The sequence below is a fragment of the Sceloporus occidentalis genome, unplaced genomic scaffold (genome assembly GCF_023333645.1).
Source record: "Sceloporus occidentalis isolate IW3139 unplaced genomic scaffold, rSceOcc1.0.p SCAF_10, whole genome shotgun sequence".
Taxonomy (NCBI): Eukaryota; Metazoa; Chordata; class Lepidosauria; order Squamata; family Phrynosomatidae; genus Sceloporus; species Sceloporus occidentalis.
Window position 1 is genome coordinate 37,424,791 of NW_028316990.1, and position 141,341 is coordinate 37,566,131.

The 141,341-nt window shown below is 45.3% G+C and overlaps 5 protein-coding genes across 14 annotated transcripts; 2 read left to right on the top strand and 3 right to left on the bottom strand.

Moving 5' to 3' along the window:
* The first annotated feature begins 2,515 nt into the window (after positions 1–2,515).
* MPRIP (myosin phosphatase Rho interacting protein) lies at positions 2,516–88,770 on the top strand. Of its 6 annotated transcripts, XM_089540113.1 has the most exons (26): positions 2,516–3,870; positions 20,474–20,551; positions 21,943–22,008; positions 42,821–42,972; positions 43,126–43,210; positions 45,670–45,880; positions 48,471–48,630; positions 56,788–56,914; positions 57,544–57,657; positions 62,320–62,376; positions 64,063–64,131; positions 64,433–64,522; positions 65,169–65,278; positions 66,520–66,558; positions 69,888–70,479; positions 71,463–71,579; positions 73,656–77,489; positions 79,000–79,147; positions 79,271–79,388; positions 79,869–80,028; positions 81,033–81,152; positions 81,310–81,396; positions 81,739–81,901; positions 82,033–82,118; positions 82,843–82,900; positions 83,832–88,770. In XM_089540113.1, exons 1-25 carry the CDS (start codon positions 3,748–3,750, stop codon positions 82,873–82,875), a joined length of 6,939 nt encoding a protein of 2,312 aa, XP_089396239.1. In that variant the 5' UTR covers positions 2,516–3,747; the 3' UTR covers positions 82,876–82,900; positions 83,832–88,770. The 6 variants fall into 6 exon arrangements, with proteins under 6 accessions (XP_089396239.1, XP_089396233.1, XP_089396238.1 ...); XM_089540107.1 differs by lacking the exon at positions 82,843–82,900 and having other exon boundaries at positions 48,471–48,972; XM_089540112.1 differs by lacking the exon at positions 82,843–82,900.
* Positions 88,771–97,547: 8,777 nt separating this feature from the next.
* On the bottom strand, positions 97,548–100,676 carry PLD6 (phospholipase D family member 6). Its single transcript, XM_089540268.1, has 2 exons — positions 100,120–100,676; positions 97,548–98,271 (listed from the first exon to the last, which is right to left on the bottom strand). Exons 1-2 carry the CDS (start codon positions 100,544–100,546, stop codon positions 98,039–98,041), a joined length of 660 nt encoding a protein of 219 aa, XP_089396394.1. The 5' UTR covers positions 100,547–100,676; the 3' UTR covers positions 97,548–98,038.
* A 305-nt stretch (positions 100,677–100,981) lies between these two features.
* Positions 100,982–108,547, bottom strand: FLCN (folliculin). 2 transcript variants are annotated; one of them, XM_089540562.1, is made up of 12 exons: positions 108,472–108,547; positions 107,760–108,020; positions 107,411–107,557; positions 106,911–107,132; positions 106,650–106,810; positions 106,124–106,215; positions 105,027–105,220; positions 104,457–104,570; positions 103,954–104,077; positions 103,428–103,559; positions 102,893–102,998; positions 100,982–102,082 (listed from the first exon to the last, which is right to left on the bottom strand). In XM_089540562.1, exons 2-12 carry the CDS (start codon positions 108,006–108,008, stop codon positions 101,881–101,883), a joined length of 1,743 nt encoding a protein of 580 aa, XP_089396688.1. In that variant the 5' UTR covers positions 108,009–108,020; positions 108,472–108,547; the 3' UTR covers positions 100,982–101,880. The 2 variants fall into 2 exon arrangements, with proteins under 2 accessions (XP_089396688.1, XP_089396689.1); XM_089540563.1 differs by lacking the exon at positions 108,472–108,547 and adding an exon at positions 108,440–108,453.
* Positions 108,548–110,841: 2,294 nt separating this feature from the next.
* Positions 110,842–119,463, bottom strand: COPS3 (COP9 signalosome subunit 3). 2 transcript variants are annotated; one of them, XM_089477106.1, is made up of 12 exons: positions 119,297–119,463; positions 117,687–117,816; positions 116,275–116,387; positions 116,130–116,179; positions 115,524–115,616; positions 113,918–114,097; positions 113,575–113,715; positions 112,871–113,044; positions 112,472–112,558; positions 112,109–112,222; positions 111,760–111,840; positions 110,842–111,179 (listed from the first exon to the last, which is right to left on the bottom strand). In XM_089477106.1, exons 1-12 carry the CDS (start codon positions 119,349–119,351, stop codon positions 111,126–111,128), a joined length of 1,272 nt encoding a protein of 423 aa, XP_089333232.1. In that variant the 5' UTR covers positions 119,352–119,463; the 3' UTR covers positions 110,842–111,125. The 2 variants fall into 2 exon arrangements, with proteins under 2 accessions (XP_089333232.1, XP_089333233.1); XM_089477107.1 differs by lacking the exon at positions 119,297–119,463 and having other exon boundaries at positions 116,275–116,332; positions 117,687–117,787.
* A 1,593-nt stretch (positions 119,464–121,056) lies between these two features.
* On the top strand, positions 121,057–125,896 carry LOC149306504 (5'(3')-deoxyribonucleotidase, mitochondrial-like). Of its 3 annotated transcripts, XM_089477109.1 has the most exons (6): positions 121,060–121,569; positions 121,825–122,524; positions 123,484–123,584; positions 123,706–123,766; positions 124,220–124,334; positions 124,866–125,092. In XM_089477109.1, the coding sequence occupies exons 2-6, from the start codon at positions 122,195–122,197 to the stop codon at positions 125,006–125,008; spliced, it is 750 nt and encodes a 249-aa protein (XP_089333235.1). In that variant the 5' UTR covers positions 121,060–121,569; positions 121,825–122,194; the 3' UTR covers positions 125,009–125,092. The 3 variants fall into 3 exon arrangements, with proteins under 3 accessions (XP_089333236.1, XP_089333235.1, XP_089333234.1); XM_089477108.1 differs by having other exon boundaries at positions 121,060–122,524; XM_089477110.1 differs by lacking the exon at positions 124,220–124,334 and having other exon boundaries at positions 121,057–122,524; positions 124,866–125,896.
* Positions 125,897–141,341: the final 15,445 nt, after the last annotated feature.

The following is a 141,341-nucleotide window of genomic DNA, read 5'->3' on the forward strand; positions in this document are numbered from 1 at the left end:
TACAACATCCACTCATTTCCTGGATGCAAATGGTTTGGGTGAATCACCCCCTTGGAAGCAGCCGTGACTCATCTGAACTGACCTGGAGTGGGGCCATGTCTTGGGATAGACCAGGACAGCTACTGGTACATCTCCAGATGATTTGTGACTTCCCATCGTTTAACAGGAGCTGTAATCCGAGCCTCCCTGTTGTGTGCCTTCAAGGTGTTCACACCTTGTAGCAACCCTATGGCAGACTTATCACTAGGTTTTCTTGGCCAGATGTATTTGGTGGAGGCTTTCCGTTACATTTCTCTTAGGCTGTGAGATCATAACTTGCCCACGGTCATCCAGTGGGTTTCCATGGCTGGAAGGAATTCAAACTCTGCTCTCTTGGGTGTCCCTTATTATAAGAAATGTCATTTATTTGGGTTTCAGGAAGCTTTTCTCATATATAATAATAATAATAATAATTTGTTTTATTTATATACCGCTATTCCAAAGATCATAGCGGTGAACAGCAAGTAAGCTAATTAGCAAGTAAGGGTTGGCAGGTGTGCCTTATTCCAAGGGATCTTCTCTATTTGTAAATTGGAGAGCTTTCCCTTTTATATACACCAAACAAGATGCTAAAAACAAAATCATATCTTTTGGGGTGTGATTTATGAATGTGGACAAAGGCTCATTCCTCACTTTCTGCAGTCTCCCATTTATTATCTGCTGCCCAAGCACTGGGCATTCAGAAAGCTCCCAGTTTTGCTCAAACGCTATCCTTCACCAGCTACCTTCAACCACCCTCTGATGGAAGGTTTAATTTTAGCAACAGAAGACTTTCAGCTATTGGACTGGGGTATGTTATTAAATCATTGTCAGATCCACACAGGAGAATGTAGCCCCCTCTCTTGCGTTGGGCCAAGACCCAAAACCCACCCAGCTTTGGCACCACTCCCAGTTGGCTGCTTCTCTTCTTCTTACCACTGGCCTTTTGCTTTCGTCTCTGGTCGAAGCGTTGGCTCCAGACTCAGGGAATGGGGGAAGGAGGGATCCCTCGCCCTTTGGAGGGTTTATTTGTGTTTGAGTTGCAGGGGATTAAACTTTGCGTCTCCCAACCCGGGTTGCTGGCGTGGAGGTGATCAAAGCCACCTTTGATGCAACAGAGCTCCTTCCCAGTTGTAAACAAACCACCATTCTATTCATATTTATTTATCAGCATTATTATGACAATACGGAGACGGCTTGGCTGCCTGGCTGGCCGGCCAAAGCGGATCTGGGCCTTACATCAAACAAGCCGGGCAGCCTTTAATGAGAGGCATCTGTGAGATGCTGGAGGACCATCTTCTGCCAGGCCCAGGATGGAGCAGCAAGGAGGCCGGGAGGTGGGCTCTTGGCCCTTGAAAGCGGCCTTCCCTCTGAGGAGTTTAGGGGATGCTTTGGCTCCACAGGAGGTTTAAAAATGAAGTCTCCTGTGGGGCAAAATGCAGAGGTATTCTATCTCTCAAACCACTATGCCACACTCTCTTGAAGGGTCCAAAAATGCTGTCTGCAGGTAGTCTACTGACTTGGGCAGGTAATAGAGAACAGGTGAGTCCCTTGCAAAAGCAGGTTCAATGGTTACTGGTCCATTTCTGATTCCTAGAAAGAATACTTCTCTAGGCATTTGGGCATCCTCCAGCGCAATTCTTTGGTCAGTGTCTGGCAGATGTTGTCAAATGTGACAATAACATGCGCAAACATGTCTAATGCAACAGTAATAATATTGTGCACAAACATGTCAAACGCAATAACAATAACACTGTACAACAATATGTCAAACAATCACAATGTGTCCAAAGATGTCAAATACAGTAACAATAACATTGCCCACAAATATGTCATATGCAACAATCACAACGTGCCCAAATATGTTGAATGCAATAACAATAACACTGTGCAACAATATGTCATATGCAACAATAACAATGTACCCAAATATGTCAAATTATTACAATGTTGCTTTAGGAGGGAGGGGATAATTATATGTATTTTTAACAGTGTGTCCAATGCAACAGTAGCAATGTGCACCAAAAATGTCAAAGGCAAGGGCAACAATAACAATGCTGTAGCAAAGGTGTGCAATGCAACCATAAAACCCCCAGGAGGGACACACAAACCCTGGGAGAACCTGCTGCAGGGCAAGCCTGCCAGCCTTAAGCCAGCTGCACCAGTCCACCAAACCTGAACCATACAAATAAATCCCTCCAATCGGGTGCCTGCTGTGTGTGTGTTTTTGCACCTCTTTGCAGATGACGTCGAGGGGGGCGTGCAAAAGTGTGTGTGTGTGCCCCCCCCTCCTTGCAACCTCCTCTCCTCATTGGAGGAGCCCTTCTTTTGTTAGCAGCCCCAGCCTCTTTGCCATTGGAGGGCAACCTGTCAATTTAAAAAGAAAAAAAAGGAGGGGGAGGAAAGCCAAGAAGCTCCTCCTCCTTTTTCTGCCCCAGAAGCCTTAGCCCCCCATTCCTTCCACGCCCCCCAGCCCCCCCCCCCCTTTTTCCCTCCCTTTGCCTTGCATTTGCAAAGGAGGAAAGGCAAAGACTTGCAGGGTTTTGCATGCAGAGAGGGCTGGCTTTCTTTTCCTTTTTGGTGCATGCAATGCAATAAATCAAAGGGGGGAGGAAAGAAAGGAAATTAAAGAAGAAGAAAAAAAAGGGGGGGAAGCAGGAAGGAAGGAAAAGAGGCAGAGAATTCAAGGCGTTTCCCTCCCTGCCTCCCCCTTTTCTTTCCAATCTCAGGCCTAAGAAGAAGAAGAAGAAGAAGGTGGAGAAGAGGAGGAGGAGGGCTGCTGCTGCTGCTGCTGCTGCTGCTGCCATTGGAAAGGAAGGAGGCCCTTTGCAAAGGAAAGAAGCTGGATTTGCAGACTCTGGGGAGCAGGATTGCAATCTTTCTGGCCTCCTCTTGGATTTGTTTTCTATTTCCCCCCTCCTTTTTTCCTTCTTGCAAGCCTTGGAAAGGTTTTTTTTCCCCTCCTTGCAAAGGATCCAGTTTTGGATTGCTTTTTGTCTTTCTTTCCTACAAATCCAAACGAGATCGTCTTGAAAAAGCAGAGCATGGAGGCCAGTCACGCAGCAAAGGGCTTGAGAGGCTCATCCCGGGACTGAAGCGGAATGGCTGGTGCGGATGATGGGCCCGGGCCCTTTGGAGGATTGAGGAGGAGCCTGGATTTTAACCTTGCCTTGGGCTAGGAGGAGGAGGAGGAGGAGGGGCTGGGGCTGGTTTTTGCAAGCCTTGCTGGGGGTTGCAGAGGCCTCTTCATCGGGGGCCCTTTTGGGGGTTTACACTTTGCATTTGACATTGTTGGCATTGACATTTTGCATTTGGGAGACGTCTCCCTCTCTGTCTCTGGGAGCCTCTGGACTGCTGCAGGCTTCCTCGGGGTCTTTGGGGGGCTTTGGCTTGCTCCTTCTCTCCTCTCTCTTTCTTCCTTTGGGAAGCAGCCAGGGGGATGCGTTGGGCCTTGGCTCCCTGGGAGCCTCCGGATCGCGAAGGGCAGCCATGAAGCCTTGCCTGGGGCTCTGAGCCCTTCTTCCTCGCTGGGCCCTTGCTTCCCCCCAAAGGCTGGGGCCCTCCTCCTCTGCCAGGCCAGCCCTGCTGCTGCCTCGCTTGCTGCTGGCTCTGCTGGCCCGGCTCCTCTCGGCTCTCCTCGCCCTCTTGCCAGGCAAGCTCCGGGCTCCTCTCTGGGCGCTGCTGCTGCTGCTGCCTTGGAGGGTGGCACTGAGTGCCCAGAGTGGTGCCATGGCTGGGGCCAAGGAGAACCCCTGCAGGAAGTTCCAGGCCAACATCTTCAACAAGAGCAAGTGCCAGAACTGCTTCAAGCCAAGAGAGTCCCATCTGCTCAACGACGAAGACCTCAGCCAGGTAAGAGGGCACAGCAGGGCCCTGGGCAAGGGCAGCAGGGCATAGAGGCATACATATATAATCTAGTGTGTGTGTATGTATATATAGTTTTATATTATATATATATATACACAGTGTGTGTGTGTACAGTATTTCTGTATCTCAGCAGAGAGAAAGAGAACCGTTTAACTTGCCTCTGGTTGCAAAGGCTTTGCCACTCTTGCCATCAGGTGCCTCCTTAGGCGCCCTGCAAAATGCATAGCAAGGAGGAGAGGTGTCATAGAGGGATTGGGATGATAAGAAGAAGGCTAATGAGACTGTAATTAATAAGACAAAGCCAGGCCCTGGAGCTGGATGTCAGGCTCTGGAGTTGTCTTGGGAAGGAAGGTGGCATTTCGCAAGCCCTCTTGCCAGGCAAAAGAAAGCCTTTCCCTTGAATGCAAGGAGTAACAAAAATCAAAGACGCACTCTCTCTGGTTTTCTTCTGATGGCTTTGGCAGTTGGCAATTGTGTTGTTGTGTGTAGCTCAGGTTTCCCACTGGCCTTTTGTGTTTTCTGGGCTCCTTCCTTCCAGCTTCTTGAATGAAAAGGCCTGGCTTTTCTCTGGTTGGAACTCCCTCTCTTGCCTTTTTCTGATGGCTTTATTCCTAATTCTTCTGCCTCAGGAAGGAGGATGGGTCCAGAAGGAAGTGGAAAGTAATAATAATAATAATAATAGTATTTCTATCCCACCTCTCCAATAACATACATGGAGGCAAACACCTTCTCTGTGCTTACAAACCAAGAGGAGGGTTAGGATCTGGAAATGGCAACCATTTCAAAAACTCCTCTCTCTGTCCAAGGGATCATCAGAAACTTAACTCAGTTAGGTTTATATATGTGTGTGTCTAAACAGACTGCAGAAATAGTCCAGTTTGAGACTGCTTTAACTGCCCTGGCTCAGTGCTAGTGAATCCTGGGAATTGTAGCCTTTTTATGGCACCAGATCACAACACAGAAACTACAGCTCCCAGCATTCCCTAGCCTTGAGCCAAGGCAGTTAAAGCACTCTCAAGGTGGGTTATTTCTGCATGGTGTTTTGGACCATATATATATATATATATATATATATATATATATATTATACCTAACTGAGTTAAGTTTCAGATGATCCCTTTAATAATAATAATAATAATAATAATAATAATAATAATAATGTTACCCCACCTCTTCCACCAGATCAGGATGGATAACAGAATAAAATACAATATGAAATGCATCCCTTTTGATAGAGAGGAGTTTTGCATCACTGCAAAAACACTTGGAGGAAGCACAAGCGTTAATGCAAGCCTGATTTTGATAAAGCAAAGCAAAGGCCAGGAAAGTCAATGCAGGCTGGCTCTGTTCACAGACCCCCTTCTTGCAGCCCCCAAACAGGCATATTGCTAGAGGTTGGGGAGTGGGATTAAATGCCAGCCCTCCCTTGAGCCAGGCCTTGCTTTTGCCACCCTCCTCCTCCTCTTGGTTCTGCACTACTTCTGACAGCCATGGTTACAATCCTATTATGGAAATGAGATCAGTCATATTGCAGGGCTGGGAGGCAGAAGAAGAAGAAGGAGGGGAAAAGTGTGTGTGGGGGGGGAGGTTGGACACAGAGAGAGGGAATGCACTCTGCAAACTCACATGGAAAAAATGCATGCTGAGCATGGGAGGCAGAGAGCATGGGACTGATAGGAAGCCTCCAGACAAAGCCACCATGCAAGCTTGGAGGGAGAACCCACCCCCTCGAAAAAAACAAAGCAAACCCAGTGTATTTTATTTTAGTTTTTTATTATGCATCCTTTATAATTTGTTGCCCAGTTTGATTTATTGCATCTGAACTGCTGTCCTTGTTCCTTCCTCCTTGGTGCAAAGCACACGGGTTTGGGACCGCTTGGACTGCCCTGGCTCAATGCTAGCAGATTCTGGGGACTGTGGCGTTGAGAGACCTTCAGAGAGCATCTGGTGCCACAATGAACTACACTTCCCAGGATTCCCCAGCACTGAGCCAGGGGCAGTTAAAGCGGTATCAAACTGGATGATTTCTGCCGTGCATTTTGAACCTGTATCACAAACAATAATAATTTGGTGTCCATTTTGTTCATGAAGTGGCTGGATTCCCTCCCCCTTTTGAAGCAAGGAGAAGGATGGCTTCTTCACCTCACCTCCGTTGAAGGCCTCTGACTTGATGTCTCCTTGGTGTTTTTGGGCCTACGGCTCCCGTCAGGCTCCAGGGACGATGGGAGTTGTAGTTCCAAATGCCTGGAGGGCACCCATTCTGGAGAGTTTGATTGAACACTGGCCTAGGCTGGGTTTGCAAATGTTTTTCCTGGAATCTGTATATATGGCTATCGACAGCATGGAAAGCTAAATGGATCCTCCATGGAGAGCGGCAGTGTTTCTGCAAAGGTCAGATGCTGGAAGGGAAGCATAACCTGCACATTTTGCTTGTGTGCTTCAGAGAAAGAGGGAGGCTTTCAGTTTGGAAACTACAAATCGGTGGGTCTAGAGAAGATTTCTGATCTGACTAATGGCATGATGCTTTGCATCCTTTGCAAAGCCCACTTTGCAGTGTTGTTTGCTGTCAAGTTAATGTCGATTTATGGTGAACTTTGTGAACCCTGGTCACTGGCTCAGGTCTTGCAAACTCAGGGCAGCTGTGGCTTCCTTGATGGAGGCTCTCTCTCCACCTGGAATGAGGTCTTTTCCCTTCCATGCTGAGTTCTGCTTTGCCAAACCACGATTGTTTTATTTTTCCAAAGAGTCCTGTTGTGAGATGTGTCCAATCTATGAAAGCCTCTCTCTAGTCTTGTTGACTTCTTGTGAGAGTTCAGTCTGGACTCGTTCTGGGATCCTTTGACTTGTCTTTTTGGCAGCCCTTAGTATCTGCAGAACTCCCTTCCAGCACCATCTTTCTCTATTATTATTATTATGATTAACATTAATTTATAGAGCGCTGTGAAATAAAATAAGAAATAAAGAATAAAAACCTGCCAAGCAGCATACAATCTAAAACAATGGTTCTCAACCTTTGGTCCTCTAGATTGTTGAGACTTCAACTCCCAGAGTTCCTGAACAATGAGCATCCTGACTGGGACTTCTGAGAATTGAAGTCCAAAACATCTGGAGGCCCAAAGGCTGAGAACCACTGACCTAAAACAACAACAACATTACATGATTAAAATGTCTCCAAAATAATGCTTAACTAGGGCACAATAAAAAGCAAAGTAAGCAGCAGGTTAACTTGGGTTGATCTTCTCAACAACTTTCTTCGCTCTCCTACCTACACAACCGTACCTAGGAATGGAAAGATGTATGATTCCAATTTACGTATTTACGCTTGAGGATCTTATCTAGCTCCTTCGTGGCTGCCTTTCCGAGCCTTAGCTTTTTTCTCATTGCTTGACTGCATTTTGATTAATGATTGAGCCTCGCTGTAGGAAATCTTTAACTGTTTTGGCACTTGTCAGAATTGCAACTCCGTGTAAAAGTTGAGAGATGGGTGGCTTCACAGCAGTATTGTGTTCTTGTTTCCCCTGCCTTCATAAATCTGTTGTATAAGTTGTCAGAGGTGGGGTTGGCTACTTCGGATGACAATTTGCCACACTATTAACCCCACTTCTGTCCTGGCAGACTGACAAGGATATACTTGGGCACCCATACTGAGATCCAGTCAGTACTACAATGTCTAGAATCCCCCAACCCACTTTCTTCCAAGCTCTGCAATGGGTCCAGAGGGTGCAAGAACCCAGGTTCACTCATCATTTCATATATTCTATGGTGGAACCTACAGTCTGGTGAGATCCTAATGAGCTACTCCTCTGCCCATCATCCCTCATTGGCAGGCTGGTGAGAGCTGATGGGATTTAGAGTGCCGCAGCCTTTGGAGATCTAGCCCTGCCCAGCGACAGTCGGTATCATATGCCAAAGATGGAACTGGAGATGCAGTGGATTTCTTCTATTGAGGAACACAGCATTTTGGTACCAAACTTCCACAAAGTTTGTGTGCGAGAATGGCTACTTTATACCTGTTCCTGAAAAATCGAACAGGAGGATTGAATATGAACCCAGAGGCTATGCTTGTTGTTGCTATTGTATCCCTTTGCATCATTTCTGACTTATGGCGGCAACCTTAAGGAGGACTTACGACGGCACTTTCTTGGCAAGATTTGGTCGGAAGGCATGTTTGCCTTCCTCTGAGGTTCAGCCCAAAGGTACCCAGAGGCAGCCTGTAATTTGAAATGCTCAGGTTATGGTTCCCAGCATCCTTCCTCCAATTTTGTTCCTGGTTCTGGTTGTTGGTATACCTCACCTTTCTCCTATTGAAGGAAATTTGAAAATCCTGTGACACTGTTGCATCTGCTCCTGGACCTGACAATGGTGTAATGTGTAGCTTGCCATACTAGACATAGCATTGAGTCAACTAGCTTCCCCAGCCTTCTTGTGTTGGAGTGCAACTCCCACCATCCTCTGCTAACAAGGCTGATCCTGAGTTGATGATCCTGAGCTGGATAAGCTGAGGGGTGTGACTTGGAGTAAGGCAGTGTCATATGCCAGCGGATGCATCCAGGACACACCAGAGGGGCTCATCTCACCGCCATGTGCTCTTACGCGATACGCTCGCTGTGAGATGCAACACGTGGGCACTGGCTGTGATTGTCGTGAAAGGATAAAGCCCACTCACGTGGAGGCTCTTCACCGTGGCAGCTATAAATAGAGCTTCCATCTCTGGCAGAAAGTGGGCAGCTGTAACCTTACAGGAGCTTCTGGACTGCAGCTCCCATCATTGTCAGTGCTGGCAAGGGCTGATGGGAGTTGTAAGCCACCTACACTTGAAAAAACCTCAACTGGCCATCCCAGATCTGCAGAGTCAGATGTTATGTGCTTTCGCGTTGAGTCCAACTTACGGTGGCCTATCCAAGAGTTTTCTAGGCAAGGTTTATTTAGCGGAGGTTTGCCATTGCCTTCCTCGGAGGCTGAAGGCGTGTGTGACTCGCCCATGGCCACCATCTGGGTTTCTGTGGCTGAGCAGGATTTGAACTCTGGTCTCCTGGTCTCCTCCACTCAAACTACTACTCCAGACTGGCTCTTTTTGGGTATCTGCTGAAGGCAAAAGTTGTTTTGGCTTGAAGGTAAAACACCTCAACACCTAGTTAGTGGATTTCCTGAAAGGATTTGATATCACTTCTGATGGAATTGAGAGCCAGTGTAAAATAGTGGTTTGAGTGTTGGGATCTGGGAGACCAGGGTTCGAATCCCCACACAGCCATGGAAACCCACTGGTTGATCTTGGGCAAGTCATACTCTCTCAGCCTCAGAGGAAAGCAATGGCAAAATAAATCTTGCCAAGACCACCCTGGAAGAGAGTCTCCATAAATCAGAGTTGTTGTAAAGGCACATTATCAACAACTACCAAGCCCTCGTAAACCCCTGGCATGGAACCGCTCTGCAGGGACATTGTTCACAGCACACCAAATGGCGAGCCCTGAGCTTCCCTGAACGGAGCAGGACTCAATTCCAAATTAAGCATCTGAAAAAAAGACCAGAATATAATTCAGAACCAGGAAAGGAGTCAAGTATAAAAATCCACAGAGGTATAAACTGTCAAAAGTGTGGGAAAACTGAACCTCGCAGAGGGAGGTGTCTCCCATTTTATTGTTTTAAAGTGTCCTAAACTCTCAGCCCCATCTGCAAACAGAAGATTAGCTGTTTGCTGATGGCCCCTTCCTTACTCTGGGAATCCAATAACCATAAAAGTTAAAGGTGTCTCAGTGATCATTGGGACAGAGTCACTGGGAGGAAACTAACCCTTGCTTTGCTGGAATATTTCACCTTTGTAGGATATCCTCTGTGTAAAGGCTCCGTTATTTTAATGTCTCAGTCACAAACTTTTATCTCTGCCCTCCAGAACCAGTTTAATATTAAGTTATGCCAGTTTTAAATGCCCACCCAGCTTACCAATTGCTGTCTTTTTGTGAGACCATCTCCTCTCATATATATTCTATGCCTTCAAGATGGTTCCAACTTAGATAAACCTGTCATTGGGTTTTCTTGGCAAAATTTGTGCAGAGGAGGTTTGCCAATGCCTTCCCCCAAGGCTGAGAGAGTGTGACATGACCAAGGTAGGTCTCTGTTTCCAGTGGGCAGCAAAGACTGTGTTACTGTATTTTGCTTGCCCCATGGTTCTTAAAATTTATGCATGGCAACTGTGGCTGTTTCAGACTAGTTTTGGCTAAGTTTTCCTCACTGTCTGTGATCTCATATCTGCTATCAGCCCTCCCTGTCCATGGAGTCTTTATCCAAGCATCCACAGCTTGAAAGTATTCAAAAACGTATATAAATTCCAAAAAGCCAACCTTGATTTTTGCCATTTTATATAAAGGACACCATTTTGCTTGGCCATTGTATTTAATGGGACTTCAGCATCCATGGATTTTGGTAGCCACAGAGGGCCCTTGACCAAACCCCAGTGGATACGAAGGGCCTACTGTATTTTCAAAGAGGTCTTTTGGTTGTTTTTAGTCACGTATTTAATATTTGAGAGCCAGCATAGCATAGTGATTTGAGACTTGGACTATGGCTGCGGAGACCAGGGTTCGATTCCTGGCTTGGTGACCATGGGCAAATCACACTCTTTCAGCCTCAGGGGAAGGCAATGGCAAACCTCCTCTGAACAAATCTTACCAAAGAAACCCAATGATAGGTTTGACATAGTGTCACCGTAAGTTAGAAATGACTTCAAGGCACACAACAACAACAACAACAACAATGTAATGTTTTTACTCATTGGGCATTGCCTCCAGAACCCTAGTAGGTTGAGAGGTGACAACAAAATGCCTTAAACCAATAAGGAAAACTTGAGAATGTAGTTTAATTCAGAAATAACCCCCTTGGTATATGCCTGCCAGGCCAGGTTTGCCCACATTCATGTGCCAGTGGCAAGCTAATATTGTGCGCAGGCAATCTGCTGGGCAATGGGTGCCAACTGGAAGAAAGCTAGAATGACGGACAGAGGAAGCAAGAAAGATGTCAGGCTATGATGACTGTTTATGGGCTATGAATTTGATTTCCTTCCATACCTGTTGTATAACCAGCCACAGGCAAGACATCGTTGTTGTTGTTGTTGTTGTTGTTGTTGTTGTTGTTATAAGCCTTCTGGTCAACTCTGGCTCAATGACGCTCCTATCCTAGGGTTTTCCTGGCATCATTTCTTCAGAGTATATTTGCCATGGCATTCTTCTGAGGGTGAGAGAGCGTGACTTCTGTTCCCCCAGAGTCTTCCTCCACTACGATCACACATTGAACATGCTTCAAGAAATGCTGGCATCTGCCCAGGGCTACTCCAGCCTTCTTCCTGAGCTCCTTGGTATTCCTGCTTCGCTTCCAAAAACCAGTCAGATCTTTCTGGCAAAATGCATTCTGGTGTTTCTTTGTTTTCTGTTTGAGTGTTTTATAAAGAGGATAAACATTCTTAATAGCTGTGGGCTTGGCAGGCTTTTTCTACCACCGAGACATTTGCATATAATTAAAAAAATACCAACAGTTGACAGCTTTTGATGCGTTCAAAGAGTTAGCGGTCGGATCAGATTTAACCCTGTCGCTTAGATATTACTGGAAAGCACATTTGTCTCACCTGAGGCCACAGGTGCTGATATACTTCCCTCTCCCTTTCTTTTAAATAATAATAATAATAATAATCCAGTGGATTTTATTTGGGGGTTGCTGTAAAGCAGCTTAACCCTATAAGGTGCCTTTATACTACAACTCCTCTTCAGTCCCCAGCATAGAGGTATATTACCAACATATCTAGAAGATAACCAGGTTGAGGAAGGCTTGGTTGAGCCCTGGCGAAACAGAACTGGGATTTCAAAGGGGCATGTTTCATCTGGAATATATATATATATATATATATATATATATATGGCAATATCTTTCAAAGGGAATATTTGCGTATACATTGTGAAATACCTTGAACATGGGACCCATGTACAGTCTGCCCTTGCCTTACACAGGGGATCCGTTCCGGACCCCTCCACGTAAGGCAAATTCTGCCTATGCTCGAGCCCCATTGGAAACAATGGGGCTTGTGCGCGGTGGCGCACAGGGCGCCATGGGCGTGTGTGCCCATTCATTTGAATGGGACGTGCCACCCCACGCGCACCCCGCATCTTGAGTGCATACGCTCAAGACTGTGTAAAGCACGCCCGCACTGTATAAACACAGAATATACACCTTAAACACATAGCCTGAAGGTAATTTTGTACACAATACAGTGGGCCCTTGGTTTCTGCTTGGTTTGGTTCCAGGACCCTCTCCAGGTACCAAAATCCGTAGATGCTCCGTAGAGTTTTGGGTTTGGGGACATTTTTTAAAAGGGATTGAATGGTGTATATTACGTCCCCCCCCCCCCCTTTGTCTTAAAAGGCACCTAACAAGTTTGTCATATTTGTCAGTGAACGTGGCACACAATTACAAGCATTGATGCAAAGGGTGGTTATAATAATTTCTACCCTGCTGTTCTGTTTGTAAACACTCAAAATGGCGGCTTATGCAACAAGTGTGTTTGAAAACACACCGAGAGAAAGCTGACAGTAGAATTGCAGCATTAATGATATCTCAGTTGGAACTGATCTAGCTAACAGAGCCCAGAAAAACTAATATATAGGACTGGAATTCCCAGAATCCCCTTGCTAGCATGGAGCATTCTGGGTGTTGTAGTCAAAATGCTCCACACATTGCTGTTGTGTGCAGCTTGGCTGCCTCTTTTGGTTTGAGAAGAAGGTGCAGGTGTCGTAAACGCCTCATTTCACCAATTCACAAACACAATTGTGTCTCCATCGGACAGACTGCCTCTTGCGATCAAACACATCCTTTTGTGCGTAAGGATAATGGAAACCAGCGGACATAATGAATCGTAGGATAAATAGACTTCAGCCTATTTACTGAAGAGAGGTAGACAAATAAATGTTGACCACACTGTGTACGGAGGATTATTCTGTGCCTCTATAAAGAGTCCACGCAAAGATGTGGTGCTGAACAAAGAACGGTGTGGCATAATAGAGAGAGGCAGCATGTCTCTAACAAAAGAGGATGAAATGTGCCCAGAGAAAGAGGGAGAGTCAGTTCACAGCTTGGATAGCTATGGAAACTTTGTTGGAGAAGTGGCCTCAGTTCTTCAGCCTCAGGTCTGCAGTATAGGGACAATGATGCTGATAAATTCTCTTGAGATGCTCACCATCTTAGGTTGGGCTACGGTACATGTTTTGCATGCCGCAGGTCATGGGCATTTTGTGGCAGAACTGTGAAACGTCTCCACCTCAAAGCCAAAAGAGCCACAAGCTAGTAGTGTAGGCAGATGTAGGTCACATAGGGGCCCCAAAGCCATCTTTGTGGGTTTCAAGTCTTCTTTTTTTTGAGCTGAGAAAAGGATAAATTCACTGAAGGTATTTAAATGGAAGTTGGGTTTCCGCCTCTCAGGGGTGCTTCAGCATGGGCATAGGGCTGGGTGAAATGACCCTGGGCTCCCTTCCAGCTCTGTTATTCCAGGAATGGCAATGGGGAAGAGGAAAGGAGAGCAAAGGTCTAGGTATTTCCAGCTCTCCTTCACCATCTTCCCAAAGGTGATGCTGCTAGAAATCTTCCAGCTAAACAAATCAACGAGGATCCACTTCCGTTTCGGTTTGCTTGTCTCCGGTCTCCCGGTGTGAATTGTGAGCATGTCATACAACACCCTCCAGGTTTTCCACCAGTGAAAACCCAAGATGGGGAATTGGTAGGCATGGGCCACCATGATAGCTGGCTTCTTGATGCCAGTGTGGTTGTTCTGGATCACTGCTGATCAATAAAGGAACCCTTAGCAATCTCAGGAAGACAATATTAGGAAGCTTCTGCATTGGATAACATGAGCAAGGGCTTCCCTTTGTCTTGCCCCAAACTCCATCCAAGTCCAGAGGCATCATCACGAACCTGAAACGCTCTCCTCCCTCCCTCTGCACCCTTTTTCCTGCCCCCGGCCAGGAATTTTTCCTAGTGACTAATGTGGATTTCTGGAGCGTGTTTTGACGGGCCGGTCACGCAGCTCCCGGGGAATTCTTCCCCTCTCCCTCCCTCCAAGCTTTGCATAGGTTTTCTCATGATACTGTTGTTTCCTAATCCCTTTGGCACTACCATTAGCGAGCGCGCCAGGTGTTTTTTAAATTTCTGCTGCCAGGCTGCGTTTTGGGAAGGTGGCGAGACGGGGCTTAAATTGGATCAGCGTCAGGATCCAAAGAGGGACGGGACCGCGGGGATCCAGCCGTTTTCTGTTTCATGATGAGCTGTTTATATAAATAAGGGTTGACGTTTTAGTTCATCTGTCACGATGATGGCGCCGTTCCTGGAAGGCCTGACATTACCTCCGCCGGCCGCAAGCCTGTTTTGTAAATGGCCACACACCTAGGGCGAGTTGGAGTTGCCTCCAAACAAAGAGATAATGAACAGTTTTTAAAGAGAATGAAAGAGCCATGCTTGGGTGCCTTTTTCCTCCAAGCTGTTGATGGTCTCACAAATGACTTAAAAGATATTGGTTGGTAGGTGGACCTCTGAAGTATTTGCGGGCTAAAATCAGTCTGGTAATACCATAGGAAGGCAGATTTATTGTGGCTTAGCCGTTTTGCAGTTGTTTTGTGCCAGGTCACAGCGTCATTTTATCTCTCTCCCTTATTGCCTGCTCTGGCCCACAGCTCTTTGAATTTTGGAGGTAAATGGCCTTTTTTTGCAGTGGTCGGAGAACCTGTGTCCAGTAATGTCCAGTCTTGAACTTTGGATTTTGATTAAACATTAAGAAGAACCTCCTGATAACAAGAGCTGTTTAGCAGTGGAATAGATTATCTTGGAAAGTGGTAGACTCTCCTTTGATCAAGGCTTTTAGTCAGACTTCGGATGCCTGCTTATCCGGGAAGGTTTAGCTGTGGTTTCCTCCACTGACAGAAGGTTGGATTAGATGGTCTTTGGGAATGGTTTCCACTATTGTGATTCCATGATTCTAAACTGAAGTATGTTCTTTACATGGCACCGTGTCTATTATATATATATGCACACACACACACACACACACACACACCAAAATGTGCAATAGTCATATTTGGACCATTGACCCAGATTGGTACAAACCCTTGGACCATTGACCCAGATTGGTGCAAATCTTCCTCCTCTGAGCTCCTGCAGATCAGAGCTGCTTAATAAATATAAGCTCCTCTTTTAATGACCAGATCCTGTCAGGCAGGGCTGCGAATCCTCTTGAGATTTCCTTCTGGCAGATGCAACATGTTGGTTGTTGGTGTCTGGGATTTGTCAGGGCAGCTCTCTGCACAAACTCATGCAAACCACCCCAGAGCTGTTTCTTGTCTTCCTTCCTGCTGTTTGTGAAGGCGCCCAGACCCCCAAACAACCAAGAGGGATAAAAATAACATGATGGAATGAAAGAAAGTACAGCTAAATGGATGGCCCACTGTTTAAGCCTTCTGTTTTACCCATCATTCCCCAGATAGGAAGGTGCAGTGGTTTCAGCACAGGATCAGAGATAAAGTCTTTGCTATAATCTATAAAGCACAGGCTGATTTTCTTCTGAAATTATTTGGTGAGCTCCATTTTCCAACATAGGTTTGCAATATGATCCCTAGTGCCTCTTTCATTTATTAATCCAGCTTGGACATCTGGCTCTTATCGCTCCATGTAGGATAAAAGTTTTTGCTTGGGCATCTCTTTACTTCCATGGAGGATCAGTGCAATGGAGCTGTGCTTACTACAATCCCTGGTGTCCCCTTTTTTTGAGGAGGGGGACTGAATTGAATATTGAGTGTTTTCAATGCGTGGTCTGTTGTTTTCTTTCCAATATTTGTCGGCAGACTTTAGCTAGCGTTTGGGTGGATTCTCTCTTTGTAGCTCGAAACAGTTCCGATGTTGTTTAATTGGGTTTTAAAAACACTGTTTATCATTCAGCTTTTGTTTTAGATGAATTTGCTTTAGTTCATGAGGTGAGCCACCTGGGGCCCCTTGTCAGGAGAAAGGCTGGCTATGAGTAAAATCAAAAAGATAAATACAGCATATAGAAGCAAACCGATGGAGGGCTTGGTTTTCTCCATAGAGAGAGAGAGAGAGAGACAGGTTCTGCCTCATTTGGAAAAGGAAACGGGTTGGTGAGAATGGCTTTGGGGGATGATCTGGGTTAACAGGTTGGCACCTGTGGCTTCCCTGCCATTTGGTCCTTACAACAACCTTGTGAGGTAGCTTAGGCTGCAAGATGAGAACACGGCCAAAGTCAGCCTTCCTGGCCGAGAGAAGAATTGAACCTTGGTCTCCAGGCCTCATCCAGTGCTTTTTGTTTTTATTACCCTGTACCCACCCAGTCCTACTTATTAGTGCCTCCACTCTATTGAAGTCCCCCTTTCAGATACTTCATAGATCCTACAGTTCAAGGAGGACTAGAGACTTGCTTGTTGGATGCTGGCAATAGTTTATTGTGTTCCACAGATCCCTGTCTCTTTAACCTCCGCAGCTGGAATTGCACACTGGGAGGTAGAAAGGAGAAGCGTCAATGGGAAAAGGCAATACAATCTAAACATACCCAAACTTCTGCCCCAGTGACATTACTATCAGTCAAGAGTCCCATCACAGCGCAACCTTTTGAGAGGCAACGCCTGTAAGATACACACTGCAAAAAAAAACCAACCTTGGCATCGATTTTCAGAGAGCTTTTAAACACATGCTGTTGCTGAGAACTCACCTGAGCGTATCATGCCAGAGAGGTTCAAATTCCCTCCCTTGCCATGTACCCTTGGCCTCAGCTCCACTTTTCTGCAAAACGGGGATAATAGTCATGGCCTGCCTTACAGGGTGGTTGTAAAGATTTCTGAGGTCATCTTAAATGACGTACTACAAGTACTCCTCCTCCTCATTATTATTATTATTACTGTTATTCATGTGGACCCTGAGTCACTCGAGACTAAAAAGTATGGCTAATGTAAGGTCCCCAGTCTGGTGATATCACCAGGCCTTCCCCAGCTGATAAGATATAAAGAAGAATGAGTTGGTGTGCTGCCTTCACTTGGCATGAAACTGACCACATTTATTTGATCGATCACCTGAAAAGGAAGTGAAGCCAATGATTGATCACACGCCCAGGAAGGGTTGCGCAGGATGGCACAGGGCAGGGAGAGCCTTCCCTTGGCATTTCTTCCGGAGTTGCAATCAATCTTGAAATGTAAAGTTGCGACCAGAGTAGCCCCCGGAGTGGTGCAATGGTGCTGTTTCTGGGAAGCAGGGATGCCTTTTGGGGGAGTAAGAATAGCATACCTTACAAACAACTAGTAATGTTGAGTAATGTTCCCCATGGTTTGGTAAAAAGGGATTTGGGTTGTTCACGGATGTTGGAGGAGGAAGCACATGGGGCATGCGCACACCGCTCTGATTCTCTGAAATTCCCTCCCCAAATATTTATTTGGCAGAAAAGGGGTGTTGCATGGTATGTTCGTGGCTGACAGAGGTTGACTGGAGACACGTAAACTGGAATAAAGCTGGAGCAAAATCTTGCTGCCTCCACTGGAAAGATCCTTCTGCTCTGTCATTCCAATTTTGTAAGGATTTATGTCTCACCTCACCTGTTTTTCCTGTTTGAGATCCCTCATGGCTGCTGCTCTCTCTTTAGCAGGTAGCCTTGGCATGCTCTACTTCGTTGTGCTGAAGCGTCCATTGGACAAGTCAGAGGCAAATTAGAACACAGTACCTGCAGCGTGGCATAGTGGTTTGAGCACTGGACTGTGACTCTAAGGTTGACTTTATCATGGGTTTTTCATGGGACGTTTCCTCAGAGGGGGTTTGCCATTGCCATCCTCGGAGGTGGAGGGAGGGTGACCTGCCCAAGGTCAGTTTACATGGCCGAGCCAGAATTTGAACCCTGGTCTCCAGAGATGCAGTCAAGCACTCAAACCACTACTTGCCCGCCTGTTAAGGAAGGCATGCCCAAAAACATGTTGACTTCAACAAAGCTGACATACATGCTATTGGCTGAGATCAGGTGTAGTATTGCCCACTCTTGACCGCTGATGGTTGTCCAGCCTCAGACAGAGAACCATTCCCATCCTTTGCAATCTGGTCCGTCCGGCGGGCGGCGTTCAGAGCAGGTGAGGCAGCTGTGAGCCATGGAGGGAGTGGGGAGATGTGGTTGCACAAGCTGTGGGTGTGTGGGTTGCTGGGTGGGTGTGGATCCCAGGTGTGTCAAGCGAAGGAGGTGCGCCGGGTGAACACTGAACAGGAAGGCAAAGTGGGCAGCCTCTCTGTAGGAGCTCCGAAGCAAGGCAGCCATGAACCGAGGAAAGGGAGGTCGGGCCAGGAACACGGCAAGGATGCTGGAGGAAGCAGGGGCAGAGATCAAGGTGCGTCTGAGTTGGGCAGAGAGAGAAAAAGCCCAAGATGGGGGCCCAGAGCAAATTTGGAGTAGGCAGCAGTTGTTTGAGATTGAGGCATGCGTGCACCTTGGAAGTGAAGTCATTGGTTACATTTTGCAGCAGTGCATTCATGGATTAGTAAAATATCCTCAGTTAGCAAGGCAGGACATGTTTAAGGAAGTTAATTCACTTTTTTTTTAAAAGTCCAACTACTTTCCAAAAGCTGTAGAATTCAAATATATAGCTGTGTTAGTCTGTGAAATCAGTACGTAGAGAGCTCTTGTAGCACCTTTCAGACTCACTGAAAGAAAGAAGTTGGCAGCCTAAGCTTTCCTAGACTTCAGTCTGCTTCCTCAGATGCATTTGCAAATTCCAAATTTGCAAAATTATAAATGCATCTCAGGAAGTGGACTGAAGTCTACGAAAGCTCATGCTGCCAGTGTCTTTCTTTCAATGAGTCTCAAAGGTGTTACAAGAGCTCTCTACGTACTTTCCACAAAGAAAAGCCCCCACAGGTGCCAGGTATCATTTTAGAAGATGCATTTTAAAAGATGCGTTCTTGACATCGCATGGCAAAGATGGTCATTTCTCTGGAAACAGGAATTGCCGTTGTTCGAGTCGTTTCCGACTTATGGCGACCTGAAGAAAAAGTTGTCATGGAGTTTTCTTGGGAAGGTTTGTTCAGAGGAGGCTTGCCTTTGCCTTCCCTTGAGGCTGAGAGAGTGTGGTTTTTCCAAAGTCACCCGGTGGGTTTCATGGCCGAGCTGGGATTCAAATGCCTCTTCTTTTTTCCAGAACAATTGTTTTCTCCTCTTAATGAAAATTTATGCAGGTTTATTCAATTTCATCCCCCCAAAAAAATCTTGTTACATTTCCCCACAAAGCTGGACTGGTTTTAGCTAAGGCAGTCCAGTCAAATCAGTGTTAAATCAATGCATTTTATTCAGGAAAGGAAAATCTAAAGCAGATGCATTTATTTAAGCTGGTCCCCTTCTATTCAATTTGTTACAGATAAATATTATCTGTGTGTGTGTGTGTGTGTGTGTGTGTGTGTATCTTCTATATACAAATTTGTGTGCAGGTTTATTTGTCCCCCCCCCCCCCCAAAGGTCTTGTTGCAGTTTCTGCAAAGCCGAACCAATTTAAACGAAGGCACTCCAGTTACATCAGTATTAATCAGCGGATTTTGTTAAGTGAAAGAAAAATTGAATCAGATGCGTTTTATTTATTTCTGGATTTCCGCTCCCAGAATCCCTCAGCCAATATGACCACTTGCTTTCCTTGCCTGGAGGATTCTGGGAGCTGCCCCAAAATTGAATTTCCAGTTTTTCAATAGTCTTTTTGTTGGAGATCATAAATGCGAGGAGGTCTGGTTTGGAGGAAATGCAGGAACCAAAGGCAGCATATTTCTCCAGGTAAAGGAGAGAGACCTGCATTTATATGTGAATGATATTGACTCTTGTAAGGGATTGTTTTTGTGTGCCGTACAAAAAGTGCAGAACCACATACATACATACATAGTGTGTTTGAGAGAGAGAGAGAGAGATTTTCTGGTTTCTAAAAGGTGCGGAGGGTTGACAGACTTCTCACCTGTCTCCAGATAGATAACTAGATACAGTTTGTATGCTTACATTTTAAAAGGTTGTGAAAGGTTTGACTTGCTGAGCAGGTTTGGGGAGGTGTCCCTTAAATCACTTCTGCAGCTTCTGTATGCTTTTTTGTTTTTATGTAAAGCCATCAGATTTCATTTTGATGGATTGCATTTAAAAAAAATATATTGTGGCTCTGTCTTCTTGGTTTTAGGTTTCAAGGTCTGCTCCTTAAAGGCAGCAGGTGATCCTGGCTCCTTGCTTCAAGAAATTGAATGAATGCAGTTTGATGCTGTTTTAACTGTCATGGCTCTATCCTATGGAATCCTGGGATTTGCAGTTTGCTATGATAACCAAGCTGTCTATCAGAGATAAGGCTAAATGGCTCACAAAACTGCGAATCCCAGAATTGGATACATAGCATTATATGAACCTAGAGGTGTATGATTTCTTCTGCTTTTCAGATGGGACGAATGTCCCACTTTCTGTACCTCGCGGTTGCTATAATTTGCTTCAGCAACGAAGATGTCTCAGGTTGCACATTTTAAAAAATGAAAATAAACTGACCATTTGTTTCCTTTGTTTCTTTTCCAGGCCAAACCTATCTATGGTGGATGGCTTTTGCTGGCGCCAGAAGGCACCGATTTTGACAACCCTGTGCACCGTTCTCGGGTAAGGATGAGGCCCTCTCCTTTTGTAGAGCCATGCGGTTGAGGTTTGCCACAGCCCAGATGTGGCCTAGAATTGGGCATCTGCCAAGATTGAGTCCAAACAAAGCCTTGGAAGGGACTTCTAAATGCAGAGTTCAGCTTTCTGACAACTTCCCTCTTCATCTCACCAAATGATAAATGTGGGCACAGGGACGTAGCCAGGATTTTAGGAAGGGGGGGGGGGTCCAGACTAAGTGCCACAATTATAATGGGGCTTAGGTGCAGCGGCACAGCAGCACACACCATTCATTTTTCTAATGGAAGGGGGGATCCGGACCCCAAGATCCCCCCCCTTGGCTACATCCCTGGTGGGCAAGTGCCTTCAAGGAGCCCTAGAAATACCTGTGTTGGGTTTCTAGGTGCCTTGAACCTCTCCTTGCCTTGACTAGCAAAATCCAGATTAAATTATGCAAAAAGATGTCAAATGGGGCAGAGCTGCTGAGTTCTGCATCGTTTGAGAAGAGCATAGCATTCAGCACTTCTTTGGTTACCTGAATGTTGAAATTATTCTTAGTAGCGGTGATATTAGCAAGAGAGAATACACAGCGCTAGCAATATCAGTATTGAGTATGAGGTTGGAAGAAGACTTAAACAAGTGAGCTAGATATGAGCAAGGCCCAGTTCTTCTCAGAGGAGGATGAACTGCTCTTGCCTCCTTGGAGTGATGGGTGACGCAGTGGCTAAAATTTCCCAACCTGGCAAGTTGAGCATGAGACCTTGGAGGATGAGTTCAGGTGCCCATTCACACTATTGAATTGTGTCAGTGCAATTCCACTTTTAACTGCCTCAGTTCCATCCTATGAAATTCTGGGATTGACAGTTTGGGGAGGGGAGGATTTATAATCCTCAGCCAGAGAGCTCTAGTGCCTCCCAAAACTACAAACTCCAGGATTTGTGTCCAAAGGAGAGCAACCAAAATGGTGATGAAAGGTCTGGAAACAATGCCCTAAGAGGAGAGATTTAGGGAGCTGGGTATGTTTAGACTGGAGAAGAAAAGGGTAAGAGGTGATATTGGTCTGTCTTATTTATTTGGATCCAAGGCAGTCTATGGCATTAAAAAAAACCCACACAGTTTCAGTTAAAAACAGAAGATTAAAATAGTATCAAAAAGCAAGACATAATAATAAAAAAAGAAGATAAAAACCTCCTTGAATCCCATTTTGGGAGAAAGGCAGGATAGAAATCCAATAAGTGATAAAGAAAGAATGATAAGAACACAATAAATACAATATGGGTGGAAGAGAGGACGGGAGAAATAATACCGGGCAAAGTTGCCTTGGGAGTTACTACTGATTCAGGTATCTATGTGTTAAACAGGTTGTGTTTTATTATATCTTTTCTCTCCCTTTCCAGAAGTGGCAGCGCCGGTTCTTCATCCTCTATGAGCATGGCCTCCTCCGCTATGCTTTGGATGAGATGGTGAGTGAGCGCATCTTTTCTGCCGCATGGGCGCCATTTTGTACGCTCTCTTATGGGTTGCCTTAATGGAGGGGCTGAGATGGTTTGACTCAGAAGGGTCAGCTTGCATAGTGGCTTCCATGTTTGTGGGGTAAATGGTGTCTTTTGGAGATGGAGTGGGGTACTGTCACATGTTTCATGCATGGTTTGGGGGTTGGGAAGTTGCCTGAAAATGGCACTAAGTTTCAAAAAACAGGGAGCTTTCAGGGGTGACACAACGGAGTCCATAGCACTCCCACGCTTGCCTTGGAAAGTGAGAAGGAAACACATATTTCCAAGGTAGGGCCAGAGCATGTGATAGAATTCCCTCTCAAGGTGTGTTTAGGTATTTTAAACTGGATTTTCCCCCTCACTGAGATCTGAGAGCATCCCTTTTTTGTCTGGGAATTGGTAACTTTTTGACTGAGGAGGAAAAAATACAAAGGTTCTCCAGTTCTTTGAGGCGTCCTTGCAAAGCTTCACCCACCCACCCCAAAGGCTTTTTTCTTCTTGGCCGCTGGTTAATTTTAGTTCTCGGGAAAGCGGGCACCTCCTGCTGTTCCCTGAGAACTGGGTGTCTCTGTTGTGAGGCCCAGAGCATGTACACACACACACATGCAAAACTAGGTCAGCGTGGGCATGAGTTCCTTCAGCCACGCTCTCTCTGTTCCCCTCCTCTTTGCCCTGGAAGCAAGGCCTGGGGCAAAGGAAGGGGGTCCGCTTTGCTTCTAGCAAGGAGATATTCTGTCAAATCTGTCATTTTTCTTTCTCTCAGCAGAGTTGCTTTTGTGGGGGCAGCACATGTGCGTCTGCGTATGTGTTGAAAGCTGTCATTCTGGGCTTTGTGCGTTGGAGGGGATACACGCACACTTATTGGGCGGTGCGAGAAACATGATTTATACCGCATTAGCCCCATGGTACATCTAGCCTCAGATGAGCCACCGGGCCAAGTCCCTATCCCGTCTGTGTGTGATAATCTCCAGCATGTTGCATTTTGTGACTGTGACCCTGTCTATGGCAATTTTGTTTAGATGCTTTGCCAGTCCATTTTGGAATTGCTCCCAGAGCACCTCTGCCAGTTGCCATTTTGAGAGGGACCGTAGAGGGAAATGGAGGCATTTGGGTCTGTTGAGTGTGGGGAGGTGCAGCCCATGGGAGAACAGTCTCGGGGTGACATTGCTTCCTGACTTCCACTCGGTTGCCCATTCCTACCGTGTGCCCAATGGGGCACCATTTCTCTGCACCGTTGTACATGTATTTAATGGGGCTTTAGAATCCAGAGATTTTGGTATCCATAGGGGTCCTGGAACCAAACCTCAGCAGATACCAAGGACCCTCTGTATTTATAAGGCTGCCGTAAATAAGAAGAGGCAGAGCTCTGGCCTTATCTTGAAAGTGTCTAGGGAGGCTTTTCGAAGCACCTTCTTCCCGCGATCTTTTTTGTCGTTGGGAGGGTTCTCCTCCCTCCCCGGCCCAAACGTCTGAGAGAGAATAAGACTGCTGCCTTTTTGGCTCCTTATGAAAAACGAACCCTTGAATTTGCAAGAGGAGCTGCTTTGTGTTACCGCTGGAACTTCATCCAAATCCTCTTAATCATGGAGGCTGGAGCGCTGTAAATTTCTCTGTCCCGTTTCCTGGCAACCTGGCAGCTTTTTGCTGGGATAATATTTCCTGAGATGACAATAGGAAGAGAGCTTGGGAAGAGTTTGGGAGGAAGAGAACAGGGAAAGAGGGACCTGGGGCAAGGTCTTCAGGACTGGCCACTGGGGTTGTTTTCTTGGCTGTTGGGTATCCTTGCCTTGACCCAGAGGGAATTGTGTTTGCAGAACTAACAAGTCCTGGATCAACCCCCAGTCTTTTACCACACACACACACACACACACACACACACACACACACACACTCTGGAGGACAGCAAGATCTTCAATCCCTGGCCTGGAATTTCAAGTGACTCATGCTTGCTCTCAGAGCTGACATTACTCTTGACCTCAGGGCTGACACTTCTAGAAGGAGATGAATGACCTCCGAAACAGACACCCTGTACTTGGGAAGGGGCTGTGTCAGGATGTACTGGTCTCTCCCGTGTGTGGTTTGCTTGAATATCTCCAGGAGGGGAACCGAAAGACACTTTTATAGCCGAGGCCAGATAATTCCTAGGAGATTGTCCATGGGTCCTTCTGGGGAGGTGCACAGTGTTCCAGTGGAGAGATGCTGCTGTCAGTGGAAAGTTAGGCCAAGGCATAAGGAGGAGCTCAGCTGGCTGTTGTGGAGCTCTGCACACTTACCTGCAACGCTGCACTAAATGCCTGGCAGATGTATTTTATTTATTTGATGTATATCCCTCTTTTTTCCTATATGGGACTCAAAATGGGTAACTTCATGTCAACCTGTAACTTTGTTGTTGTTTTTTTGAAGTTTAACTTTTCTTGTTGTGCAAACAAACAAGCCCGAGTTTGTTTCAGGTTGCTGTGTTATCGTTGCACTGTGTTGCTGGGGAAAAAAAAGATCTGCAGGAGGTTTTGTCTCATGGTTGCTCTCCTTCTTCTAAAAACACAAATGCAGGAATCTGAAGGGCTTGGCCAAGGAGTTTTTGGTGGGTCCATCTCTCTGGGGCAGCAGTCCTGGGGCAGAGGTCACATCTGTTCCGGAGCTGGAACGGTCAGCAGCCGCTAATGAAAACCGTAGGGGTCTGGATCTGAATGCGTGTGGGGCGGGTTGGGAGCTGAACACCCAGCAAGTTCTTCCTTCTTCATCCCCGCTGACATGTTCCCCGCCGGCCAGTTTCTGGCTTCTGGTCCAGCTGAGCAGTTTTATTGTGGCCTCATTGACAAACCAAACCCAGCCCCAGCTACTTGAAGAAAAGGTCTTCTAGTAGCAGAGAGGCAAAAGGGTTGGATCACATTATGCTGCAGAATAGAAGACTTTAAAGGTTGCCTTGGAAAGTTATTTTTTTCCCAAGTACAAGTTGAGTCTCCCTTAACCTGAGACTCTGAGATCTGAAATACAGTCGGCCCTCCATATTTGCAGCTTTGACTTTTGCGGATTTGATTATTTGCGGTTTGAATAAATATTGTTCTCTCTAGGAATTTATTGCAGGAATACAGTATGTAAAACCCATCAGTGAATGGCTGAAATGTGCATTGGACACCTCTGATGCACATTAGGCATCCCTGTTGTGCGTTGGCACTTCCTAGACGGTGCCTGGATGGGCATCAATGCTCAAGGCTCATTGGTGCCCATTGCGCATCAGGCACTCCGACATTGTGCACCTGGTTGTAACAGCTCTAGATAAAGACAGATATTGCAAAACTACTCAGTTCAACGCTGCGTGCACACAAGGCCATTTACAAAGGCGTTCAGTCCCAAGCAGGTCACCCACCCTAGTCCTTGCTGACTAAAGATGACTCTCCGGTTTGGGCTGGCTCCTTTCCAGTCCTACTTGGAGATGGCAGGAATTGAACCTGGGACCTTTGGTATACAAAGCAGGTGCTCTACCACTGAGGTAGAGCCCAGATCCAGTGCAGATCTCATGTTTTCTTTTTCCTCCTCAGAGCCTCAAGTACGTCAGCGAAAAAAGGCAACAGTTTTGCAAATGGACTGCCCCTGCTTTCTCCTCCCTGATCACGCTCCTTTTGCAAATTGCAATTCGCACAGATCATTTCTGAGACATGGCACAGCTGTATGTCAGCTGCAAGCTCAGTTCTCCCACACTCCTGGGTCATTGAAGAGTTGATCAGACACAACGCAGCTGTTTGGTGTGTATGTATGTAAAAACCCCAGGCTTGGTTCTGCTCAAGTCCTCCTTTCTAGGTAGGAGAGTGCAGCCACAGAGCGGATTTGGAGCCTCAATCTCTCCTTGCAAACTCCTGGATCAACTTTTTTCTGCCAGCTCCAAAGTTGAACAACCTCTTTTAGACATCTCCAGGAAAGGCAGTTCACCTTTTAAATAGGTTGTGTGCATATGTCTGCTGCACACAGGTACACACACCTGCACCCTGTTTAATATTGGGAAAAAGAGAATCCCAGTTTTTCACAACCAGAAGTGGGTTTCTGGCTGTGATAAGGTTGCCTTCGGGATTTCCATAAACTGGAAGTTACTTGATGGCACACAGAAACAACAAAATTACTATTCTTGGTCCAAGTCTTCTAGAGCCTCACCTATGGATTCCATAGCATAGATATAACCATGGCATTTAAATTGGAATCACAGTGCTGTGGTGGCATGAAAAGGCCTCCTCTTTGTTGGATAAATTGTGAAATTCGACTTATTGCGCCTTACCCTGCTTTTCCCCATAGTCGCCCCACAGCTCTGCACTTTTATCTTTAGAGCAACCCTTTGGGATGGAGTGTGATATGTTTGTTTAGTTACTATTTAATGTCCACGTCTTGCCATGAGCTCAAAGTGGTCTCCGTGGCTGTCCTCTTCCATCTTGCTCTCTCCTCACAACAGCCCTGTCCGGTAGTCCAGCTCAAGAGCAAAAAAGAAAATAACTGACCCAAGGTGGATTTTATGACCAAGTAGAGACTTGAACCTTGGATCTCCAAGTCCTAGTCTGTATATTACATATATAAACATTCACATCTGGGGACAAGATCATCTCACTATCCCATTTCTCTCCTCCTTTGCTGTCTCTGTCTTGCTCGCTCGCTTTCGAAACTCAGAACTCAATATATTCAGTGAACCTTTGCCAGGAGTGCTTCTGGCGCAAACCTCAGGTGTGAGGAGCTTGTTTGGACGGGTGCAGCCTGCTTTTTGATCTCGCCTGTTGAGCAAATCTGGAAGAAGGAGAGGAAGAAGGGTTTTGCTTTTTAAAGAAACATCTTTGCATCTCCACCTCCAGTTTTTCTGCAGCTGTGGTTGTAAGGGGTGGGTGTTTTTTTTTTTTTTTTGGGGGGGGGGGGAAGAGTACAATGGCATGCTGTAACGTTGCCCAGAATTATGTTTTCCCATGGTGCGCAGCCAGGGCGATTTAAGATGTCAGTGGTAGCTCAGGGTTTTTCATTGTGTGTGTGTGTGTTTTTAAATGTTTTGCAAATCTGCGTAAAAGAGACGGATGATGTAAAGGAGGCTCCGATGGTGAGGTTGTTTTTTCCACATATGGATGGAGGAACAGCTGGGAATTGGCCACTTCAGATGAATGGCTGGGAGAAGAAGAAGAGGAGGAGAGGAAAAAAGATGAGGGATGGTTTCTCTTGGTCCGTTTCTTAATAAAACAAAAGAGGAAAGAAAGTTTGTGTGTTTTTTCCTGGCAACAGCCTTCTGCAAAAGATTATCAGGTTTCGTTGCTGCTTCCTCCTTGGTTCTGATTTTCTTCTTCTTCTTTTCTCACCAAGCGGTATATTTTATTTTTAACGTTTCAGCCTTCAGCTCCTGCTTTTGCCTTCTGCCTCTCTTCTCACCCGCCTCCAGGCTGTTTTGAACATCCTTCTGTCCTCCCAGGCACCTTCTGGCGATGCTTGGCTTGGAATCATCTGAAAAAGTTGAGACCGCAAGGACAGAAAGAATAGAAAACTTAAGGCCGCATCCGCACTGCCGAAATAATCCAGTTTGATACCACATTAACGTTAATGGCTCAATGCTACGTAATTCTGGGAAGTGTAGTTTGTTGCAGCACCAGAGCAGCGTGTTTAGAGGTTGCATATAACTGGAAAAGCTTGATACACTCTGGAACATCATGTTAATGTTAGTTGTAGTTTGCCATCAGTTGACATTTGCTGCCCCAGTCTCTGTGTGATGTATTCCTTTCAAGCCCTTACATTCAGGCACAAAAAAGGACGAGTGAGTTATATGGGAAAGCTTGTTGTCGTTCTTGCATGCCTTCAAGTTGTTTCTGACTTACGGCAATCCTAAGGCGCAGCTATGATGAGGTTTTCTTGGCAAGGTTTGTTCAGAAGAGGGTTTGCCATTGCCTTCCCCTGAGGCTGAGAGCGTGTGACTTGCCCAACGTCACCCAGTGGGCTTCCATAGCTGAGCTGGGATTCGAACCCAGGTCTCCAGAGTCAAAGTCCAATGCTCAAACCATTCTGCCACACTGATTCTCATATGGAAAAGCACTTCCTACTTAAGAAACCATGTCAACCTTTCCACACCTTTGCACAAAAATCAGCAACCTTTCCGCTCCTGAGCCTGATTCTCTTCCCTAGACTTTCCCTCTCTGTCGACACAGAAATGTTGCTGTTTAAATCAGGGTTTTGCCAGCTGCGTTAATTTTCCTAGTGACCCACAACTGGAAGGGCAGGTTGGAAAGGCTTTCCCCACACGCAAACGGAAGTCAAGAGACTTGATTTCTCTGGAACAAGAGCTAAGAGGGCAAATGTGACCTTTGGGCAGAAATATAAATAGAGGGAGTTGGGGGCCCAGCATTGAATGAATGATCTGTTGGGGCCACATCTGGATGCCAGCTGCCGTCTCGGAAGATGATCCCAAAGGGCCTGGAGATTAGGACTGAGCTGTGAGTCAGTGATTCCAGACAAAAGTCTTAGGCCTGATTGTGGACTCCGCTTCTTTGGGGGTCTTTAAACAAAGGTTGGATGGGCATCTTTCAGGGGTTCTTCAGTTGTGTATTCCTGCACAGCTGGGGTTGGATTAGATGGCCCTCCCTTGTGGTCTCTTCTAAACCTAAGGCTCTTCTGATTCTGCATGCTTTCCATGTTTACATTCATTCAGAAGAAGGAAGAACTATAGTTGTTCTAATGGCCCCAAGTAGCTCTCTGGTCTTCGACCGAACGTTGTCGCTGTTGTATTGGAGTCATAGGAGGACATTTTAAAGACTCACTTATTGCTGTCAGGTCCATCCTTCTGTGTCCTCACACAGTTATCAATGGATAAAGAATATTAACAGATTAAAAAACCCTAAGAAACCATTGCTCCTTGAAAGCACATTGCCAGGCTGTGGTGTGTCTTTTTTGCCTTCTAGTCCCTCTCCTCCCCGCCCTGTATTTATTTATTGTGCGAACGCTGCTTTTTATGTCAAAACTAGTTACCGAAACCCAGCACCAAAAAAGGAATTATTTGGCAGGACTCAGGCGAACAGCGTTTAACCCTTTGGCGTCTCCTAGTCGCTCCTCACTCTGAGTTTGCAGCTTTCCTTTCTCCATTTCAGCTTTCCCAACAGACTGCTTTGAATATTGGCTCTTTGGGAACAGTTTTGAATCAGGCAACTTGGGTTGACTCTCTGAACTTGTCCGTTTGTTCATTATTATTTTCCCCCTTAAAATATTCCCTTCTCATCTTACTTATTATTATTTTATTCTGAGAAGAATGTGACCCCTTCCATAGAGAGGCTAGTCTTTTCAGCAAGGTTTGGCTACGAAAAGAGCCAACTTTGCACATGTAAAGTACAAGGCTGAATTTGCTTATGTCCATGGAGATGAGAGACGGATCCAGAACAGTAAGTTGAAGTTGCTCCCAAGTTACAAAGTACCTTCTCAGCCAGTGACCTTCCACTAATACATAAAGGTTTGGCCAAAATGAAGGCATTGCCTCCCCCATAAGAAGACAGCCAGCCCCTCCAGTGGAATTTTCCTTGTTTCCCAAAATTTCTGGCTTTACAGAGACTTAAAACGTTAGTTGAGCATTTACGTTCCTTGAAGATCTGTTTAAAAGAGGTCTTAACTGTCAGGAAGTTCTTCCTGTTGTTTAAGTGGAACCTTTACTTTGTTGTGTAATTTAATCCACTGGTTTGTGTACTAGTCTCTGGAGAAGAAGAAAACAAGTTTGACCGTCCTTCAGGTGTTTGAAGAAGGCTAAATATTAAACTGTCGGATGCGAGAGACCTCCTGTGCCCCTTCCCAGTATGCCAGTCGTTGTTGTCTGCCTTCAAGTCATTTCTAACTTATGGCAACCCTATAACAACCCTATGGCAATCTTATCCTGGGGTTTCCTTGGCAAGATTTGTTCAGAGGAGGTTTGCCATTGCCTTCCCTTAAGGCTGAGAAGATGTGACTTGCCCAAGGTCACCAAGTGGGTTTCATGGCCGAGCTGGGAATCGAACTCCAGAGTCAGAGTCCAACACTCAAGCAACTCGCTATGCCACGCCAGCTCTGTATTGCTAGTTTAATCATATTTTTAAAGAACTTTAGTATGATATGCCTGTTCTAGCCACATCTGCTTCAACATTGGTAAACCACCTTGAGTCCTAGGCTGGAGGAAAGGTGGGACGGTGACAATGACGACGGTGTTCCAGGTTGCCCCAAATCATCCGTCTCTGCTGTCCTGAGTCATCCAAAACACTGCACTCCCTTTAAAGACCTTGTCTTGCGATTCTAGGTAATTGGTTCATTGTAAGAAAGCTCCTTCGGTGAATACAGGAGAGAAGCAAGTACACCGTTTATCTGAGCTTTGCACCATTTTGAGCGGGGCTTTGATCTTTCCTTGGCGCGCTTCCTGCGAACAATGGCCGGTTTGTGCTGTACATTTTTCTTTCCTTTACACTTGTTCTCTCCGGCCGTCCCTTTCCCTCCTCCCCTTCTCTTCTTCCTTTTTCTAGGATCAGTAACATCTTATTATTATCAGAAGTGGAGTTTTTTTACCCTCTCTTCTCTGGGACTTTTTTGAACAAGCTGAGACCTGGAACCTGCCATCTTAATGGAAATGTCTGAGAAATCTGCACTATGAAGCCCTCCTTTCTGAGCTTCTACACAAGGGGTGGTCAAACTGTGGCCCTTTTGTAGCCCCTGAAGCCCACCAACCCTCTACATTAAGACAAAAATTAATGCAATTTCCAGGTAGGTTTTGCTCCCAAACTAGGCAAGAAGCCCCTCAGTATGTGGAAGGACATGAAAACATCCCCACCCCAAGAAGAACCACAAATACATCTGCTTTGCTCTGCGTTCCTTCTCAAAATGGCAGCTGGAAGAGACATTGAGCAAGTCACACTCTCTCAGCCTCAAAGGCAGTGGTAACTCCCCTGAACAAATCTTGCCAAGAAAACCCTGTGATAGGTTCTCGTTGTTATTGTGTGCCTTTAAGTTGTTTCCAACTTATGGTGACTCTAAGGTGACCTTAACATGGGATTTTCTTGGTAAGGTGCGTTCAGGGGAGGATTGCCATTGCCTTCCCCTGAGGCTGAAAGAGCGTGACTTGCCCAGGGGTTACCCATTGGGTTTCATGGCCAAGATGGGAATCAAACCTCCAGAGTTATAGTCCAAGGCTCAATGCCACGCTGGGTTCTCCTTAGGGTGGCCATAAACCAGAAGGCACAATGGGCCCTGAATAATTGTTATTGGTGGCGGAGACATTAGTTTAAACATACTGCTGAGTTTAGGCTTTAGGGGAGAGCTGTCCTCCTGCTCCCAGTTTCCTGTTTTGCAAAGGAAGCCCTTGATAAATGAAGGCCTCAGTGGCGAAATGCTCTGCGCTTGGATTCCATCAGCCGCACTTAATCAGCTCCTTTGCTGCCTCTTTTCTGCGTCTGCCGTGATCTAATCCCCTCCAAGCTTTGGGGGAAGGGGAAGGGAAATGGAGGTTACATAAATGAAACTGTTTAGAAAGCACCAGATCACATAGGGAAAAGCAAAGTGTTTAGAGGTGAAACTGAATTTTTGAGGGGAAAACACATTCTCCTGCCTCCACAACTTGGGGGAGTCACTACAACTCCCAGAAGCCAGCATGGAGGGGAACCTGGGAGTTGTTGTCCTGAGAATTCAGTTCTTCAGGCTCTGCCTATATTCCAGTTTCTCTTGCCTGCCTTGCAATGATGGCCCTCTGGTTCCAGTTTAAGTACCTTTGTTGCATGCGGTGCAGTTCTGGGATTTGCAGTTTGGGGATGGGCTGTTGCTTTCTAGCTGAGCATTTTGAGCACCTCACAAAACTACAAATCCCAGGACTCCATAGGCTGGAGCCATGGCTTTCGTTGTTGGGTGCAAAAGAGACCTTGGACTCCCATCTGTTCACAGGATGACAGGATCACAAGAGGCTATTTGCTAGCCGTTTGATAGCCAGTGTGGCTTTGAGAGGAACTTTGAAAACACCCCACCTTGGTTGCCCAGAAATCATTATTTGCTCTCCATGGACAACCAGGCAAACAGCTGTTGATAACATATCCAGGGGTAGCTCTGTTGGCAAAATCCAATAACAACCAGAATCCCCCAAATTTGCAAGCTTGCAGCATGTATTTTGTGCATTTTGCTTGGCCAATAAAGGTTTAGCTGTTGGTAAGCATTAAGCATCAGATCCTCAGTCGTGGCTATTTTTACTGCTGTTCCAGAAAGGAATGGTTTCTTAGCAACTTCCTTTCTGGTCTCTTTGCTCTCTTCCCATCCCCAAATCATTCTTCCTTCCAAAATTTTGCTTTTCCAGCCCCCAATTCCTAGAGTTTAGATAGGAAGAGGTGGTCTCTGTGTGTTTTGTTTTGGGGGGTGGGTGCGACAGATAAACTGAAGACTGCTAGTCGGTGGGTGTAGGGACATTTATAGGGTTCAGCTGCTCAGAAGAGAGGGGCAAGGAGCAGCGTTTGTGGGTCTGGCTGGGAAAAGGAGGAATGAAAACTCAATTAGGCAGGCATCCAGGATTCCCAACCAAAACGAGGAGGGGAGAAGAAGGGTTTTTTTTGGGGGGGGTGGGGGTGGGAGGAGATTGGGTCTTGAGTCCAAACTTTTGAATGCATGAAGAGGTGGGGGGAATGGAAAACAGCCTCGCCGTAAGGCAAGATCCGAGGTTGTGGGCTTCCCACAGTCTCCAGAGGCCTCTGCGGACCCAGAGAGGCCAAAAGGCCTCCGAGAAGAGTTCAGTTCCCACATTGGAGGCTAATAATGGGAAAGGAAGACTCCTCTTGCAAAGAATAAAAGAGAGCTCCTTCCTCTCTCTCTCTCTGCTTCCCCTCATCCCTTGAGCATTGCTCATCTCCCCCAGAGAAGAAGAAAAAGTTATGCAAAGACATAGTCCCTAAAAAGGGGGAACATATCTCCCCACTCCATCTTTTACACTGCAAGGGATCAGACTGTTGTCGTCAGCGTGTCATAGGAAGGACTTAGGAAGACTCTCCTCTTTGCTTTCTCTTTCTGTTTGCATTTTCACTGCTGAGGTTTGCCATGGTCCCAACTAGGCGACCTGAAAATAAGATGGGAGATCATTATTAGCAACTGGTTCAACTGGTACTGAGGCATCTCTCAATCCGGCGAGGACAGTGGCCTGTCTATTTGTTTTTCTTCAAGGCGTTGTGTTCTTCCAGGCCAAAGTACAACGTTAACACTCTTATTGATCAGTGAAATACACAAATATCACCTCCAGGTTGGCCACAGTATTTTCCCACTGATTTTTCTGTTGTGTGTGTTTACTACACATTGAGTCTGGCACAAGCGTGGGCTTTGCAGATGAACCGAATGCTCATTTATGCTCATCTTCCTTCGTCTTCCCTGGCCATTGAGACACCCTTTGTGAGCTGGGCCTCTGTCTCTTTTTATTTCCTAACTGGCCAAGCGTGCCTTCAGAGTTCTGCTAAAATGGAGCTCTTGGCTTGGAACAGCGGAGAGGAAAAACACAGGGCTTACTTCGTACGCATCGTCATTGTTTTCTTTCCAAAATGTGCTTTTTGGAGAGGGTGTCTGTGTGAATTTGAATGCCCCAAAGGCTTGGAGTCTGGGATTAATTAATCGCTGAAACTGGCTTTGGGTTTTAGGTGGTGAATTGGGAGAATAAGCAACGGTGGCATCACAGTCCTGGCGTTGGTGGCACGAAGAGAGAGGCAGCAAGGGCAATGGTGAGAAAGGAAAGGAAGGAAGGCATTGGAGAAATAGGCTTTTTGGAGCTGGCAGGTTGTGTCTGTATTCCTATAATAGTGCTGCACAATGCTGCAAAATCACTTGTGTGGTACATCAACACGAATCTGTCTTGGGCATCTTTGACCCCATAAGACTGCATTGGGACAGGAGATCAATTGGACAGCTCTAGATTTAATTGCCACTGCTTAAATGTCTACCCTCAATCTCTTTGCCTGTTCCCTTTGCTCTGAGTGCCAAAAGTGTGTTTTCAAATGTTCAGCGGACATTTTAATTCACTGCAAAGAGAGAAATTTGGGACCTGAAGAGAAATGTCATGGTCAAGATGCTTATTTAGGGGAAATCGGTGCTTTCATTTCGTTCATAGCTATGCTCCTGAATCTTTGGAGCAATATGTTGGGTGAAGCTTTCCTGAAGACCTACAAAAATTTTTGTGTTTCTCTGAGCCATTGTTGTTGCCTTCAAATTGTTTCCAAGGTCAACCCTATCTTTGGGGGGGGGGGGTGGTTTCTGGGGCTGAGAATGTGTGACTTGCCCAGCAAGTTTCCAAACCCAATTGAGGAATCAAACCCTGATCTCCGGAGTTGCTCAAACCAAGGCACTATGCAGGCCATGGGCTGCTAATCCCATTTAAAAGCAACCACTTGGTACATCACAGAAAGAATGGTGCTTCCTTTCCCTTTCTGGAGGATCCAGCCTCTTAATCCTCTTTGTGCAAAATTTGGGGCCGTTCCCCTCCTCTCCTGGGAAGCCCTTTCCCTCCGCTAAGCTGGTCCTTTTTGGGTGACCTTGGGGATCCTTAACCACTTCCCATACTTGATGCAGCACCAGGCTGAAAATAAGGTGGGAAAGCATTGCTTGTCCTTTGGAGTCGGTTTTTGTTCTCTTCCAAGGAGTGTGGGAAAGATTGCCGAGAAGAAACCAGGACTCCAGTGCCGAATTGCACCCCCGTTCTGCCTCCTTCCAGCTGGAAGGAGGTTGTGCAGCATCCCCCACAAGCGGTTGTCTTTGCCTGAGGATCCCCAGCCAAGCCGGAAATGCTGGATTTCTCATAAGGAGGCGGGGTGTCGGGATTAATGATCTTTCCATCCCAATTTTGGCAGCTTAGTCCCAGTCTCCAGTTTGTGCCTGCAAGCTGCTGGGGAAGCAGTTTAAACCCCTTGGGGATCTTAAGCCTCATTTGGGCTCGCCTTTCCATAAAACGCAGGCGGCTTTCTAAGTCCTTGTGCTTCCTGCAGATGGGTCTTGTGGGCGCTCCGTCTCGATGGGGGAGGATTTGGGTGACGTCTTATAGCTCTAAACCATACAGTTTCCACTAAATCTGGATTCCTTGCTTCACGAATGTGCAGCTCTTTGCTTTGGGCTCGGTTTGTGTTACCATTCTGGATAATCTTGTTCCTGTTAGACAAGTGAAAGGAGCATCTCCATCATTGTTAAAAACCAGGGCTAATAGCCTGTGTATACCCTATATATCATTGATTCCCAAACTTTGGTCCTCCAGGTGTTTTTGGATTTCAACTCCTAGAAGCCCTAAACAGCTTGCTCAACAGTCATGAATTTGGGAGATGAAGGCCAAAACCTCTGGAGGATCAAAGTTTGGAATGACTGCTATATATCCTTGTATATGAGAGCTGGTGTGGTGCAATGCTTCAATAAGTTTAGGAGACCAGGGTTCGAATCCCCGCTTAGCTGTGGAAACCCACTGGTGACCTTCGGCAGGTCACATTCTCTCAGCTTTAGAAGAAGGCAAAGGCAAAAGCACTCTTGCTGTGACTCTCCCCTTCATTCTTAAGGTGGCATGCACAGCATGAAACGCACCTCCCTTTTTCGCTTGGGATGACTAATGTTAATCTGGTTTTCAGTCTTGCATGATTCCTTTTTTTGCTTGCAAACAGAGGGAACCTGGATGCTTTTGCCAATGCGGGGAGAGGAACGGAAGGTGGGAAGTTTAGGAAAATAGCGGACGCCGTTGGATTAAGGCGGGAGATGGAATAGTGCCCAGGCAAGAGCAGACTCTGCGGATACGTACTTGCTTCTCTCTCAATTAGGAAAATAAGGAATGATACAACATAAACATATGCGCATCTTTCTGACATGAAGTTGGTTGTGCAGCTCTTTAAAAAACAAACTTCTGCCTTCATGAAAACCAGCTTCTGGATAATTCGAGACACTTTGTTATCTTTTTAACTGCTAAACCAGCCAAATGTTGCAACCTTCCTTTTCCTTTTTTCTCATGAGATCTCAAAACATCTTTGAAAAAGTGTAATGGTTTGACTGTTGGACTAAGGCTTCATTCCCACTTGCAAAAAAAGCAGTGTGCAATCCGGATTGATGGATCGGTTTGACAGCGGAGCGTGGTCCCCACTACGTTTGCCCCAATTGCATTTTTCCCCTGTAAAATAACCCACTTGTGGTTCACATTCATGAATGAATTGGTTCAAAATGGACCCGCTCCAGTTGGCCGAAGGGCAAATTTAAATCAATTCCGATCTGCATCTGGTTCACACTTGCGCAGAATCGATTCATCCAAAAAGACGAGGAAAACATCAGCGTCAAAAAGACGCAGGATAAATGGGTCTAGTGTGTGGCGCCCCTCTCCGAATCACTTCAGCGAATCAATTCAGATGGGAACCAGGATCATTTGAACTGGTTCAAACTGATTTGCGATCTGGTTTAAAAGGTAGTGGGAATTAGGCCTAGGATTCTGGAAGACCAGGGTTCGAATTCCCACTCAGCCGTGGAAGCCTACCAGAAGACCTTGGGCAAGTCATACTCTCCCAGCCGGAAAGGAAAACAAGGGCAACCCTCCTATGAATAAATATTGCCCCCAAAACCACAGTAGGGCAGAGTCAACTTGCGAAGATAGAATAACAACGACAGCAGATCCTGTCATACTAGTTGGCTTCCTTTCCCCCCTTTAACTCCTATATAAAAATACCAGAATGCCATTAACAAACAGCCACCGTTTTCCACTCTGCTTATCGTAGCATATTCTTATAGCGTTTGCTGCCCATGGATGATTCTGGGGCTCCCTTTGTGTTGACGGATTTGCACCGGAGTGTAATTAAACAGGACTCTGTGTGTGTGTGTGTGTGTGTTTGTGTGTGTTGTCAAGCCCGCCTCCCCCTTCCATCCCTCCTTACTGGTGTTTGTCGCAATGAATAGTTTTGGAGCTTGTTTGAATGGTGGCATTTTCTCCACTCCGCTTGACTTGCAAGTCTGTTCCAGCTGCGTGGAGCAAAATGAACATTTTAAAATAAAAAATAGATGTGTGTTTGTGTGTATTGCCTCCGGGTTTTTTGTTGCGTTCCGTAAGATGCTCTGCAAAATTAAATTGCCTCCCAGGCAAGTCTGTCTTAGACACTTTGGAGAGTTTGGGGGCTGAGTTGGTAAAGTGGGATGTTATGTAAAGGCAGCAAGCTGCACCTTATACTAGCTTTTTAAAATAGCTATATGTAGGGGGGGGGGGGATGATTTATTCCAGACAGACCATACGAAAAACAGTTTTGTGACAGGTTCTACCCAGTAGCTAGTATTACCCATTAGGCCCTTTTAGAAAACCAGACTACAAGAGAGTTATTATCCGTATTTGTGTTTACATTAAGGCTGCAGTTTTTAGTTCTTTTAAACCAACTAGATAAATTGGTTGAAATGCTCTATGATGACATTGAAAGAAGTCCTCCCATTTAAATTGGGAAGCATGTAATACAGGTTCTTAGGATATTCTTTTTGTAAGCACCCATGTGAGAAGAGCATGCATCCACACTGCAGAAACAATCCAGTTTGACACCACTTTCTCGGTGCTAGGGAATTCTGGGAACTGTAGTTTATTGCGACCCCTGAACTCTGACAGAGAAGGCAGAATGTCTCACGAAGCTACAGTGCCCAGAATTCCCTAGCATTGAGCCAGGGCAGTTAAAGTGGTCTCAACCCGGATTATTTCTGCCCTGTGTTTTGGACCTTTGTTAACCCTGTAGCGATGATGAAGATGATGATACCACTATCAATACCCAATGTTAAATACTTCCAAACCTCGGACTTTCGCGACATACCATTGCAATGGGAAGGCTACCAGAAGAGTGCAGGCGACATTGCAAGTGCTTCTGATACAGACGGAGCAGGAGGTTTGCAGCTCAGCAAAGGAGACCCAGTGCTCCGAAACTGATCCCAGCCGCATGTGAGAATGCCCATATAAGGTCAGAATGGCCCGCGAGAGCAAAAAAGAGCATCTTGGATTCCATCGGCTCTCAAGACAGAGGAGAAGAGAGGAAGAGATCTTTATATACACATCCTTTCTGCCCCCAGCAGTCCATCAGTGTTCTGGCTCCACTGACATTGGCAAGGAGGATGCACACCACCTCTGGAATAAATACGGACCTTGCTCCTTATTTAAATCTCTGAGCATCCTTGTTAACTCCAAGGTGTTGCTGTTGTTAGCTGCCCTTGAGTCGATTCCTTGTGGATGAGACATCTCCAGGTATCCCTATCATCCACTGCTCTGCTCAGGTCCATGCGCATGACGTCCCTGGCATGTGGTTTTTCTCCCTTTCTTCTACCCTCCACCTTTTCCAGCATTATTGTTTTTTCTAGTGATCCATGCCTTCTCATGTGGCCAAAGTACGGCAGCCTGAGCTTGATCATCTTGGCTTCCAAGGAGAGCTCTGGTCTGTTGAAAGACCCATTTGTTCGTCTTTTTGGGATCCTCAGTGCTCAGAGAGTACATTCCAGGGTTTCTCAGTGCGGCTTCCCTGAGAGGTTGCAATGGGTTCCCATGAGAGATGTAGGCATTCAATATTCTACGCCAACTACTTACAGTATATACTCATGTATAAGTCTAGAAACTTAGGTCCAAAAGCTGACCCCCAAAAAACTTGAGTCGACTTATCCACAGGTCAATGTAAGTACTATATCTTAACTCTTATGTAAAAGGAACCATCCCCTGGTGAAAGGCAAGAGTATAATCTGTCCCAGAAGCATTGACCCCCTCTGCTTCCTCATCCCTCCAGCCTTAAGAGTGAGAGCAAAGAGTTATGTCTGCTGGAATTTTGCAAGTTCTTTGGCATTGTTTTCCTTTGCTTCATCCTTTAGATGCTTTGCTATACTTCCGTAAGTTTTACCCTTGACTCACCCACGGGTCATAGCAAAATCCATAATTTTGGCCTCAAAACCTGTCCTCGACTTATACATGAGGCTGACTTATAGTCAAGTATATACTGTATGCTTCACTAAGGACATCCTGCCAGACTACAACTCCCATCATCCACGTGGCTTATTGTGGGCATAAAATAGGATGAGTTGAGCAATGTAAACCCTCCCTTGAGCTGGTTCATTGGAAGCAGGATGAAAAGTGTGGTTATACTGGGCCTGATCAGTGAGAATGCAGTCTTTCTTTACTGGGATCCGGTGGAATTGATGGGCTAGGAAGCCATTTTAGCCCTGTGTTGCCTGGGGCCCAGCCTGCTTCTCCCTCGACTACTCCTTTGCTCCTGCGCTGGCCCGCTTGGCTGTTTAGACTTGCTGTCTGCTTTGAGTAAACTTTAAGCCTCTTTTAAAATGTCCCCTGGCTGAACTTGCCATCCCTGTGTTTGAAACGCAAGGGAAGAGGCGGCACCGTTGTTGTCGTCATCTCCTCCCTTGCCCCCGGCTTTCAAAAAAGCAAGAAGCAAATCAGGTCTTGCTGGTCCTTCGGTTCTTTTGTAAGAGTCACCTTGCAAAATTCTTCCTAGGTTGCCATACATTGAAGCCAGTGGATGACAAATAACAGCAACAACATGATGAGAGCTTGGACTTCAAAATTAGGTACCTCCCAGAGTCCGGCTTGTGTATACTATTATCCCCCAAATAATGCTCTTTTGTCCTTTTGTCATCTTCTTTGTCATCATTATTCCTTCTCCTGCCTCCTTATAATTCCTCTATAAAATGCCACTGAAGCCAAGCGAGAAGCTACTGTGGTTAGAGGCTTGTAACTTTCAACATTGATATGCTTAAAGTTTCTTATTCTCCGCCACCTGCTTTCCGTTCTTCTTTTACTCTTTGGAGGGTGTTTGGGTATTACTCTTGTATTTTACATTTTTCACAGATGCTGCAGCCCCTAGAAAACATTAGGCAGTTGGCATTTTAGAAGCGCCATGTTCCATGTGCATTCAGGGACTGTTCTCACAATAAACACAATATACTAAGCAATTGCAGGTCCTGTCAGCGTTGCTATTGCATGCAGGAAAGAGAAGCAACTTTGGCAGATCGACAGAAGCCAATTTTTTGCCCTGGGACCATCCAAGGATTGTGTAAACTGTAAAATCCCAGAAGGACAACTGCAACTTACTGGAAAAGCAAATTACTTATTTGCTCTCTATGGAAATGGGACAGAAAAGGGACATTCCAGGTGACTCCAGTCCAGGGTTAGAAACTGCAAACTCCATCTTAGTGGGTCACATGCGGCCACAGTTGGTGCAGTCCTGAGATAGTTTTGTTTTTGAAAGTATCTCTGTGGAGGTAGGCTTACTGGAGGCGACTGTTTGTGTTTGCGGCTGCGGTAAGATTTGAACCATCTTCTTTCTCAACACACAGCTGGGAAGAGTTCTTATCTCTCATCAGCTCCTTCCTGGAGAGATAGTCTGGAGGATCAGATGAGGATACCACCAACCCTGGGCTGTATATAGGAGTTGTGTTAGTCATCAAAACAGGCCTGGCCATATCTGTTATATTAAAAACCACAGTCTGTACCATGTCTGCTTCCTCTTCTTCTTCTTAGCTGATGCTTTCAATCATGTCTCCCTTTTTGGCAGAGGGAAGTGGGTGCCTCTTATGGACCTCTGGCATCCAAAAATGTGAGGTTGTGAGATGTTCTCTGTCATGGGGTGGGGAAGTCCACTATCATCTCTTCCTTGGTGCTTGGCTATATATGGCTCCTTTCATAAAGCTCCCTTGCATCCTTTCTCATTCTTCAGGGAAGGCTTAGGGTCACTTAGAAATTCAGTGGGCCCTTGGTATCCACTGGGGTCTGGTTCCAGGGCCACCTGTGGACGCCAAAATCCATGGATGCTCAAGTCGCATTATATATGAGTGGCGAGAGCCATCGTGGTTTGAGTGTTAGATCACAACTCTGGAGACGTTGGTTCAATTCCCAGCTCCGTCACACGCTCTCAGCTTTAGGGGAAGGCAATGGCAAACCTCCTCTGAACAAATCTTGCAAAGAAAACCCCCATGATAGTTTTGCCTTAGGGTCGGCAGAAGTTGGAAACTACTGGAAGACACACAATGAACAGCGAGTAAAGTCCCTTTTATAAGGCCACGCAAGGCCTCCTTCCAACCCTGAGTGGTGCACTTTTGGGGCAAGCGTTGGCCCCAAATGCATACCCCCATATGCACTCTACAATTCTCATACTATCCCAGTACCTACAGGCCCTCTCAAAATGGTGTTAAGAAGTGATGCAATGTCACTACCTGTTACTTAATGGATTGATTTCATACAATTTAGCAGAGTGCTGTTAGGAAACCACTTGCATATCCTGGTACAGAATTATGGAAGTGGTTAGGGATGAATGGTTTTGCCTTGGCAGTAAAGGAAGATGACTCTTTGTGTGTTCAGAGGCCCTTGTGTCCTTTCCTCCCAAGTTAAATCAAGCCTTTGCAAGGTTATACGTTGGACGGGGGTTATATGCTGGCTTCAGTTTATTAAGACATAACAACCCTGGTGGGCCAGTCAACCTCTGTGGGAATTGTTCATCTCTGGTTCCGGGCTATTTGGCAAAGGATTATCCCTTTTCATCGATGGTTCATGTTTCTGGAACTCTGCCCATAATAAGCAGAGGAGGTACTGCCGGCTCTAGTACTCTTGAACCGAAGTAGAACCGTGGATCCTGTTGACCCACCCGCCGCTTTCAAAAATGAGGATTTGGGGGATCGAATTGAGGGAAGGTGCAAATGTCACTGGCTTTTGAAAGAAACTGCAGGGGAAAAAATGTACGTTTTGTAGCTATATAACAAAACACAGTGGGGTTTGTTTGTCATGGTCATGTTTGCTTTGAAGAAGTGGAATTGCTATGCAGGCTATTGAGGTGCAGCAATTTTGGGTTTAAAAGGCCCTAGTTTCCAAATGTGTGTTGTTATGGCCTCATAATAATATCACCATCCCAGCCATCCTTTTGATGGCAAGAGACTAAGCGGTTGGTGATCCACTAGATTCAAGAACCCTGATTGCTTACTATTTACTGGGATCAGGTAACTCTGCACAACCTGTTTCAGGGCAAAATTCAAAGTTCAAAAAAGTGCTGGTTATAACCTTTAAAGCCCTGCATGGCTTGGACCCAGACAAGCCAAAACAGGTGGGCAAAGTGCTACCCACTGGCCCCATTTGGCCCCATAGGAGTCAATACATGGATTTCTTTTCTCCAGAATGCCCCCAAATGCCCTCTTAGAGGATGTGGGGGGCCTTTTGGACCAGGCTTTGTTGCACATTTTTGAATGGAAAGGGATGCTTTAGAGGTGAGTTGCTAAGCTGGCAGGGGTCCGACTACAGGACCCTTGGGTTCCCTTCCAGCTTTTCACTTCTCCAATGGTACGAAATGGCCGCCTTGGGAGAAGGGCAAGGCAATTAAATAAATAATGTTGAGTTTGTGGTGGTGCGGCGCCACCTTCTGGCTTTGAAGGAGCAACAGGGATGAGTGCGCCCCTCTGGATGTTGTTAGGCAGTAGGTCCCATCAGCCCTAGCCAGCCTAGCCAGTGGTGAGGGGTGATGGGACTTGCAGTCCATCAGTATCTGAAAGGTCACTGGTCCTTTACTGATGATGTGTGGGAGAGATGCGCCATAGACAGTAGGACCTTGGTATGTGCTGAGGTTTGGTTCCAAGACCCTGCCATGGATAGCGAAACCAGTGGGTGCTCAAGTCCCATTAAATACAATGGCATAGCAATGGTGCTCCTTATATAAAATGACAAAATTAGGTTTGGTTTTTGGAATTTATATGTTTTCAAATGGCGGATGGTTGAATCCGTGGATAAGGAATCCATAGGTGTGTGTGTGTGTATTGTTGTGTTTTCCGGCTTCTCAACTCCACTTTCCTCCTTTCTTCCTAGCCCACCACTTTGCCCCAGGGCACCATCAACATGAACCAATGTACGGACGTTGTGGACGGCGAAAGCCGGACCGGGCAGAAGTTCTCCCTCTGCATCTTGACCCCCGAGAAAGAGCACTTCATCCGGGCGGAGAACAAGGAGATCATCAGCGGGTGAGTGGCAAGGCTGGTTGGGAGGGAGATGGAGATTTTCCTAAGAGATGAGAAGATTTTAAGTTCAACTTCCTTTACTAGTCACAGGGATGTACATAGCTGCCTTTCCTTGCTATGTATCTTAATTTGCCTTCTCTTCTCTCTTGCTTTCAGGTGGCTGGAGATGTTAGTTGTCTACCCGAGAACCAACAAGCAGAATCAAAAGAAGAAGAGGAAAGTGGAGCCCCCAACGCCACAGGTGAATCCGGGGCCGGGGGGAACGGTTTCCAATAACGGTTAGCACAGTCTGGGCTTTTCTTTGGCACTCTTCTCTCCAAAACTAGAGCAAAGTAACTTGCTGTTCTTACATTTACTGCTGTGTTGTGCACATTGTTTTGTGTCTGTCTTTGGCCCTATGAGGGCTAGTGACTGATTGTACAGGTAAAAATGTACAAAGAGGAAACACTGAAAATTAATTCAACTTCCTTCTTTGTGATTCACATATATGATGGGTCAGTCTGCAAGTGTGCAGCCAGTCTTTGGAAACCTCTAGAGAAGTGTTTACCAAACTTTGGTCCTCCAGATGCTTTGGACTTCAGCTCCCAGAATTCCTGACTGTTGGCCAAGCTGGCTGGGGCTTCTGGGAGTTGAAGTCCAAAACACCCGGAGGACCAAAGTTTGGGAATCGCTGCTCTAGACCTAAGCACTCTTTTGGTGTTAGTTGCCATCTGTTACTCATGATTCCCATTCACATCTCCTCAGTTCTCTTTGGATTGAAGTCCTCTCTGTTACGAGCTCTTTTTTTCGTTGCTATATTTGTCTCCAGGAGTCAGGCTTTTGTATGTGTGTGTGTGCCTTTGTGGGTTTGTGTTCCAAAAGAACCAACCTGGACTGTTCCCATGCCTCCTTTTTGACTGAGACCCTTGAAGGATGCTGGATATCTCCTCCCTGCAAAGAGCAGAAGGAAGGCAAGAGCCACAAAGAGAACTTAATACGGCATAAATTCTGCCCCCGAAGCCCTTGGTTTCTCCCTACCCCCATTTTTTGGAAGCGGAACAAAAAAACCCAGGAAAAAGGGTGAGGGTGGGGAATGCTGGCAGAATAATATAATTTTTTTGGAATAATACTTGGTTGCTGTGGCAACCTCTTGGAAACCTGACAGGATTTAAGCTCCTGAGCTCCAAATAAGGTAAATAGGATTTTTGGCGTTCTGGGGGGAGAATGCAAAGCAAGGAAGAAGGCTGCTCTCTTCCTCTGGAGATGGTCTCTGAAAGGGAAGAGGAGCTGGGAAAAGCAGGCACTTTCTAGGTAGAGTTTGTGGGATGAGAGGGAACAGAAAAGGCATGCTGTTTGCTCAGATCAACATGCCTTTGATTGTTTCTTGTGGGATTTTCAGGCCATGGGGCCATGTTCTACAAGAGTTTATTCCTGACGTTTTGCTTGCCTCTGTGGATGGCATCTTATCAGTACCAGATGTGACCAAAAATGAGAAAACCTGTAACTACCTAAGAGTCGAAAGTTGTAGTTTTGTGTTTCCCAGTAGTTGCCAACTTTCAATTATCCCATGGAGCATTCTTGGCAAGATTTGTTCCAAGGAGGTTTGCCATTGCTTTCCTCTGAGGTTGAGAGTAAGTGACTTGCCCAAAGCCACCCATTGGGTTTCCATGGCCGAGTAAGGAATCGAACCCTGGTCTCCAGCTGTAGCCCAGTGCTCAAACCATAGTCCCCCCCCCCATTTTCATATAATGCATACTTGGACGTCAGCCGGGTTCCTGTGTTTGTACACATGGGCCCGCTTCTTCTGGAAGAGATCGGTGTGCCTGATGTCTAAATTTACTTTTTGCTCTGCTTTCCCCCCCATCTCCGACTCCTGCCCTCTTGGGAAGGCTATTAAAAGCTCTTCCATTCTCTTCTGTAAACTCAACACTTGGCTCCCCTTTTACCTACGGGAAGTCTTTCGTTAGCCGTTCCCTGGTGTAGCAGCCTTTGTATTTGGCAGCTTCACAAAAAATCTATAAATAAGATCTTTGTATATAGACGTTACGGTTACAATGGCCTTCAGCTCTGCTGAGATCGGAGTCGGAAGAAGCTTCATGCTGAGATCCAGAATGCTAGGAAAAGGAGGAAGGGAAAAAGGGAGAGGGTTATGTTAAAGTCATGTATGTATGTATGTATGTATATAAAGGGCATCCTCAAACCCTAAACCCTTCCCAGAGTTGTAAATCCTTCAGGGGAAGTAACAGCCCCCCAATGGTACATATTACAGTTTTTAAAAATTCTGTCTTATCTCTCCACTTGAGGCAGTTTAAGAAACAAATTAAAACAATAAAACCAACACCAAATTTTAACCAGGAGTGAAACCAACAGTGGAAAGCCATTGAACATTCCCGTTAGCCAAGGTTGTAAAAAGCAGCCGCAGAACAATGCATAAGATAGTAAAAAAGAGGGTTTAAAAAGAAGCTCAGGCTAAGAAGCCAAACTGAGAAGGCCTGGCAGAATGCGTTGGTTTTAACATGGCACCTAAAAACTGCCAAGGAGAGATGGAGATCATTCCACAGTAGAGATTTTTGGTCTCCCCCCTTTTTGCCTTTGACTCTGCTCTCCCCTGGAGAACATCTCTGAAGTTGGCATCAAGCCTCTCTATCTGAAGCATGAAGGAGGCTTCACTCCATGTTTACATTGAAAACGGCAACAACTGACATTGGGTTTTCTTTCCAGGAACCCGGACCAGCGAAGATGGCCGTCACCAGCAGCAACATCCCCAGCGCGGAGAAGGTCCCGACCACCAAGTCCACGCTTTGGCAGGAGGAGATGCGCGGCAAGGACCAGCCTGATGGCAATGGGGGCATCAGCCCGGCTCCCAGCCCTGTGCAAGGTCCAGCCCCCTCCGCTTGCTCTTTGAAGGAGCCAACGTTGGAAAGCAAAGAAGGTAAGAGTTGAGCCCCAAAGCAAAGGCAGAAGGACCTGGCAGTGCCTCTGCAAGGAGTCTGAGGCCAGTGGACATTTTGCAGATGAATTAGGAGAGCCTAGCCTTCCACAGTTGCCCTCTTCTGCTTTAACTCTTCAGTTTGGAGCATGGCAATTTTTAAGGACAGGCATTGGCAAGCTGAGGGAAGGAACTTCCTCTCCAACGATTTGGTTTCTGCAAAGGGTTGGGTAACAACCAAAGATAAGAAGGCAAATCTCTCCTGTTTCTAAGAAATGGGTGTTGACTTCCCAGTGATCCTGTCCCGTATGTTTTGGCTGGGGCCATATCAGAGAACCAAGTGATAAAAGGAGGCCTTGGAAGCAAAACAACCTTGCAGGGGGCTAAATCAGGTCACTTCAGGTGCATCCCCAAAACAGAACATTCTCAGTAACCTTGCCAGATTCCTTGGTGGGGCTTGTATATTGGTGAGAATCCAGGAGGAGGTGACCGTGTTGATTTCCCAGAGCAATAGCGTCCCCATATTTTCCTTTTTCTTTGACTAGGGTTGGCCATGATGGGGGATGTGTGGATGTTTTAGGACTGGATCTCCCATCAACCATAAACAAGTGGGGGTGATGGGAGTTGCAGTCCACCAATATTTAGAAGATTTAATCTTAAAGGGTGAAGCAATAGCCTGGACCAGACTGAGGGCAACTCCAGGCTTCTGTGCAGCCTCTAAAACAGTCCAGCACTGAGTGCCAAGCCCCAAACAGCAAGTTCCTTTTTCGGCCCCCCACCTTCAAACCGTTTGCCTTTTAAATCTCTTCTGATTAATCTGGCAGCATCTGCTGTCTTGTTTGTCACGAAACGCAGGGGTCAGGGGCCTTTCCTTCCTATTCGGGATGATGAGTTTTCCCTCTTGGAGGTACCTAGAAGGAACCAAGAGTGGCTTTCTTATCTGTTTGCAAAGCAGGAAAGGCACTGTTTTCCTCTTTTGTCCGGCTTCTCTCAGGGGTATCCATTCCAGTATGAGCACCTCCATGTAAACCTCCTTTCCCACAATTAATCCAGGAAGGTTGTTTTAGTCATTGGTACTTGGGGCTCCTTTTGAAAGGTCTGAAGGACAGGAGGACAAAATGCAGTCATCAGGTAACAAAAGCTTGTGAAGGAAGCATTTACCTTCTTCTGAGCAGAAGAGGAAGCTTTGGGGCTGGGTGAGGGTTATTTCTTCTTTTGAGGAAAGAGCACCGCAGACAAAACAAGAGTCCTTGCAAGTAGCAAATACCCGAGAGGAGCAGGCAAAGAGAACCACTGTCCTTGCACTGTCCTATCTTGAAAATATCAGCTCCCAGATGATCATCCCTTTGGCATCTCTCAAGGCTGCTTCTGGTGGACCAGATACAAAAAGATTACATTTATCTCCTTCATTGGCTGCAGTCAAATGTCCAAACTGTGGTTCTTTTTCTGATCCTGCATTCCAACAGCTAGGGTACGTAGCATTGTCTATTAGCCACCAGTCCTCAGAGGCCAATCGGTCAGCCTTAAAAGATACACAAGCCTCAAGAGAAGCTCACAGTGAATGTTGCAACAAAGGACCAAGAGGAGATTGTCTGTTGCAGAAATGTCACTGTCGACCCAGATGTGTAAATATCAGATGGTTACAGAAAATTAATGTCAAAAGATTAAACCACATTAAGAAATGTAGATTCCCTGAAAAAACATTTAAAATGACTCAGTGCTCGAATTGCTTGAGTAATTTACTCAGCTGTTTAACAAATTATTTCCCAGCTCTGTTGGGTTGACATCACAGATGCCTCTTGGGCAATCTCAGATCTTTTGCATCGAACTGATTTACAGCATCTGGGAAGCCTTTGTCCATTAGCCAACTTAAGGGTCAATTAAACAAATCTCCAGGCCATTTCCTCCTAGAAACAGGGGTGGTCCAAGGGAGCTCAAGGGCTGCATCTTGGCCCTCAGGGCATCCCAAGTGCCAAAAATATTTGACTTCTAATCAGTTCTTGTTTTGAAGAATGACTCTCCTGGCCTAAAATTGCAGGTGATGACCCAGGAAAGCCAGTCTCTCTACAGGTGCCCTATTTATGGAATAACGTTCCCAAATATGTTCCGCCTGATCCCTTCATTGCTAGCTTTAAGCCATGGGATAACGTGTTCCATTATTCTATGTGGCTGGTTCAAAAAGTTTTTTTAAATTTCTAATTCTGTCTGCCTTCTCTCTCAAATTGGCTGCAAATCTCTGCACTCCTGTCATCGTCAACCTTTTGTCTTGGATTTTTCTACCCAGCATTCAGATGGTAGCTAGCGTTGTATTAAATGTTTGTCATGAGCCACCAGAGAAAGAATAGAAGCGATTAAAGGTCTCCATCTTTGGAGGTCTTTAAACAGTGGTTGGATGGACATCTTTTGGGTGTGCTTTAGTTTTCTGCTCTTGCATGGCAGGAGGTTGGGCAGGATGTGGCCCCTTCCAACTCTTACGATCCTGTGATTCTAAGATAATGTTATAGCTCTCTCCTGTATTCTGCCTGAGTTTCACACACTTGGAAGCAACATCTCATTCCGATTGAGTAACCTCAGGTCTTCCGATGTCTCCTAGATGAAAGCGCCATGAACGGCGACCGCAATGATTGTGGGCGGAAGACGCGTGTCGAGAGCGGCTACTTCTCCTTGGAGAAGACCAAGCAGGAGGTCAAGCCAGAAGAGCAGCAGCTGCCAACTCTGCCATCTCCTCCCAGCCCCAGCACCCCCATCAACAGGTACGGTGACCCCAAATCACCCTCCCAGGAGCAAAGTCGCCCTTTTCCTTCCCCAGGTCCCTACCCGGGCAGCCGGATGGTGTACAGCTTCTCTCTCAATGCCCTGGACTCGAGGCACAAGGACTCCACTGACGGAGATGCAGCATGGGGAACGGAGCGCCTGGGCCGCCCCCTGGCCTTTAAAGCCAGCCGGCAGTACGCCACCCTGGCTGACGTCCCCAAAGCCATTCGGATCAGCAACCGGGAGGCCTTCCAAGTGGAGCGGAAACGGCTCGAGCGGAGGTCCCGAGCCCGCAGCCCCGGAAGGGAGGAGGTGGCTCGCCTCTTTGGCAACGAAAGGAGGTAAGGCCGCGGGATGGCCCTTTGCTGGCCACTTTCTAATTCAAGGGAAGTCATAGGCTCTCGGGGTGGGGAACATCATCTTCTTTTCCAGGGGGATTTTGACCAGTGAAACAAAAGTCATGTTCACAGGATGGGTGAGGCAAAACAAAGCTTATCTCACTTTGCTTCTTCCATGGAAATAGTCTTCCATGTTCCTTGGCAATGCAATGGCATTTCAGGATGTTGCTTAGAAGGTAGCTTGAAGACTGGCCAGTGGTGACCGATGCCTACCATGGCCATGAGGCAATTTGTTCCAAGTTTTGGTCAGAACGTAAGGAACTATCAATCAGACCTGGACCTAATGGATGCAAGGATCTTGCGTCATAGATTTTGGCACCTTGGATAGCTGCTTTAAGGATTGGACTAAAACCCAGAGGCGAGCCATGGCCCCACTGAGAGGAAAGCCAGAAGCTCTTGCTGATGAACTGTCTCTGGGGAGCCCACCACAGTGGGACTGGGCGTGAATGCTGTACACAACTCATTCTATGCCTCAGTTTCTCCAGCCTATGTGTTTTGGAGAGGCAAGTCTAGTCTATGATACTGGCCAGCTAAATGAGCAAAGAGAGAAGCCATACAACCTCTAGAAAGGGGACACTATTTGGGAAAGTGGAGTAAGATATGCTTGCCATGGGTGCAGTAGTCTGACTCCACAACAGCCCTCCTGATGTGAGAGCCCCACCATATTGGCTGCAAGTGGTGCTCGCTGGCATCAACTCCCACTGTGTCTTGCAAACATCCACTCCTCTGCGTGTCGATGTACGTGTGCATTTTGGGATGACATTCCAGAAACCTCACAAATGATCGTCAGAACTTGCCTTTCAGAATCCTTTTCTCCCTCCCTCCCTCCTCTCTCTTTTGGCATGATGAGGCCTGTATGGAAAGAGAGGGGGAAAGGGGGCACAGGATGTCGGTGGAAGGGGAGCTGTCAACTCTCCTTGCTCACCCTTGAGTTCTTAGAGACATGTTCACTCTCGCATGAAGTGGTTGAATGACTCTGTTTTATTGATATTTATTTGCTTCCATACTGCCTGAAGAGCTTTCTGCATGTTAGGCTGGGGCAGCGGGGTGACACAGTGCTGGAGTTTAAGAGATCTTTCACACTAGACAGTTGGAACAGTATGATTCCACTTTAACTTGGCATTCTGTGGATCTATAGATTCCTGAATCCTGACTCTCTTAGTCAGACTTATTGACACAGCTCAGATCTGTATGTTAAGAAATGCTTGCAGATTGTAAAACAAGCACGCTCCCGTTGCTTTAATCTGGACATTTCACTTATAGCTTACCCAAGAGGGATTTGTATATATGGACAGGGTTGTCAATAGCTGTTGATTTGATCCATCTTGCTCCCCACACAAAATAATTGCCATGTCTGGGCCGGTTCAGAGAGAATCTCCTCCTCAAAACTTGGTTAAACTGTTTGCACCAGTGAATTTAACATTTCCCCATCTTCTTGCATTTCCCCCACCCTGCCTCTTTGCTTGGCTTTCAGCTGCTTGTCTTGATCTTTTTTTTTCTTACTGAGCTTTGCTGGTTATTTTAAAATTAACATTCTTTTCCTACCTGCGATTCTTTTGTCAAGTTTCTGGAGCCGAATGAATGCTTATCAGGCGCCTGGTGTCTGTGTTTGTACCTGGATGAATTCTGTCTGCCCTGTCTCCTCACCACCTCCTCTTGTATTTGATGCCTCATCTCCAAGGTGTGCATGGAAGCCTACTCCTTTCCCCAGTTAACATCAGACTTCCGTAAAGCAGGGCTTTTCAAGTGGCCAGCAAAATCCAGCTAACATTCTGCCTGCTGTGTTCCCCATGTTCCTCCTCTATTCACTCTTAGGTTCCTTGCATCGAGATGAGCCATGATCCGGGATCAAGCAGATGGCGCATAATGCAATTCTATGCAATTCCATGCCCCCTCTTCATCTCAGCAACTGTCAAATCCAGATGGGCCATTGATGCTTACTGATGGGGAGGCAACTCAAGAGGCGTAAAATGCAGCTGGTCTCGGCTGCGAGGGAGAAAGAAAAGCAGGTGAACTCCCAGATAGAGCCCTTGATTGTTTCTTTTTCCCTCTGAACCAAGACCAGCCACATCTTCCTCTCCCGAGTTGCCTCCTTTATTCCTTCCAGGCAGCAGCTCTTTTCACATTTTCTTCTCTGCTCCCTTGAGGAGTAGAAGCTCACTCTCAAAAGCAATCCGTGAGGTTACCAGCAGCACATCTTCCATAATGCTTCAGCTGGCAATAACAGGTCCATGGTCCCCCTTTCAAAGCAGCTAGCCAAGAATTCTATGCTATAAAATAACCATGGATTTTAGTTTGAAATGCAAATTGCAAACTGGCAATCGAGATGGACAAAATGACATTAATACTTAGAGATCATGTAGTGGACGAAGTAGAAGACAAATGGAATATAGTTTTGAAATACCTAGAGAAGGAATGGGGAAAAATAGCAACAGTGGGTTTTAAAATACAATAATAATGTTAGAAGATAGAAACACGCACGTGTGAAAGATTGATCTAATGACAAAGTTAAGAGAGTAAATACTCTAATGTAGGATTTGAAGAATTGCAAAGAAAAAGGAAATATTAAATTAGAATGGGATACGTAGAGGATCAAAAATAGGGAGTAACAAAATCTAAATAATCCGAGGTTCAAAGATAAGGAGAAAGAGAAAAAGAGAGAGAGATATATATTACTGCTGTGGATTGATTTCAAATAAAGAAATGAATATAAAGAAATAAAAGGGACACTCAAAGTAGAAAAGACAAAGATATCTAGTAAGATTAGAGAGAGAAGTCAGGGAAGAATGAAGTGAATGAAGGTAGAGGATGGAGGAAGAGTGTTCAAGAGAGTGTAAAGTAAGTGATGGAAGGTGAGAGTAAGTGGTAGAAGAAGAGGAGAAAGTGACAGAGTGAAGGTTTGTAAGCGTGAAGATGAAGGCGTAGTAATCGCAGGGAATGGGGAACTGGAAAAGAAAAGTAAGTAGTACTTGAGGAGTAGAAGCTCACTCTCAAAAGCAATCCGTGAGGTTACCAGCAGCACATCTTCCATAATGCTTCAGCTGGCAATAACAGGTCCATGGTCCCCCTTTCAAAGCAGCTAGCCAAGAATTCTATGCTATAAAATAACCATGGATTTTAGTTTGAAATGCAAATTGCAAACTGGTTTCTTATCGCCTACACCCAAAACAAGTTTCAGACTGGTTTAAAATACTGTGCTTTCTAGGACTATTTGAAAGAGACTTGTGTTTTTAAGATTATTCAAAACCAGTACATAGTGTGCTTGTACCCCAAAATAAGGATAATAGGTTTACTGCCTGTTACTTAGATGCAGTTGGGACTATAATCGCCTACAAGTAGTTTCCCTTAAAAATATCAAGTGCTTAAAGATTTAAGACCTCTGTTGGTAAAAATGAAATGGGATTTTTTCCTGGAAGAGTCCAGTAGAGAAATGGGCAGAAGGTAACTATTAAGATTGTTTGGACTTCATCTTCCATTCTTCCCTTCCAGCATGGCGAGAAACAAAGAATTCTGGAAGCTGAAGTCCAAATATTTGCAGATCAGCCTTCTGCCGGCGTGTTTTGGCATCTCTTACAGTTCATTAGTATTTGAGTTCCCCCTGCTGGCCATCGAGACAAATTTTCTCTAACCCATCCATGGGTTACCATCCAACACATATAGAGTGTAGTTCATTGTCACTTCTCTTTGTACGTTCTTCAAAACATATTTGGAATTGTGACTTAGTCACAAATGTTTGCAGTCAGGTGCACTGAAAGTTGAGGGCCAGGCTCAATTGAGGTTGGGATAGAGACTGGGGGCATCCATTCCATTTGTGTACCAAAAGATGACGGGTCCATCTCGGCAGCATCCTTCCGTAGATGTTCATCTAAGCTTATTGGATCTTCTAGTTAGTTAGTTTAGATCTGCTAGTCCAGGTAATGATGATTGGGGTGTCTGTTCCATTTGCGTACCAGACATTGGCTGAGTTCCTCTGTTAAAGCACTCTTCTGTTTAGGATTCTTCTCCTGCCACAGTCAAGAGGTATCTTTAAATCTTGAACATTGTCCCCAGGGAGGGCTGAAATAGATGGTAGAAGCCTATTTTTGAAAGTTGTGAGAATCATTTCCTTGCTTCTGCATTTGCACCATGATTTCTGTAACAGATTAGCTCACAAACACTGTGGAGTACCAAGTCATAAAGTCATTTTTCTGAAGATCTTTGTTCTCACATACACACACGCATCCTTAGCCTTTACAGCTGCAGTGAGATGCTTGGAAGTGAGCGGCCATGGCCTGCCAAAAAGTCAAAAGCCAGAAATCACTGAATCCGATGCAGCCTCCCAGTGACCTTCACACTGCAAGGAGAATCAGTTGTGTACAACCAGTGAGTGACATGATGCACATTTTGCCCAAGGTTGCAGAATTGCATTCAATTCCCAGAGCTTGGCTTCCCTGGACCCAGAATTTGGCTTGTCAGAGGGGAAGAATTATATGTGGCCTTGACCGTTTCTTGTTGGTTTTGCTGGTTGAGCCTGACCGCTGCTGCTGACAAACACAACGGATATTGAAGATTGTTTCTTGACCACTTCTCTTTCTTTCTCTCCCTTAAAAGGAATGACCCATTCCCACCTCTTTTTTAAATGTCTTTTGACAGACTTCCATCATGTTTTCTTCTCCAGCCCTAACCCTCAGAGTTGTCCTTCCATGAGAATATATCTTTCTTGTCTCCTGTGGGCTATTCCTGGCCCAACACCTCTTGGGCAACAAACTAAGCCGATGAAACTGCTTACAATGAAATCAAAAGGGAGCTCCCTCGTCCCTTTCTGCATAGAAACTGCTCTAACCCTGGGATGCATGCTCAGTTGCTTTGACCTAACATGCATGGAAAGTCCTGCGAGTTCTCCTCTGCCTTGGCTTCTCCTGCGCACTAGAAAGCATGGCATTACTACCTGAGGACCTCCTCCCCTTTCCTAGTGGATGTTGGCTTGAGGAGCCATGGTTGCCTTCACATGGTTACGAACTCGGAAGGGCAAGGATGTGAGTTTTTCAATGAAGACATGGCGGGAGGGAGGTCTGTATGTGCCCCATTCCCAAGACTGGTTCCCAGTTTCAAAATGAAGCGGGTTAGGAAGGAGAGAATGGCAGGGAATTAGTTCTCAGAAAAGAAAAGCAGGTGAGAACTAGAATGGTGTACTGGCCTGAGAGTTGGACTAGGACTCCAGGAGACCAGAGTTCAAATCCCTGCTCAACTGTGGAAACCCACTGGTTAACCTTGGGCAAGTGACACTCTTTTCGGCCTTAGAGGAAGGCAATGGTGGCAAATCTCTTGAATGAATCTTGCCAAGAGAACCTTACGATAGGGTTGCTATAAGTCTGACTCAAAGGCGCATAACTCAGAAAGAAGGATACCATCAGTTCCCAGTGCTAGCCACACTCTTCGTCATTGCCATTTTGTAGCTCTCTGGCTGCAGTTGGGTATCTGGTGAACATCTACGTGTCCCCCTCTTCCCCTCCTTGTCATCTTTTCAGAGCCCTTGAGTTTTGTGGGTTGCTTGCATGCCTTCCTGGCAAAGACTTTTAGGGACCAATTGAGTAAACTCTGAGTGAAGAATTGAGGTGGTCCCATTGGACCCAGCTGCCCATCCAAAATGCCTCCTTTGGCATAAGCCATACCTAGCCTTCCTTCCTTGACGATTACAGTAACCATGCACTCTATGCGGGGATGTGATTCTGGAGTTTTGCAATGATTACATTTTATTTTGCTGATGATTTATGTTTTTGTTTTGTTTTCTTTTAGAAATCTTGGAATGATTTTTTATTTTTATTTGTGGGTTGGGGAAGGGGGAAATTACGATTTTTCTGTTCATTCATATTCCAGCTTTCTTTTCTTTCAGGTCTTGTTGCTCTCCGCCTTCTCCTGCTGTGTGACGTGTCCGCCTTTATACTCCGCCTGCTTCGCTACCATCTCATCTAAAAAAAAACCAAACGCATAAAAACCGAGCTGTAGATAACTCAGTGGTGCAATTCCCTTCCATGAGAATTCGGTGCCCCTGGTCCATTTTGTATTCTGGTTTTTCCCCCTTGAGCAAACAGGATTTCCCTCCAGACCTTCCCCGTCTTAACCAAGCCAAATGTTAATTTTGTAGATTAATCTGCTTTGCCTTTGCCAGAACTGAGATGAAAGGTAGAAATCGATATTGTAAAAAGCAAGTCAACGACTGCCGCCCATTTAAAATGTATTACTAAGTTTCAAATCCAGAGAGCTTGACATATGAAGAAGGAGGTGGATTCAGGGTCCCTTTTTGAAAATTTGCCTTCTCCAGTAGTTTGTGGCCACTCCCTGGATCTGTCTTTTCTTCAGGTGTCTTGGTGTGGGTTTGCTTGGGTTGCTTTTCCCTCTCTGCGTGCCTGGATGGGGTGCTATGGTGGAAAAATGCCTGTCTTGATACTGGGATTCTGTGGTCCTGTGGTCCCATCCAGTCCAACAGTACTTTGCCAATTAGAAATTATTATTGAAATGAGCATTCTTCCAGTCTCATCTTAATTGTACTGACACAGCTTCATAGACACACACTGTAACATCAAATTCTGTTATCCAAGTAAATCACTTTTTAAAAAATCTTAAAATAAGATTTTCTCTGCCCTCCATAGGCAGCACTTTGCAAACCGAGAAAAAGTGTGTGTAGTAGCCTGGGGCCACCATGTCCCTGTCTGCACTAGGAAGGCCCTTGTGGTTGTGTGATCTTACACACCTGATTGTAAGCTTCAAGATCAGCTATAAACTGATAGTCAATACTTGCCAAGCACATGCATGCCTTAGCTGCAAAACTGGGTAGGCTTCAGACTGTCCCAAAGGCCAGGCTGGGGTTGTATTCTGCCCTAAGAGTCAGGTGGGAGTCCTGTTCCATTCAGACGAATCTTCCTTGAAGGGTATGTTCAGGAACACAGCTTCAAGATGGGAAGGCCTTCCTCTCGCAGGGCTCACCTTACAAAAGTAACAAGGCTGCTCCCCAAAGCAAGCGATCCCAGTGCTGGATTCCCCACTTCACGCCACCACCATCTGGCAGTGTGTGGTGTTTTGCGTTGTGTCCTCTTGCTGTTGCCCAAACCATTCCCTGCTGCTGTCTGCAAGCAGTTGCAGGGGACATAGGGGCCAGGGGTTGTCCCCCGTTGTGGACCACATCTCGCCATTTCCATCTGTAAATCAAAATCAGAAGTCATTTCTGGTTTTGGCTCCTGGGTTCTCTGGAGCTTGTGAGGCATTTTAAGGTAAATTGCTGTCCCTGGAAAACCCTTGGGTGATCATTTACTACCTGGAGCTGTTCTGCCCCACTTATTTGATTATTTTGGGGGTGGATCAGAGGACTTTGTGGGCTCCAGACAGAGCAGGGGGCCACAGACTATGTGATACCCGCCTCTTCTGTAGAACCGGGCAGAAAGTCAACATTCATTCAAGAGAAAAATATATAGAACTTTGAATTGTTTGGAGTATATACAATATCTTGGTATGGGCTTGATATGATATATGTGTGCGCGCAGGTGTGTAACACATAATTATGTCCCAAATCCTCCCCCCCTTCCGGACAAATTCCTTATTTTCTGTCTATTCCCAGCTTAGTAAAATGAATAACAGGATAGGTCTTACTGTACGAGTGAAAAATATTGACTTCTTAGTATTTTAAATGTGCTCCCATGAGGGGGGAGAAGGGGAACTGTTTTTAAGGAAGGTTGTTGTTTCTGTTTGTTAAAACAGTCTTTCTCCCTCTTGTCTGTTTTCCAGGAGGTCCCAGGTAATTGAAAAATTTGAGGCATTAGATATTGAGAATGCTGAACATATGGAGACCAATGCTTCCACCAGCGAGACTCGACAGGGCAGGAGCGAGAAGAGGGTCTTCCCCAGGAAACGGGTAAGACTGCAAAGTGGTCTCGCAACTGCCAGGGCTATTTCTTGCATAAGATTTCCACCTGTCATTCTTACTATTAGCCAGACTTACTATTAGCCGGAATGTACCAAATTCGGCAAAATAGTTGTGTCTGCCATCTCTGCTTTCAGGGTACATTTTAAACAACACTTTACACACTGCTTTACAGGCTTTGTAAAAGTGATCTGTAAATCCAAATAGAAATATGGAAGCAGTCCTTTTTTGGTTCACAAGCCAGACTTCTGGAACAAGAGTTCTATAGATCTCCTACTCTGACTTATGGCTGTATACATTTTGTTGCTTTTCTCTGAATCCTTTTGCTTAGCGCTGGGCTAGGGAGCATGCGGTTGTACAAATGTTACTAACCTGCATCCCACATCGGCTCTGATCAATATAGCCAGTAGTGAAGGATGAAGAAAGTTACAAAAGGAGGTGTACATACTATTTGTTGTTGAAAGCCTTCCTTGAGAATGCCCCTATTGCTTAGGAAGTTTCGTGCCTGCAAAAGAATGGAAGGGATTTCTTTATAGAGCTCTAGCAGACTGTTGGGCCCTTCCAAGTATTAATCCAGCAGTAGAATTTGCAATTGCAAGTAACTTCTATGCTTCTTGCAGGACTTTGTTGCTGAAACGGCAACCAGCTCCATCCTGGATATGTCGGCTTCCCCTTTGTCCCCGCACCGTAGAGCGAAATCACTGGACAGAAGGTCTACAGAGTCTTCCATGACTGTAAGTCCTTTGTGCTTCTGCACTAAAACAAACTGGTGTAGATGGAGACGCCTCTTTTGTTTAGCTACCCTCTGCAGGAAAATGCTGCACTTTGAATATGAAAGCAGACTGCTGATAAGGCAGATTTTGAGAGCTGATATTGTGATTGTAACCTAAGTGCTCCCTCCAAGGCTGAGAGAGAGTGGCGGAGCAGGTATTCAAACCTTTGTCTTTCGGAGGCCTAGTCCAACATTCAAGCGACTATGCCATGCTTGCCAGGTCCCAGTTCTACTCTCTGATACTTCTTTTGGAAAGATCACAGGTAGTACAGCTGGGAAAGAGACCTTGGAGAACTGTTGGACAGTTGGAAGACGCCTGGGACACTGCTCAAGCCTTGCTGAGATTTTTTATTTCAATAGAGAAAAGGTAGATGCAGCCCAGGATCTCTAGATGCATGTTGTTTGCCCCACTCTTAGCAGGTGCCCACTCCTATCCAGAAACTGGTTTATCTGGTCTTTGTTGAACAAACCTCCCTCCCTTTCATGCCTAAGAACAACTTCATTCCCACCCAGACAGGTTCACTCTACTTCATGTTTTTTGCTCAAGGTGCAGATTAGAGCTGGTTATGTGCATCTTCTGTGTTGCTCTTGGTTCTTGGTGGTTCTTGCAGTGACATTTTATATGGCCGTTCTTTCCTTCTGTCTGCAATTCTCTCTCCTGCTTCAAGACTTCTCTGAAGACTGGGTTGGCCTTATCAGAGTGGGACGTTTATCAACAGGCGAGTCTTTCCATGCCTGTTGCACAAAATGACACTTTCAGCACTCTGCAGTGCATGTGATTTTCCCCTACATGGGTGTGTAGCACTTGGAATGGAATGGGAAAGGCGAATACCTTGCCTCTCATTCTACTCTTTTCCCCATCCTTTCTGTGTCTGTTTTGTCTGGGGAGGTGTGTCTCACAAGTGAGTCTAAGAGCACAGCTTTGAATTTTAAGCAAGCAATTTTAATAACTGAATTATGTAGTTAGTAAAAATGGGAAGAGATGGCTGTAAGAAAGGGCATTAGCTCTGTGACAGAGCTAATGCTTCACATGCAAATAGTCCCAGGTTCAATCCCCAGTACTTCCCAATAGGGACTGAGATATATTACTTGAACATTTGCTGCCAACCATTATAAACCAGTGCTGCTCAAAGTGGTGGTTCATGGACTGTGTGAGCCATCAGCTGATCCCTGCAAAGTTTCCAAGAAAGAAAGATACAGCAGTAACCTCTAGCACAAACATGGCAGCAGTCACTGGCACATTAGGAGGAGAACTGCTGGTCCCCAACATGGGAGCCTGAGAAGCACTGATGTGTAGGCAGTAGTGTGCAGTGTCCTGACTCATTATAAGACAACTTCCTATTCCTTTCTGAGAGCATCTTCAGATGATGCTTTTGTCAACCCACCATTAATTTTAGAGCTGTACATAACATGCTTTCACAGGGAGTTGGCACTCTTTCACTCCACTTGCAGTATATATTTTGCAGTTCCTTTGATCTCTACTTTTGGCGACAGTGGCATCTCAGGCACTGACAGAGAGCAACATGGACCACTTAACACTCGCACTTGGACCTCCCCTTGCCTGGAAATTATAGATGTGATACTTCCAAGGAGGTTGCACATGCATGCATGACACTTAAAGCATAGTTACCTGGCCACTCTGACACACAACTGAATGCCCAACCAATGTGATCCACCAAAAAACATTGCACTGGTGTCACTTGGAATTGTCATCTCCAGTACGTTTTGTCCTGCAATCCCACCTCCAAATGATCACTTAATGTTGGCATCCACCCATTGGTGCACATTTGTTTGCTGCACTCCCAAGTGCATAGATATCATGATGCCCAGTGTGGCACACTTGTGCGGGTGGAATCTGGAACAGTTGGAGATGTAGAGCTTCTTGTTATTTTCTGTAATCCTTTGGTGATGCCAGAAATGATTCACAAGGGGGAGGGAAGTCTCTGTGGCTGCTTAAGGCTCTTATCCTCATTCAGTGGAAAGGGATGCACAGATGTAACTGTAACTATGAGATACCAAAGTTTATGCCGTTTGAGCTGCAGGGGGCACCAGAGCCGCCTTTTCCTTCTGGGTGCCAAAATCCTTCCAAATCTGCAGGTGACTTTTCTTATGGTGGGATTGCCTCTTTGCATCCGGTGGGTCTGCCCCACAGGATCATATTACTGTATCTCCGGGACAGGAGGCTATTTTTGTGGCTGGGAGGAAGACAGCATTCAGAGATTGTGTGTGTAACATATTCTTAGAGGGAATTTGTTTTGAAAGGTGGGGGTCGCTCCTTCTTTGCCCCCTTGGTCCTGTGTCAAGTAGACAGACCAGGGCTCCTTTGTCTTGAATCCACCACCCTTTGCCACTTGGTCTGAGATCCAGAACAAGAAATCCCAGCATGGAAGATTTCACAGTGGCAAATTAGCATCTCTTCAATGATGGTAGGAAGGCTATTGCTGAGTTGGAAGAGATATACAAGAAGGCAGCCAGAATGACTGAATGACTAGAGCATCTTCTTCTTGAAGGAAAGTTATAATATTTATGGGATTTGAGGGAAGCAGTAAAGGTTTAGAAATATGCATGGTATCAATAGAAAGGGTTGAGTCCCAAACGCTCCACTTAGTACATAGCACAGAACCTGGGGGTGCTCTGTGAAATTGCTTAGCCATAAGTTCAGGACCAAGGAGAAAGGGCTTCTTCACAAAACACACATTTGATGAAAGTTGCTTCCATATAGTATGATAGTGGTCACTGGCTCAGAAGCACAGTGGCTATCCAGTTAGCTACGGTGGGAACCTGGTTGCTAAACTAAACAGACCTTCAGTCTGATCTAGCAGGCTTCTTGCTATAATACCCTTCCTTCAAGCGTCATTACTGGTGCAGAGCCACTTGAGGGGGAAAACAAAGCTTTGTTTTGAATTGCACTGACCTGAGACTGCTATTTCCCCCCCCCCCCCACCTTCCAAGTGGGCTTCTGTGAAGCCAAATATTGAAAATGACACACTTGCAGGCTAACAGCCAGACCTTCTGGAAGCATTTTCACAAGGACTAGCCAGTATTCCCTGCTCACTTGGCATGGGTGTGTTTTCCCCGCACACCTTGCACCATGGATAGTGATGGGAAGAACTTCCTTTGCTATCCGTTTTGGCAGCTTTTTAAAGTCACAGCTTGCCTTAGGGGTAGTACTGCTTCCGAAGAAACCCGACTATGCAGGGCCTATTAGATGCTATGCACTGTTTCTCTCTCGCACACACATAGCCAAGTGTCCAGTGTATTTTGAGGCCTCATAAATAGGAGCTCGTTCAGTAGCTTGAATCCCACCATCCATGTGACTTCCAGCTGCCAGCCATGTCCAGCAAAGTTTATAAATACAAGCCTGAGAATTGAGGAACAAGACCTTGAAGACTCTGTGAATTGGCAGATGAATAGGGAGCTGCATGGATAAGGTAGGCTGATCTATATACACACATACATACACAGACCCATTGGGTCTTCTGACTTGAACTGCAAACACTGAGTAGTTAATGGGTTTCTGCCACACATGAGGCTTTCTCTGCTGGTGGATTTTTGTTATTGTGTCGTTAGCAGCATTTCTAGAATTCTAGAGGCGATACTTCTGGGAGGTACTTGCAACTCTGGTAGCTCAATGGGTCTTTGCACTTGATTTTGTAAGGATTTTAGGGCATTTGACATGTGGGGGACCAAGAAAGTTGTGAAGGTTTAGGAGGGTTTTCAAAAACCTTGAGAGTAGTTACATATCCCAATACATAACTTACAACCTCCTCCTCTGTAGCTCAGGTCATTTTGCTTCTATCAGCAGCAGGTAGATTGCACAATGGTGCTGCTGTATTTTGATAACTGCAAGGTTCACATCCAGATGTGGATAACAGGTATTGTCTTGCTAAAGAGGGAAAGAAGGATTTGGGTTGTAACATATGAGATGTGTTTTCCCCCTCTTGATAGAATGCATTGAAATAAAAGGCTAGAACTTGATTTGTAATGAATGTTCTAGGATTATACCCGTTTCAGAGCCTAATGTTAAAAGTTACAAGTTGGAAAGCAAACTGTATGTACTGCTCTTGGTGGCTGATTCCTCAGTTTTCGGTACATCCCAGATCTTGTTCAGCTCCAGTCCTGTTTGGCGTTTCTTTTCCAGAAGGTGCATCTTTGTAATAAAAGCAACTTCAGATAACAGGACAGTGAAATTCCTGCCTTTTATTGTTGGGTTTTTGAATTTAACGAAATTGTCACGATGAATCTGCAACCTGTCTCTGTTTTCCTTCCAAAGCCACTCCACCCATAAATGGAATTTCCAGGTTCATAGGATCTCAGTGAATTTTGTCTGTTGTGTCATTCTGTGAGAGATGGTTTTTAAAAGCACTATATAGCCTTAATCCATTGAGTAAAAGTATCAGCTATATCTTTTGAGATATCCTTTTTTTTTTTTAGGTAGTTCTTTCCTTATTGTGTGTACAAACTTATTTCCTGGGTAAGGAAGATACCAGGATTTCATTTATGTTCAGATTTGCATTAGAAAAATGACCGCCTGGGTGATTTCTCTCCATTGCAGTCGTGCATTACAGTCCAGTTTTGAGTTTTGAGGAGAACTCTAGATTTTGCTCTTCTCTTCTCTTTGCAGCCTGACCTGCTGAATTTCAAGAAAGGGTGGCTGACCAAGCAGTATGAAGATGGGCAGGTAAGCCTTGTGGGAAAGCCTGCTTGCATTTGCTCTAGCAGAACGTGGTGCATCTTGCAAATAGTAACCATTAAAGGTTTTTTCTGCCTTCTCTTCAGGGAAGTGGAGCAGCCCCTCTCTGTGCTTTATTATTTGGTATTTAGGCTTCATCCATATTTTTGCAAGTTACTGCTTTGTTGGATCCAGTAGTTCTACATGTAGTAAATGACAAAATAAACCATCTCACATAAGAGACACATAAACCTTTCTTGACTTCTTCCTCATCTGAAGCTATATCCCTGTACATACTATCACAATGATAACAGCGACAAACATGTGCTTGATCTGTCTCCTTCTGGGACTGTCATCGAAGAAGAACCCCGGAATGAGCCCTTCAGTTTACCTCAGGGCTAAACAAAGTTCATCCTTGGGCTACGTACAGCTGTTTTTGTGTCCCTTGAACTGCCCAGATCACCCTTTTTCTGGCCCGCAAAAGTGGTGGAGGTGGTGGAAGGGATGAATTATAATGGGTTGCATGCCTTTCCTACAGTGATGAACATCAGTTGTAAAAATAAAGGAATAAATGAAAGCAGCAAAAGGTCTCCAACCAGCCCTGAGTCTTCCCTGTCTTCTGTGTCCAAGTTCCCTAAATATCAAGGCCTGGGTTTGTCAACAAAAGCGGGCTGCTTTGCTGCCAGTTTCCACCTCTGACTTCTTGGGCTCCAGCGTTGAGCGCAGCACCAGGCATCCTGCCATACAGTAAGGGGAAGTAATTGGACTAAATGAGAATGCCTTGGAGGCAGCGCTTAATGGAAGGACCAGCTGTTTGCCTTGCTCTCCTCCGCCCGAGGCAACGTGGTCAAATGTTCTCTTCCCAGACTCTGCCGGTTTGCCAGACAACGTTACTGACACGGGAGAGTGGCCCTGCTCCAGTTAAGCAGCCTGTTCCCTCACTCTTCCTGTCCTATTCCCTGCTGTTTAAGAAGGAACACGGAGACAGGGCTGGTGGATTTGTAATCTGTAATAACAAATTGTCATTGGTAACCTTGGGACAAGGTCTTTTTTTATATTTGTGCATTTGCCTGCGCATCTGAGAGTCGTCATCTTCTGTACAAATCTGAAGGGGGACATTGTTATTCCTAAATTGAGGCTGACACTTGCAGTTGTTATAATTGGTTTTGTATCAAACACCACGTGTGTGTGTGTGTGTGTGTGTGTATATATATATATATATATATATATTTAAAAATGTGTTATTAAGAGATGCCAGTTTTCTTAACTACTGAGATATTTTTTTAATGGTGAATTTAACTGATGGGAATTTTCAGTCCTTCAGTTGAACTGCAACTTCCAGACTGGCTGCTGGGGCTTATAGTCCAATGACATGGGGGAGCTCATAATTCCCAGATTAACATTTACAGTCCCTCCAGAAAGCATTTACGCTGAATGAAAGCCATAATGTCCTCCTCTAGTGTGGTCCCAATCCCCACACTGAGATTTTGGAGATGCGCTCATGGCACAATGTCTGAATTTGTCCCCATGTTCAGCTGTATGAGTCTGTGTTGTCCTCAGAGTCTTAAGAATATGAATGAATCCTGTCTGTCATGGAGGACTGCATCAAGGGACTATAGCAAACTCCTTTCCTCTTTTACATACATACATGCCACAGCCTTTAGATGACAGCAAGTTGTTTTATTTGTTTAACAGTGGAAGAAACATTGGTTTGTCCTGACGGATCAGAGCCTGAGATACTACCGAGATTCTGTGGCAGAGGAGGTACGTTGCTCTTGGGGTTGCCAATGGAGGCTTGGTTTATTTATTTTGATGCTTTTGTGCTTCGTTTGGGCTGGCACCCATCCTACCCCACGTCGATTTCTCACCCCATGTTGCATTTTAGTTCCTTTGAACAGAATTCTTTTCCTCCTCTAATTTCCTCATGCTCGTTGATGGTGCTTTATAGATGAGCAAATGAATAAATAATTGCATACAATTTGTTGGAGATAAGAGAGGCACTTTTCAAAGTTTTGCCACTGACTGGCTGTTGTTAAGCTTTTCTTTTCTTTCCTTGTTTTGTTAGGCTGCTGATTTGGATGGGGAAATTGACTTGTCGACATGTTTTGATGTCACGGAATACCCTGTTCAGCGGAACTATGGCTTCCAGATCCATGTAAGAGAAGCTTTGAGAACATGATGGGTCATGTAATGAGGAAGGTGATAGGAAATTGAGTTCCCATATGCACTGTCCGTGATCAGCATTTGAGAACCTGGAATCCCTAACTAGCTTAAGCAAGGCAGGCAGTTGCTAGGAAAGATCTTCCTTTTACAGTGTTCTGGGTAACCTTCTGTGGCTTTGGTTAATACGTTTGAGGCACCAACTAAGAGAATCCTATTTGGCTGAACTTTTAATGGTCATCATTCTGCCCTTTCTGAACTGTTGATTTTATTTTGTTTTGCCATTTAAGATTATGATCTTAATGTGGGTCATAAAAGAAATGTGGGGAACAGCAGGGATCATATAGTGAGACAGGACAGGAGGTGGCTGCAGTTGGTGAATCATAGTTACCACTTGCATAAATTTCAGAGGTCTGCATGGAATTACTCATCCTTTCACATATCTGGACCACAATTGATCCAGCTTGGCTTCTTGAAAGTTCATCATTCCCCAATAGGAAATATCCAGATATGTTCTTTTTACAATATAGATGGCATGAGGAGGAGGAGGCATAAGGCTGCCTTCCTCCCCACAGGGACCAGTCCTGAGAGGTAGCTCAGCAAGATCTCTTTCCTTCATGTTTCTTTTCTCCGTTGCCTAGACTAAAGAAGGAAAGTTCACCCTCTCTGCCATGACGTCAGGGATTCGGCGCAACTGGATCCAGACCATTATGAAGCACGTTCGGCCCACCACAGCGCCGGATGTGACCAGGTATGGAAAATGAGGACAGCTGGCCTCTTCCCTCCCTGTTTTAAACATGTTCTGCACACCTTCTTTTTGAACCTATTCATTTTCAGTCTCCACTCCTCCATCCCCATTCCCCTCTTCTGAGTATGAAAATTGCTGTTGGATTGTGAGATTTCTCAGATGTGGCCTCTTCCAGTTTTGCACCATTTGTTAGGAATGTGGTACAATATCTAGACACACTGGGAGGGACTGGAGACCCATGCTCAAGTCTCTCCTCATTTGGTGGCTTTGGGTCAGTATTGTGTGTTACAGTACTTTTAGAAGAGAGCAGTATAGAAAGATAACAGATGGCATCTGATCCAATTTCACATCGCAGCATGACCCTTGTATGTGCATAAGCACAAGCACTGCAATGTGATCATTTCTTTTAGGTACAATATCTTTTTAGGTTTCTGAAGGAAAGTTAACTGTGTAATCAGCATTATATCCCAAAACCTCCCCTATCCCTCCATTTAGGAGTACCTTTAAAGAAATACACATTGGAGAGGTTAGATTATAGGTCTTGTGTTCTTCAGTGATTTCCAGAAGCTACACATAGATAAGTCATATCATCTCATTCTGAACAATTGAAGCACCACATGTCTGCTTTTAGAAAGGGCTTTCTCTTTCCCTACCCCTATCTTACTCCTCTACCACTTTTGTCTTTTAATTCTTAGCCCCATTTGTTCTTTCCCTATCAACTCCTTACCGATATCTCTTCTGATAGCCAAGACTACAAAAACAGCTGGCATGAGCTGTGTTCACATGTTACTTTAAGCCAGAATTCCTGGCTGGATAAACAGCCGTATCAGCAAGCAGCAAACAAATTTACGCAACCCATTTCTTCTTCCCTTTTCATGTGTGGGGAAACATACCAAGGAGATAACTTTGCATGGCACCCAAACCTGGTTTATAGCAGAATGCTATAAGACAGCCATAAACCTTGGTGCATTGTGCTATAAACCTGAATTTCAGTGTCATGCAGATCAACCTTTTCTAGTTAATTTACCTTTACTTGTGTCAAGGAAGGAGCAAATGCATCAGCATCACTTTTTTGTTAAGGCAGAATTTTTGGCTTAAGGATACCCCAAAAAAGCAGCAACCCCAATTCAAAGGGGCCCATTTACCTTCCCTTGTACATCACCCCACCGCTGTCTGGGTGCTTCTGTGCCCTCTTCTCTTTCTCTCCTCACTCCTTCATATGTTTAATTTCCATGCGTTCCCAGGAAAAGCTTCTCTTTGAAACTATCGGTGCTGAAGCCCAGGTTGGAAAACTGTGTTCTCTCCTGTATTAACGTTTTGTGGTTTGTATATCTTGTGATTCACTGCATGCTCTCCTCTCTATGCTGCAGTATGGATGGGTACAAGTCTTGCTTCTCTGCTTTAAAAATGTGCAGGCGAGGGTGGCGACGAGGGCACAAAGAGTCAGGGCCTGGTTTTGCTACTGAATTGTCTCTATTGGCACAGCGATCTCTCTCTCTCATCCTGACAACATGGGAATGTCACCATAGCAGAGCCAGTATTTGAAAATATAAAGGGTAAAAATATAAAGGCTAACTATGAACTGCTACCTTTTGGAAACATTACAGTACGTTACATGTGATTGCCTGGAAGCCGTAGCCTTTACCCACATTATGTTTTCACATGGTCCACTAAATATCTTATGTGACTTTTGTGTGTTGGAAGTGTGTACCATGGAAGAGACATCAGGTCTGATCAGGAGGAGGCAAAGCTGAAGATACCACCAGCATGAATCCTCTGCACTGCTGTCTGGGTGCTTCTGTGTACAGTTGGATCAGTGTTGAAACAGTAAAGGACTATGGTGTCTCTTGCAGCTCTTCTTTGTTAGTAGCTATTCATGTAATCAGATGCTCTACCAATGTAGTAAAGAAATCCTTCTCAACATTTCTGAATTACAAGCATCAAGCACACAGGAATAATGGATAGTCATATGAGGATCCAACCATTTTGCTAAGTAGCTGGGGCCCAAATTGCATTGCTATGCCATTTTCTTGGACGAAGTAATTCAAGACATGCGTTATCTAAAATCATTTGTGGCAGGCTTATACTAAGAGTAAGGATTGGATACAGAGCATTCCTCAGCTGCATCATGTTGCTAAGGATGATTAGGGCCTGAAGCAGACACAAATATCCAAGGTAGCAGTCTTTGCCAGTAAAATCAGTTATCAGTGGCTACTAGTCATGATGGCCATTTATTACTTCCAGTCTCAAGGCAGTATGCCTCCAACACAATCATAAAGGTTGTCCTGCAGTCAGGTCCTGTTCATGGGCTTCCTGTAGGCATTTCGCTGGCTGCTGGGAGAACAGAAGACTGGACCAGATAGACATTTGGGCCATTCAAGCATGTGCATGTGCCTTCAAGTAGCTTGTCACTTTATGGCAATCCCTTGAGTGTCATAGAGTTTTCTTAGGCAAGGAATACTGAGAGGTAGTTTTGTGCCAGTTCCTTCCTACAGCAACTGGGATACGTTAGCTGTCTCCCATCCAAGTACTAACCAGGACTGACCATGCTTAGCTTCCAAGATCAGATGGGATGTGCTGCCTTTAGGGTATCCCTTTCTTAGAGATCTTAGATGGCAAATGCTTTTAGTATGGAACACATAAGGAGAAAAATACCTGCAGTTGGTGCTTCAGAGCAGATTGTTTCTGGGATGCTTCTGTGCCAGGGCACATAGGTTTATAGTTCATTGCAGCCAATCCAGAAAGCCAGTAGAAAGTAAGGTAATCTGATGCGTTCATGTAAGAGTCATACAGATACTGCCCTTTTATATATTCTTGGTTCTGAGGAGAGTACCTAAATGGTATTGGTGATAAAATGTCTTTGTTATTACTGTATTAGTCTACCCTGGAGTTCTGTTCTGTGGTTTGTGACTGACTGTTTCTCTGTAGAATCACTGGAGTTAGATTATTACTGTCTTACTGTTCAAACCCAGTCTGCAAACTTGCATGCCAAAGGCTGGCACGTGTTAGCTTTTGTTGAAAGGCCTTGTCTGACTGTTCATTTTAGGCTCTCCTCAGATGCCCAAAACGCCTTTCCTTTACCTTGCCTGTCTGCTGCCTGTGTGCATTGCTCTCTTTTTCTTTCCTCAATATTGACCTTGAGTGCTGCAGCTTTCTTTGTCAGTGAATAGCTTGCATTAGGCCTTGTGCTGATTCCTGTCTTTAGAAGAAGCAAAACAATGTAGTACCTTGAAATTCAAGCCTGTAAGCCACAGTTTCTTCATGCTCTACATTTTTTTTCTATATAAATACAGAAAAGGGCATGTAAAATGTCTAATACAAAAAGGCTGAAGTGCCCATTCTGTCATTATTGTATGTATTCAAAGCTGCTGTGGGCACTATAGTTTCTAGGTGTACACATTAGTGACAAACAGATATTTTGCATGATTTTTACAAGTGCGTCAACTCCGAATAGCTTTGGGCAGGAACATCTCATCCAGCCAAAGGTGCAATAGCTTCCATTTTTGTTAGGTGCAAAAGTGGCACTGCCAAAGGTGGAGGTTGCACAGCATGCATGCAATAATGGGATTTGAAGTTACCCATTGTGTAGGAGACTGAATATCCAGTACAAAGATTAGCTTGGAGATATTTCATGGAGAATCTTTCCCAAGGAATCCTTTTGGAGACATGTCAGTTGTCCTTTTCTTCAAATAGTTGCTTGCTTTCCTATATTCATTCTTCCCTTCAGTTGTTAAGCTAGAGTCTGACAATTGATCCAACTGGTTGAAACCAAATCTTCACTTGGAAGACTAAACCAGCCAAAAGGTTAGGGCAGTTTAAAACAGAAACCTAGGAGTAAAGGGCAGCTTGTAACTCAAAAACAGGTGAACAAGTCCAATATTTGTATTTTTTTTAGTACATATCACATTGGGTTGTTTTAATATATATTCATTCATAAAAGGAAAAATACATTTCATAATCTGCTGTCCAGACTGCTTAGTAAGAAGTTTTAGTTCAGCCTGCTTAGTAAGAAGTTGTTAATACAAAGCTTCCTGGTTTGACTAGTCTTGTTAACAAAGTTCATTACTTACTCAGCTTCAATATATGAACATTTCCTGCTTGTAATGTTTGGATATGTTCTGGATTGAGATTTATTTTCTTAAGGGTTTTTTCTATGGCTTGAGATGTAAAATGATTCTGCAAAGCTTCAAAACATCAAAATGGGTTCTGGCTCAAGACAAACACATTTGCGTACCACTGACTCTGATGGATGTTAAGTGCTAAATGTAGATCAGGATTCATAGCCAGAAGCTTCAGAGATGGTGGAGTGGCTGAAATTACAACAGGTTTTAGTTTCTTCACCGAGTTCTTCTGAGCCACAATGTTGTGTTGCTGGTGTGCCTTCAAGTTGTTTCCAACTTATGGCAACCCTCAGGCAACCCTCTCACAGGGTTTTCTTGGCAAGATTTGTTCAAAAGAGGTTTGTCTGGTCAATAACAGCCCAATACTCTAACCACTACACTACATTGGCTCAGTCTTCTCCCTAGGATAAAGTTAAGGATGTGGGGGTGAATGTTACGTTGGTGCCTAACGCTCTTTTGCTCTTCTGTCTCCTTTGGTTCATTCTTATTAGCTCTTTGCCAGAGGAGAGGAGTAAGACCAGCTCCTCTTTCGACGCCTGTCCCAAGCCAAGTGAAAAACAAGATGCAGAGCAAGCAGAGATTGACCCTGAACACAAGCGCAGTCGCGCTCGGGAACGCAGGCGAGAAGGCCGCTCCAAAACCTTTGACTGGGCTGAGTTCCGTCCCATCCAGCAAGCCCTGGCACAGGAACGGGCAAATGTGGCAGAGAATTTGAAAGACAGTGCCACCGCCTTCCCCAAAGAGCCTGGTCTCCAAGATGGAGATTCAGGGGAACTTGAGAGAGAACGCGCTCGGCGAAGGGAGGAGAGACGCAAGCGATTTGAAAGCCTGGATGCTCCTGATGGGGGAGGCGCTGAAGACCTCTCTAGGATGGAGGTGGACAGACTTCCAGGGTTGCCCATCTCTTCAGAAACAAAATCTCAGAACGTCCATGTGGAGATAGAGCAACGCTGGCACCAAGTGGAGACAACACCGCTGCGCGAGGAGAAGCAAGTCCCCATTGCCCCTTTGCATCTCGCACATTCAGAGGAGAGCAGCGAAACACTCCACAAGCAGCACCTCACCACGCTCCTGGAAAAGGAGGTAAAGTGGGAAGGGTGGTATGTGGTGGATTGAGCTTTAGCACAAAGGGCCTTTTAGGACTGATGGAAGTACTAGTGCAATGATACTGGCTCCGATGAAGCAGAAAGAGGTTGATTTGAAGTGTGAGGAGCTGCTGTCCCCTTAGTCATTCTTCCACTCTTCCTTCTGTTTGCATTTCCCCCACTATCGTTCTGTATTAGGATCTTCTTGGGCAGGGATATGCTAATCTCTGGATAAATATTCACATTGTGGTCTGAAAGATCTCAGAGTCAAGTTGTCTTAGGGGAGGAATGTACAGATATATTAGCAATTACCAACTCAGTGGTGGTGTTGAAGAAGTATGCTTTTACTCCTTTATGCTCCTTCCAAACTTCAGCAGCTCAGCTCACTTTGCATCTTAACTATGCTTAGTTTATTTGTTCTGTCCTTTTGCTCTTGTGGCCTCTGTCATAAATAATTCAATCTCAGAGGCAGCAAAAAGGCAGGGCAATGCAACATAGTCACATTTGTTATCTGAGTCAGGTGCGAGTCGCTTGTATCTGGGAAGAAATATAAGCCCCAATCCATCATAAGTGGCGTTTCTTACATACCCAAAGCATGTTAGCAGAGCCACTGAGGCCATTATGGAAGGACCAGGAATATTTCACGTTAGAAGTAAGGTGTGTGGAATAAGGAACAACCCTGGCAGATAAAGCTGCAGGAGACCTGTTTGTAGTGTGGAGCCAGTTTGGTTTTTTGTCTGTGAGAGAAATTGCTTCCTAAACCAAACTCTTTGATTGCTTTCTGCTCCATAGCTTTGACAGCGTATAAAGATAACACTTCCATTTATGAATTTCAGGGAAATCTTTCCATTTTACGCACCCGGTTTCTGTTTGACAGCACGTCCAGTTTAACAGTCAGGTTTTGATCTGAGCTGCGGATGCCCTGCAGATGCATTTGGCCATTCCCATCTTTCCTTCTCCTGTTTTCTGTCTTGATTTCAGTTGGAGCAGAGCCAGAAAGCAGCCTCTGATCTTCTGGAGCAGAATCGCGTCTTGCAGGACCAGCTGAAAATAGCCTTGGGCCGTGAACAGAGCGCCCGGGAAGGCTATGTCCTACAGGTAGGAGGAGGGTAAAAGGAAGATCCTTCTCTGTGGTTGTGGTTCTTATCTGTGGGGCTTCAGTCCAAGGTGCTTGTGAGTATGCCAGCATTGCAGGTAGTGATGGGGAAGGAGAAGTTTTTGGTGGTATTAATCCTCTTTCTACAGGTACATGTACAAAAACAAGTGTCCCTTCTATCCAGTGTCCTGGCTATCTTACCCATTCTCAACTTTCTTGCCCAGGAATATTCTTAAACAAAATCAAGAACGCATCTGAAACTGCTTCCGTTGTAGGCGCCATGCAAAGTACCACTTGGTCTGTATTTTCTGTTGTAGATGAGTGCATTTCTTTTGATTTATATACATATAGGTGCAGATTGATTCAGTTTATTTAATTAGATGGCAGTTCCTAATGTAAAATAAAACACTCCAATTTCTCATAGATAAGTAATGCATCCAATAAAAGTAAACATAACAGTTTTAAGTACTTAGTGTTGTATCTTCTTATTACATGGATGTACCTTTTGTTTTGTAGTACCTTTGAAAAAGAGCAGTATGTTCAAAAATGGCCTTTCTCGCTTGGTTTTGTGTTGGACTGTGGGGAAGCAAACGATAACTTCTGAAAAGCCGGTAGTTTCAGATCCTTATGAGCATTTGGTTACACTTTTCTACAAATGAACAGAGCTTATCATTACTGGACTTGGACCCATTTTTGATTCCTAAGTCAAATGTTTAGGTTTTCCTCTCAGTCAAGGTTCTGTATATTTCCAGGGCTTGATCGCATGCATGTTGAACTGAAGCCTCTCATTGATCTCTTGTAATGTAACCTCCTTTCCTGCATATCTCCTGCCTTGAGCTTGGTTGCAAGTTGAGCTCTTGAAACCCACTGGATGCAAAAAGAAAGTTCAGCATGACTACTGTTCTTCTTTCCCCAAGATACCAATATATCCTCTGGCTCTTTTGCGGGGAGGGTGGGGAAGCCGCTCTACTAATCTCTCTTGGGTGTGGATAATATTGCATGAGTTTATTTTTCCTGTGGAAGCATGTTATCTGACTTAATGTACCTGAGTGTCACATCTGTGGGCTGTCCCTGCCAGAAACTACAGTACAGCAAGGCAGGCCAAATTATGAGGCTCAACGCTGTGCTTCTTTCCTCTTTCTGTTTGTGTATTCGCCAAGCCACGTTGTTTCTTGTCCGACTCTTGCATGGTTCTTTGTAAGTTTTTCTCTCTGCATGCATCATGACTTTGGTTCAAATCTCTCCAGTAATTCCTTGTTCTAACTTTTATGTTCTCATCGTATCCCTTCTTTCCTTCTCACTTGTCTTTGCTTAAATATAAAACAAACACAGCAGACAGGTCCAGAGGCACCACATTTTAAATTTCACTTACAGTTGTGTGTGTGGTTATTTTTTACAGTATGCAAAAAACACTCATTTCAAAGATGTGGCGCAGCTGCCTTCTCTTAAGAGTGGAGAGAGGCATTGTGTTGCTTCTTGGTCTCACCTTCCTAGGACACGATCTCAAGCTTTGCATGGTTTGCTTTGCAAAGGCTTATTTAAATGTGGACATTTGCACACACAGCATTAGTCATATTTAGATTGCCCCATCAAACAAAAATAAAATCTATCCGAATAGGTTTTCCAATTTAGCCTTGAGCCCCAAAGGTAGGTCTTCCAGGACTTACAAAAGGTTTTCATAGGCACTGCTGGCCATCATCTCTTCCTTGCAGTTTTCACTCCTTTTCAAACCTTTCTTCTCCTTGTCCTGTGTCATTATTTTTTCCTGTGGTGTCCATCATTCTTATTTTGTTTTATTCAGTTTGTTTCTCTTGAGCTGTCTTGCATTAAAGCTGTTTTGGTGTTTATCATCCATGTTGTTTGTTAACCTGGAAGAAGTTGACCCTATTTCTCTGAATAAAAGCGATTTTTAAAAAAGCAAAACAAAACAAAACAAAACAGGCAACATCCAAAATTGGAGCAGATGGGTTGCATGGTCAAACCATGTCAAGGAGTTGGTCTGTGACCAGAGGTGTGACACTCAGAACTGGGACTCAAGAGTGTTACTAATCTCCTATTTAATCAATTTTCTTTTCAAGACGGAGGCCGCCGCTTCCTCATCAGGGGCCTGGCAGAGGCTTCATAAAGTCAATCGAGACCTCCAGAGCGAGCTGGAAGCCCAATGTCAGCGCCAGGAGCTTATCAACCAGCAGATCCAGTCCCTCAAGCGTAGCTACGGAGAAGCAAAGGACGTGATCCGGCACCATGAGGCCGAGATTCAGAGCCTGCAAGCAAGACTCAGCAATGCCGCCGCAGAGCTCTCCATCAAGGAGCAGACTCTGGCCAAGCTAAAGAACGACTTGAAAGCTGAAAAGAAGAAAGCGCAAGAGCAGATGGAAGAATGGCAGCACAGCGAAACAGCCCTGAGCTCCCAGTTAAAAGCCAGTGAGCAGAAGCTGAAGAAGGCAGAAGCACTCTTGTTAGAAAAGACCCAAGAACTGAGGGATCTGGAGACACAGCAGGCCTTGCAAAGAGACTACCAGAAGGAAGTGCAGCGGCTCCAGGATCGGATTGCTGACCTGAGCCGGCAGCTGAGTGCCAGTGAGCAGTCTCGCATGTCGATGGAAGAGAAACTCCAAAGGAATTATGAGGCTTTGCTAGAAAGCTGTGAAAAGGAGAAGCAGGTTTTGATCCAGAGTTTGAAGGAAGTAGAGGATAAAGCCAGTGAGTATGAGAATCAACTTCAAAATAGTGAACAGCAAATGGAAATTTTGCAGAAAGAAAAACTGACGGCCAAATTTGAAAGTAGTGAAATTGTCCACCAGCTGGAGGAGCAGCTGGAAATGAAGGAAGCAAGCATCCAGAACCTTGTTGATCACATAAAGAGTCTCGAGGAAGAAAGGGATCAGATTAAGTCCCGGTTCCAAGAGCTGATGAATCAAGTTGCCGAGTCTGATAATGAGGTGGCCAAGCTACAAGCCAAGCTGCAACTGGAAGAGAGCAACTATCACACTTTGGAACGTTCCTATGAAGTGGTGTCCGGACAATTTCAGAACTTGCAGAAAGTCCTGAAAGAAAAGGAGGAAGAGCTGAGAGTAGTGAGGGAAACCCATTTGAGAGTTGTTGAGAAAAAGGATCAAGACTTTGGTGAACGTTTATTTAAAAAGGCCGCCATGACCAGCAGCGTAGAGGAAATGGAAGAAAATCAGAAAGCCAAAGAAGATGTGTTGAAAATACTGTCTGATGAGAATATAGCAGCAGACATTGCTGATACTGGACAAATAGTAGAAGAAGTGCAACATTTACATGTGGAAGGAAGACTTCCAGTTTCAGATTGCATGGCCATCCATGGTATGGATGATGATGAAGTCCCCAATACTAGTCAGAGGCAAATACATGCGCATACAGCAATGAACACAGAGGAATGCAAGTCTCCATCCAAGTCTACAGACTTTAATGAAAGGGAAATTTTTCAGAAGGACTCAACAAAACCTGATGTAGAAATTCCAGGAGCCAAAAGACAAAGGATTCGTTTTTCCAGCATTCAGTGCCAAAAGTACATTCACCCCGATGGATCAGAGAAGACATGGACCAGCAGCACATCCTCAGACACCAGCCAGGACAGGTCCCTTTCTGAAGATAGCATGTCCTCAGAACCAGCTCCCTGTTATCCTCCCGCAGGTGATCCTGAGACATATCTGTCGATCATTCACTCCTTGGAAACAAAACTTTATATCACAGAAGAAAAGCTCAAAGATGTAACCATGAAACTTGAAAGCCAGCAAGGCCATAATCAAGACACTCTCATTGCCCTTCATCACCAGTGGGCCAGCACAGAAGCTCAGCTTAGGGAACAGCTTCAGGAGAGCTTGACTCAAGTCGGCATGCTGGTTTCACAGCTGGAAAGTGAGAAGCAGTCAAAGCTTAAGCTGATGGAGAACCACATCAATGAATTGGGTGGGCTTCATGGAAGAAACAACCAAGCCTTGGTTTGCTTAAGCCAGTGCAGAGAACAGCTCAGATTGTTGCCCAGATCTGACAAAGAAAAAGAAAGAGAGGTGTTTTTGGATGCCCTATCCAATATGGAAAGTACTCTGTCTAATGCAATCCAGGTGTTAAAATTGACATTTTCTTTGCCTGACCATCAAGCAGAAGAGTATCCTTCAGCCCAGTCTTTGCATGCAGAAGGCAGCTGCCTTGAGGAGAAGAAAGCTCATCTTCCCCTGCAGCAACTGGAACTTTCTGAACAAGACCAGTTGAGGTTGCTTTCCAGGAGGGTGGCTTTTGAATCTTCATTGATCAACCAGATAGCAGAGTCTTTGAGAGATGCTTCTTCTAAGATTTCTTTGACCCTTAGAGAGATTCATGGTACGGTGGATGCAGTTCTGTTAGAGCCTTCAAACATTTCACATACTGCAGTTGCCTTGGCTGATGTCTTATCCAAAAAGCTGGTGTTGGAAGATCAGTTTTGGAGTCAGGTAGGGGAGTTAAGGAAACATTTGGGTGCTATGGACGAAGAAGATAGCGAGAAAATGGGGAGTCTGAGTTCAAATGTCCCAGAGTGCCTCATTCAGTCGGTTGCAGACAGCACACTGGTTAAAGCCGAGCTTGGGTTTGTTGCCCAGAAAATGAGAGAATCCTTTCACCAGAGGTTAAAAGCCATTGAAGAAGACCTCCACAATACTAAAACAGCTCTTCAGCAACATAAGTGCATGTTAGAGGAAATCATTAAAGCTTACAGGACACCCGATTTTGATGGAGTTATGCACCAGATTTCTAAAGCCCTTGAAATTCAAGAAGATGCTTCAGGAGGAGTCCATACAGCATGGGATGTAAGCCTTCATGGCTCCATGGCAGGAGCCCAGAGTTTGCAGGATCTTAGCAGTCAGGCTCTGGCTGCTGTCCATGATGATCTTGCTCAGCAGCTCAAAGACAGGGCAAATGTCCTCAAAGAAATCTCTGCTGCTCTCTTATCTCTGTCCCCTGAAGATGCCCTGAAAGACTGCCACAAACTCCTAAAGATTTCTTACAGTCCTCCCTATGATCTTTGCATGGGGGATCTTGAGCGTTACTCTTCTTTACTAGTGCAGGATGCAATTGTCCAGGCCCAGGTTTGTTATGGGGCTTACAGAGCCAGGTTGGAGTATGCAAAAGAGGCCAAGCTGTACAAGGACTCTCTTCAAAATGTTGATGCGCTGTGTCAGGAGCGCATACGAGCCGTTGGTTCTCTCAGAGAAGAGTATGAAGAACTGCTCCGGAAGCAGCAGAATGAGTATGCAGAAATGATTTCTGTGCTTGAAAAAGAGAACGCAGAACTCAAGGCCAAAGCAGAGCAGCTCGACAGTCAACGGAAGCTCCTGGAAGAGGAAGAACACAAGCAGAGCCAAAAAATGTCAGACCTCCAGGGTAGTTATGAAGAGGAAATCCAAAACGTTGTTGAGCAGCTAAACAAGACTAAGGACATGTTACAGAATGAACAAACTGAGGGGCTCCTCCGTCTAGATGTCCTTGTGCAAGATAAGCACAACTTAGAAAGGCATCACCTTGAGCAAATGCAGGCTTTGGAGAACGAGTTCCAGGCCAAGATGAAAGAACTGCAAGTCCTCCACAGTAAGGAGCTGCAGGCCTTGCAAGAGCATTACAACCAGAATCTTCAGCATTTGCAGGAATCTTTGGACGAGTACCAGAAGCAGCACCCAGAAACATCGCCCACAGTAGCATCTGGTGCAAGAGAAACATGGGCAGCAAATAAGGCCAATGGTGGAATGCAGGTCTCTGAAAGTGAGCAGAATGCCATGCATGGGCTAAGAGAGCGCATTCAAGAACTGGAAGCCCAGATGAATGTCATGAGAGACGAGCTGGAGAATAAGCACCTTGAAGGGAATGCATCCACGCTGCGGGAGAAATACCAGAAAGACTTTGAGAATCTTAAGGTGTTTTTTTAAAAAAACAATTTAATCTTAATAAGTCATGTATGTAAATTCCTCTCATGTCAGTGCATTCATTGCTCCTTCCCTCCTTTTCTTTTAAGGCAAATAGGCATCTAGAATCATCAGATGGCTAGTGGCGAGGGCCAAAAGAGAGCAGAGATGTGAATCATGCCCCATGGCAGTTAGGCAAATAGTACATTTTAAATAAAGAAGTATCCAGGACTAGCCCTTAAAACATAAGCAGAAATGTTGCTTTATAGTCCTTTTCAAGCATGACATCAATTGCTTGAGCTGGTAATAAGAGTGATAGGATATTTCCCAACTACAACAGATATGATCTACACAAGACTTTGTCACCTAAGAACTCCAGATAGATTCCTGTAGCTGCTCTTCAGTTAAACCTTTGTTACAATTCCAGCTCTCTTTCTGTCGACCTTGGATCCTAAGGCCTTCTTGGGTTGAGTTGAGTTGAGCGTATTCTTATTCAGGTTCTACTTCAACAGCAGTTGGAATAGCTATATAAAGTGAGACGGTTTTTCAGGATGAATTTCACTGAATCTCACAATAAAGTACTAGGAAGATCTGCTTTACAGCAGGCCTAGAAAGGAAATATTCCTGTTTTCAGGCAGAAATTGTACCCAGTGAATTCTCTTTACTTGACTGTGAAGGGCACTTTTTATGTTCATTTTTAAAACCAATTGAATAGTGGGTCTTCAATCATTTTAAGTATCCTACCAAGTACCCCTTGCAGAGCATTAGATCTTTTACCAAGATCCAATGGAGTCATTAACAAGAAATAATGCTGAGAAAGTGATATATGCCCCTGGGTTTTAAATGTAATCTAGAACAGCGCTGGATTTTTGTTTCGTGGTTTTTTGCAGTGATCTCTTCATGTTAGACTATGAGCCAGATGACTGCAAGTAGTCAGGACAGTATAATTGCTTTCATCCCAAGGCATGTCATGAATATATGCTTCCAAGTCTGTCAAAACTTTGTGTCCATCAGGAATAAAGAGAGTACACATGTCTTCATACTTGGTGACATTCAGTTCAGTTTACTACTTCCATGCAATAGCTATGCTATATTTCACAGTGGTGCACAGCTACTTAAGTAGTCCCCCAGTTAGTCTTAATAAAAAAGGTCTAACTTAAGACCACTAAGCCTCTTCCTGTAGTTAAAAATATCTCATTCTTCCAGAAGTTTCCATTTTGGAAGGTTCTGAAATATCACTGTCTTAATCAACCAGCTTGCAGATAGTTTTTCCATCAAATTACAATTGGAGAGGTATGATGAATCTCCTCTTTAAGATGAGTGCCAACACAGCCAACATGCCTTCCCCCCTCCTCTCACACATGTTTATTCCATTAGTGTTGTGCCTTTAGTTACATCCATCTCTTTGCATATCCAGCCTTTCATCCATTTACATAATCATATGTCCATGTTTAAGTTCGATCACAAAAACGTATAACGAGAATGTAACAGGATTCCCTACCGCCACCTCTTTTTTTCCCAGGCGACATGTGAACGAGGGTTTGCAGCTATGGAAGAGACGCATCAGAAAAAGATAGAAGATCTGCAAAGGCAGCATCATCGAGAACTGGAGAAACTGCGGGAGGAGAAGGATCGCTTGCTAGCAGAGGAGACTGCTGCTACCATCTCAGGTAGAGAGCAAAGGGGAAGGCAGCCTAGTTGCAAACAGAATTGGCATTGGATTATTCTTCTGGTGGCGAAGCCAGAAAGTCAGGGTTAGTTACACTATTGGTGATTTTCCTTTTCTTTCCCAGCCATAGAAGCCATGAAGAATGCCCACCGGGAAGAGCTGGAGCGAGAGCTGGAGAAAACTCAGCGTTCCCAAATTAGCAGCATCAATTCAGACATAGAAGCTCTCCAGAGACAATACCTGTACGCATTTCTTTGGCATTTTATAGGTTCATTGCCCTGGAAGATGATTACAATTGATGGAACAGCTTGTCATCCTGCACCGTGGCCGGATTTGGCCGCAGGGAAAAGGAGGAAGCTGTTCTAAAATATGCCTTCTGAATTTATAAAAGTGGCGATTCAGAGAGACTGTCTTCTCCCCGATTTGGGGAGGGGACCATTCACCTTTGTTATTGGTCCAAGCCTTCAACATCCAGTTTGGTATTTGTTTGAATATTTTGTTTTACTTAGAAGCTGCATTTCCATACAATGCTTGCACTCGAGTAGCTAACTGGCCAATTACTTTGAGGGAATGAATTGTGCTGCTTGCAAAACCACTACAGTTCCTTTCTTGACAGATTGTGCAAACGGTTAGCCATTTTTGCCTCCTGTCCTATATTAAACAGCCATTTAATTACAGCTGGCCTTGCATGATAGTCTTTCTTGTTCTCCTTGCCTCCTCAGGGAGGAGCTTCAGTCTGTCCAGCGTGAACTTGAAGTCCTCTCAGAGCAGTATTCTCAGAAGTGTTTGGAAAACGCTCACCTGGCCCAGGCCCTGGAGGCAGAGAGGCAGGCCCTCCGCCAGTGCCAGCGGGAGAACCAGGAGCTCAATGCACACAACCAGGTTGAGTATCATGTGCCTCGTACCTCTCAGTTGGGGAAGAGAAATGCGTGGCTTTGAGGGTCTTCTAAAGTGATTTTCAGTTCAGTAGCACTCTATAAATGACCTTTTTTTTTTTGCCATGAAGGTTGCTTTCTAGTTGCACTCCAACAGTAACTGTACTAACTCTGTTGGTCATGGGCCCACATCTGTATTCCCAGCCCTGTGGGAGCAATCCAGCTGGAGGTTACTTGTGCTCAGATGTTTTAGGGTGCTCTGAGCTGCATTGAGCAGAGGTCCAAACAGATCAGTAGCAAGACACTTACTTTGTATGAAGGAAGCCTGTGATTCGTTTATTGGCATCTGTAGTTAAAAGTAGATTCTTAACATGGCATGTGTATGCGTGGAAGCTAAACCCAGATTACAGGATGCCAGGACCCTCTCTGCTGGGAAAGCATTGTTTTACCAGAATTTTACACAATGCATAATGTGGTTTGTTGCTGAAATTTAGCTGCAAGCTAAAAGAATAGATTCATGGAAGGGGTCTGTTTGTGGCGTTGGTGATGACAGCCGAGACTTCCGCCTCTACCAGCAGACAGTCCTCCTGTATATGGAAGGCTGCTTCCTACATGCTGCACAATTCCTAGTCCTCCTCTGGATGGTTTACGTTTTCTACTGTATTGTGAATATTCTGATATGGAAATAAATAATAGGTTTGCCTGTGTTCAAGGCAAATCTACCCAGTATTTTAGATCTACCAGTGCGGTCCAAACTTCAGAGCAGTCTGAAGACCATCAGTAAAGTATTCACAGTAGTCTCATTGTAGTCACCAGGGCTTGTGAAAGAATGTGTTTAAAAGGGTTGTTACAGTGTTTAAAAAAATCTGTTTTAAAAATTGCCAAAAGAACCACAAGATTTGTAAGATTGCAGGCATCCCAGCAAGAGAAAAGTGGACACTTCAAGTTGCTAGGATTTACATATTTATCCAAGACTGCTACATGTATGGAAATGTTGTGGTATTTTCACAGGAGCTAAACAACCGTCTAGCTGCAGAAATCACTCGGCTACGGACACTACTGACTGGGGAGGGCGGGATGGAGACGGCCGGTTCACCTCTCACCCAAGGCAAGGATGCCTACGAGTTGGAAGTGAGTGACCTCTGCTTCAGTTCCATATGTTAAAGAAAGCTCAAGGGTGTTCAAGGGGCCAACAAGTGGGAGATACTCACATCCTTCCCCCCCCCTCAATTGACTGTGTCTATTTGCCTTGGGATAAAAGATATGTCTGGGTTCTTCCCACCTGCAGGTCCTGCTGCGAGTCAAGGAATCAGAAATCCAGTACCTGAAGCAGGAGATCAGCTCTTTGAAGGATGAGTTGCAAACAGCATTGAGGGTAATAGTCTTGGAGTAGATATTAATTTATTAATCTTTCTCCTTGCTGGCAGATTTACTCGATTTATATTCTATTATGTCTTCTTTCATGGAATGCAAGACAGGTAACACTAGGCTCTGAGGCCATTTCCCATCAAGGTACTGACCAAACCCAAACCTAGAAGTTTACATGCAACCAGTCATCTAAGATGCTGTAAGAAACCTCACTGCAATTCCCATTGTCCTTTTCAGTTTTCCAGGATAGAAACCTGTTTCTCCATGGTGGCTCATGTATTCTTACCAGTTTTTCAGATTCAACTGAATAGGTTTCCTTAACTGAAATTGCTCTCTTTTCCCCCCCAAGGATAAAAAATACGCCAGCGATAAGTATAAAGACATCTACACAGAACTCAGCATTGTGAGAGCAAAAGCAGACTGTGACATAAGCAGGTTGAAAGAGCAGCTCAAAGCAGCCACTGAAGCCCTTGGTGAAAAGTCTCCGGAGAACAGCACCGTCTCTGGCTATGGTCAGTCTTCTGTCGATGGGTCTTGCCATTTCTCGGGGGTGTCTTTTTAAATCCATGTGGTAGAAAGACACTTTGCATTTGTGGTGATTTTGACAGGAGGGTAAAATGGCTCCCCTTTCTTGCCCATCTAGATATCATGAAGTCCAAAAGCAACCCTGATTTCTTGAAGAAAGACAGGACCAGTGTTGGCCGGCAATTAAGAAACATCAGGTCAAAGGTGCGTTCTTGTAGTCTTTGTTACGCTACCACATCTGGGGCACCCACAGAGATTAGTTTATGATGGCCTGTTGAATTCTAAGATGAATTACCAAAATGCCAGCTATCTACATCCCCCCCTTTTACAATCTCTAGGTCTTGGTGGTTTAGTGTGTGTCTGACTGCATGGGGTGGTTTTTCTGCCTCTTGTCCTGGAGAAGGACTGGGTATATGTTCTTTCCCTGACTCTGCATTCACTATAAAGCTCTCATCCATATGCACTCTCACACAGAAGTAAGCTTTAAAAAAACTAGGTATCTAGCTGCATGCTGTTTCTAGTATTGATACTGAAGTGGCCCAAGAGTCTCTGAATAGGTTTGGTATGTAACTTGCACTCACAAATGCAAATAATATATTGTTATACGCAGGATGAACTCAGATCTTGATAATATGCCACCACTTTAATGTGTGTCACGTCTATCCTTTACACAGAAAGTCCCAGCTTATTTTTAATGCAGTTGGATTCCTCTTTATTGCCATGTTGTACGCTTCGTTTTATTTTGATGACTTCATTAATTAATTGAGCAAGGAAGCAAATTGTATCTTGGAATTCGTGATGATCCAAAGGGCCACACTGCCTTGTTCTCGCCAAAATGGGAGGGGAAATGGTTGGGACAGTTGGGCTGCTGAAGCAATTGGGATTTATGTGTTACTTGTTTCTGTTTTGTCTTTGCTTCCAATAACAGTCCGTTATTGAGCAGGTCTCATGGGATAACTGAAATGCACCAGATTCCAGTCATATAGGTAATCCATCCAGTACCTACCAAGCACTGCTGCTTCTTTGAGGGCAGACCGTTTAATGCATGTCCTGGGCACATCTCCATGGCTAATGAGAATCTCCTGCCCATCCACCCCAGTTACATGCAGTTTGGGTGGAAGAAACAAGAACCAGACTTTTAGAACTTGGCACAAATGAATGGCTGCCTGTGGCTCACCCACCCTTCTGCCTCACTCTGCCCTCACTGACATTCATCGCTGGAGGACATATGCACACCTTCTCAGATGCACAAAGGGTGCTATATTAAGGGCATGGGACAAAGCATGCATGCTGGAGGAATGTGCATGCCTCAGACTTAACTCTCCACAATAAGCAGAGCTTATACTCAGAAGGCAACCATTTGATCCACTCATGCTAAACCCTGGTACAGGTGAATCTGATCAAAACTTGCTACTTAGCAAGAGTAGCCAGAAGTTGCCTGAGAAGCCAGTTATATTATCTGCAAAAGCAGAAAAAAATGTTGTGTGGACAGGAGACAATGTTTGTCAACTGGATCTCTTGCTTGACAGCTGTTCCTCCCCACCCTGGCGTTTAAGCAGGACAGGATCCTAGTAGGAAGTTGTTGTTGTGCAGAGGAAAGGGCAGCTTTGCAGAACTGATGACTTAAAATGTTTTTTCCAGCTGCCTCAGAATCCCCAGGCAATGGCTCTGCCATTCAAGGCAGCTGTGCCTCTGCAAATCCAGTTCACCTGTAGCCTTTCTCCATCTTGGGCTGATTCACCAATAACACCTCACCATAATGGTGCATTTTCTCGAGCATGTTCTAATCTCATTCAGGATGCCATCTCTTGCCTTTTCTTTGCCTGAGCATCTGTGCCAGCTCTCTGTATTGGACTTTGCCATTTTCTATACCAAAATAGCGTTCTAACAGCTTGCTCTTTGTCTTCCCATGTGCAGAGTCTGAAGGAAGGCCTGACGGTGCAGGAGCGCCTCAAGCTCTTTGAATCCAAGGACTTGAAGAAAGACTAGTTCTCTCCTCCTTTCTGTTCGGCTTGATCACCTGCACCTCCTCACTTGCAGCACCGGAGCACAGGCACCCTTTCGTTTTGTTCTTTGTTCCTTAAGATTCTCATTGCTTTTTCCTTTTTTTAAATGGATGCTTCGGCGGAAAAGACTGAAAGATCTGGCTGTTTTACTGCCCGCTGTCCAGCGGACTCTCTGACTTCTTGTCGATAGGAGCAGGGAGGTAAAGGGCATATCCAACTCTTTGGCGTTCTACAGAAAAAATCCTTCCTACTGTATATCCATTACACTAAGTGTCAGTATTAAGGCTTAACAGCCTATCGATAAGCTAGCTCTGTGTTACTGAATGCTAAAGCAACAGGGCCCTGGGGAAGGGGAAGAAGAGGCCACAGACTGTGCTTAGCTCTGCCAGTTGAGAGTCACTCAGCACTTAGGTGCATGCTTTGAGCCATATTTTAAACCTCCTGAACAAACTACGCACCAGGTTTTGACACAGCAGTCTCCCTCAGTACAGTGCGTTGGCTAGAGCCACAAGAACAAAAACACTGGCTTGCTGTCGGTGGTGCAGGGGGAGGCATTTGGGATCGCATCTGGCATCATTCCACTCTGTGGACAAATCTGAGATATATTCCTCTTCATTTACCGTAGAACTTTTACTAAACTGGCTTGTACACAGGTGATATATGGAGGCTTGCCAAGCTCCTTGTAAAATAAGTCTAATAGTAGGCAGGCTCTTGGGGGAATTTACCACTTCGTATAATCAGCAACTGCTGTCCTCTTCCAGCTACATTTCAGGGCACTCTCTCTTCTTTCAGTGGGATGCATTTGCCTGTGTGTATACATAGCACAGCGCAAACCAGATTTTCCTTCCCTGTGGGTTCTGCTTAGACAGAGATTGTTTCTTCTCTTAAAGATGTCTGTTAAGAAGACATCTGCACTTTTTAACTTGCCCTTCAGATAAATCTTTGCCAGCTTCTACCGTGCAACTGGCAGGAATGGTACAGAACTGTAAGTAGGACTACTTCCGAAGGCAGAAAACAGCTGAGAGATGTGAGGTGTATCAGACTCCCAAGCAGAGGCAAAAGGAAAAAAGGGCTTGCCTTTGGGTTTTGCTTAGCGGTTACACAACAGTTGCAATACTTTCTGTCTGTTCGTGCATGCGAATCATATCTGTGTGGGGATAGTCAGTTGCATGATGGTAGTAGAGAGGGAGATCTAAGTAGCAGGGAAATGGCAGGTCAAGTTGGTAGGATGTTAATGTTCAGTGTCACCGATTTGAAACAAAACAGTTCTGTGGCCCCATCTGGGTTTCTTTTTTCTGCTTGCTGGAAGCACTGAATACCTTCTGGGATGTACTGGGTCCCTGGGCCAGTGGTCTTTCCTAACCAAGACAGTGTACATAGAGACACATTGAACAATGCATGCATCCCCTTCCCCCCAAATAGGGGGATTCCACTCTGTTGAGCAGGTTGTAGCTCTCTCTAATGACAGTTAATTCTGTAAGCTTTAAGGGCAAAACCGTTTTTTGTATTTTAAAGTCTTTTACTTGCATTCTGTACTAATTCTGTAGATTTCAGGTTACTTGAAGTGGATTTCTGCTGTGCAGCCTATTCAGACGTTTGGGCAGAAGCTAATCTGTAAAATGAGCTTTTGTATTTACCAGACAGCAAGATCAGCCCATCTCTCTTATGTATCTTCATGCTGTCCTTAATGCATAGAGTTCCATTGCAGTGATCGAGGGTTTTTAAGAGTAGATACTCCTTTTGCAGCAAAAAATACACACGAAGGCATGCTACAGAAACTGAGCCTGGTAATTTTAACCCATGTACCTGATTATCTTTTAATGTACCACAGTAACAGTCTCTGTGGACCTTTGCTGCTATTAATGGCTAAAGCAAAGAGGGTCATAAAACTGGGTTGTGTAATGTTCCTTCAAGAGGAGTTGTCATCTTGGAGCAGCATGGTCTTAGAGGACCTTTGGTTTTGCATCTTCTTGGTTTGTCTCTGGCAGTTCTTTTTTAACACTATATGAATAGGGCACAGGTTGGCTGGGTTTCATTGATATCTCTAGCTGTATATCCATACATTCAGACTGCAGAGAACTGCTGGTACTTTACTGAGAGAGCCAGCATCTTTTCCCCTGAAGAGGTGAAGGAGGAGGAAGCAGATGTGGCAGCTTGTCTCTGAAAATCTCTTCTGGGCTTGACTTGTTCTTCTTGCTCCTTCAGAAAACTAGGCTTTAAGCAGAGTAGAAGAAGCTTATTTTTCCACGATATTTACCTGGGACTTGAGATAAGCGTGGTAGAAGAACAAATTATGTCCTGAAAAATCATTGCAGTTAGACTTGCAATCACTCCTCCTCCTCCTCCTCCTTTTAAAAGGCCATCTCTCCTTTAAGCTCACACTTCACACAATTTAAATTGGTGTAAATTACTGGTCAAACTGTCAAACTTCTTTTGTTCAAGACTGTCTATACTGCTGTGACCAAGGTGCTCTCCATTCACCACAAAGTAAGCTGGTATTCCGAAAGGTTTAAGTACGTATGTTATATGAATATACAGGTATATTCTGTTACAAGCTGCTCCATTTTACACGAATCTACACTACAAAAATATCCAGAATGTATGGCCTAAGAGAAAGTTCAAGCAAATGGATGGATGTACAGTATAAATACTCCTTTGTAATGGCTTCCTAAATCTTGTTTGCTGAAAATCCTTTGTTTCCCTTTCTCGCTTTCCTGAAACAGAGCTTAGTCATCCTCTATTAAAGCAGCTTGTTTTCCTTTATCCTGTTAAGCGATGGAGAAGGAGGGTCGCTTGTGCAAAATCCACGCAGGCCGTTCTTCTTCTGGCAGAGGCTGCCTGCAAGGAGCCCAGTGCGTTGTTTCAAGGAAGTGTTGCTTTTTGTAATGACTTGGTCAGACTCCCACTGGACCTTTTGCTTTTTGGTGGTCCATGCGCAGTACTTCGTTGTGAACACTTTTAAGCACATTCACGCTCCGCGTCGCTTACCTTCCTTTGTAATTTTTTTCCCATTTTTAAAGCTTTGTTATCCTCTTTAAAAATAATTTAAAACCTGTATAGTATTCAGAGCACGCCATGTAAATATTTATTACTCAAACTAGCGGAGGGTTTTTTGGGGTGACTTTTTTTTATCTTGTTCTAATACAGATGTCCTTTTGACTTGGAAAAGGAATTTAGTATAACCTGATAAACCTGCTCTGTTCCCTGACAGAACGTTTGTTGGTTTGTTTGAATGTTACAAATCTATTTTTAAATCTCTCGGACGGATACCTTCTTAGTTTTGGAAACGCCTGTCCAAAGAACATGTACAGTGCTTCAGGACTTTAAATGGACTTACCTATACATTGGTTTTCCTCCCTGTTCACTTCCCTTCCCTCCTAGTTGGCAGTAACATAAACAACTCTTGGATGTGCAGATAACACTATATTTATATAGTAACGGTGGTGGTAGCTACTCTTCCTAAGCCTCCCAATATTCTTGCATGGATCTTTAACTATTGCAAAGCAAGCAGATGATTTCTATAAGGGAACCAACTACTTTTGATTCCCACAACTCTTGACATCCCTTTCGCACAGCATCGTGTTGTAACAGCATGGCAGAACGCAGCTAACGTAGGGTGACTGGTCAGTTTACTTACACTGTATTTCATTGTAATCTAGTTTCAGCAAAGGTGCAGTGCTGAGGCCATCCTTACTACTTGAATCTGAAACGTTTTTCACAGGGGAGGAACCCATTGCTGACTGCATGCTCAAGAAAGGTTAAGTGCGATGTAGATGTTTTGGTTTTTCAGTGGTGTCCAAATAGCTCCTGGGATGCTTCAAAATCCACTAGAGAGTAAATTAAACGGGGGGGAGTTGGCAGTAGAACACAATCCAGTAACAAGGCAAATCTATTCAGCAATTATTGCTTAGGACTTTTGTTTCCTTCTGCCAAGTAGAGCACTGATTCTAACCTATTTTAAAATAGCAACCATCATGTGTTTGAACAAAATGTACCTGTGGCTAAGAGGGTAGCTAGTACTATACACAGTGTCACTACTTTAGCTCTTTCTGACTCACGCTTGTCACCAGCCTACTTCTAAGATGCCCAGACTTACACTCTGAGCCTGCCTGCTAAGCAGCGCTACATGAACTTCATTCCCAGTCTGACAAATGACTGTTTCTCAAGAGCGGTCCTCTAAGATAATCAAGCATGAAGACAATTCCCGCTGCTTGCCAACTTCAGAGGCAACACAAGGCTGTGGGAGTGTTCTTTGTTTACAGGGGATGCTAACCACTGAAAAACTCACAGGGCAGATTGAGATAAAACCGACTCACTGGAGAGCTGGAAATCTGTCTGCCGAGCAGCGAATCCAATCTGCCCGCCTTGCAAAGAAGAATGTGTTTTAAATTAATGAGTCTGAAAGGTATCTTTTTCTGTTAATTCCATTTTCACTTTGAAAAAGGTTCTCTCCTCAGCTGTTCACTGTAATAGAAGTATCACTTTGTCACAGTATTTATTCCACATGCCAGGGTTCCTATGGATGTAGCTGATGATGATTTTGTAAATATAATTACCTAACTATACATAAAACTATATGGTAATAAACTATTTTTGCACCACCCTTGGCATGCTCCGGAGACGGTTTTTATTGAAATGAGACTCTTACTAGGACAGGATGAAGGTACCTGAGCTGGAGACGAGAACCAACATAGAGGAATTAACGTTCCACTTCCCTCCATCCTTCAGTTTGTACACCCCTTACTGCCAGAAAAAGATGGTGAACTCAATTGACTAACAAGGAAGCAATGCATAACTACTGTGACTGTGTATACTCTCTATATGTCCTTACCATTAAAAATGCCTCCGGATGTTCCAAGCGCTGACTTCTCTATGGCTAAAACCCTGTGGGTGATATGCTTACATGTGGCTGTTGCACAAAGAGCTACCCAGTGCCGGTTGTGCAATGCAGCCCTCCTCCCAAAGCAGCTGCACACCAGTAGATTACACCCAATGGTTGTTCATAGGACTGGTCAGAGGGAGCCTAGGCAGCATCCACCTACAGTTTAGTTACTAGGAGGAAAAGGAAGCCATAAGGACAGGTTACTCACCTGTAATGGTATTTCTTCGAGTAGTCATCTGCGAATTCATACAAATGGGTTTTACTGCGCCTGCGCAGTGCTGTTCGGAAACCTCTAGAATCACTGGGCAAAGTACACTTTGCAACATATAGAAACTTTTTGGCGGTAACCCCGCCCCCCTCCTATAAAGCCCCGGTTCCCGCTCTTTTCCCCAGTTCCAAATTTTTCCGCCAAGTAGGCGATGTCAACAGAGCCAATCGAGCAGGACACCGAGGGGAGGATGGGTGGGATTTGTATGAATTCGCAGATGACCACTTGAAGAAATACCATTACAGGTGAGTAACCTGTCCTTCTTCGTGGTCTCTGCGAATCATACAAATGGGTTTAGACTGGCAAGCTTAGGTTATGGCGGAGGGAGTGTCCTGAAACCAAGCTAGGTTAAGCAATGTATTTTATTGAACAATAAACCTCAAACCAGTCCAAACATGTGTCAGTACCTTAGTTACCTGAGAGATATTCTACATAATCTACAAGGCAACACAACATCCAAGGCAGGAAAAACGAGCCCTGGATGACAAGGTAAAATGTGAACACCTGTATAAGACAGTATCATGACATAGATAGACAGCAGCCTGGTCAATGTAAACCTGAAACCAACACTGCCCTCCCAAAGGCTGCATCCCTCCTGGACCTGGTGTCCAGCCTGTAATGTTTAATAAAAGTCAAAGGCTGGGACCAAGTCGCAGCCTTGCACACATCCTCTAAAGAAACTCCTGCCAGAAAGGCAGAGGATGCCGCAACCGCCCTGGTCGCATGCGAGCGTACCCTGGCCGGAGCCAGTTTGCCCAAGAGTTCATAACAGAGGTGAATAGTGTTTGCCACCCACTTTGACAATCTCTGAGATGATACCGGTAGTCCCTTCCTCGGCTCCGAATAACACTGGAATAGTCTCTCGGAGCGGCTCGAACCCGCAGTCCTGTCCAAGTAGGAAGCCAAGGCTCGCCGAACGTCCAGCATATGCAAGCTGCGTTCCTCGGCCGTGGACGGGTTCGAGGCTAAGGAGGGCGAAACAATGTCCTGGCATGTGTGAAAAAATGAGACCACCTTAGGGAGGAAGGTGATATCCGTCCGGAGCACCACCTTATCCCTATGGAACCGAAGGTAGGGCTCATCCCTCCGTAAAGCACACAGTTCACCCGCCCGGCGGGCAGAAGTTATGGCCACCAGGAATACAGTCTTCCAAGTCAATAGTCTCAAGTCTGTTGTGGCCAAGGGTTCGAAGGGCTTGGATTGGAGAGCAGACAGTACCAAATCCAAGCTCCAAGCCGGGGCAGGAGCTGAGACCTGGGGGTGGAGGTTGTTGCAACCCTTTAAGAAGTTCTTAACAAGGGGGTCCTTGAAAAAGGAGGGCAGACCATCGTATTGGAAGTGAGCACAAATAGATGAGAGATAGACCTTAATGGACGAGAGGCAGAGCCCCGCATCCACTAAAGACATTAGGAATTCCAGTACCACTGGTACCGTGACACCATCCAGCGGTAAGGCTCTCTCTTCAAGAAAATGCAGGAATCTCCTCCACTTGGAGGCGTAAGACTTCTGGGTAGCCGGCTTGCGTGCGGCGCGAATTACCCTCTGTACCGAGGGTGGGAGTGACATCAGCTGTGGAGCCTCCATGCTACCATCGGTAGCGAGTCGATGTCTGGATGCCGAACTCTCCTTTCCTGGAGAGTGAGGAGATCTGGCCGCGATTCCAACCGGAGGAACTCGTCGTTGGAGAGGTGGATCAGCGACAGAAACCACGGCTGTCTCGGCCACCATGGTGTGATGAGGATCGCGTCGACATGGTCCCTCAAAATCTTGGAGTTTACCCTGGTGAGGAGGGGAAACGGGGGAAAGGCGTACAGCGTCTCTCCGGACCAATCGAAGGCGAAGGCGTCTCCGAGAGATCTCTCGTGGTGCCTTCGGGAGCAGAACTGGGGACAATGAGTGTTGGAGGCCGTCGCAAACAGGTCGATCTGAGGAGCTCCCCACCGACGGAATAAGTCGCTGACTGTCTCCGGGTGCAACCTCCGCTCGTGGCAGGTTGAGGAGGCCCTGCTGAGCTGGTCCGCTAGCGTGTTGTCGTCTAATCGCCTGTAGAAGGATGTGCCTCTGGATGCACCAGTCCCAAATTCTCAGTGTGATCTCCAGGAGCGTCCTCGACTTGGTGCCTCCTTGTTTGTTTAAATAGTACATCACGGTGGTGTTGTCCGTTCTGAGAAGGACCACCTTGTCCGTGACGCTGGATTCGAAGGCTCTCAGCGCCTTCTCCACCGCCAACATCTCCAGTGCGTTGATGTGGAGAAGACACTCTTGTCGGGACCACCTCTCCCTTACAGACAGGTCCAGAAGATGGGCGCCCCAGCCCTCCATCGACGCATCCGTCGTTAGGGTCAGCTGTGGTTGGGGCTCGGCAAAAGGCATGCCGACGCAGACGTTGTGGGAGTCTAACCACCACCGGAGGGAGGCGGCGACGGGTCTCGGTACGGTAAGCCATTTGTTTGGAGAGTCCGACATGGGGTTGAAGACTAAGAGGAACCAGGCATGAAGAGGCCTCAGTCGTAGTCTCGCCCAAGGAGTCATGAAAGTTGTGGATGCCATGTGACCTAAGGCCACTTGGACGTCTCTCGCCCTCACTCTTCTGTGGAGCCGTACGGCGTTCACCGCAGCCGACAAGGTCAAGAATCGGTCTTGAGGCAGAAACGCGGTGCATTCTTCTGAGTCTAGAATGGCGCCTATGAAGCGGACCTGCTTGGATGGTGTCAGGGAAGATTTCTGCAGGTTGACCACCAGTCCCAGATCTGAGAGGAGGAGCAGAGTGAAGTGGATGGCCTCCTGCAGCTCTTCCCGGGAGGGGGCTGCCAGCAGCCAATCGTCCAGGTACGGGAAGACTCTGATGCCCTTGCGGTGAAGGAATGCCACAACCGGTGCCATGCACTTCGTGAACACCCTTGGAGCGGTGGCCAAACCAAACGGCAGGACGTTGTAGTAGTAGGCGTCGGAGCCGATGGCGAAGGCGAGGAATCTCCTGTGAGAGTCTCGGATCCCTATGTGGAAATAAGCGTCCTTGAGGTCGACTGTGGCAAACCAGAGGCCCGGGTGAAGCAATGGTAAGACAAAAGCCAAAGTTACCATTCGAAAACGTCGGTATTGAAGAAAAAGATTAAGATGTCTTAAGTCCAAAATAGGCCTAATCCCACCATCCGACTTTGGTACCGTGAAGTACCTCGAGAAGAAGGATCTAGACAACAGTTCGGGTGGGACCGGTGAAATTGCCCCTTTATGGAGCAGAGAGTGCACTTCGTCGAGAAGGGTGTCCGAGGGGACTGTGGAAATAAAAGCTCCAGTGGGCGGGAGCTCTTCGAACTCGAGGGTATAGCCCCTACGGACGATGTTTAAGACCCAGGAGTCGGAAGTGATGGAGGCCCAGATTGTGAAATAGGGCCTCAGAATGTTTAAAAAGAACGGAGCGGGATGGACGAAGTGCGCTAGGGACCTTCATGTCCTCTTCTTGGCCTGATCGAAGTCCTGCCGGCGGCTCTTACGGTACCAAGCAGGCTGGTTGCGGCGGCCAGATGAAGAAGAAGACTGGGAAGGAGCCCTCTGACGCTGTCCCTGTTGGCTGAATTGACGGTCCTGGTAGAAGGACCTCTGGGACTGACCTTGATGGTGTTGCCACGGGCGCGGGCGTCTGCGGAATGTAGAGGGCGCTGGGGCCGACATGCCATGCTTTCTCGCGGCCGCTTTCATTCTGAACTTTCTGTTCAGCTTGTCATCAGTCTCCGCATGGAACAGCCCGGAGTCGTCAATCGGCATGTCCTCGATGGTGGCCCGAACGTTGGGGTTCAAATCAGAGGCATGGAGCCATGCGTGACGCCGCAGAGCGATCGAAGCTGCCATTGCTCTGCCAGAGCACTCCGCGATGTTCCTCGAGGCAGTAATTAACCAGCTGCCAATGGAGTGGGTCTCGTCCCTAATCTCAGCCAGAGTGCGCTGTACTTCATCCGGGACATCCGGGATGACAGGGGAAATGCCCTCCATAAGGGTCTGAATATATGCGCCCATACAGGCAGCATAGTTAGTGGCCTTGACCACCAAGGCGGCCGCCGAGTAGGACTTCTTGGCTAAGGCGTCAATTTTCTTGGCCTCTTTATCCAGGGGTGAAGAGGCCTGACGCTGGATGGCAGTCTGTTGGGCTCCCTCAACAATTGCAGAGTTCTGGCGAGGGTGAGAGGCCAACCATGGGGCGACCGGAGAAGCCAGCCTGTAAAGAGACTCTATTTTTCGGGGCGGACCCAGAAGAGAAGATGGGGCATCCCAGGAGCGCTTGACTAGGGTCTCTAACGAAGGCAGGAGCGGTATGGCGGGAGGGGTCGGAACGCGACCGTGAACACGTCTTTCCACCGGGTCCTTAGCGGTCTCGTCGGGATAGGCCACCTCTATATCAAGGGCACGGGACATCTTTATGACGTGCTCACTAAATGACCTCACGTCGTCGGTCGGCGAGGTCGGTTCCGGGTGATGAAGCCCCTGTGGGGAATCCTGCGGAAGGTCACCTTCGTCGGAGGAACGGTCAGACTCTGGGAGGGGGTCCGGTTCGGAGTCTGAAGCCAGCAGGTCAACCGTGACCCTGGGCACAGGGCGTTCAGCCGGGCGGTGGGTAGACGGAGCCTGAGTTGCCTTGGAAGAGATATCTGCGTCCTGACGCCTATCCTCTCGGTGTCGGTCCCGTGTGGAGGGGAACTTAAGCATGGCTACGTCTCTCGGTACCGCCATATAGTACCGGTCGGTCTTGGAGTCGTAGAAGTAGGCATCATCGTCGAGGTCACGGACCGGTGAACGTGGCAGCGGGGTGGGGGACCTCCTTCGCTGCATTCGAGCATCTACCTCCCTCGGGTGCGACACCTGAGTCGTTGACTCCGAAGGGCAAGGGGCAGAAGGCAAGCCCTCTGCGGCCGAACCGCTGGGGTGGTCGTCCCGAGATGAATGGCGACGCCTACGCTCACCTCGAGGAGAATGACGGCGTCCGCCTCTGTCAGATGTGGCCCTTGGTGATGGAGACCTGGACCTGGACCGGTCACGCTGAGGGACAGCCTTGGCAGGTGGAGTCGACCTGGCCTTCTTGGATGTCACGGCGTCCGAGGTCGAAGCAGAGGAAGGTCTCTTCTTGGTCAACCTCGGCTCCAGCGGGGCGTCGGGTGGGAAGAAGGGAATAGGGATCTCCGAGACCCTAGATCCCGACTTCGACTTGTCCCTCTTGGTGGTGTCAGCTCCCGATTTACCGGCCTCAGAACCCTCCGGCTTCGAAGACTTGGAATGAGCCTTAGAATGCCTGGATGCGTCCTTGGACTTCTTCGGGATCAAAGACGAAGTCGAAGCCGCTGTGGACGCCTTACGGTCCGAGGGTCCTCGCTTTGAAGTAGGCGCTCCAGAAGCATGGTCTCCACAGGCTGGTGAGGCAGAGACGGGCACCGCAGACCCCGATCCCCGGGGTTTCTTGGCGGGCTTGGAGGAGGCACTGGGTTGGGCAGAACCACGGGCCACATCAGAAATCACACTGGGCTCCCTCGAGCCCTGGCCTGGAGTGGCCAATGTAGGCGGAGCGCTGGCCGGGCTGTCGCGCGAGGAGACGGGAGGCAACACAACCGAGGCAGAGGGTGCTGAAGAAGGACGAGGGTCCACCTCCCGGACCTTCCCCTGGGCAATCGCGGATGTCAGTCGCGACTCCCTATTTTTCCTGGCCTGGGAGGACATAGATTTACACAACGGGCAAGCCTTCGCATCGTGGTCTCTTCCCAGACACAGGAGGCAGGAGGAGTGTGGGTCTTGGACCGGGACTTTACCCCCACAGACCTCACACTTTTTGAACGGCGGAGACATACTTGCCAAAGCCGAAACGAGGGAGATCCAAATCGAAGTCAAACAGTCCAATGGTCAAACAGCCGGGGGAATAGAGAAAGCCAAGTCCGAAAACAGTCTGAAGATCCAAAACGAGCAAACAACAGCGAGGTTCCAAACAGCAGCCAAACGCGGTGGAAAAATGGAACTGGGGAAAAGAGCGGGAACCGGGGCTTTATAGGAGGGGGGCGGGGTTACCGCCAAAAAGTTTCTATATGTTGCAAAGTGTACTTTGCCCAGTGATTCTAGAGGTTTCCGAACAGCACTGCGCAGGCGCAGTAAAACTCATTTGTATGATTCGCAGAGACCACGAAGAAGAAATGGCCATGGTAGTTGCATGAGCATAGGCTGGGAAATTGCCCTCCCTCCCTGATATATATACACTCGTCCCTCCATATTTGCTAGGGTTAGGGGCACAAGATCCCTGTGAATATGAAAAACCCGCAAATAACAACACCATGTTTTTCCCTGAGAGGATGCCTCTCTAGGAATAATCTCTAGGTCCTCCAGGGCAACTCTGTGGTCAACGTCCGACAGACACTGGCCATAAAACTGCGCTGGAGGAGCTACAAAGGCCTAGTAGAGTATTCTCTCTGGGAATCTCTATGTCTTTCAGTGCAACTTTTAGTTAAAGTTGACCAGAGAGTTGCACTGGAGGACCTAGAGATTCCTAGAGAGAACGTATTAATCAAATCCATGAATAATCAAATCTGCAAATATGGAGGGATGAGTGTATTATTATTGTTTACTTACTGGGTTTATATCCTGCCTTTCTATTAACATGGGGTTCAAGGCAGCTTACAATAACTTCTACAAAGATTATAACACTAATTTTAAGATATATGTTAAAACTATTTTTTGTAAAAATAAAAACATTACAGCTTTAAAAACAGCACAGCAATTACACACGCACACACTACACAAGTAAAATCCACAGACCAAAAGCCTGTCTAAGTAAGAATGTCTTAAGCTGCCAGCAAAAAGGATCTCAGTAAATGCCAAACCATTACAAATTTTCTTTCAACATTTTATGAACTTGGATAGGAAAGCAGACTCCTCTGCTGTTAGGTAATGATTACTCACACCTGAAGATACACAAACGCCCCCAAGGATGGCTGAGAATCCATATGCAATTAGAAACAAACAAACAAACAGTTACTTGCTTCATTTTGCCAATAGTTATACAGTGACTCCACTGTCGAAGCTCAGATAGTGCTAAATAAAATTTTTTGGAAAGGGTGGCATTTAAGGAGAGCATAAAATTAGAAAACATCTTGCTGGTTTATCCAGATAGTGAGCTGGTATTATTTTTAAGAATCTATGGCCCGTTACAAATGGGCATAATAGTACGTCCTGGGGATGTACTAGGGTTAGAAAGGGGTGTCACTTCCTGACGCCCCTAACCCTAGTACGGACCCAGTCCGTACAAAATGGCAGCGCCCATTCCACACGGGGGCCGCCATTACGTCACGAATGCACCGCCTCCAAACTAGGCAACGCAGACGTGACGTCACACCGCGCGAGGGCGCCTAGAGCGCCCTTTCCGTGGCGCAAGAAGGAGCTCCAAAACGGAGCTCCTTCTGAGGTTTGCGTCCCTGGCGCAGCCTTTAGACAGCTGTGCCAGGGACGCAAGGGAGAAAGGGGCCACTCGGCCCCTTTCTCCTCCTCCCTGCCGCCATCGGGTGTCCTTGGGGCTTTCCAGGCCGCAGGGAAGCAGCCTTTTGCCTCTTCCCCACAGCCTGGAAAGCGGTGGATCAGGGCCTCGGAGGCTGCCGTTGTGGCAGCTGAGGCCCTGATACAGCGGGGAAAGGGCCGGTTGCAGGCCGCCCCAAAGGGGTGGTCTGTAACACACCTAAGTTAGCTTTCAAGCACATTTGGGGGGATGGACACTCAAGGCAAGAGCCACCATTTATCTCAAAGTTCAGGCCAGTTCCCAAACTGGAATGGTTAAAGATTTTCCCTCCTCTGAGGTCAGATACAGGGCACTCGGATCACAGCAGCACCAAGGAGGGAAAAACCTTTCTGTAACTGTTCTGGGCTGTGAACTGGTGCGGACATTGAGGTAAATGGCGGAGCTTGCCAGGCAGCGACCTGTCCTGGGTTTGCCAGGGAGCTGGGAGAGGAAAGGGAGCAACTGCCGGAGCTGAAAGAGGAAAGGCAGCAATGGCAAACCAAAGCAACATTTGGATTCAGGAACACGTGCAGACATCGACCCAACGTCCCTGCAGAGAAACAGGCAATGTATTCGCTCTGGGGCAGAACAAGTTGGGGAGTCCATTCAGACTTTTGCCCCTAGCTACATTCTGCATGCTGACACTGACCTAAATCTAACTCCTGGTCCAATTAAAGCAGACCCAACAAGACTTGCGTGTTCACTCACCAACAGAATCAATGTTACTCTCGTTGGGACTATGAACTGGATTCAGAAGCATATTTCTGCAGCAGTCAGTGGCCAGGAAGATGGAGCTGTGCCTGGCAGCCTCCCAGCTACTGCACCCAGAGAGAGGCAGCCGGGCAGAGGAGGCCGTCTCTGTCTCCTCCCATGGAAACAAAACCTTCACCTCCCCACAGCGTCAAGTAGGGTTTTGGCTGTTAAGTCCAAACATGAAAGACAACAGAGAAAGCACCAGTGAAGTAAGCACATGTGTAGGTGTTTATTTCCAAGTTGACGTGTTGGAAGTCCAAAAAGTGGGGAAAGGAAACGGTTCTCTCCTGCCTTGGCTTTATCACTGCAGAACACAGTCTCTCTTTCCTTCGCTTTCACACAACATCTAGTGTATTGAAGCTAGAAACTCTGGGAGGCAGCTAAAACAAAACCTTTCTCCTTGGAAAACTAACTTTCCAGGTGCAAAGGGAACAAATAAGAACATATTCCTCCTCCGGACCTTCTTAGGCAATCTGAATTATGTGTTACTTCCAGACTTCTGACTTTTTCTCAATAAATAAAACATACGTTTTATGTTCTGTTTATCAAAGAACAACTTACTTTTTAAAAATGACAGTAGGTTATCTTTCCCCATTAAACTCTTGTATTTTAAAATAACTTGTGTGGAATAATCTTCCGTTGCTTGCTAAGCTCTCTTTCTGTACCAGGAACAGTTTTGTTCGATGCCTGCTTTCCTCATTTGGTGAAAAACTTGTAATTAGCCGGATTGTAGTCCTCCCAAATCTTCTCAAATTCCTCCAGGAAAATGTTGACGCAGTCCTTGTCCTCCACGATCAGGACGTTCTCCCTGTTGTTCTGGATGGCTTGCGTGGTCCAGTTCAAGGAGCCGGTGATCAGTATCTTTCTGTCAACGATGGCGAACTTATGGTGCATGTAGCCGGTCTCTTGATCGTGACGGACCTGGATCCCTAAAGGAGCAGAAGGGAAAAAGACATTCAATGTCGCATGTTCAAATTTACATCAGTATTCTAAAACAGAACTAACCTTCACTCAGCAAAAAGGCTGATTTAAATCAAGTTACTCATACTCTTCATCTTATGTTTCCTAAACAACTGTGCTAATCAAGCCACAAAACCACATTAACTTAGAGCAAAATAGGGCCTGCACCTCTTTGCTAGCAAAAGAGAAGATGCGTGTAAAATGGATACAGTGCAACAGGTGCCTTGAGATACTAATACCTTACAATATCACCATAAGGCAGAGACAGGGAACCTCAGACCTAACACAAACTGAAAACAGGGCCTCTTCCACTCCTCCCAAAGCCCAGTGCTCTCAAAAGGAAAAGGGATTCAACCCTAAAGCCACAGCTCAAGTCATGCTCCTCCTCTCTCAACGAGGGCTGGAGCGATTCCCAAACTTTGGTCTTCCAGGAGTTTTGAACTACAGTTCCCAGAAGCCCCAGGCTGCTTGGCCAAGAGCCAGGAATTCTGGGAGCTGAAGTCCAAAGCTGCCTTTCAACTTGAGGTGCCTTGTCCTCCTTGGCCTCTGGCCATCCTGTCCAAAGGAGAAACGTCTCCATCCCCTGCTCCTGCCCTCCGACACCTGCATTGTTTACTGTTATTTATTGATTACATTTGTTTGTAGCCCACTTTCCTCCTCAGATCTTGAGCCAAAGAAGCCTACAAGCTAAAAATTTACCCCCCCCCAAAAAAAACCCCCACACAGTTAAAAACATGACAATTAAAACTGAATTGCAGTTGGCCCTCCACATTTGTGGCTTTGATTGTTTGGGAGTTCGATTAATACCTTCTCTCTAGGAATCTCTAAGGCCTCCAGCTCCATTCGCCTGGAAGCCGGCCATAGAGTTGCACTGGAGGACCAAGAGGTTCCTAGAGAGACTTTCTCCCAGGTCAAAGGAATAGCCTTTCCCCCCTTATTTGCAGTTTCACCCCAGAGAAACATGGAGGAACCTATGGGCAAGCAATCCCCAGAACAGGGATATACTAAAACAAATGACACCACTTGCCCATAGAGAAACCAGACTTGTCCATAAAGAATCACTGGGGAGTACTATCTATCTATCTATCTATTTATCTATCTATCCATCTATCTCTCTATCAATCATCTATCTATCTATCTATCTATCCATCTATCTCTCTATCTCTCTATCAATCATCTATCTATCTATCTACCATCTATCTATCCATCCATCCATCCATCTTCCCACCTCTCCCAGGTGGATCGAGGCGGGATTACAACCCTATATATATATATATACACACACACACACACACACACATATCACATACATACACACACATACACAATAAAAGCACAACCATAAGATAGGTAGCATGACAATACTTAAAACAATACAACTGAAGTGATGGTGGGTCAGTGCCCATCGGGAATCACTGGAGAAAGGCTTTCCCATGGGCATCAAGGGGGCTATTTCGCCCCATAGGGAATCCTTGGGGAATCCTTGCCCAGAGAGAAACCATACTTATGGGTCAGTATCTATACACTTTCCCATAGGGAATCATAAGGGATTCTTTGCCCGTAGGGAATCATGGGGAAGCCAGACTTGCCCATAGAGGATAATAGGAGGAGAATGCTTCCTTCCCAATGGTTCTCTATGGGCAAGTCATAACCCGCTTTGGAGCCGCTTTAACTCTTTGTCCGGCCCTTCGCTGTGGAATTCTGGGAGTTGGAGGCCCCACAACAAACTCCAACTCCCAGAATTCCACAGCCGAGAGCGAGACAAAGCGTTAACGCGGTTCCAAAGCGGTTTCCTGCTCGAGTGCGGCTCCAGTCACCTGCGAGGCGGAGGAGCCCGATCTGGGAGCCATTGAGGGCCATGTAGTCGGTGTCCGTAACGACGCGGACGCGGACGCCTCTCCGGTGGAGGAGGATGACGGCGCGCCGGAGCTGAGGGCTGGAGAAGGCGAAGACGCAGAGCTCGAGGGAGCGCCGGGCGGAGAGGAGCCGGGCCAGGAGGCGGCTGAGGGCGCTCTCTCGGTGGGGCAGAGGGCAGCCGCAGGGAGGGGGCTCCGGGGACGAAGAAGGAGGCGCCTCGGAGAGCAGCCCCTCGACGCAGGTGGCCCGCGAAGGGAAGAAGAGCACCTCGCGCACCGAGGAGGAAGGGCAACGCTCGCCCCGGCGCCTCCGCAGCCAGCCGGCCAGCGCCTCCAGCGCCATCCCCAGCGCCACCGCCAGCAGCAGCCGACCCTTCCCGCCCCACATCGCCTCCCTCAGCGGGCGCCTCAACCGCCTTTTCCGACTCCGGCCTCAGGGCGCATGCGCGCTCACGCCATTTTGGTCCCCCTCGCTTTCCTTACGCCAAAGTTTACCGCCTTTTTTACACCTCTGACTTAAAGGCGCATGCGCCGTTCCGCCATTTTGTCTCCCTCGCCTCCTTCACTCCAAAGCCTACCGCTTTTCCCCTGACTTCAATGCGCATGCGCTCTCCCGCTCTTTAGGGCTCCCTCGCTTTCCTTACGCCAAAGTTTACCGCCTTTTTTCCCACCTCAGACTGACTGAAATCCCCAAAAAACGTCTCATTATAACTTCTCACTATAAGAACATTATAAAACTTTGCATTATTATCAGCCAGTTTATAATCCAGTTTATGACACCGCTTTATCCGCCCCTGCCTCAATGCTGGGGAATTCTGGGAACTGTAGTTTTCAGGCAACATTTAACCTGCCCTCAAGGTGTAAATAAGACACTTTCAAGTATGAACAGTACATTTTATAAATAGTTTTACTCCATCTTTCAGTCTTAATTTAGGGACAAATTCACAGGAAGGAATGGAACGCACTCCATTAAAAGTGAAATAAGAGCAATAGAGGCCTGCATTTGCCAAATGATAGATTAAGGAGTCCATTCTGTGAGGCCACCATCAAAAGAGAAAGGCCAAAATGGCAGAGTGCCTTCAGGCTTCAATAAGCGCTCAGCAAGATGGCTGACACTGAAACTCCTGCGTCGAATGGCACTAAATAAGTGTTTCAAGGGGAGAGTACTTCCTTCTCATGATGAGTCGCAGAAGTTAAGGGGATTCCAGAATCCAGTGTTAGCAATGAAGAGCATTAAGTCTTTGGGGTCAGTCACACTTAGGGTTTTTCGTACGGAAGGATTCGCATCTGTGAACCGATTCAAAACTACGTTTTAAGGTGGCGAATCTCTCAGTGGCATTTAAATCTGACTTGAAGTTCCCATTCGCCACTGTTGCGGATCAAAATGGAGTCACATGGACAGTGGCCGCACAATCTGAATCGATCCGATAGCGCATTCACACTGAGATGCGGGTCGTTGCAATTCTTTTAAAAAGGACCACTAAGGGATCAGGTGCCAAATGCACCAGTTTAAACAGTGTAAACAACCCTGAAACAACACCAAGTTATTTCATAGTGTGAATGGCCACCCTTTTGTGGTCACACAATAGGACCCTATAGTCACCCTAATAGGATTCAAAGTCCTCTCCCATCTCTGTTTTCCAGATTTGAGCAGCAATGGATCTCCAATGCTACTCTCACAGACATTAAACGCAAGTAGTCCTTCTCTAGAGCCTCTCCAGCTTAGTTTCGAGACTCCGACGAAGTCGGGCTGCGCACGGTGGACATCAGGTGCGACTTGTAGGTCTTGCTCAGGCCGGTCATCCAGAATTTCAGGAGCTTCACGTTGTCCTCTTCGGCCGCCCCCAAGACGCTCAGCAACTTCTGGGTGTCTTCTTTGGGCCTGCTGTCCACTTTGGTGAACTTGAAAAGGACCTTCACTTTACTGCAGAAGACAACAACAACAACGAAAAATAGATATATAAACAGCCAGTCCCTTAAAGTTTCTTCTTGTGTGCCTTCAAACATGTTTGATATTAGCAATAGCGTTTTCATTTGTGAACCACTTATCACTGAACTTGGCACGCTCCAAACTGTAAATTGTGAAATTGAAGGCTTTCATGGACATCATCCTTATTTTTTTTGTGGGTTTTTCGAGCCATGAAGCCATGTTCTAGAAACATCAGGAATAAATTCTTCTAGAAAACAGCCTCATAGCCCGAAAAACCCACAAAAACCTATATAATCTGTAAACCAACTGCCCTCAACAAGCTGGGTACTTATTTTACCAACCTACGAAAGTCGACCTTGGAGCCCTGGGATCGAATTCACAACCTTGTAGCTGCAGTTCAGGCTTAGGTTTCTGACTTATGGCGACCCTAAGACAAACCTATCATGGGGTTTTCTTGGGCTGAGAGTGTATGATTCGCCCTAGACAACCTAAAGGGTTTCCATAGCCAAGCTAGAATTCAAACCCTGATCTGTACAGAGTCCAATGCAAAGCCTATGGTGGTGTTATCCCAAAATCTCAAGGCAGCAATAAAACCAGCCTAACAACTTTAAGACAGTATAAGACCTAAAATAACATTAAACGATTAAGAAATGCATTGTCTTCTTTGGGCCTGCTCTCCACTTTGGTGAACTTGAAGCAGACCTTCACTTTACTGCAGAAGACGAAAACCACATTACTCTCTTCAGGGCAGTGGAGGATCTGAGTTCGAGGTGTTCTGTGAAGCTGAAGGAAGGAGAGACTTACTTCATCCATTCCTCCTTAAGGCAGACAAGGCACTGGTCCACAACATCCACAGAGAGATTCTGATTCGTCAAGGCAGCCTCAATCTTGTTCAAAATGGTGGGACCGACTGCATCCAGAAAGAGAAAAAATTAGCTACCGACAATGCAGCGTTCCTTCCATCAGTAGCTGGCGACCATGGAATACGATGTTTACGAACACACTTCCAGATTTCTATCTCAGCTAAATAGCTACTTATTCAAAATTCGAAAACGACTTGAAAACAAACAATAACAAACAGCCCTACTTATGATATATATGCCAACAACTAGCTAAGTGGGTCAGATTCACAAAAATCGTATTTCTTCTGGAACAGGTGTATTACTCTTCCACCAATTTAGCTGTGGAGATAAACATAGGAATCTGGAAGATACCTCCCCTTTGCTACAACCACTTCCTCCAAATAAAATGGCAGCAATCTCTCTGATCTTCCATGACAATGCATATGTTGACAACATTGTGATAATCTCCCAATGTTACCAAGCCACAAACTGCTTACCTCTATCTGCTGCCACAGGGCTCCCACTAGTGACCACAAATTCATATTTGCTCAGTGGTTGTTCGTCATCAAACAAAACGGGATAAAGGCTGGACCGGGTGGCTGTGCGGACTTCCACGAGGACAGCAAATTCTACAAGACGACAACACAACACCCGGTCTTACCGTCGTGTCTTATTTTCTTAAGTTGCCACCCATGATAAAGTAAGCCCTGAGGCTCTAAAATTGGTCACGTAACACTGAATCACAACAATGAGAACCAGTATTGATGATGAGCCACTCTGATGGATCCAGGGACCCATTTTCTGCCCCTGAGATTCTCCAGAGTCTTGGCAAAAAACAAACCTGAAAGCAATCATTCTAATTTAGATACCAAAATTATTATTTTTTAAAGTCAAAATGTGCAAGCTTAGACATATATGTAAGCACTTCTTCACTGAAAAACAACTATCATAGTGGACCTGATTGCTTCAGTACAGTATTAACGTGGGCACAAGCATCAGGGCCTAAGAGAAAACTATTCTTACCAGATGATAGTATGTGGGGAGGGATTTGCACATGAGGGCTGAGGCCAAGAAAGTTGCACCGATAAGCCTCCTCATATTTGTCACTGTAAGAGATGATTCGAACGCAGCCGACGGGCAACATGGTCTGGCAAAGGAAGCAACAGGTGAAAATCCAGGTACAAGCACAGGTTTCACTCTGGACCAGGATGGATTACTGCCACACTTCAGAATTAATGCAGTTTGACACCACTTTTAACTGCCATGGCTCCATCCTATGGCATTCTGGGATTTGTACTTTGTTGTGGCACCAAAGCTCATAGACAGAGAAGGCTAAATATCTCACAAAACTACAAATCTCAAAAATCCATAGCATTAATTTTGCAGCACAGATGCAGCCTCAGACTGGAAGGAAATAATATTCCTTGCTCCTGCCCAGCTCTTGTGACATGACAGCAGCTTAGTCAATCACAACCCCAAAATCTTTTAGCATATTATAATACAGAGAAGAGAGGTCAGTTTCCTACCCGCAGGACATCAAAAGCAGACTGGACAAGGTCTGGGTCCCGTGCTTTCCAGATGACCTGGTTCCCCATGAGCACATGCCATGCCAACATGCGGAAAGGCAATGCCCCCAAGACCTGGAAAACAACAACAAAATAGAGTAAAGATTATGTACATCTTCCCTCCCTCCAAAGAACAAAAACAACCCCTCCCTGCATTTTCATGAATAAAAACTCTGCTGAAATATGTTCAAACTACTCTTCATTTCTGGGATGTAGGAACCTATACCAATTCTTTCTGTGTTATTTCTGTCTCTGGTACCAAAGATTCTGTTAAAAAGCAATGCCCAGGAACACATCTACTTAACTGAGATTTACCTATACTGTTATGATGTATTATTTTACATTGATTTTATTGTATGCTGTCCTGTGCCCTTTGGATATGGGAGTATGTAGACATTCATCTTTTAGCCTTCATATACATGTAGATCATGAGAAAAATATTTCCCGCCCAACATCCTGAGAGTCTCTTTTCTACATAACATTGACCCAGAGCAGAAAGGTAAATGTCAGGTTAAATGCCCCATTCCTCACCTGTCTCAAGTGCCGGAGGGATCGGAAGACAGACTGCCCTCTCGGTGCCATGTGCCAGCTACCTCCGTCCACCATGAGAGAGGGGTCAGTTGGGCTCTTGACAAGTTCATGGCCTTCCCTGGCCTCTGTCTGGCTTTGAGATTTCCCCTCTTCCTCCTCAGAGTTGTCCCAGCCTTCAGATTCTTCCTCAAGATCTCAAGAGGGGGAAAAGGAGATTGAGAAGGATATACAACTTCGGAAAAGCTCACTGATATCATGTGTCTTCACACTGTGTTCTAGGATCAGACCTTATACCATTGCTCCATATTATCCTCACAGCAAATTTATAGTACAGGTGACAAGACTTAATCAGAGACAGTTTCTCTGCTGAGCAAGAATTGAAATCTAGATTTCCCCCAGTCTGCTGTCAATCTAATTTCAAAGGGTCCAAACACTATCTGTGTTTCTGCAAGCCTCAAGACCATTCTTATTCTCTGGACCATCTCTCTGGGAATCACTTCCTCACCAGTAAATTTGTGAGCGCTCTCCAAAAAAAGATAAAAGGAGGCAACAGGGTGGCACAGTGAGAATTAAGCGATATCAAATGGTTAAATTTTGCACCACCTTCACCCCAATGCCATAACCATTCCATGGTTCCATGAGGAACGACTTAGGGAGTTGGGGATGTTTAGCCTGGATAAGAGAAAGTTAAGAGGTGATATGATAGTCCTATTTAAATATTTGAAGGGATGTCATGTTGAGGAGGGAGCAAGCTTGTTTTCTGCTGCTCCAGAGACTAGAACACAGAACAATGGATGCAAGCTGCAGGAAAAGAGATTCCAGCTCAACATTAGGAGGAACTTCCTGAGAGTAAGGGCTGTTCGACAGTGGAACAAACTCCCTCGGAGTGTAGTGAAGTCTCCTTCCTTGGAGGTCTTCAAACAGGGGCTGGATGGCCATCTGTCGGGGATGTTTTGATCTGAATTTCCTGCATGGCAGAATGGGGTTGGACTGGATGGCCCTTGTGGTCTCTTCCAACTCTATGATTCTATGATTCATCCGATCAACACACAGGTCAACAGTCCTTCATTAGATAAGGCTTCCCATCCCTGACTTACCAGCTAGCTTCTCCATCTGAACCAGAGTGTCTTCGGTGGGTGCACCCTCCAAGAGTTTCTCCGTCAATCTGCTGCCACAGGCTTTCAGGAGCCTGAGGAAATTAAACAAGGATCTAAGTAAAGATGACACGCTAAATGCTAAAAAAATGTCTGAAAACCGGTTAATGATGAAATGCCCCCAAATGCAAGGATTCACCTGTGACAACTGTGAGAATTAACTAGATGGGGTCATCAGTGTTCATCCCTATGTGCTTCCTGGACAAGTAAGGAAATAAAGACTTGCACAAACGTTGCCTGGGATTGTCAATATTCGCACATGGATGTCAAACTCTCACTAGTATGCAAAGGGATCTCGCCACACCTTTGAGACTTTGAGAAGTTGTAGCATAAGCTTTCGTGGACTTGATCTATTTCCTCAGATGCATCTGATTTCATTTGATTGATGCATCTGAGAAAGTAAAACTATGTTGAGTCGGAATTTTCTGGAGGGACATGAGGTAGGACTAAGATTACTAATAATAATCACCAAGCAAAGGATGTATGGAGACATGCCCAAAGGTTCTCATCATTAGTCAGAGAGGTGAGGGAGCGAGCCGCATTCCCATTACGCTGGTGAAGAAAAGGGGTGAAAGCTGTGTTCATGCGCTGGGCACGCTGTGGGCATCCATACTGCTCTGCTTCAAAGACCTGCACAACAACCAACAACAGAAAGGAGACTGCAATTAGGAGGGGAAAGCACAGCCACAAGCCTGGCACCTTGGCATCCCCCTCCAGAGCATGCCCACACCTTCAAGGCTTTGCCCTGCAGTTCATCAATGATGCCTCTGATCTTCCCCAGCAGAAACGGCCAGGAGTTGATGAGGTAGATGCGGTCCATCATGATGGTGATGATGCTGTACCAGCGCTGGAAGCCCCGGGCCAGGCTGTCCTTGATGAAGAAGGTATGGCTGAACACAAAGCCGTGCTGCTCGTCGCCAAAGAAGATGGGGCCTTCCCGTCCTGGGCAAACCTTGAAGGATGAGAGAAACAGAGAGTGAGAAAAAGAAAAGAAATGACTATTCATATTCAGAAGAAACATAAGATGCACCACGGCTGTAGGGTGGGGCTTCAGTCTCTCACCCCATACATAGGAACTGTAGAATAATCATTACAAAACCGTTATCATGGAAGCATCGCAGTTGGAAGGGAGAAGACCCTTCTGTTTACCCAACCTTCCGAGTGGCAACTGTCACTCCAAGCATTTGAGATTTGTTCCCATTTCCTCCCATTAAGGAGACATCTGCTTACCTCGCAGCTGAGGCTGCGGACGCAGGCCTGGCGGACAATGCTAAAAAGCTGGGGGTGGTTGGGGTGCTGATGGCTGACGTATTTGATGGAGGTCTCTTTGTCGTGGCTGACGTAACCCGGGTGTCCAGCAGGCAGAGAACGGCAGCCCTGGGCAAGGAAACAGAAGCAGACAGTAGGAATGCGCACAGGATACCTGTGAGTTACCATGGGCTATTTCCTTCTTTTGGCATTGGTAGGAAATAGCATGGACTAGTTCCTTCTTTTGGAAGTGATTGGGTGCATGCAAGAATTGATATAGAATCACAGGCATTGACTGTAAGCTGGGAACAAAGTGACAATGCAGACTTGCCTCGCACATGTCTGACTTCTTTGGGCCAGGGCTGCTGGAGTCTGCGCTGGCCCCTTCCGCAGGGCTGTGGGATCGGATCCTGCTGCTCATCTGGATGCCTCCTTCCTCCTCCTCCGCTTGCTCACTTTGGCCGGGGCTGTCGCCATTCCCTGCGCCTTGCGGGAGGGGAGCGTGCAAGACCTCCGTGCAAAAGAGCGTGCGAGGGCCGTGCAGCTCACAGAAGTGGCACAGGACCACAATGGCATTCATCTCAAGGCGCTCCTGAAATGACACCAAAAAGGGAGGAATTAGACGCCTCGACTGCAATGCAACAAGAAAGCTAAGCAAACAGAAAATACAGGGGGAAATACAATAGTAAACTATAATGCAAAAAGAAAGATACACAAACACAAAACACGCACAAAAAATACAGTAAAATATAATTGTTGGCTATAATGTAAAAAGAAAGCTACACAAAGAAACAGTAACACACAATAGTAAACTACAAAAAGAAAGCTACACACAAACATGAAATACACACAATGCAATAAAATGCAACAGTAAACTACAATGCAAAAACACAGGTACACAAAGACAAAATACAGGAAAAATACAGTAAAGCACAATAGTAGGCTACAATGCAACAAAGAAAGAAAGCTACACACACAAAATGCACCCAGATAATAAATTATAATACAAACATATTTCAAGTGAAAACACCCGTATACTTTACCTGGTTCCTCTCCGCGCATGCGCAGCTCTCAAGCCTCCTGGTCCTGCCCAAAGGCGCCTGACACTGACTGGTTGGAAGGAACCATTGAGTGCTCTCTCGGAAGGGGGGGAATTAAAGCGCCATGGGAGACTTTGAAGACCCCTGAAGAACTCAACAGTAGAGATAACGATACGAAAAGCCCTAAAATAGAAGTAACTTAAGCCTACAAATTTAATTTGATAGCTTCCAGACGTCCTTTTAAACTACTCTTTTAACGGCCTCCCCCTATAAAATGGAAATGATTCGGTCCGAAACTGTATTCTGTATAGGACATGGTTGAATCCATTTCTCAAAATAGGGGAGATTTGTGGGGTTGCTCCATAGAAAACTATCTAAGGTACAAGACAGCTGTCTATGCCCACCTAAGGTAAATATAATGTATGTATTTATGGTTAATAGGGTTGGACAGCACCCAGTGGAGTTGGGTTTCGAATATTTATCCTTTTGTTTCCTCCCCTCCTTTGGGGAGATGGTATGACCCAGTCTTGTGACTGGCGTGTGACAGAAAGGTTTTGCTGGGATTTAAAGGGCAAGGAGGTGGAATATGGGCTTTAGAGTCAAAGCAAGGGAAATGAAAGCAGGTGCATCTTCTGTGACAAAATGTGCTGGTTTGGCATTATTGATTTTGCATTTATCAGTTTTGCAGCCAGCCCTTTGCAAAGCAATCAGGTGAAGATAGGTCTCTCTGCCTGCAAAGCAAGCACTGCGCAAACTTTACAGTGCTTCATAAATAAAGGTTAATGATGATGATAATAATAATAATAATAGAAGAGCTTGCAATATGAAATTCCCTACAGGAGAGTGAGCTTTAGAGGCAAAACAAAAGGGGGTAAAAAGCAATTGCACCTTTTGGGACACAATAACCTTGGTTTTTTGCATCATTATCATCAATTATTATTATTATTATTCTGCTCATGGTGGGTTGCAGCATAGTTGAAACGTGGCCGTTACACAAAACAGCAACTATTAAGCTGCATCACTACACGATGTTTACATTACGATAGGTTAGGACAATAAATATAAAATTCATGTTTAAAAATCTATGGTTTCCAAATTGAAAAGGCTCCTATCCCTTTTGTAACAGTTACGTAAAGAGGAAATGTGAATTGCAACTAGGTTAACAAACACCACTTTCTGGAACTCCCTCTTCTATGCAACCATTGAAAGTAACGGAGCTCTCTCCAGTTTTCCTATTATCCCTATTGTCATGATTAGCTTTTACCTTACAGGGCTGGTTTGTAATGTATGTAGGACAGGAGTTTAAACGTTCTGGAAGTGCTATATGAATAGTGGGCATTAGTGAAAGAAAGGGGGAGGTGGGCTAGATAATAATAATAATAATAATAATAATAATAATTCCCCACGTTTGTTAATGTCACTATTCCTACTGTATTGCTTGGCAAATGACAAGCCACCTTCCAGAATGCGGATGCCTTCTCCCTTTTCAGGACTCATTGCATTTGAGAAACACATGAATTCACACAGCAACCAAAGTCCTTTTGCAAACCAGAATCCAAGAGCAGGAATTACACCAAATTCGGATGATCTTCCTCATTCAGTATTGTCTATGTTTCCAGACAACGGATCTTCAGGGCTTCAGACAGGTTTTTCCAGAGACTCAATCCATGGCCTTCAGTATGCAACTTTGCTCCGCTCTGCAAATCGATGCTTACATAGAAACCTATGTAACTGTAGCGAACAGGTTCTACACATGTAACACTAAACCACAGTTCAGGCCAGGATAAGACACAAACAAGCCACAGTTTGCAGGAAATCAATTTAAAACTGTGCCACGCTTATTTAAAGTTGTGCAAGATGTCCGCAGGATTGCTGTAAATACCAGTGACCCAGTATTAATGCTAACAGTGACATCCAAGGATTTAAGGGGACTTCCGTTGCCTTCTTTTAAGCAAAAGGATCGCTGGCATATCAACGTCTTTTAGAGAGGATGTCCAATCAGATTCAGTTTTATTTGGTGAAGAGAAAGTTCTCTTTCGCCACATCTTGGGTTTGGATAAAATGAAAAGGGGATCAAGCCAATAATAAAAAGCTTGGAGATCTTACTGTCTGTAACTGAGGCTTAAAATGCTGGGGAGTGATGGCATGTGGCGGTTTAATGTGCGGCGTGAAAAAGGAGCAGCATTTCCCCTCATTGTCCAGTGTTTTGGTTCAGACAAAACCTTAAGAAGACTGGTTTTATAAAGCAAACAGCTGGAGAGAGAGAAAAGCTTTTAAACGAACTAGCTTTTCATCTTGACAACCTAAAACAATTTGAATTTGGCATAGAGGAAAAAAAGGGGGGCATGACATAAACAGCGATATTCAAGCCACTTAAAACAAAAAGTAAATTATTTAATGCATTCACAATGTTAATCGCAAGATAAATCCACAACAGAATGAGATATTTTTCCATTTCTTTGCCGAGCAATTTTTGTTTTAATCATACAGTACTGAAGAGACATCATTTTACGCTTTCCTCAATGTCCTCAACGTGAAGCAGCCGGTTCCCTGCTTTGCGGGGGATATTTTTATTTAAACACTCGGATCCTAAAGGTGGTTCTCTTTAGATTTTTATTTTTTGGCTCTACAACCGAGTAGCAAGCAAAATGGGATTTTCAGGAGTAACTGGATGGTTTGCTGCCTGATTCGTCTTCTTGAGAGCCCATACTCTGTCAAAGGGAAAAAGAAGTGCTTTTAGTTAATGCCTATTTCCAAGAAGTCACTAAAGATCTGCTTTTCAATTTCTGCATCATTATAAAGCAAGGAATGGAAGACACATCTAGAGCATGCAAATATTCGAAGCCATTAATTAAGGTTCAACCCACTGCAACTTAAAAGGATTATTTTTTCCTGTAAGAACAAGTGAATTAGTAGCTTTAAAAGAGTTACAGCCCTAAAGAGGGCCCTACCAGATGCTCCCTCCAGCTCTTAAGGTGTTATTTGCAATGCAAAATGGCTGTACATTTTGGAATAAGAAAACAGTGTCTGCAGAACAAAGTCATGTGAATCATGCAGGATCGCTGATAGTGCCACCTACACGGTAAGTGTCCCATACAGGACAAGCCCATGAGTTAAGGAGTGTTTTCTACTCAATTGGGGGTACTTGCTTTGTGCTTTGTTCCAGATACAACCCATTTTTAATTATGTTAAACAGCGCAGAGCATTCATGTGTGTTTTAGTACTGAGCAGGAGGGGAGATGAAGAACATAAGGCCTTTTAGAGAGTATGCGCGCAAACAGACAGACTTACTTTCTGCACAAACTGAGGGTTCACAGTGATCTCCTGGTCCATGGCTTTCAGTCTTTCATCGAGTTCTATACATTTCAGCATCTAGGAAGACCCATAAAAGCCATCATTTTGTTACTTTCCAAATGCATGCTAAAGCAGTATTTTCAGACATTATGGGATACTTTACAAAAGGCGGACAAAGCCATCTCCTCCTTCCCCTTACTAATTTAAGCGCCATATCCTCCTATTTGCCATTCATCTGGAGGCCTTTGCTTTAGAGATGCCCAGAAAAGAGCTGAAGGAGGGTGGTCTTTTTTGGGACTACAATTTCCATGATCCCCCAACTCAAATGGTGCCTGGGATCTCTTACCTCCTGATCAATGTTGTGAAGCATTGCTGGGTTGTTGTATTTCTCAGGATTATCGTGGAAACAGACCATACCATCTTTCTGGTTAATACTTGCAAAAATTTCACCATCTTCTATCTGGAAAAAGCAAAGTTTTAAACATCACATACATTGCAGCCCACCAATGGAAACTGTCAATAACTTTGCTAACCTCTCCAAACAGCAAACAAATCAGTATCGTTCCCTGTTTCAAACTCACTCTTGCTACTACACTCAGAAGACTCCTCTCATATCTATTCGACAACTTAATTGACAGTTTTAAGAAGAAAGCCTCCTCGTCCTTCCAAATCAAAAGTGTACATAGTCTAAGTGGGGCTCAAAACTTACCATATGAAGGACATACTTTTCTGCTTCCTGAGGCCCCGACAGCTGCACTCGACTAGCCATGTCTTGTAGTGACAGTGTTAAGAAGGTCTGAAATTAAGAAGAGCAAAACTGTGAGAGCTATGAAACCCTTTTTGTTCTGTCACTTCTTCCCCCATGCTTTAGGACCCCGCATGAGCACCCCGAGATGGCAGCCATTTCAGACAAAGAAATGATTCACATCATTCTCTTGTCAGGATCCCTTTTAGCATTGCTGTGTTTAAACAGGCTACTTAGTTTTTCAGCCTCTATGAGCATGAAAGAGCTACACAATATCCCCAAGGACACACAGGAAGATCCAGGAATGGCTACACAACCCAGCCCAACCTCTAAGGGTGCTGAAACACAGACAGACAGATTCACCTTTGTTAGCCTTTGAATATTCTTCTTATAGAGAGACGACAAGCACTGCTTGACCAAGCCCATATTGTTATCCCTGGTGAACGTCTCGCTATGCTTGTTGACCAGATTCCGCAGCTCTGAGGGCTTATTGGTTGCATACACTTGTGCTAGTTCGTGATAGGCATTGCTAAGAGGCTGCAATGAGAAGTCGACACACATTAGAGCAATGTAAGGACAGGCAGCTTAGCCGCAAATGAAGGAAATTCCTCCCCAATTGGCCATCAGGGACAAATGCTCTCAAGAGCTGCCTAGCACAGTTCTCCATGATCTCTAACCTTCTCCTCTCAGCCCTCTTCCTCCAATCCTTTTTAGCTGTTGTTGCCAGGGTTCAAATCAATTACTTTGACTGTCAAGGGTATTCCCAACTGCCAAACTATGCACTTTAGAAAATGGAGTGATTCTGCTACCCTTTCTCCTGTTCCCTATTTGTTTTCTTTATCAGCACCATTATATATCTTGTTAAAGTCTCTTTATTAACTGTACCATGCATTATTATCATTAAGCTTTATTTATATAGCGCTGTAAATTGTACATGAGAGCAAACATGGTGCAGTGATTTGAGTGTTGGAGTAGGACTCCAGGAGGGTTGTCATACATCAAAGTCCACCTGAAGGCACAGAGAATCAACAAACCAACCATACATGATGCAGTTTCTGGAGTCTTACCTTAACAAATCTACCGACTATCTGGGACGTGTATTTCGGCAGCTGCTGTACTTTGCCAAGTAGTATCAATGAAACTAAGATATACTTTTTATAAGATTCCAGCATAATATGACTGACCGCCATGGCAGGAGTAGTTATAGCCTGACCAAAGAAAGAAGGGAGGGAAAGGGAGATGAATACCATCAAGGCTCCTGATACATCCCAAACTGACTTCCATTTCTACACTGCAGGCATCCAAGGCACTTAAATTTTCCATATTTGTTTTAACATAACTATTATAATCTGTGGCATTAAAAAAATAAATGAAACACTCTCTTTCAATATGCAGAGGGATAAAACTTACCTGTTCATAGAAGTAGAGCGCTCGCTCAAAGTTCTTGAGCCCAGTGTATATCATGCCACCATAGTAGTAGTAACATAGAAAGTGCTTTGCGTCGTATGCCCCGTTCTCTTTACAGATATCCATCATGTCCACATCTAGATACGGGAGGGCAGGTTTAAAGCATTTGGCTAACAAACAGAGCTAAAAATAAAACAGACCAGGGTTACAAAGGAGAGAGGCCACTTTGATGTGCTGAAGAAGAAGAGCTTAAATTGCAAATCACAGCAAAACACAACCTGTGACAGTTAGAAATCCCAGAAAAGAATGACAGGAAATGTTTGCATTGTTACTTTGTCTCCCTTTAATGTGAGATAATTACTATTAAGATTCCCCAGAAGTATAGACTATCAAAGCATTGGGAAAGGGCAGGTTTAAAGCTGCCATCTACAGAAGTGGGCATAAATATGTTAGTTTCCCAGTAAGGGTTTGTTTGATTCTTTGCTGGCAGCAGAGCATTCTCAATCCTCTAATTACTTGTTGTCTCTCTGGTGCTGGACTGGAAAAAAAAGCCAAAGTGAGCTTCAAGTTAATGAAGTAATCTGATGCCAATTCATAAAGATACAGAATGCCACAAGGCAGGCAGGTTAGATTACCAGCAGCACTAAAGGCCATCTGGAATGCTCTACCACTGCATGCAGCTTTCTCCATTCCTGGGTTTAAGTCAAAGAGAAAAGGTAAAAGCTACATGTTGTGAACCTGTGTCATTGCTATCCAACTGTCAAGGAAGAGCTAATTAGAGAAAACAATTCTCAGGGGCAAAGGGAAGCTGAGCACTTTCCTAGAACTGGAGGATCTAAAGATGGAAGTTCACATGCTAGTAACCTCAAGGCTGGACTTATGCACTGTGTTGCACATTGGGTTACCTCTATCCCAAGTTCAGACACTTCAATTAGTTCAAAACCTGGCAGCCAGATTGTTTACTGGTACATCTTGAGTCCTCATATTACATAATATTAAAACCATTCCACTGGATGCCAATCCATTCTCAGGCAAAGTGCAAAGTGTTAGTTATTACATTTAAAGTCCTACAAGGTTTGGGCCCAGGTTACCTACAGGATAGCCTTCTCCTGTACACTCAGTCCTCTGGGAGACACCTACTTCTACTAACAGGCAGACTGTGAGGCCGAGGACATTTTCCTCAGCCATTCCCACACTATGGAATAACCTGCTGGTCATCAACCAGAAGTGCTGTCTATACTTAAAACAGCAGTAAAGACCAATCTCTTCCAGCAGGCTTTATTTTTTAATTATTAATTTTAAAGCATTACTGCTGAATTTAAATATGCATTGCTGTTATATGCTCTTTTAACTGATGTTATGTGTTATGTTATTTGCTATTGTTCCCTGCTTTGATCCATAGGGAGAGGTGGGTAAAAAAAACATCATCATCGTCACCACCACCATTCAAAAGTTCCAAAGTAGCACAGGAATTGGGCAAAGACCCCACATGCATTTATGTTTCCCCAATCTATTCTTCGGCATTCAACACCAGAAGGAACTTAGGGTTATTTTGCAAGGCCACTTGAAGTCCAGTTACCAAGCCATTGGCCTGTTAAGAGTCCCTTACCTGGCATAGATCTGCATGTATTGAGGTCAACTGGTTGGTATTCATCTGCATCTTGTCTATGGCTTGCCTGAGAATGCCAATTCCTCGCAAGGGCTGTGAGAAATGGAAAAAGCCTCTCGATTAAGTGTCCTCACAGTTACCACACTTAAAAATGAAAAACCACCCATGAATTGATCATGCCACATCACTGAGACAAGCTCTAAAGATACCTAGTTGAAAGCCAAAATTAATGCTTGCTACATTAATGTAATGCTACAATCCCCAGCATCCCCAAGCCTCCAAAATACCTTACTGAATATGTGAATAGCAAAAGACAGAGAACTAGAGCTGATGAAAGAAAAGCCATCCCTGGATACAATCTGGAAGATGATTTCAAGCGATCTCTAGAAGGTTCTAAATGGAAGGATTACCTGACCTGCTTGGTTCAATTCAGGTTAGAACAAAACGTTTGCTCAAACATGCTGAACTGTTGTGTGACATTTCTGCCCCTGGTATCAAGTTTTCTGTTAATGAATGCCCAAGAACACAGGTACTTCTTTCAATGAGGTATACCTCTACAATGACTACCTCAATTCTAAGTGCTGGATTGTTCACGCTCTTACTTACCTGCTTCCGTTCCACAAGGGCATTTGTCAACTGGTGACACAAGCCAGCAACTAGAGGCAAGGAGGAGAAAGAGAAGAAATGAGAACCTCCCCAAGCAAGAAACACATCAATTGTGAGAACATGCGAGAGGACAAAACTAACTCACAAGTGTCTGTTGCGTATCGAATGTGCTCCCCGTTACAAGTGCTGATGAAAAGCTGGACCTGCGAGAATAACGTTTCGAAGTCAGGGACGCTGGGCATAGAAAACTTCACAAACCTAAAAACGAGACAGAACACATGCTTGATGTGTATTTGTTTCTGTGAGCTCTTCTAAGGTCTCAAAGAGACAGGTGCCAAGCCACTGAGCAAAGCAGAAATATCCTGAAGGAACAGAGCTTTCGCTTCAGAAAATAAGCCTGATGTACCACCTTGAAAAGCCAAGGAAACCCAAGCGCAGACACTCATCTCCTAAGAAGCACAGACAAAACTATTTCCCAAAATTGAGCACTCACAATTTACTTTATAAGGAGCTTACCCAAATGTTTGGGATCATGTATTTTCCAGCTTATCCAACACACTACATACAGTTGCCTACCTCAAACTTGGACCATTCAGACAACAACTCCTACCTGGAAAGTACCAGTTGGGCCAACATCTCATGCACCTTGTCCCCAGAAGTAGCACTGGATGTCTCTTGTATCCCTATGCTCTCTAAACCATCTACAGCATGGCCAAATAACCCCCTACAACGATAGCAAGACAAACTTCCCTCCACGTCTTTCCAACTAAGCAAAACTTAATGAGAACAACTGGCAGCCATTCTTGCTATGTTTGTTATAAGGTCCACAAGATCCAGCTCTCCACTCCCATCTCTGTACCATAAGCCAAACCTCCAGACAATGGCCCATATATACTTTTATATATAGAAGTATATGCTATATACTTTCTAGTGTGGCATAAATATGCACAAGCATAGTTGGACTGGATTCCACAGTTCTACAACTGACTGCACCACAAAAGTGCCAAGATACTGAACTCATTCATTACACACCAGCTCACTCCTAACACAAGTGCCAGTGTGGTGTAGTGGTTTTAGCACTGGGCTACAACTCTGGAAATCAGGGTTGAATTCCCTGCTTGGCCAAGTCACACACTCTCAGCCCCAGAAAACCCTATGATAGGTTTGCTTTAGGGTCACAGTAAGTCAGAAACAACTTAAAGGAACACAACTCCTAACACATTAGGTCCAACATGAGAGAGAAATCTGTGTGTGTGTGCACAGCATAAATGAATGCACTAGGAACACACTTACACAACCTCTGAAGAAGTGTAACCACTTGCATAATTTTTATGCTAGCTCAGCACTCCAAAGAACCCAAACCTAGAAATCCCTCGTCGAACTCCCTGCATTTACCTGAATTCAAGCAGAAATGTGAACTAAAACAGAAACGCACTCTTTGGAATTGCCATAAAGATGCAAGATAGAGCCTTGAGGTCTTGCAAAGCAGGTCCATAACCCATTGAAACCTTAACACTCTTGCTTGTTTGTTTTAACAAATGACAAAACATGACTTACAAAACAGCCAGGACCCCCAGGGAATGCTCTTGCACATCCAGGGCCCCAAGCACTGTATCCAGGTGAGAGAGGTTTTTTGCTAGCAGCTCTCCACTTTTGTTGATCAGTTCACAAAGCTGAGTCATTTGCCCTGGAATAGCAAAAACATATATATATATATATACACTATTACATTTGTTTTGAGAGTAACAATATAAAATTCTCTCTCACACACACACACACAGGTTCTTTCTGTTGATTCAAAACACTCTTGATCCAAACGATGAAGACAGGGCTGAAAAGCAAGAAGGAAAACTCTAGTACAAAGAAGGCCGCAAGCACACACACAATGACAACAAATACATATACAGTAAGCCTTTATCCATGGATTCAAGCATCCATGGCTTGAAAATACTTTGAAAATACACAAACTTCCATAGGCAAACTTTGATTTTGCCCTTTTATAGAAGGGGCACCATTTTTGCAATGCCATTATACTGAATGGGACGCGAGTATCCACGGATTTCAGTGTCCACAGCGGGTCCTGGAACCAAACCCCAGCAAATACCAAGGGCCCATTGTGTGTGAGTGTGTCTACATGTGAGAAAGAGCGTCAGTGTGGCACAGTGGTAGGACTCTGACTCTGGAGACCTGGGTTCGAATCCCAGCTCAGCCATGCAAACCCATTGGGTGCCCTTGGGCAAGTCACACTCTCTCGGCCTCTGAGGAGGGCAATGGCAAACCCCCTCTGAAGACACTTGCCAAGAAAAGCCCACAACAGATCAGCCTCAGGGTCGCCATAAGTCGGAAATGACAACAAGACAACCGACAAACAGGAGGCCAGGCTCTGTGTTCAGTCCAAGGGCGAAGAGTCTGAGCCGTCCAAGCGCTGATGCTGTACGCTGGTCACACACCTGGAGGTGTATCCAGCTGTGCAATGTTGCTGCTCAACACAAGAGGGGCATAAAAACGACTTGAAGGCACACAACACACACACACACACATTGCCCTGGGGAAGTACAACAAAATCCACACAACAGTGACACAACCAAATTGTATGGAACAGATGAGGCAAGTGTTGGAAGACCTGGGGAAGCGACTTCTGCACTGCTTCAGAGACACACACACAAACACACCCTTCCCTTCCCTTCCCTTCCCTGGGGAAGTGCAACAACCCCCCCCCCCCCAAATCCAGACAACAGTGATCCTTTTATAGGGCCAACCAAAATGCACAAAAGACATGAAGCAAGAGCTGGAAAGCCTTCGGAAGCGACCCAGATACACAAAACACACCCAAATAAACACACCCTGCCCTTGCTTTGGGGAAGTACAACAACCTCCCAACCCAAATGCAGCCCATACATTGGGAGCCCTGGGGAGGAGCGGCCCAAGGCAGACGTGCAGCGAGAACCACCATCCCCGCCTGAGACGGCTTTGCCTTGGCTTAAGGCGAGCCATTCCTGGGAAGTGTAGTTTGGCGAGCCATTGAGCCTCAAGGGCTCTGGGGCCCCGTTAAACTACAGTTCCCATGATCCTCCAGGGCTGCTCAAGCGGCCCCAAAGTGGGCTCTTCCTCCAGCGGGCCTCCCCCCGGCCTTCGCCCGCAGCCAGGCCCAGCCCAGCCCGGGTCACCTTGGGCCGAGAGCTGCCTGACGCTGTTGACGAACTGCTCCAAGGCGGAGGCCATCTTGGCGGCCCTCCTCTCGGGGAACCAGAGACAAGGCCGCGGCCTCCCTTCGCCTCCGCTCCTTCGCCGCAGCCGCCCTCCCGCCCGCCGGCCTCTCCTTCCCTGGCCGCCTCGGTGACGTCACCCGCGCGCCGCAGCCAATCAGGCGCCGCGCAACTGCTCCGGCGTCACTTCCGCCCGCCCCCGCCCTTCAGACGGCGCCATTGTTGCCACGGCAACGCGGCCTAGTGCTTTTTTCTTCCCCCCTTCAGCCTTTGTTGGGGTGACGAAAGAGTCCTCCTTTCTTTCCCCGGACACTGGCTTATATTTCAGTCCTTCGGTCCAAACTGTATTGCATTTGGCCAATGGCCGTTGCACAAAACAATGCCACAACAATAACAACAAAATAACCCCCACATAATATATATATATATATATATATATATATACACACACACACACACAAAACATCTATATATGTGTGTGTGTATACAGGATTCTATATATGATATATAATATATACTATATATATATATATAATACATAATATATACTATATTTATACTATATATAGTACATAACATATACTATATTAATATATGTATATCATATTAATGTAACTATATAATATATATAATACATAATATATACTATATTAATATATATATATATATATTAATAATATAATGTATAATACATAATATATCATATATTAATATATGTATATCATACATTAATATACTATATATATATAATACATAACATATATTAATTTATATATATCATATATTAATAATATAATATATAATACACAACATATACTGTACTATATTAATATATTTATATCATATGTAAATATAATTATAATATATATATATAATACATAACATATACTATACATGTGTGTGTATATATATATATATTACATAATGTATACTCTCTCTCTCTCTCTCTATATATATATATATATATGGAAATTATATATATATATAAATTATACAAATATAATTATCACCTTGACAGTTTATGGCCATGTCTGCTATATATTTATTTCTGCTATTTGGGGTCTGCTAAAGCCTACAAAGCTATTGGGCCAGGTCACATATTTGACCTACATTGCAGGCAGCCCTCTATTTGGGACTGGCCTCCATTCTGAGCCTGGCTATGGTCCGAAACACACTGCAGCAATAATCCCAGTTTGAGACCCCTTTAACTGCCCTGGTTCTCAAGGCTAGGAAATCTTAGGAACTGTAGTTTATTATGGCACCAGAATTCTCTGACAGAGAAGGATCAATGGCTCACAAAACCACAGTTCCCAGGATTCCCTAGCATTGACCCAGGACAGTTAAGGCAGTCTCAAACTGGATTATTCCTGCAGTGTGTTTTGGATCTATGCCTCCTTTGATATCCCCAGAGCGGACACCAGCATCCGTTGTGTTTCCAGTCTGCACTTAATAATGGGACAGGTATTTTGGCAAAGCTTTTGCCTTGTTTCCTTGTGTGACCTTAAGCTCTTCTAAGGACAAGCTACAAAATAGAAGCAGCTCTGTGTGTGATGTGTATCTTCACAATAAATGTGCAAAGAATCTGCATTGCTTGGAAAGGTTTCTTTTGATTTCTTGTCAATTATCATCTCCAAAATAAAGAGCCTTTCCCCTCTTCCACAAGCTCTGAATCCATTGCCAAGTTTGCCCTCTGCAGTCTGCAGCAAATTCCATCTGCATTGCTCAAGTTATATATAGCACTTGGAAGCCCTTTTTAACAAGGCTTCCAAAGCAGCCTGGGATTTGTAGTTTGCACAGAGGCTTGTTGCACCTCTTTTTCTGGTTTAGGTTACCCCCAAAAAAACTACACTTCCCAAGGTGCTCTAGAAAGAGGGCTGGCTCTTGGGAAAGGTAGTCCAGGGAGGAGCCATGTTTAATGCTTGAGCAGAATCCTTCCCCTGAACTACAAATCCCAGGGTCCTCTAGGCTTCGCGAGGTGTGTTCCTGATCCTTGTTGCTGCATTTTCTCTTCTTGGAAAAGGAGGAGGAGGAGGAGAAAGAGGAACTGACCCCACAGCTTCCCTCTGACTTTTGCAAAAAACCAATATTGCAAAATAGAAATTGCAAAAAGCAAGAGAGCCAATTGCAAAAACAGAGAGCAATTGCAAAGTGGAAAGGAGGCATTGAGAGCCCTAAGAGAGGAATTTGCTGCAAGGTCCTATTCTTGCCGGGAGGAGATATCCTTTACAACTTGTGTGTGTGTGTGTGTGTTTGTTTGTTTTAGTGTGGCAAGGGTTACACTACAACTCCCTTGCAAGCAACCCCTCCTTTTGCACCACCCTTTTCTTGGCACAAAGCAATGCCCACCCAAGGGTCTTTTTATAGGGGGAATTTGTGGCTGGGGGCAATGCCCACCTTACCCTCTCCCCCACTTCCCCCTTAGATCTCTTTTTTGGGGTGCAACTTTAGCAAAAACCTATCACTCATCCCTTTTTTCCTATTCCAAACAGGGCACCTTGTAATAGGACTGCAACACAAAGGTGTGTGTGTGTGTGTCTATGTTGTTGCTGTTTTCTTGCCAAGGAGGGAAAGGAGGTGGATTGGAAGCCTCCATGCTGCAAAGGACCCCAAAGTGGAACCTGATCATCCATAACTTCAACCATCTTCCCAGGAAAGGCTTTTTTTCTTTGCACGACTATTGGACCTCAAGGTGTACCTTCCTCCATTTTCTCACTGCAGAGAAGGAAGGGCTGGGTTTGTAGACTTAGGGATGGCATTGCTAGGGATGGCATTGCTAGGGTCCTGATCCAGCCCTCCTCCTCCTCCTCCTTCCCCCTAAATGCACCCCCTTATTTTCTTTACCCTACCACTTAAAAAGCCATGCTATTCCTAGGCAGGGTTTTCTTGCACCACCAGCAGCATCAGCCACTGTTGCAAGGCTGCTGCTTCGTCTCCTTAGGCATCCTTGGAGGGCTGGGGCATCTTCATGGCAACAACAGTAGCAGCAGATCCAGAGGTTTTTCCTCCTCCTCCTCCTGCCTCAGGCATCTCAGGGTCTTGGTCGACATGGATGGGGTGCTGGCAGACTTTGAAGGAGGGTTTCTGCAGAAATTTCGAGCCAAGTACCCAGAGATGCCTTATATCCCTTTGGAGGACCGCCGGGGCTTTTGGGTCTCGGAGCAATATGGGCAGATGGACCCAATGCTGAGCGTGAGTCCAGCTTCTTTCTATCCTCCTTGCATCTCAAGGATTGACTACTGCTACTTAATAAATAATAATAATAATAATAATAATTTATTGCAACATTAGTATAATAATAAAATTTCATAAAAATACTCATAGTGAACTACTAAGTTGCTTTTCTTCTTTTTGCAGGATTTGTTGTTATGTGCTTATTTGTTGTTGTTTGCAGTTTGGCAAACGTACAGACCAGGCTGAACAACTCACCAATCTATTATTATTATTATTATTATTATTATTATTGTGAAGTCAAAGGCTTTCATGGCCGGCATCCATAGGTTTTTGTGGGTTTTTCGGCCAATGTGGCCATGTTCTAGAATGGTTTATTCCTGACGTTATCCTTCCTATTATTCTATTCTTCTTTTGACCCTCCTTTCTTTCTCTGGTTGACATTCTGGTTTTTCCCTTGCGCAGCGTCTTCCGACTTAATTAGCACAGGTTCCGATAAAAACGCAATCAATTATGCGTGATAAAATATAAATGAGATTAACGATGCTGTTGAAAACACCAATTAAAACCATTTTTAAAATGCCAAGCTAGTAACAAGCAAGCAGTAAACTATTCAAAAAGACCAGCGCATCCATTTTTAAAGCCCTTTGGTCTATTGCCTGAACAGAAAAATCTTGGCTTGCCCATCGGAAGGGCAGTAAGGGAGCTGGCCAGCACCAGCCTTCCTTGCAAAGAGGTTCCTCTTCACAACAATAAAGTAATTAATATTTTGCATTGACTAAGAAGTAAGTAATGGATTTCTGCCTATGGGTATGTAACTTCATACCATTAGACCTGGTCCTACCCTCTGGGGAACCAAAGAGCAAACCTACCCTCCTCTCTCATTTGTTCTTGTGAAAAGGAAAGCCACAAAGAGGACGAGGGAGTTAACAGTCCCTTTCTCTTGTGTCCCCCCTGCCCAAATCCGTATCTCCCTTCAGGACAAGGCGATCAGCATTTGGGAATCCAAGAACTTCTTCATCGACCTGGACCCGATCCCAGGCGCCGTGGAAGCGGTGAAGCAGATGGCAAAGTTAGAAGAGTGAGTACGGTGCCTTTACGGTGCCCAACATGGAGTCTGCTTTACCAGCAGCTGGACATTTACATTGCTCCATCTATGACAACCCAATCAACATTATTTTTCTCTCTCCATATGTTTACAGGACGGATGTCTTCATATGCACAAGTCCCATCAAGAAATACCACTATTGCGCATATGAAAAAGTAAGGACTACAAATATAAATACATCTTGAGTCTGAAGGGCCCCTCCATTCAGGGCAAATGCATCAGGAGGTTGCAGTATTGGTAGCTACAGTTCCTTTTTAAAAAAATATCTAAATAACATTTCTGTGGATGCTCAAGTCCCATTAAACACAATGCTGTAGTGTAGTGGTGTCCCTTATATAAAATAACAAAATCAAGGTTTGCTTTTTGGATGTTGTAACTTTCTTGGAAGATATAACATTTCTGCAGTGTGGATGCAGCCTGAGTCCTGTTTCTTTGGACCAAACCAGAAAAGCCCTCCATTTCCCAAGAATTTAAGCTCAAGTTCTTTCTCTCCCCATTTGCTCTGTCTTTTTATTACACACTGGGAAAGAGAAACATATCCTTTCCTAATCCTAACAGGCCGGTGGTTTTCTTCTAGCCTTTTCTTCTTCCCCCTTTTTGCTTTCCAGTATGCCTGGGTGGAGAAGCATTTGGGCCAAGAGTTTCTGGAGCACATTGTCCTCACCCGGGATAAAACGGTGGTCTCCGGCGACCTGTTGATTGATGACAGACTTGATATCATAGGTAAAGACCCCTGAGAGAGGACACCCATGGGGCTAGGGACTATTTTCTAAGCCCCAGAATCCACATCTATAGGTGGCCATAATCCTATATGTAACCAAAAAACCCCATTTCCTATTTGGGGGGAAAAATTGCTTCCAGGTTACGGGATTTTTGCTGCATGTTGCATGTGTCCTATTCCCAAGATATCTCATTATGTGTATGCAGATATTCCAAAATAAAACAAAAATGAAAGCCCAAACACGTCTGATCCCAGGCGTTTTGGATAACGGAGACTCAACCTGTAAAAGATTAGTAGTAACCAAGGGAATGTTAGCACAGCAAATGTCAGAGTACTACTTGAGAATGACTTTCAGTGTCTCACTCTCTGCAATGCTAGGCATCTGGAGACTGAAGGGGAACTATTCATAGGAGGCAGGATTTTTAAAGGGGTGGCAATGATCTCTCCTTCCTGCCCCCGTAAGTACACTCCTGGGTCTGGCCATGATATGATCAAGCTGGTATCTTGAACAGTTTGTTTCTTCTACCTTCCAGGAGCTGAGAAGAGGCCAAACTGGGAGCACATCCTCTTCACAGCCTGCCACAACAAACACCTGGAGCTTCAACCTCCCCGTCGCAGGCTCCACTCTTGGGCTGACAACTGGAAGGCCATCTTGGATAGCAAGCGGCCCTTGTAGGCCAGGCTTCCCAAAGGGTTCCTTTGCCAAGTCCAAGAAGACGAAGGACCTGTATGGTGCTGGCCCCCAAACTGAGGCAGGAACAGGAAAGACCTTCTCTTCTTGATCAGCTTCAGGGTTGGAAACAAGAGCCAAGAAGACCCTCCAGACATAAGGTGCTCTCCTGCCTCCAACTCCAGTCTGCTGACATGGTCACAAAGCTGGGAATGGAAGCTACAGAGATGGGGGCCACCACAGGTCAGGTCATGTTTGCCAAATGCGCTTCTTGTGCCTGGATCTCTACCACCAAGGGCATCTTAATGCGCTGGTTGGACCGTTCAGGCTTTGTGTCTCCCAAACACTGTTTAGCTTTATATCTGGCTTCCCCAAAAGACGGCAGCCTTCATTCGCTTCTTCTCCCAATGGACTTTATGGGACTGAAATACTGTTTGCCTCAAAACAGGACACTCAAGAAAAATAAGCTTCCTGGGGTGAAAACCCACGCAGAAGCCATCCTTTCAGACCTCAGATTCTCAGTTGGAATCCCACATGTGTGAGCCAGCTCACTACACTAGTTTGTTCATGAAGGAAAGACACTTTCCATGGCTTCAAAAAAATACCTTCTTTGTTGTTAGTTCAGATTTGTTCAAAATGGCAACTTGGCACCAAAGGTTTGAGAGCAGAGCCCTGGTTCCAAGATGGGTCTTTGCTCAAACGTAATGGTTTAAAAAAACCCAAATGCAAGTGTCCTATAACTTGTAGTGTTGTTGACAAATAAAAGGGAATGAGAAACATTTAGAACATTTGCAAGTCTGTTTGAGGGAAAAGCATTGGTTGGAGAACCTGAGGGGTTAACTGTAATTTTCCCTCAGCTCCTAGGTAATGTTTAGCGGGAGAAAATATATATTTTTAAATATTTTTGGGAGGAAAGTGTGGTGGGGGAGCAGCCCTTCAAGGTTTCCTGGGGTGCAAATGCAGCCTTCTAGCCTTCTTTCCCAGCACAGGTCTTATTATTCCCATCCCATACCCTTCCTCTCTTCTCTCTCCAGCTCACTTCATGCAATGGAAAGTACTTTTGCACTTTGAAAACCTGGCAATACTGACTAACATACCTTGTCCGGTTCTAGCACTTTGGTACCACTTTAACTGCCACGGCTCCCTCCTGTGGAATCCTGGGATTTGTAGTCTGAGGTGATCCTTTCCACTGGGTCATGATAATGCACTCCTCTGACTTTTAGCCCTAGAGCTCCTTTGCAGAGCTTTCTAAGTGCTTCCTCCAAGATTTCATAGGATGAAGCCAGGACAGTTAAAGTGGGACCAGACTACTAAGACTGCAGTGCAGATACACTCTGAGTTGTGGTTAAAGGCAGGTAAGCAGACATCAAGGGCCGCTGTCTGGAAAGTTGGCAAGCCCATAGGAGCAGAAAGAGGAGGAAATCTTCCAAGCTGTGTTTTGAAAGAGCCAGCCTGGCTTTGTCCTGAGTCTTCCACAGGAGGGCAGCATAAGCAAAGGCATCATTTACCTTTTCAGCTGCAAAACACTCAGGTGCTGGATTGAATGGACCTGAGCTGGCCAGAACAGGTTACTTTTTGCTTAAGAGCATCCATAAAAACATAAAAGGAGGTGTCCAAGGAGCAGAAAACCCTCCGCGCTACTGACTATACTGATTTTGATAATTGCAATCAAGTTCACCTCTACTTATGGTGACCCTATCATATGTGTCAGAGTGGTTTGAGCATTGGATTATGACTTTGGAGACCATGGTTCAATTCCCACCTTGGCCATGAAACCCATTAGGTGACTGTGGGCAAGTCACTGTCTCTAAACCTTAGGGGAGGGCAGTGGCAAGCCGCCTCTGAATAAATCTTGCCAAGAAATCCCCCTGATAGGTTCACCTTAGGGTCGCCATAAGTCGAAAAATGACTTGAAGGCACACGACAGCAACAACCAGAATCCCCTAGCCATGCTGATAAGGAGAATTGGGGAGCTGTAGTCCCCGGATTCGCTTTTTCAAGCCCTGGATTTTTGCAGAGGTATCTCTACACTGCTTTTAAGGGGCTCTTTGGAAGAAAATTTTGGAGGGAAGCAAAATGCAAACATTTGTAGCAGTAGCGTCTTCCCATTTCTCACCGGAGGACTTTTGCAAACCTTCCTCTTCTCCCACCCAAACACTCTAAAGCGCTTTCCTTTTCCATGTTTGTGATTTGCTGCCTGCGGCCAACTGAATCTCAAGTAGGGAAATTTTTGAGCCCTTTGACGTCAAGGAGTGTTTTGGTCAGCTCTGTTCCTTTGCCGAGGGAACAGCGGCCAAAGCGCCGACCGGCGGCTGAAAGGAAGGGTTGTTTTTGACCTTCACTTGGAGCCAGAGAACTGGGCAGGTATTTAATTGAGTTTGGTTACGTCTCAGTGGATTTCTGTTCCAGCAATAGCCACCGCTGTCAATAGGGGTGGAGAAAATAACACGGACGCGCAGCCAAGGAGTTCAGCTATATCTGTTAATGCAAGAGAACCAAACTCCCTGACCTTAGTTTTGATGATGACATTATCAGGCCGAGAATCACATCTTTTGCAGAAGGGAAGGCGCAAGCCTTTGGGGCTTTTAAAATTTAGGATGGGCATCATCCAATACAGTAACAGCGTCACATCCCTCCATTGACCGCCTCTTATATCTCACCATACAGAGTCCTTGGTAATATTTTTTGTACTAATGTTACTTGTAATCACAATTCCCCACCGCATACCACTGGATGTAATGGCAACAGTTGTGACATAAAACAACTAGCAAAATTAAAAGTATGCCTTTCAATTACAATGTCATACACGCAGCCTAAATGTATTTACATGTACATAGTTGCATGGGGTTAAAGTGAAAATTTGTTGCGTGCTTTCAATTCATTTCTGAACCTATAAATTGAGTTCTCTTGGCAAGATTTGTTCAAAGGAGGTGTGCCATTGACTTCTCCTGAGGCTGAGAGTGTGAGACTCACCTGAGGGTTTCATGGCCAAGATAGGAATTGAGCCCTGGCCCCCAGAGTTGTAGTCTAACACTCAAACCACTATACCACACTGGCCCCACTACACAACCATTAAAAACCAAAGAGCCCTGTCCAGCCTGTTTCAAAGGACCCTTAGCCTAAATCTGGGAGTCTTGGGTTGGTTCCTCCTCTTTCACTGTTGAATTGTGTTGCCTTCTCCTTTACTGATAACACACTGGCTCCTTTTCTCCTCTTTACCCTGTGGTGACCTTAGGTTATGCACAATAAAATGGAACTGAATTGATAATAAACACAGTTATATAATACACAAATGAGAATTCACAACATTTCAACAAGGGCTAATGTCCTCATAGTGTCTTACATAAGTTCTCCTGCAGAAACGGCTGGACATTTTTCGTCCCACGCAGAAATGTCTGTGCTCAGTTCAAGGCTGCAGAGTGCGCAGTAGGGGCATTGTGCATGTAGTGACGCATTGTGCATTCATATACATTGTTCATCTGGTGCATTGTGCTTGCAGATACGCACTACACATTGATTTACTTTGCTCATCTGGTGCACTGCACATGTAGATACATATTGCACATTGTGGTCCATTGCTCCCCTGGTGCATTGTGCAAGTAGATATGCATTCTACATAAGACTGCATTGCTTATCTGGTGCATTGTGCAGTGCAGATACACATGTGCATTTGGTTACACACAAGATTGTGCAATGTTGCAATCTACTATTGAAGCCATGTCATTCAATTGTCACATAACTCTGGGAACATAAAATTATAGTCTGTCTCCTTGAAGTAAAATCTCGACCAAGATATCTCCCAAAGGCAAAAACAAGGGCAAACTGGGGGATGAGACGGAGTTACTGGGGTCAAAAATGGAACACAAGAACCACCCCTAGTTAATAAAAGTAGCTGGAGTGAATGAGGTTGCAGCCCTCTGTAGTGTGTGACTCCATTCAGTTCATTGGAGCATGCAAATGCGGGTAGCAGGAAACTTTGCCGTTGCACTGATCTACTGATAAGAGTGCATTCGGAAGAGGCACTCGAAGCATCCCCTAGAAAAAGGCTCATCACGTCATCACTCGAGTTCTCCACAAATGGAGCCTTCTCCAGTTAATCATTGAAATTTTCCAGCACGGTTCACACAAAGAAGATGGCATATTCCAAAAATGAGTCTTTCGCTTTGCTGCCTCTGAGATCTGGGGGTCACTGGGTTCAAGTGAACCGAAGAGCAGCCAGGCTGCTAAGATCTGGGGCACGATGCCAGGGCGGCCTCCTTGCGCTGTAAATTAATAATGCGCCCCTATTGATTAAGAAGGAGAAGATCTTATCTAATGGTGCTTTTATCCTCCTCGGAGTGTATTTATTTCATCATTAAGTTTTTTCCCCCAGCGATGTCATGGCTGCGGGCAATTAAGATAAAACAGATAACCTTTGCAAGGGCTGAGCTATGACTCCTATGGAGAGTTCTTTGCGGGAGATTCCCTGCCTTAGTTATGCTCCTTTGGGCAAAAGCCAGGTTAAATCAGAAGACCCTCGGCCACCTTTTTGAAAGGGATGCTTTAGTTAAGGAAGATATCATTGGCTGGATAGGTTGCCCACTGAATCTCCTCCTGGGGATCCTGTGCTTCTTGTTGTTGTTGTGTGTCTTCAAGTTGTTTCCAACTTATGGCGACCCTAACGCAAATCTATCATGGGGTTTTCTGGGCAAGATTTCTTTCGAGGAGGTTGGCTTCTTTATAAATAAGAGTTAAAGTCCAGCCAGTCCTCCTTATCCATGGATTTTTTTTTTATCCGCAGATTCAAGCATCCATAGCTTGAAAATACTTAAAACGTATATAAATTCCAATAAGCAAACTTTGATTTTGCCATTTTATAGGACACCCTTTTACTCTTCCATTGCATATAATGGGACTTGAGCATCCATGGATTTTGATATCCACAGGAGGTTTTGGAACTAAACCGAGGGCTCACTGTATGGCACTTATATTAACCCCATAGATAAGTTGACTCAGGCTATGTGGGTCAGTTGTTTGGCTAAAATTTCTAGACTTATACATGAGTATATCTGTGTTTACAGAGTGCCTGGCACTTCCACCTTGGCCAATATTCATGGCCAGAGCTTGGTTATTTGGCATGAATCTTAGTCAAGGTGGAAGTGCCAGGCACTCTGTAAACACAGATAGGAACATGCACAAAAACATTATTCCCCATGAAAAGAAAGCCCTGCCAGTTTTATTTCGTTTTGAGATAGGTTTATGACTGAGAGCGGCAGCCGAAACTGACCTACTTATTCCAGCTTGACTCTCAGCCTGGGTTAAGAGGAAGAAAGTAAACAGAAGTAGACCAAGACTGGCGACTCTCGCCTTTTCAAAAACCGCCTCCGTTCCTGCATTTGTAAGAGCGGCAAAGAAGAATAAGGCACTTTAGAGCAAGGGGTAGGGGCAAAGTGCAGTTTGTGGACTGCTTGCTCCCCCCGAGAGCTCTCTTTGTAGCCCTTAGGGACCCCTAAGAATCAATTTTATTGTTGCAAAAGTATTATTTTGCCCCAGAATGCCCTCTTTGTTGCTTTATAGGGGCATGTTCTGGGACCACTGGGTCATTTTTAGGCCCAGGAAAAGACCTTTTTAAAAAACAGAAGTGACTTCTGGTCACTTTCTGTTTTGGCAAAAGTCCTCTTCTGGGTTTCAAATGACCTATAGCAAGATCCTAAATACATGGTGAAAATGCGCCCAGTTGCCTTTGGTGGGCATTGGGGGCAAAAAAACTGGTGCTTATTTTGCAGTGGGGTTTGTGCAGTCCACAGGTCCCTTGGGGGGCTAACATGGACAACCACAGCTGACCACCCCCTTTCCCAGTTTGTTGTCCTGCAACTGACTGGGAAAGTCTGGGAACTGGTCACATCGCCACTTGGAAGGATTCTGGGCACTGTAGTCCATCACATTTGAAGGACGCCAGGTTTTAGGAAGGCTGGATTTAGAGATTTCAGACACGTGAAACCGATTAACCTTTGTGCACACCAGAGTATGTAGAGAGAGAGGACCAGAACCTGGAGCCGGACTCCCTACTAACCGGTTGGAGCACACAAAAGCCGGATTTAATCGAGCCATTAGAACAATAAATTGCTCCTTTCTGCCTGGGTTGCTACTTGAGTGGAGTATTTACAGAGCCATTGGCTCATTTGCGCTCACCTTTCCCCCAGGAAGGCTTGGGAAATCTGGGTTGTTTTGGAGTAGTGTGCATGTCCTAGTCCCATATTTAAGCCACTATATCACAGTGGCTCTAAATAAATTGGGTTTCTTTGGCAAGAAATCCACCGAGGAGGGTTGCTATGGCCTTCCTCTGAGGCTGAGAGAGTGTGGCTTGCCCAAAGTCACCAGGAGGTTCCCATGGTGGAGTGGGGATTCGAACCATGCTCCCTTGGAGGTCTAGTCCAAACCACTACACTACGCTACACTACACTGGTTGCACCCTTTTAAGCAAAGAACACAAGGCATCCTGTGATTTGAACTCTGGTCTCTGTCTCTCAAATCACTACAACACACTGGCTCTTATTTGCATTGTGCAATAGACCCTTCATTTTACGACCGGTGACTCTTCAGATGCCAATGAGAAGTCCACCTTGGCCAGCAGCTGACCATCAATGAATATTTGGAGACTATTCATTGCAAGCTGAGAAATTGTGGGAGAGTTTGGGTGCGGAAGGCAATCCATTTCCGCTGTAACCGTGACCTGACTTTACAATTCTCTGTCCTTTCCATCGGGAAACCAAATTGCAGCCTGCGAACAGTCGCCAGAGCTTTCTTGGTCATCAAGTTCGCAGCTCAGTTCCTTCCCTTCCTCAGCACCCTGCCTTCCTCTGCCATAAGATCTCAAGCCAAGCATGCCATGTATACAACAAGAGAGACCCGCAGCAGAAATAAAGATAAGAACTAAGCCAGTGAGTCTGATAAGAGCCGGCCGCTGCTCTTTGCACGGAAACCGACACCTGGGACAGGTATCTTTATAGTCCAAAGGGGAACCGAGTTTGTTTGAAAAGGAGGAAAGGTGAAAGCAATCTCCTGCTCCAGGGCAAAAACAATATTGTGAAAAGTCACGGCAGGTGGGAAAGGAAGCCCAGATGGAGTTTATCAAGATGGACCTGTCCAAGATGGAATTTATCTCAGGATCAAGGGGGATGGAGGTGAAATCTCTTCCAAAAAATCAAGGGCAGACTAGAGTAAATTCTGAGCTTTGCTCAGGAAGGAGAGAGAAAAAGCCCAAACTTAGCTTATCTGTCTCTAAAGAGGCTATTGTCCTTATCAGAGAAATGTCAAGGCTACTGGGAATTAACCAGACAGCAAGCGGAGAGAGACCTGTTGCTTCAATCTCAACCAACCAGCCCTCTTTCTTGAAAATTTCACCTCTTGGGAAGGAGATTTCACAACGCCAGACGTGTGCTTCTTGACGTGGGCACTTTGCGAAAAGACAACCAAATAATCCCTGGGGTTAAAGGATGACAAGGCACAGGGCCATAGGGAAGCCCTAGAGTGACAGACTCCAACCTTTGGAGACCTGGGGCCAACGCAAGGCTGTCGTCATGTGCCACGGAGAGCCCCTTTCCCTCCTTTTTGGTGCCACAACTTTAACTGTAGCCTGCGTCAGCTTTGCAGCGTCGGAAGCCAGCTTTCACAAAGTAGGAAAAAAGGACCAATGGGACAGAGATTAGAAATGAGAAGCCGTGGATTCAAATTACAGCGGGTCCTTGTTATCTGCTGGGGTTTGGTTCCAGGATTCCCCCCGTGGATAACAAAATCTGTGGATGCTCAAGTCTCATTGAATATACCGGCATAATAGCAAAATGGTGTTCCTTATATAAAATGGCAAAATCAAAGTTTGCTGTATGAAATTTATACCTTGTTGGAATATCTTCGAGCCGCGGGTGCTTGAATCTGTGGATTAAAAAAATCCATGGATAAGGAAGGCTGATTTTACAAGGGATCCCACCTAAACATTAGCAAGAATTCTCTGAAGATGCCAACCACAGATGCTGGCGAAACGTCAGAAATAAACTCTTCCAGAACATGGCCATATATAGCCCAGAAAACCCAAAAAAACCCTCCTCTGAACCAATCGCGCCAAGAAAACTGCATGATAGGGTCGCCATAAATCGGAAAGGTCTTGGAGGCACAACAACAACAACAACAACAACAACAACAACAACAACATTTTATCTAAGAAAGAGTGCAGTGTCAAAGGCTCCTCTGTTTCAGTTTTACCAGTCAGTGGAGGTAAAGTTAGCCTGGTTTAGATGGCAGAGGTTAACCTTGCTCCTTGTTTTAATGATAGTACTCATTACAGTATTTACATATTGGTCAATGACCGAAATATATTGTAGCTGTGGCTAACCTGGTGCCCACATCGCAAGTGTGATCAGCCTGTTGCAAGGTGCCACAGGGGTCTATATGGTCTCAGTAAAGTAAATATGTCTCCCGCGCAGGCCCTTGCGAAACGAGGACAGATAAAGGACAATATCCGCAGTAGCTTTGCCTCTTGTGAAACACAGACCGGGTCTGATAAAGAGAGGGGAATGTTAACACCGTGTCCTGGCCACTCGATTGGGGTTATCAATCAGGCTCTTTGGGAACAGCAAACCCATTAAGCCAATATATTCATCATCATTGCTCATCTGTGAGAGGTTTCAGAAAGAAAAACTCTTGCAAAGGGTTTAGAGATTGTCCCAGGCTTTCCGGGCAAGGCTGCCTTTATGGCCTGCGTTTATTACGCTTCATTAAAAGGTGCGTCGGGACACAAAAAAGCAATTCAGAGGGCAACGAGGAATGCGCCGTTACACAATAACATGACAATCTGTCTTTATGGAGTTGGACCCTGGGCCAGGAATGCCAGCACTGATTGCCAGCAACAGCTCTCCAGGATTTTTAAAACTATCATGCCCTGAAGAAGGCATTTGGGATCCAACCGGAGGCTTTTTGCTCAGGAATTTAGGAGGACGCCCTTAAACCAAGTCAGATGGTTCATCCGTGAAACCCAATATTGCCAGCTCTAACTGGCAGCCATGGCACCTCAGGGTTTCACACAGGCATTAAATGGGCAATTGTCAAATAGTGCCAAAGATCACCAACTCTGGTCCATAGCAAGAGGTCATAAATGGATGATAAAAGAGACCGGAGTCCATCATAACTGGCAAACAAGACTATAGATATATAACAGAGGGGAAATGTCCTGAACAGTCCTTCCTCTAGCATAATATACAACCTCCAATCCGTCTTGTGGCAATTTCCAGTTCATTCGTCCTCTCATTCCTCCACAGTTTGATCAGAAAGCATTCCCATGTACCTTTTGCACAGAGATCTGAAAAACTGGACTAAGGGACACAGGGCAGAAACAGCAACTATCTTAAGCTGCGACCATTTCTATTCTTGTTTAAGATCCTGGAGATGAAGTATAAGTTAGATATAACACTTCCATAAGATAGAGTCACTAGTTAAAGACCAGACCGAGAAGATGGAAACAAGTTGTGGGATTTCATGGTATGTGTGCCAGAAAAGTCCAGAGACGGTGCGCATTAACCACCAGCGTTAGAACAATTTTTAATGCATAGAATCCAGAGATAGGAAAGTTTTTACTATTCAAAAATAATATAAGTTCCCAAAGCAGAGTTTCTTTTTGCCCTTTGATATAAGGAACACCATTTCACTATGCTATTGGACTTCATGGGACTTGAGCATCCACGGATTTTGGTATCCATGGGGACTGTTTCCCCAATGGTCTTGGTTTTATTGGTTTTACGAGGGCCAAATATAACTTGGATATTAATAGATATTAATAGATATAAGACCTTTTCCCATGGATTTCCTCCCTTTCTTCCTTATTTTGTTGTTTAATTCAGGAGTGGAAATCAAGTACCCATCCAGATGTTGTTGCACTACCACTCCTAGCATTCATTGTGGGCCATGCTGGCAAGAGCAGCTGGAAGATGTAGTCCCTCAACATCTGGATGGTCAGCTCTTGCAAATTCAGGGCCATGGCTTTTTTAATGGACTCAACCCATCGGTAGTAAAGTCTCCCTCTTTTATAACAGAATATGCTCATTTAACAGTCAAAACAGATCAAGCCAAACGTCCGCCTTGTGCCAGACCTGCACATAATTCACTTTATTTTCCCCTCTTTACCTTTAAAACCAACCGAGAAAGCCCACATGATAATAAGGCAAGCCTTATTATTTGCTAATTTGGTTCGAGACTGCTTTACTGTGTATGGAGTTTTCATTTTTTGTATTAAAGTCAATTTGGAGTTGTAAAACTCATCTCCAAGAAAGAGAACAAGGCTAAAAAGAACGACATATCCACGCACAAAAATAACCCAATAGGTTTTTGCCTGTAACTTAACAGCCTTGATTTTTCTGATATTGGATCTGCACGTTAATTAAAGGTACCTAAACTTTAATTGAGACTTTGGAAGAAAATTAGTAAGTGGAAGTGGAGGCTGAGGAACAACAAAACCGTAGGTATATTTGGTAGCGATCGATGAAAAGATGAGAAGTGCTGGTCGTTGACCGGATTGAGTTCTTCTCGGCCCTATAAAGCGAGCCTTGAAGTAATGGTCTGGAGTGTCTAAATGGAACGGTGTGTCGCCGTTAGGCTTCGGGGAGAACTAGGTCATTGGGCAAAGAAGATGTGAAATAACAGCGACGCACCATTTTCAGTTGAGCGGGAAATAAAAGATTTGGCCTTAATTGGGATTTGGAAAGTGCTTTGGAGAGCAAATGTAGGGCATTGGGGAAGTGAGGATCTCCACTAAATGCCTTCAGGATCAAGATGCGCCCCTTCTACCCAAAGAGGAGATTTAACCAATGAAACACTTTAACCATTCATTCTTCCAAAGGGGCAATTGAACCGTTCAACGTTTCTTGCAAGGCAGGGGCTCTTTCATAGTATAGTGGGCCTTCCTTTTCGGTGAAGGGTACGTTCCAGTCGCGCCCCATGTTATTCAATAGCAGAGATGTGAAGGTTCATGCTTCAGCGTGCACATGTTCATCGAGTCATAGAATCGTACAGTTTGAACAGACCCCAAGGGCCAGCCAGTCCAACTCCCTGCCATGCAGGAATACACAATCAATGCACCCCCAAAAGATGCCCTCAGCTTACTTCAACTGCTGCAAACTCAGTTCAAAACAGTTTGCATTCAGGACTTGTGCTCATCGTGATGAATAATAAAGACTCTTATGGATGGAGCCATGGCAGTCAACAGTGGGATCACAGAGCTACACACACAAGGCCACGGTTTGAAGAAAATGTGATGGTGACAATGGAGAATGATAAAAATCAGGAGGCTGCACTCGTTTCTTGGCATGTACCAACCTCTTCCTTGCAAAATGTCAAGAGCGTCATGCCAACCGAATGGTGCCAGTCAAGGCAAGAACTTTCCAGCTCTGGACTTGATCTGGCAGGGCTTCTCCATACAAGCTGGTTTAATCCTGATTTGCCTTTTACTCTCCGCTATAAAACCCCAAAATATTGAAAAGACCCATGGAAAAAACAACGGAAAGAGTCCCCCGAGGGTGAAGATACCTTGTTAATTAACAAGCTGGTGATTGGTTTGTAGCTATAGCCTGAAGGAAGGATTGGAGGAAAGCTTTTAATAAAATCTGGGTAAAACCAGGGAGAGTTAGATTTAGCATTTTGCCAATTAGACTGGCATTCGCTGTTTTTCCCGGACTGAAAGGCTCACGGTTATGCAACTGCTTCTAAGTGGGCTTCGTGGTCAAATTGTCGGCTTAAGTCAGCCCAAGATGACTATCACTCCTTGAAAAATTTATATATATATATATATATATATATATATATATGCGCATCTCAGTGTCTCATGTGGGACCAATGAAAGATCACAAGATCATTGTGTAAGATGCTCTTGCCTTAGCAGTAACTCTTCCAGGATTTCTTGGTCCACTTGGATACTTCTCCAAAGTTTTTACTGTTTATGGGAATGACAATTCATTGAGGACCTAAGATAACTCCTGAATGAAATCCTGGCCCTTCAGTAAGGTCACTTTTGCAGTGAAGTGTGTCCAAACATAGCACCCCCAGGACTTAGAACAGTTTGTTTTTCAGGCTATAACTCCTAGAAACTCCCAGATCTTGGAAAAGGTAATTTTTCAGAGTACAATTCCCAGAGGCCCCAAGCATCATTGGGATTTAGGGAGTTGCATGTCATGGTTTGAGCATTGTACTATGATGCTGGAGACCAGGATTCAATTCCCAGCTTGGCCATATAAAACAATTGGGTGAGCTTGGGCAAGTCACACTCTCTTGGCCTCAGGGGAAAGCAATGGCAAATCTCCCCAGAACAGTCTTGCCAAGAAAACCCCATGATAGGGTTGCCTTAGGATTCACCTTACAGTAAATGAATACAATTGGAAGGGTAGAGTTTTTATGATGTGTTGTCACTTCAGTCAATGATCCATAGAGGCATGGCATAGTGGTTTGAGCACTGGATTCGGATTCAGGAGACCAGAGTTTGAATGCCAGCTCGGCCATGTAAACCCACTAGGTGACCTTGGGCAAGCCACACTCTCTCAGCCTCAGAGGAGGGCAATGGCAAGCCCTTGCTGAAGAAACTTGCCAAGAAATGCCCATGATAGGGTTGCCATAAGTCGGAAACGACTTGAAGGCACACAGCAACAAAACAGAAATCTGTCCCTGTTTTCTTCCGTACAAAATACAGGACATGTGCTCATCATCATAATAAATAATAGACTTAGTGGCACAACATATTGATGACACAATTTTTATACCCAGCTGGCATTTCCCAAAAGAAACCAGAGAGATCCCAGCAGAGAGCGACTCAGAGTCAGTCTGAACCGGATCCATCATTCCTCAGGTGTCAAGTTTTCCCTCCTGTTCTGGAAAGAGTTTGTTTTGTGACTTGCCAGAAAGTACAGGGCCTCAGGGTAGGATCAAACTATTCAGAGCAACAAAACCTTCTCCTGCCTCTGGCCCCCGCAATGTACAGAACACAGAGGCAGTCTGCACCAAAAGTTATAGTTAAACAATGCCAGTAACAACACTTGGACGTTAAGCAAATTTGCACACCGCGGTTTATCTGGCCAAATTTTTTAATCTCCCATTCCTAAAAGCTGCCTCTCCGAGGGATAACTTCACGTCCTGTACTTTCTCTTCTGCTCCAGGTTTTACAATCTTTGCAAGGCTGGGTCATTGACAATCAATGTTTGGTCTCCTTTTCAGGGTTGCAAAATGAGGCATTGATAAAGAAGAGGGCAGAGGAAAAGCAGATTGCTCGTCCAAAGCTTGACTAGCAGGTGGCAGAGGAATTGTGTTGGTGTTGCTGTGTGCCTCCAAGTCACTTTCGACCCTAAGGCAAACCTGTCGAATAGGGTTTTCTTGGCAAGTTTCTTCAGAGGGGGCTAGCCATTGCAAATCCTCTGAGAGAGTGGGACTTGCCCAAGGTCTCCCAGCGTTCAAGCAGAGAAGCAAACTCTGATCTCCAGAGTCATAATCCAACACTCAAACCACTATTCCACACTGCTATGTGGCTCAGGTACATGCTATCTGAACATTCTCCCATGTGAACATGGGAACATTTTGAGATCTTCTGGGGAGGACATCTTCCCTGTCCCAACACATCGGGTGGAAACAAGGGAGAGGGTCTCCTTGGTGGCCGCTCGCTGGCTCTGAAGCTGAAAGAGCCAACTGGACCACTTCTTGAAACTGCAGTTTCCTCTTGAGTTTCCCCTCTTCAAAATCGCCAATGGTTTGAAAGCTTCCTTGGGTTGAAAAAGCAAACTTATGGCTGATATTGGTGGCATGCTGCCCATTAGGGGCATCACTAGGAAGGTGCAGAGAGTCCAGACCGCACCAGGGAACACCCAAAGCGGGGTGACACCATTGTTCCCCAAACATTTGACTTTTGGCAAAAATGGGCTATGGCTGAAGGCTTTCATGGCCAGCATCCATAGTTTTTTGTGGGTTTTTTAGGCAATGTGGCCATGTTCTAGAAGAGTTTCTTCCTGACGTTTCGTCAGCATCTGTGGCTGGCATCCTCAGAGAATTCTCTGAAGACACCAGCCACAGATGCTGGTGAAACGTCAGGAAGAAACTCTTCTAGAACATGGCCACATTGCCTAAAAAACCCACAAAAAACTATTTAATTTTAATGTAATTAAAAAATTTAAATGCTTTTAATTTTTTTCTTTCACTCTAACCACATAAAACAATGGACATGGCGACCCTAAGCAGGCCCTGTCATAGGGTCTTCTTGGGAAGTTTCCTCAGAGGGGGGTTTGCCATTGCAAATCCTCTGAGGCTGGGAGAGTGTGACTTGTCCAACGTTACACATTGCTTTTTCATGTCCTGGCTGGGATTCGGACCCTGGTTTCTAAAAGTCGTAGTCCAACACTCAAACCACTACACTCCGCTGCCGCTCATGCCAACTCCTGTACCTGTAGACTAAGCCCAAATCCTTTCCTCGAGTCAGTTCTGTCCCCCCCATTCCCACTCCCATTCCCCACGTTTGCACTTTCTGTGCATTACACGTCCGAGCGACCCTGGGCTGGTTTTGCAACCAGCCTTAATCTCCACAAAGACTATTTCTCCACCACCGTATCAGCATTTGAGGTGAAAGCAGCAGAACACAAAGTCCGTCAAAACAGCCTCAGATAGATAAGTGCCGACCAAACAATCCCTTGCTGGACCACAAAAACCCGCCACCCCCGGGCCTTCCTTGTAAAGCTAAATCCCCCGACAAACTCCAGCTTTTGCAAGACCCAAGGCACAACAAAGCCCTTTCCCAAGTTGGCCTTCAAGACTCACATAAACCCGCATCATAAACAAAAGATGATTGTGTCCTAGAAATATGGTAGGAGATGATACTGCACTTGCGTCCTTTGAGACTCAGTATTCAAAGGAAAAAGACTATAAAGACAGGGTTGGAAATAGCTCTGTTTGAGGTCTGGTTTTTGTATAGCAAAGCAGTTGTCCAACCATTGCATGGCAGGACTTTCAGGTCTCAGATTTGGATAGTGGGAGGGGAAGGATTGATGCATGAATGCGCTGCAAGATAAAAGTAATCATCATCATTATCATATGCACCAAAAACTAGGATGGATGAAGGGTTTTGCAGATCAGTTATTTTCTATTATGGATTTGATTGTGGTTAGCTTCTGTGACACAACTGAATGGAAAAAAGAACTGTACACAGTAAGAAGTGAATCATAATAAAACAAAAGCCAAAAAACATATAATCTTTTGGGAATCCTCCAAAAAGGTATCATTCTAGGTGCTACTAGATGTAGGCTATTAATACAGATAACATTTATTCTCCTCCAGATAAATTATCTTTTATGTTGAGCTGAACCACAATAATAATAATAATAATAATAATAATAATAATAATGCTTCCTTCTTTCTATTTATGGTTATGTAACGCTTCCTCTCCCCCGGCCTTTCAGTTACCCAAATATTTGTGAGTCATTATCAGCTGATACATGATGCAATCCCTTAGTCGCGTAATTAATGCTTAACTTACGTTTCGCACTCGCAAACCCATTAGTAAGATTTTCTGGTCTAGTTTTATCGCTCGCCACCAGAAGTCCCTGAAGAAATAATAATAATTATTATTATGGTGATGCGAAGCCTCTGGCAAATTTCTGGCACTCCTCTCCAAAACTATACTGAAAAGAGTCCACAGTTATTCAGATGGGGTTACTTACGATAGCAAATATACTATTGTCCTTATGTTGCATACGTTTGAAGGCCAAATTTGATGCGAAACGGAAGAGCCTTGATTAGATTCTTCTGTAACAATTCCCTCTGTTGTCTATGTGAGGGCTGTCAGTGTTCGTTGTTGTTGTTGTTGTTGTTGTTGTTGTTAACTGCCATCACACTGACTTTGGCTTGTGTTGATCCTCTATGAATGAGCAACCTCCAAGTCATCCACAGGTCTTGCAAACTCAGGCCAGGTTTGCTCAGGTCTTGCAAACCCAGGGCAGCCTTGGCTTCCTTGATGGAGCTTATCCACCCGCCAGGCAGTCTTTTCCTGCCTTCCATCTTCCAACGTCTTTTCTAATGAGTTGTGTGTTCTCAGGATGTGGACAAATTTTAAAGACCTTCTTTGGAGTGTTACAAGACCTTTTTTGGAGGTCTTTAAACAGCGGCTGGATGGCCATCTGTCAGGGATGCTTTGATTCTGAGTTCCTGCATGGCAGAAGCGGGTTGGATTCAATGGCCCTTTTTGGGGTCTCTTGCGACTCTATGATTCCATGGTTCTAGTCATCTCAGCTTGTAGGGAGGGTTCAGGCTTGATTTGTTCTTGGCTATGTACTCTGTTGTTCTTGTTGTGAGC

Coding starts and splice junctions, on each gene's coding strand:
- MPRIP (XM_089540107.1), top strand. CDS start 3,748: ATGGCTGGGGCCAAGGAGAACCCCTGCAGGAAGTTCCAGGCCAACATC. Junction 65,279..66,519: donor ACAGCGCCGGATGTGACCAG/GTATGGAAAATG, acceptor ATGCGTTCCCAG/GAAAAGCTTCTCTTTGAAAC. Junction 81,397..81,738: donor AGTTGCAAACAGCATTGAGG/GTAATAGTCTTG, acceptor TTCCCCCCCAAG/GATAAAAAATACGCCAGCGA.
- PLD6 (XM_089540268.1), bottom strand. CDS start 100,546: ATGTGGGGCGGGAAGGGTCGGCTGCTGCTGGCGGTGGCGCTGGGGATG. Junction 98,272..100,119: donor CGGGCTCCTCCGCCTCGCAG/GTGACTGGAGCC, acceptor CTGCTCCTTTAG/GGATCCAGGTCCGTCACGAT.
- FLCN (XM_089540562.1), bottom strand. CDS start 108,008: ATGAATGCCATTGTGGTCCTGTGCCACTTCTGTGAGCTGCACGGCCCT. Junction 107,558..107,759: donor AGAAGTCAGACATGTGCGAG/GCAAGTCTGCAT, acceptor TTCCTTGCCCAG/GGCTGCCGTTCTCTGCCTGC. Junction 104,078..104,456: donor CTGCTTTTGATGTCCTGCGG/GTAGGAAACTGA, acceptor TTCCTTTGCCAG/ACCATGTTGCCCGTCGGCTG.
- COPS3 (XM_089477106.1), bottom strand. CDS start 119,351: ATGGCCTCCGCCTTGGAGCAGTTCGTCAACAGCGTCAGGCAGCTCTCG. Junction 115,617..116,129: donor CCCTTGTGGAACGGAAGCAG/GTAAGTAAGAGC, acceptor CATTTCTCACAG/CCCTTGCGAGGAATTGGCAT. Junction 113,045..113,574: donor TAGTCGGTAGATTTGTTAAG/GTAAGACTCCAG, acceptor TTCTCATTGCAG/CCTCTTAGCAATGCCTATCA.
- LOC149306504 (XM_089477108.1), top strand. CDS start 122,195: ATGCTATTCCTAGGCAGGGTTTTCTTGCACCACCAGCAGCATCAGCCA. Junction 122,525..123,483: donor AGATGGACCCAATGCTGAGC/GTGAGTCCAGCT, acceptor ATCTCCCTTCAG/GACAAGGCGATCAGCATTTG. Junction 123,767..124,219: donor ACTATTGCGCATATGAAAAA/GTAAGGACTACA, acceptor TTTGCTTTCCAG/TATGCCTGGGTGGAGAAGCA.